Genomic DNA, 144,179 nt, shown 5'->3' with positions numbered 1-144,179 from the left:
GGGCAGTGACTATGGAAACTTTGGTAAAGGTATGAAACTGTGCTTTTCAATGCCTCTAATTATTTATTGCATAAGAACTGAAGGCTATTGGGGACCTCTTTAATACTGTAGCTTTTAAACGATTTACTAGTGATTGGGCTGTTCTTAGTAGCCTGTTCACTGTTCAACTTGAAACAAACAATGTTATTTTTAACAAGTCAGCTGTTTACCTGCACTCAAATATGAACATTTATGAAAATATATTAATCACAGTTAAATGTAGGCTACAACGAATGTACATGTTTAAAGGAATAGTTCACCCAAAAAATTAAAACGATCTCATCATTTACTCACCCTCATGCCATCCCAGATGTGTATGATTTTCTTTCTTCTGCAGAACACAAACAAAGATTTTTTGAATAATATTTCAGCTATGTAGTTCCATTCAATGCAAGTGAAAGGTGGACAGAACTTTGAAGTTCCAAAAAGCACATAAGGCAGCATAAAAGTAATCTATCAGATTCAAGTGGATAAATATATATCTTCAGAAGCGATATTATAGTTGTGGGCAAGAAACAGATCAATATTTAAGTCCTTTTTTCCTATTAATTGTCCTTCCTGCCCAGTAGATTGCGATATGCGAAGAATGCACATTTTTGGGTGAACTATCCCTTTAACAATATCAGAACAGGATATCAGAATGTTAACAGTATAGCCTAATATGATTCATCTTTTCTTCTTTGCTAAGTCACTGTGTATGATGTGGAAGAGGATAACTACAAATGCATGGCTTTTTGCTTTGAGGTGAAAAAGAAGTCCATTTTCCCTGTTGTTCCGAAAAAAGACTCTGGTTGTGAGAAAAAACTCGACTTTAAGGTAATGTTGTTTTCTAACTTGGATGTGCAGACACATGTATTATTTATCCTCTTAAGGTGTATTTAGGGCAGAATGGCTTTTATGACAAATTGGTCTAACATTTGCAACCTCAATAATGCAATTCGTAGTTCACTCTATAACATTTGGATATTGCTAGAAATTAAGTTGGCGTCAAATAGTTTCATACACTTTATAATCTCTGATTTTAATTTTAAGTTATTAACAAGGGTATTTTGCTATGTTTTGCTATATTGCGCAATTTAATATCTGTTGCCTCTATACAGCTATTGACAAAGAAAGACGAGTCTACTGCGTTTACTTTTGATAAAACCTTCTTGTTTCAATGGGGTGAAGAAGAGGGGCCCTGGAGGAGCCTAAAGTCAATAGCTGAACCCAGCAATTACCTGAGGATTGAAGGCAGCAAAGTGACCACCAGCCCACAATGCTTTCCCCATTTTCAAATTGCCGAATTGGATACCATGGAACCAAAAATGCCAAGAGGTAATTTTACTCTTTATTATGGAACAATATGTGATTAAAAACGTTTTTTTTTTTTTATGTTTTTTTTTTTTTTTTTTTTACATATTTTGGCTGTTGTAGCAAATATATATGTTTGCTTTTAAGCTGAAATAGTGTTGTTTAAAGAGTGATCTTTTTTAGATTACTCCAGGAAAAAAAAGCATTGCTTTGATTGTTTATTTGAACTCTCATTCCTTAAACAGTCTACTAACTTTTATGATGTACAGCACTATTGGTGCCCACTATATATTCTGTATTATAAAATAATAAACTATTCCTATAGAGCCATGGTATAAAGCCATACCCCCATGGCAAGATACAGTAGTTGATATTCAATATGTGCTATAAATATACAGTATATAGCAACAATTGTGGCCATTGATATAGAATATCCATAGATCTCTCTAATTGCATTTACCTGCTATTGTTCATTTAAAGGGATATTTCACCCAAAAATGAAAATTCTCTCCTCATTTGCACATCCTCATGTCATCACAGATGTGTATGAACTTCTTTCTTCATCAGAACACACAAAAAGATTTTTAGAAGAAGATCTCAGCTCTGTAGGTCCATACCATGCAAGTGAATGGTGATCAGAACTTTGTAGCTCCAAAAATCAAATAAAGGAAGCATAAAAGTAATCCATTAGACTCGAGTGGTTAAATCCATATCTTCAGAAGCAATATAAATAGGTGTGGGTGAGAAACAGATAAAAATTTTCTTTTTTTTTACTCTAAATCTGATTTTTGGAGCTACAACGGGTCTGATCATCACCATTCACTTGATTTGTATGGACCTACAGAGCTGAAATATTTGTCTAAAAATCTTCATTTGTGTTCTGCTGAAAAAAGAAAGTCATACACATCTGGGATGGCATGAGGGTGAGTAAATGATAAGATCATTTTCATTTTTGGGTGAACTATCCCTTTAACAAGTTCATTTCATCGGCTGTGCATAAAATGGTGATTAATGAATGACTTAATAAAGAGACTCTCACTGTTTCAGGCAAACGAAGAAGATTGTGCAATTGCTTTGCTGTGAAGGGAGAGATGAACACTATTTGCAACTTTTCATCATCAAAAGGGTCCTAATCAGTTTATATATACTGCACCGTCCTTTTCTTTAAGGGAACAAGGATGGTGAGAAAGTCTCAGTGCAAATGGAGCATTTCCTTTGTGGTGTTTTAAGGCATGTAATTTTGTTCCATTCTGCTCCAGTTTTCGTTTTTGTCATAATCTAATAATTATTACTGAAATAGGGTTAATAAATGTCAAATTAGGCCAAAGTATGCACTACTGATGGTCTCAAGGAGACCTCTCAAAGTTGCCACTCAAGTAATTCACAAAATATATAACCCACATTGTAGTTTGGCATTTGTTGGACAGGCAAAAGGAGGGTACTTTTACAAAAGTGTTTAATTTGAAACACTTGATGGTTAATTATTACACACAGAAACCTAACCCCTATGAGTCTTTTCCTGTATTTCTCATTCGCTTTTTTAATGAGCTGTGCCTTTATCCACCCTTCTTTGTTTGATGATGCTGCAACATTATAGCTGATCAAGTGATTCACAAAATATTCAACTGACATCCACTGCCTTCTGTGTGCAGAACAGCAAATATTAATTGCCCTAAAAAGAAAGCATAATCTTCTAGCAACATGTATAAAGATTATATATATATATATATATGTAAAAAATGCAATTACAAGAGTGAACAGTAGTCACTAAAATTAATCATTTCATTTGTATGTGCCTCACTGGAACATAGATTTTTTTTTTTTTTTTTTTTTCTTTTTTAAAGAAAAGGAGGGACGAGTCAAAATAAATGTTTGTGGTAATCAATATTATGCCGCAAATGCTGTCGATTGAGCTTAACTTGTATTGAACCCGGAACATTCCTTTAAGAGTAATTTACTCTATTGTTTGGCAAAATGGAGAAAGGTGTCTCCAGTTGTTCCTGGCAGGCTACTCACCTTACAGGCTCCATTTGGTTAGGATTAGGGTTGGGGCGGGGTTAGAGCATTTGCTGCCTACCAGGAACAAACCCAGGCACCTTTGTACAATGGGAATTACATCCTGTCCATCCTGAGATGACTTCTTCTGGTCAGTTTTGGTCCAGCAATCCAGCCTTTGATATCCCAAAATCCTGCACGTGCGGATTAAAATATTATTTATATTAACAGCATTTGTGGCAAAATGTTTATTACCACAGACAGTTATTTTGAGTTTTTCCCCAGTTGTTTATTTTATTTATGTAATTATTTTTCAAAGCAAAAAAATATATATTTGTTTTTACAAAAACAGGTTCAATTTTGTCAGATTTAACAACAAAATCTGCTCAGTTTGGCCAGATTTATGTAAATAAGCATTTAATATGTTTTCTCTGTTTTTTTTTGTTTTTTTTTGTCGGTTTTTTTTATCCATTTATTGAGCAACAAATGCTTAAAAATAATCTAATCTAAATGTTAAATCTATATCTTCAATTTAAATGTTACTTAAATGTTAAATGTTACTTACATGTTAAATCTAAATGTAAAACTCAAAAATGAGAAATGTGATATAGAAATGTGATATTATAAGTTAATATAATATGACAATTGATGATACTCCAGATTCACAGCAAATGCTGGAATGAACGATCATATATTTTTTTTAACATAGTGACTCTTACATTAATCATCCAATTGGTCTAATAGTGATCAATAGTTTATTGTATTCTATTTGCAGTATAATATAATTTTCACTTTCAGTATAATTTACATTAATTAACACAGTAATTTTACACAATAGCCTAAATATAGATTAAATTGTGTGTTAACAGTTTACAATAAAGTTCAATACGTTAACATGCATTAATGTATTGGGTATCATGATCAAACAATTAAAAATATATTTTTTACAGTATTTATTAATATTTTTCAATATTAGTTAATATCATTGTTAGTTCATGTTAGTTCATAGTGCATTACCTAATGTTATATACAATTTTGGAATTTTAAAATCTGTTAGTATGTTGAAATTAACATTTATTAAGATTAATAAATGCTGTATCATTGTTAATTCATCTTAACAAATGTTGTTAACTAATGTTAACAAATAACCTTATTGTAAAGTGTTACCAGTTATGTAATTGGATCATTACTTTTTTAATAATATTGTGGTGTGATATTACAGATTATATGAATAAAAACGAATTAATCCTCAACTTTCCTTCTCCGTAGTGCTTTACTCATGTGTAATATCATGCTTTGACTAAGGGAAAATGTAATAATTTACAACAAAATAAAAATCAGTACTGTGTGTAGTGTTCTCAGTAATGTTTTGTCGCCATGCGGATGGTGCTAAAACCTCAGCTAAGCAACGGAGCAACTGTCCCACATCGTTTTCAGGAGATAGTTTGTCACTTGTAAATCACTGTACAATCACTGGATGTAAATACTTTGCACACAGAGGAAGCCTTACACAAAGGTATAGCAGTGCTCAGCAGTTCTTCAGATCAAATGTATTTATACTTTTGGAGCTCATTGCTGAGATCTTTTTTTTATACTTTTTGTACAAAAGTCCCCGCTTCACGCATGCGCGAGGCGAAGCAGTCGGTTTAGTTTTGGCGCATGCGTGTGTTGTCAGTTCTGCAGCTTCAGTGTGAGTTACACAGTTTCCTAGCTTCGTCTTTATTCCTTTAAAACGTGTTTTTTCATTGTGTGGTGTTGCCATACATTTATGATGAAGTATGTAATAATATTTATCACTGTTCAAATATGTTTTCAAATGTGTTGAAACATTTCAATGGTAATTACTGTGTAATAGAGTGATAATCAGCTACTCGACGGATCTACCATTTATATTTTATCAAAAGTGTTTCTTTATTGTCACAAGTTTATTCTTTATTATATATGTGCGAACGAAAAGGTTATTTTGTGCTTAATCAATATTCAAATCAAAATCAAAACCGCTTAAGTATCATAAAAAGCGAACCTGCAAGGATTCATGCAGAGATTGCTTGCTGGTGTAACCTGACACCGCTCATCAACTGCAGCAGAGAAAGACTTGCTCGCTTTAATATGTCTGCATTTTGCGATCATATTAGATAGATAGATGTTCTGCACTGGGGTTCCAGTGTTATATTGTTATATAGAACTGCCCCTGTCCCATTGAGGTAACTTTATTTAATGCCTGTGGGACTCGATTTACCAGACGGACTCAATTGATCATGACACCTGTCAGAAATCTGTCCAACTTGCTGCGATGTCATGATGACATATGTTAGAAGATCAAGAGAGCAAGGCGGCCGCAGCTGTAGCAGGAGGCGGCGCAGTTGCTTTTTCCAAGCTGTGCGAACTGCAAGCACGTTGGGAAATGACTTGCTGAAGACACAGCTTAATGCTTATTGGCTTAATCAACCATGATGTTTCGTTCTCTTCTAAAGTGTTTGATTTTTAAAAAAAAAAAATTACATTTTTTTTATCTCTAATATCATGTTTTTATGTGTATAAATTATATGTGAATATTCCCAAAATTCTGGGAAGTGCGAAGTCTGTATGGGATATGAGACTGCTATTACATTTTCTGAAATATCTAAAATACATGTCTTTATTCAAATAAAAATGCATGGAATTACACGTCTTATGGGGGTAATTAAGTAACAGGGTCATTAAGTGTCTTGTTCAAACCAATTTATTGTCATTTAAAAGCAACAGAATTTAAATTGCATCCACTTTATTAACAACAAAGCACATGAACGTGAATCCAGTGATGTGGACGTGACTACAAACTGTGACATTGGAGTGATGGGAAGTTGTCGTCATGTGTGGTGCTCGGTCGGTTCTTGGATGTTTGTTGTGCTGTATCAGAAATCCGGCGTGTCAACGGTGAGGGGTCGGTGAGGAGCATGAACGGGAAGAATCGAGATGAAGAAGTCTCAAATAAAAGCTGCTGAAGCTGGATCAGAAACAAAAGGTAGTATAGATGAGTCGGAGGGAAAAGATGACAAAATGGAGGTAGGATGGACACAGGTGGAGGGGGGAAAGGGAAAAGCATGGGAAAAATTATAAAGAAAAGGAAAAAAGATAATGGTGAAGTGTCAGTAACTAGTGTAGGTGATAGTGGAGGGGAAATAATAAATGGAGAAAGGGAGGAATTAAAAATCATTTAAAGAGGCATATGGATTAAAAGGTGTAAACCCAATTGCATTAACAAATGAATTGAGGAAACAAGTAGGTGAGATCAGGTGTGCTGCAAGATGGGGCATTGATTGTGGTATGTAACAGTGAGGAGCAGAGAAATAAACTGATGAAAATGAAGGGTGTATGTAAGCAAGTGATTATAAGTTGCAAACAAGTAGGTGATAAAGCTTGGATGAGTGGAGTAATCACTGGGGATCCATTAGGGGTATCCATGGCAAACTTGAAAGGAAATATAGAGGGAGGGAAGGTAGTGGAAGCAAAATGCCTACAGCTAAACAGGGACGGTAATAGAGTGAATAGTCTTTCTGTAATATTGCGTTTTGAGAGTGGTATGTTACCAAAAATGGTGATGGTAGGTTATGTCAGTTATCCAGTAAGAGCATACAGTGGCATGCAAAAGTTTGGGCACCCCTGATCAAAATTTCTATTGCTGTGAATAGCTAAGCAAGCAAAAGATGGCCTGATTTCCAAAAGGCTTAAAGCTAAAGATGACACATTTCTTTAATATTTTAAGCAATTTTACTTTTTTATATTCATTTTTTACAGTTTCAAAATAACAAAAAAGGAAAAAGACCCGAAGCAAAAGTTTGGGCACCCTGCATGGTCAGTACTTAGTAACACTCCCTGGCAAGTATCACAGCTTGTAAAAGCTTTTTGTAGCCAGCTAAATGTCTTTCAATTTATGTTTGGGGGATTTTCGCCCATTCTTCTTTGCAAAAGGCTTCTAGTTCTGTGAGATGCTTGGGCTGTCTTGCATGGACTGCTCTTTTGAGGTCTATCCACAGATTTCGATTAAGTTTAGGTCGGGGGACTGTGAGGGCCATGGCATAGTGTTGCATACGGAGATTGTGAAGTTAGGAAGAGAGCAGTAGAGGTGCAAAAAGAAAGGGATGAAAAGTGGAAGTAAGGAAGAAAGAGAAAGAAGATGGAAATGGTCAGATAATAGAAGAGCTGATGGATGATATGAATTTGGTATGCTTTAATGATGGTGGAGGTACAAAGATAAATGTGGGATCAGGTCAAGAAGCAGCACTAGACTTAAAGCTAACAACAAATGCAGTAGGAGGAATAACCAACTGGAGGGTACTAAGGAAATGTACTATCGGAAGTGACCATTTTTCTATAATGATAGAAATTGCTGGGAATGTTGTGGCAAAAATAAGAGGAGATAGGATAGGAAAATGGATATATGAGAAAGCTAATTGGACAGAATTTGTTCAAATGACTGAAGAAGTATTTAGTATGAATGATGTAATAAATGGTGATAACATAGAAACTATTAGTAAGAAAATTATAGGGGTCATCAAAAATGATGCAGAAAATTATATCCCCAAGAGTAAAGGAAGAAGGAGAATGAAAATGGTATCTTGGTGGAATGATGAGTGTGATAAAGCTATAAAAAGAACAGGAAAGCATTTAGGAAAGTTGGGAGAACTCATAACTTCCAAGATCTGATGGAGTACAAACAAGCTCTAGCAAAAGTAAAGAAAATAGTAAGAAGGTCAAAGCAAAGCTATTGGAGAGGTTTCTGTAATAGAGTTGGGAAAAGTACACCAAGAGAAGTATGGAGAATGATGAAAAAGATTAATGGAATTTAGAAAGAATTTGAATATCTGGTTTTGAATGATGGTGAAATAATAGCAATAAGCAATTTTGATAAAGTGGAGATGTTTTGTAAAGCTTTCATAAAAGTGAATAGTTCAGAGCATTTGACAGAAGAGAGTAGGTGTAACGAATGAGGCTGGTATCCCTTCAGCCAACCACCAGAGGGAGCCCTCTCCCGAATACTGACATTATACCGTTTCTTCTATGGTGACTTCCTGTTTGTACTATATAAATAGCCATGCTTCTCCATTATGACTTTGCGAAGTATTGCCAGTTTCACTGCCTTACCAAGCGTTATTCTTATTACCTGTTTATTGCCTTCTTGTTATGACCATTGTGCCTGCTTTATGGATTTACCGTTATTGGATTACTGTTTTGCTCTGTTTGCCTAGTTGGACTGATTACCTGTATAACGACAACTTTGCCTGCTTCATCGATTACGTCTCTGCCTTGCGTCTTGGATTTGTTTGCTGATTATAATAAACTTCTTCCATATGGATTCTACCTTCGCCTCCATGTCGAGTCCCTTACAGAATACTTTGCCCACAATGAATCCAGCGGAAGTTTCTCAGCTCCAGGCTGCATTCGCTTCCCAGAGCGAACTGCTCAAAGGTTACCAGGAACAACTGAACTACCTAAGAGCTGCAAATGAGAACCTCACCCACTATTTCCATTCTCTTCCATCCCCACAAGCCACACCAGTAAGATTCGCTCTTCCTGATCAATTTGATGGCTTGCCAGAGAAATGTAAGGGGTTTGTACGTCAATGTAAAATATATTTCTCTAACCAACAAGAATCATTTAGTCAGGAGTCCAAGAAATATGCATTTATGATGACATTACTTACTGGAAAGGCATTAGACTGGGCCTCAGCTGTTTGGGAGAGCAATAATCAGATTCAAACGTCTTTCGATTACTTCGCTTCCCAGATCCATGAAGTGTTTGAATACCCAGAGAGAGGTAAAAATGTCTCTGTTCAGCTGCTTCATGTATGCCAGGGTTCACGTTCTGCAGCTGACTTTGCCATACACTTCAGGAAATTTGCAGCCCAAAGTGGTTGGAATGAGATTGCACTCAAGACTGTGTTCAGAGAGGGACTGAACTACAATCTGCAGGCCGAACACGCATGTAAGGATGAGGATGCTACACTTACTGAATTCATTTCATTGGCAGTAAGGATTGATAATTTACTGCGTAATTCATCACACTCAAGGATTAGCTCCAAGTCACAACCATCTGTCCAAAGTCAAGTCCAGGCATGCCCCGAAGCTCTTGAACCGATGTAGATCACCTATACCAGAGTTTCTGATGAAGAATGCGATTGTCGTCATAAGGAGTGACTGTGTTATTACTGTGGTGAAAGGAATCATCGAAACTCCACATGCCCTCACAAAGGCAAGACATATCAAGACTCCAGAACTATTGTGAGTACCATGAATATTTCATCTTCCGCACACCACAGTTTCACTCTTCCCACTGAGCTCTCCTTCGATGAAAAACTGAAATGTGTTTCTGCACTCGTCGACTCAGGGGCTGCCATGAATTTAATTCACCAAGATCTAGTACGAGAACTCCATATCCCTACAATACCTTGTATACCCACCATTAACATTGCTGCTGTGAATAATGCACCAATAGGCACAGGCATCACTCACCAAACAGTTCCAGTGACACTACGGTTTGATTGTTTCATACAGAGATCACATCTCTTTCCCCAGGTATACCGCTAAAGTACAGACCAATAGCTCTCACATCACATATGGGTAAATTAATGGAGAGAATGATAACAGATAGATTAATGTACTATCTAGAAAAAGAGGGGAAATTTTCACCTGACCAGAGTGGGTTTAGGATTGGAAGAGGAGCAATGGACCCTGTCATGTGTCTAGAGGCAGATATCAAGAAAGCCTTAACAAATAAAGAGTCAGTAGTAGTAGTATTCTTTGACATAGAGAAAGCGAATTATATGTTATGGAGAGAGGGTCTACTGGTGAAACTGGAGCAACTGGGGATAGGAGGCAGGATGTTTCACTGGATTAGTGATTTTCTTAAACAGAGAATGATAAAAGTGAGAGTTGGAGATTCCATATCATCTAGTGGTGTTGTAGAAAATGGCACTCCTCAAGGAAGTGTAATAAGTCCAGTGCTATTTATAATAATGATTAATGATGTCTTCGGAAAAGTAGACAAGAGCATTGGAAGATCGCTGTTTGCAGATGATAGAGCACTGTGGTACAGAGGAAGAAATTATAAATACATTGTGCAGAAAATGCAAAAGGCATTAAATGAAGTTGTAGAATGGTCGCATGACTGAGGATTTAAATTCTTGGTGGAAAAATCACAGACAATCATATTCTCTATTAAAAAAGTGGACAATGAGTTGAAGTTGAGATTATATAATTAAGAATTAGTAGGGGTTTCTTTAATAAGATTCCTAGGAGTATGGTTGGATAGCAGATTGACATGGAAAGGACATATAGAAAAGATGGTAGGAAAATGTAAGAAAGTATTGAATGTAATGAGATGTACACTATATTGCCAAAAGTATTTGCTCACCCATCCAAATAATTGAATTCAGGTGTTCCAATCACTTCCATGGCTACAGGTGTATAAAATGAAGCACCTAGGCATGCAGACTGCTTCTACAAACATTTGTGAAAGAATGGGCCGCTCTCAGGAGCTCAGTGAATTCCAGCGTGGTACTGTGATAGGATGCCACCTGTGCAACAAGTCCAGTCATGAAATTTCCTCGCTACTGAATATTCCACAGTCAACTGTCAGTGCTATTATAACAAAGTGGAAGCGATTGGGAATGACAGCAACTGAGCCACGAAGTGGTAGGCCAAGTAAAATAAAAGAATATGCTGAGGCGCATAGTGCGCAGAGGTCGCCAACTTTCTGCAGAGTCAATGGCTACAGACCTCCAAAGTTCATGTGGCCTTCAGATTAGCTCAAGAACAGTGCGTAGAGAGCTTCACTGAGCAGCTGCATCCAAGCCATACATCACCAAGTGCAATGCAAAGCGTCGGATGCAGTGGTGTAAAGCACGCCGCCACTGGACTCTAGAGCAGTGGGGACGCGTTCTCTGGAGTGACGAATCACGCTTCTCCATCTGGCAATCTGATGGACGAGTCTGGGTTTGGTGGTTGCCAGGAGAACGGTACTTGTCTGACTGCATTGTGCCAACTGTGAAGTTTGGTGGAGGGGGGATTATGGTGTGGGGTTGTTTTTCAGGAGCTGGGCTTGGCCCCTTAGTTCCAGTGAAAGGAACTCTGAATGCTTCAGCATACCAAGAGATTTTGGACAATTCCATGCTCCCAACTTTGTGGGAACAGTTTGGGGATGGCCCCTTTCTGTTCCAACATGACTGCGCACCAGTGCACAAAGCAAGGTCCATAAAGACATGGATGAGCGAGTTTGGTGTGGAAGAACTTGACTGGCCTGCACAGAGTCCTGACCTCAACCCGATAGAGCACCTTAGGGATGAATTAGAGCGAAGACTGCGAGCCAGGCCTTCTCATCCAACATCAGTGTCTGACCTCACAAATGCGCTTCTGGAAGAATGGTCAAAAATTCCCATAAACACACTCCTAAACCTTGTGGAAAGCCTTCCCAGAAGAGTTGAAGCTGTTATAGCTGCAAAGGGTGGGCCGACGTCATATTAAACCCTATGGATTAAGAATGGGATGTCACTTAAGTTCATATGCGTCTAAAGGCAGATGAGCGAATACTTTTGGCAATATAGTGTATGTCAGGACAGGGGTGGGGAGCAGACAGAATGGCTTTAAAAACGATATATATAACAATGATAAGATCTGTATTAGATTATGGAAGTTTGGCATATGGGACAGTAGCAAAATCACATTTAATTCAACTGGACAGGATTCAAGCACAGGCATTAAGAACTTGCTTCGGAGCATATGCATCAACACCAGTTTCATCACTACAGGTAGAAGTAGGTGAAATGCCTCTTTATATTAGAAGACAGCAACTGATGGCAGTGCAGTGGACAAACCTTAAAAGTCAGGATGCGTCGCATCCAACGCCGAAGATATTAGAGGCGTGTTGGGAAAGGGGGATGAATGAGTATAATAGTTTTGGGTTGATAATTGAAGAGATGATAAATGAAATGGGTCTAAATTCATACAAGTATACACCAAGAGTGATACTGCCACCAATTCCTTTGTGGATTCTTCCACAACCAGCGGTGGATCTAACATTATTGGAGCCCAGACAAAAAGAGGGTAAAGATGAACAGGAAGTAACAAGAGAAAAGGAGTATATTTGGCTAAAATACAGAAATAATATTCATATATTCACAGATGCTTCAAAAAATCCAAATGGAGGATAAGTAGGAGTTGCAGTTACTATTCCAAAATTAAAGATCTCAAAGAAGAAAAGAATAACTGACCAGGTATCGGTATATACAGGAGAACTGATGTATATACAATGGATAAAATATTCAAAAATACAACATGCGATTATATGCTCAGACTCATGCTCGGCATCAGGGCTGTAGCTAGTGGGGTGAAAGGTGGTAACAATTCTAGGGGCCCAAAGTTCCAGGGGGCCCACAACAAATTTGAAACTGTATTATTTAGGAAAGGGGCCCAGAGCAATATAAAGTCAGGGGGACCATAATTCTTTGTTACGGCCCTGCTTGGTATTAGTATGTCTTGACATACAACATTTAGAAACAAGGCAAGATATAATATTGGACATTCTTCAAAACTTATACATCTTACAACAAAGTGGAACAGAATTACAGCTCATGTGGGAATTAAAGGAACTGAGGAAGCAGATAGATTAGCAAAGCAAGCTTGTGGTGGATGATTCACTATGAGAAGTGAGAACTGTTTGACTTGACAGCACTTATTTCACTACTCACCTGACTACAGCTGCCTACTCTCGTCTACTTTCAAGGCGAGGCATATGGCATGTAGTATCAGGTGATCCTGCATTCCAAACGGGATAAATCCGCCTCTCAAGGGCACTTAGGGGGAACGATCGTGGCCGCCATGTTGAAGGGTCGTTCCAAACCTAAGGGCTCATAAATAGCTGCTTCGAAGGGCCCTTTAAAACAAGCGTTTCCGCAGGGTTCAACTGATGGACACTTCACTGCCAACCGGAACCGGACCATATAAATCTGCAGGTTTGCCAAGTGTAATGTAAATTAAATTAGCTGCAACTACAATCACAGTGTGGTTCTATACACAAAAACATGTGACCTCCCTTCATCTCCATGGTTTATAAAAGCTTTTAATCATTATAATCAGGGGCAGGTTTACGATTTCTGAGGCCCCAAGCAATCAACCAACCCGGGACCCCATTTCGAAAAATTTTACTAAAAAAAATTACAAAATTGATTTTCAATCATAATATTAAATTCTTCCTATCAGCCGTTGTAGCCAAGTACATTCAAAATGTTTAATGAAATACAAATCTAGTTAAAGATAATTAATAATTAATAATTAATGTACGTTTTCCAGTTTTCCCACAATACAGTGTTAAAAAAGCAATATTTACCTACATATGTTTACAAAACACTTTGTGTGTGTGCGTGTGTGAACAGGGTGTGCAAAACACTACTTCACCCAGTAACATTTTGAAATTCAGTTGTTACAGTATATATTAATATTATATCTCAACAATTATTTATTGTTGTCCAGATTGTGATATAATTACTTTATAATTATTACTTTGAGGATTTGTTGTATACTATAGTAATATAGTACTCCCTTATTTACTTTCACCTGAAGCTTATATTCTAATGCTGCAGTGTATTGTTCATGTTGCAAAAGGCTGTATTTTATGTAGGCTAAGCATCGTAGGCAACATTCGTTACAGTATTGTAACAGTAAACATACAAGCCACGGCAGCCCCTCAGCACACTAGAGCATAAGAAGAAAACAACAACAACAACAACAACAACATTGTCTGAACTTGTTCAGAATGTTAAATCTTTGTGACACAGTCTAGACACAGCGCAACGAATGAAACCGAACGCAGATGTCTCGACATGCGTTTTTGAAATCTGAAGTTATTTTTAACTTGACACAGTGTCTAACAATGTGCTGGTCCTACATGAGACACTGAAGAAACAGCGGGATGCGGTACAGCAGTCAAGGACTTTCGTCCAGCGCATTTACATAGAAAAATAATGGAAAAACAGAGTAGAAGCACGCAAAAACACGTTCAGTGTGAACGGCCCCTCATCCATTTGCGCGTATCTGTGTGAGTGAGCGCGCATGGGCGAAACAAGTTCGGAAGGTCTGTATATATTTTTTATAAATTACAAACCCGAAACCCAAAGTCCTACTGACCCAAACCCGTGAACGTATTCGCGTGTGTACCCAGAACAATATGTCACCCCCTCAAGCGGTTTTTGCAGAGATTTCCTACTCGGGCCGGGGGACCCCGACGTCCAGGGCCCCACGCAATTGCGTGGTGGTTAAAACCCCTACTGATTATAATGAACTTTTTACAATTATTTTTAACCACTGGCTTTCTTTTTGAAACTGGCTAATGCTTGTTATTTTACTGTAAATTCTCTGGATCTGATATTTAAAAGTTTAAATAAAATAATTATACACTGTGGCATTTTATTTAATAATTGAACATGCACTGTGCATTTGTTTACAGGTTCATTTTTTTATTAAAATAAAACTTTTTACACATGAAGCTTAAATTTCTTGATGACGTTTTACATAATTGTTTTTCAGTTTGCATTCTGAAAGCAGTTAGTGAGGCAAAATCATGTATAAAGATTAGGTGCAGGTGATGGTCATTAGTGTCAGCCTTTGTGCGAAGGCATTGTCTCCTTTGGATTCGATAGATGACGCTGAAGTGCGTTCCAAATTACCGATGTTTTTGAGCCCTACATCCTTCAACCCTCCGAAGCTCTCACTCTGGAGGGCAAACCCTTTAAAGGTATTAATGCATAGGGATGAGCCCTTCGGAATGGAATGCATGTTGGCAGATTCACTCGTGAAGTGTCTTCAATAAGCCACCTTCCTGCAGAGTTTATCTCCAACCTGCTCCAACACACACCTGCCTGGACGTTGAAAGGTGGCCCTCCTGGAACAGGATTGGGGCCACCTTCCAACTTTCCAACCACCTTCTATAAAAGACAGTAAATAACACGTGCACAACATAGCTGCATTGAAATTAATATTTAACATATTTACTGAAATATTTTGAAATAAATAATTTGAAAATTAATCAACTTGAAAAAAAAAACAATTTAACTTGATAAAAAAAAAATGCATCTGAAAAAAAAAAACAGATTTATACTATAAATATTAATCCTATAATAGTATTTTTTTCACAAATAAAGAAATTGTTAAAACATATGAATAAAAAGTAAACACTGTAACAAACAGTGCCCTCAGTAATCTTAGACTTTGCACACTGGGAATCACATTTTCTCAAATAAAGACCAGGGTTGCATCAGCTGTGCGTAAGGTCTCACTTAAGTTGAGACGTAAAGTTTACACTAAGGGCTTAGTAACTACTAGTTAGTTTGTAACTAAGTCAGTGCTTAATTTGGTTGCACCACCTGTTCAAAATCAAAAGTAACAGTCAGTATCTGGTGTGGCCACCAGCTGCATTAAGTACTGCAGTGCATCTCCTCCTAATGGACTGCACCAGATTTGCCAGTTCTTGCTGTGAGATGTTACCCCACTCTTCCACCAAGGCAAGTTCCCGGACATTTCTGGGGGCAATGGACCTAGCCCTCACCCTCCGATCCAACATGTCCCAGACGTGCTCAGTTGGATTGAGATCCGGGTTCTTCGCTGGCCATGACAGAACACTGACATTCCTGTCTTGCAGGAAATCACGCACAGAACGAGCAGTATGGCTGGTGGCATTGTCATGCTGGAGGGTCATGTCAGGATGAGCCTGCAGGAAGGATACCACATGAGGGAGGAGGATGTCTTCCCTGTAACGCACAGCATTGAGATTGCCTGCAATGACAAGCTCAGTCCGATGATGCTGTGAAACACCACCCCAGACTATGACAGACCCTCCACCTCCAAATCTATCCTGCTCCAGAGTACAGGCCTAGGTGAAACGCTCATTCCTTCGATGATAAACGCGAGTCTGACCATCACCCCTGATGAGACAAAACCACGATTCATCAGTGAAGAGCACTTTTTGCCAGTCCTGTCTGGTCCAGCGAAGGTGGGTTTGTGCCCATAGGCGACGTTGTTGCCTGGTAAGGACCTGCCTTACATCAGGAATACAAGCCCTCAGTCCAGCCTCTCTCAGCCTATTGCGGACAGTCTGATCACTGATGGAGGGTTGTGCGTTCCTGCTGTAACTTAGGCTGTTGTTGTTGCCATCCTGTACCTGTCCCGCAGGTTTGATATTCGGATGTACCGATCCTGTGCAGGCGTTGTTACACGTGGTCTGCCACTGCGAGGATGATCAGCTGTCCTTCCTGTCTCCCTGTAGTGCTGTCTTGGGTGTCTCACAGTACGGACATTGCAATTTATTGCCCTGGCCACATCTGCAGTCCTCATGCCTCCATGCAGCATGCATAAGGCATGTTCAGTAGATGAGCAGGGACCCTGGGCATCTTTCTTTTGGTGTTTTTTGGAGTCAGTAGAAAGGTCTCTTTAGTGTCCTACATTTTTATAACTGTGACTTTAATTGCCTTCTGTCTATAAGCTGTTAGTGTCTTAATGACCTTTCCACAGGTGCATGTTCATTAATTGTTTATGGTTCATTGAACAAGCATGGAAAACATTGTTTAAACCCTTTACAATAAAGATCTGTAAAGTTATTTGGATTTTTACAAAATTATCTTTAAAAAACAGTGTCCTGAAAAAGGGACGTTTCTTTTTTTGCTGAGTTTATGTCGAAAGGACTGAATTCTGTCAACCAAAACATGAGCTCATTGATGTCATTAAGTGAGTTTGCTGGTTGGAGACTTTCGTAAATATTTAGTTTATACGTAAAGTTACGTCCTACCTAAGTTTAATGGTGCAAACCTCAAATATTTAGTAGTGCATAAATTGTGACTTAGGCTAGTGCCCATTTAGCCTACGCCACAACTAGGCTAAGTTTAACGTATGTAGACTATAGCTGGTGCAACCGGCCGTAACGCTAATTTTACACACAGCACACAGTGAATATTATATAAAGCAGCATGGTTTGAAATCAAATCAAGGATTTAAAGTTGCTCGCTCGTGCGCGTCCAGTGATCGTAGAAATCTCCTGACCACATCAATTCACACAGCTTTGATCATTCGCATGGTTGGACCATAACATAACATTCATAAGTCAGAGACGCACAGAGTAGCACGTTTTCATTCAGGCTGATACGATGCCCACTTCATCAGATCTAATAGCTGGATTCGTTGAAGTTTGACGGAATTAAATGTTTATTAGATATGTTTAAATGGTATAACTGTGTATTTGCTGAATGCCGATAGAATGCCATTTGGCTGTTTGTATTTGCACGGGTACAAATGTGCAGAATCATGACAGAACAACCACATAATTCAGTGCAAAGAACAATGAATCCTCGCTAAGAATCTCTTTACCCTTTAAACCATGATTTCTAGATCGCTTATCGAAGACAAAACCCTGCGTCTCAATCAGCTCCCTATGTTGTGAATCAGTATCTCGTGAACACGAATTCGGGCACTGGTAAGGGTGTTCATCCACTGAACATTGGGACACTTGTGACTCAATCACCTGCAACATGTTAACGAGCTCACCACTGAAGCGCAGCTGTTATTAATCAGCGCCATCGCTGTATGTTGATGAGTGTTATTATAACAGATAAATGGCATAAATACAGAAATAAAAATATACAGTATATGAGTGTATTTTAAACCTTCTTTTAACAACTCAAATATTTAAAAGATTGTTTCATTTTCATATGGCCAGAGCAATAAACATTTAGGGGTCCCTGAATACCTTGCTGCGGCCCTGCTGGTAAGGGAACATAGTGAGCAATGATGCTCCCTGGTTTGTATGGTGCATTATGGGATTTTTTTAGGGAGCAAACATTTCAGTGCACTGGAACGATTTTGCGATTGAGACAGTCCTAGAAATGACTGACTCCCTGATCAGTGCCCGGGCTACTGAACTAGAGTGCTGATTGAGACGCACCCTTCGACTCTGCTGACTCTGCTCCCTGCTGCCTTGTCGCACTGCTTACAGTGAAGACAGCCCAGGAGCGTTATTAATTTGTATGTCCTCTAAATGTTTAACTCGAGATTTAGATTTAGATTTAACATTTATATTACATTTTTATATTTAAGATTTATATTTGAAATTTACATTTAGATTTACATTTAAGGTTTACATTTAGATTTAAATTGAAGATTTAGATTTGATATTTATTTTCAAGCATTTGTTACACAATAAATGAATTTAAAAATAAAGAAAAAATATTAACATTTTTTTACATAAATCTGGCCAAATTGAGCAAATTTTGCTGTTAAATCTGACAACATTTAACCAGTTTTTGTAACACATTTTATTTTATAAAAGGCAATAAATAATAGTAAATAACATAGGCAATAAACATTAAAATACACACTTTTTAAACAAGCTATGTATTAGTATGAGGCAAATTTGATGGAATTGCTAACTCACCTTAACTTTAATGTCATGACCTGGTAATGCCAGTAACTTTCACATTATATATTCCTACATTAAAAAGACTTAGACAACTTTATAGCTTAATGAGTTTTGATTTAATAATTCATGAAATGCTTTATTAAAAATTCAAGCTCCTTATTTTTGTTTTTAAACCTCCTGGAACATTGACTTCCATTGTACGTGAGGGATGAGTCAAAAATACTTTCTATGGTAATCAGTATAGATAGAGCTGAACTTGTACTGAACCTGGATCATTGCTTTAAAAATAAGATCACAAATAAACCAGAACCAAGAGGTGACATATAAATACTAGCAAACAGGAAAAAGGCAAATATGCAGGCGATGACTTGGCTTCTTTTTCATTTTTAAAGTTGTGCATCCTCGTTTCCTTCCATTGTTTCCTTTTCTCGCGTCTCAGCTCCTCCCTCTTAGGACCGAGGAAAGTATGCAAGGATGGAGGAATCAAAGGAAATGTATTTGTGAAATGTAATGTCCTTGCACACTCAAGGATCACTTCGAAACGCCGTCTTCGCACAGCTGCATTACATCGGTGCGCTGAAAGAAATGTTATGGGTTCAATACAATTCAATAGTGGCGTAATATTGATAACCACAAAAATAATTTAGACTCGTCCCTCGCTTTTTTAAATAAATGCTGTAAATAAATAAAACAGTTAGGTTACAGTGAGGAACTTACAATGGAAGTGAATGGGGCCAGTCCTTAAATATTAAAATGCACCCTGTTTCAAAAGTATAACCTCAAGACATTAACTTTATACATGTTTTATTATAGTACGACATTTACCAAGATTACAGGGTGTGACAGATCACTAACTCTCTTTGAAGGAAGAAGCGGGAGCCGTAAACAGTCCAATGTAAATGCGTACGGGCGGCCGACCTCGCTAAGCGTCAGTGAGCGGAAGTGTTGGCTTTGTTGCTCTGGGCTTTGGCCGACCCATTGCAGAATGACTTTCTTCAGATTTTCGTACACCATGAGGTTGGCCGCAGGAAGTTGTTGGGCCGTGAGTTGGGCTTCCCCGGACAACAGTGGCAGTAGGAGGGCCGCCCACTGGGTGCTCGGCCACTTCCAGGATTCAGATGTCTGCTCGAAGAGCTCGATAAAAGCATCCTGGTCATCCTGAGGTCCCATCTTGGTCAGGGTGGCGTGCGGCACGGCCATGGGTGGGTGCAGGGTTGCGGCTGAAGACCCCTTCTGGTGTACCAAGCTCCGTAGCACCTGCCGGTCCTCTGCTTGAGCCTGGAAGAGAGCCTGAAACTGCTGTTCCTGTTCCATATGAAGCTCAAGCAGAGACTGATTTTGGGCTTGGTGGATGCTGGCGAGGGTCTTGAACACTTCGGCCAGCAACGAGGACTCTGTGACGGCGTTTTCTTCCTCCTAATTCTCGGGTTTTGACACCACTGAAGGAGAAAGTTGGAGCCGGGTAGACAATCCAATGTGAGTCTTTTTATTAACAATACTTTTCAAATTAACACAAACGGGTTGCTTTTCAGCTCAACATAAATGCACACACAGTCAGCTTTGTGTGTGTGTGTCTCTCTCTCTCTCTCTCCTCCGGTGGTTTGGACTGCCCTTTTATCCCTCTCCAGCTCTCACTGCAACATAAAACAGCTGTTAGAGGTGATTTCCCACAGGTGTCAATCCTTACTGCTCTTCCACTCCCGGCCTCACTCCCCACAGACGTTGCTCGGCCATGCCCCCATCACCACACAGAGTTAACTAGTGTTACGTCGTTATGACAACAAAGTTGTAATATTGGCTATAACTTTACACAGATAAGTTTAGTAAGTGATTTATTTATTTTTTTTTCATGTTAACAAGTACAATGTTTAGGTATTGTGGCTACTTTTGAAACAGTAGGCTATTTTAGCATTTATGAACTAGCCCCATTCACTTCCATTGTAAGTGCCGTACTGTAAACACGATATTTTTTTTTTTTTTTTTTTTTTTTTTGTGGTAATCAATATTCTGCCACAGATGCTGCTGAGTATAACTTGTATTGAACCCGGAATATTCATTTAAAGATGCACTCAGTAATATTTCCTCATTCAAAACATTTGATCCATAAAGAAATTAATAATAATTTTGAAAGGAAATCACAGATCGGATCACTGAAACCACATTCGGAGATGGTCTGGGATGGATTCTGGCCGCATATAATAAAGGTGTAAATGCAAATGCATTTCGTTATCCGGATACAACTACGTAAGTAATGAATTATGTGATGAGGTTGCGCAACAGTCAGCATTGTTAAAGCACTGTGTTGAGTGTGTTCTTGACTTTTTCTGCATTCAGCCATTGCAATGTGAAAAACACAACATACAGTACTGGTCCTCCCTATAGGCAAACTAAGCAAGTTGCTTAGGGCCCCTGATCTGCCACAGGCCCCCCACACTGTCAAAGACATTATAAGTATAGTTATGAACATACTGACGGAGGCCCCCACGCAAGTTTTTGCTTAGGGCCCCCAAAAGGCTCTGACTGGCTCTGACAACATACACTGCTGTTTTGCAATCTTGTTACACAAATAATGAACAATAGTCCATGAATTATTCCATTGAAATGCACATCATGTTTCTCTCTTCATATCCCCACTCGCTCACGTCTCACTCCTGTCTTCTAATCATGCACACATGAAACCAATCTACACTGGTGCGCTTCAGATGAAGCACATTTAGAAAAATGCAGAACACGAGACAAATATCATTACATTATTTTTCAGCGACACGTAATTTAGCTTTGGCTAAATGAATGACTTTCTTCAGATTTTCGTACACCATGAGGTTGGCCGCAGGAAGTTGTTGGGCCATAAGTTGAGCTTCCCCAGACAACGGTGGCAGTAGGAGGACCGCCCACTGGGTACTCGGCCACTTCCAGGATTCAGACGTCTGCTCGAAGAGCTCGATAAAAGCATCCTGGTCATCCTGAGGTCCCATCTTGGTCAGGGTGGCGTGCGGCACGGCCATGGGTGGGTGCAGGGTTGCGGCTGAAGATCCCTTCTGGTGTACCAAGCTCCGTAGCACCTGCCGGTCCTCTGCTTGAGCCTGGAAGAGAGCCTGAAACTGCTGTTCCTGTTCCATACGAAGCTCAAGCAGAGACTGATTTTGGGCTTGGTGGATGCTGATGAGGGTCTTGAACACTTCGGCCAGCAACGAGGACTCCGTGACAGCGTTTTCTTCCTCCTAATTCTTGGGTTTCGACACCACTGAAGGAGAAAGTTGGAGCCGGGTAGACAATCCAATGTGAGTCTTTTTATTAACAATACTTTTCAACTTAACACAAACGGGTTGCTTTTCAGCTCAACATAAATGCACACACAGTCAGCTTTGTGTGTGTGTCTCTCTCTCTCCTCCGGTGGTTTGGACTGCCCTTTTATCCCTCTCCAGCTCTCACTGCAACATAAAACAGCTGTTAGAGGTGATTTCCCACAGGTGTCAATCCTTACTGCTCTTCCACTCCCGGCCTCACTCCCCACAGACGTTGCTCGGCCATGCCCCCATCACCACACAGAGTTAACTAGTGTTACGTCGTTATGACAACAAAGTTGTAATATTGGCTATAACTTTACACAGATAAGTTTAGTAAGTGATTTTTTTTTTTTCATGTTAACAAGTACAATGTTTAGGTATTGTGGCTACTTTTGAAACAGTAGGCTATTTTAGCATTTATGAACTAGCCCCATTCACTTCCATTGTAAGTGCCGTACTGTAAACACGATATTTTTTTTTTTTTTTTTTTTTTTTTTGTGGTAATCAATATTCTGCCACAGATGCTGCTGAGTATAACTTGTATTGAACCCGGAATATTCATTTAAAGATGCACTCAGTAATATTTCCTCATTCAAAACATTTGATCCATAAAGAAATTAATAATAATTTTGAAAGGAAATCACAGATCGGATCACTGAAACCACATTCGGAGATGGTCTGGGATGGATTCTGGCCGCATATAATAAAGGTGTAAATGCAAATGCATTTCGTTATCCGGATACAACTACGTAAGTAATGAATTATGTGATGAGGTTGCGCAACAGTCAGCATTGTTAAAGCACTGTGTTGAGTGTGTTCTTGACTTTTTCTGCATTCAGCCATTGCAATGTGAAAAACACAACATACAGTACTGGTCCTCCCTATAGGCAAACTAAGCAAGTTGCTTAGGGCCCCTGATCTGCCACAGGCCCCCCACACTGTCAAAGACATTATAAGTATAGTTATGAACATACTGACGGAGGCCCCCACGCAAGTTTTTGCTTAGGGCCCCCAAAAGGCTCTGACTGGCTCTGACAACATACACTGCTGTTTTGCAATCTTGTTACACAAATAATGAACAATAGTCCATGAATTATTCCATTGAAATGCACATCATGTTTCTCTCTTCATATCCCCACTCGCTCACGTCACACTCCTGTCTTCTAATCATGCACACATGAAACCAATCTACACTGGTGCGTTTCAGATGAAGCACATTTAGAAAAATGCAGAACACGAGACAAATATCATTACATTATTTTTCAGCGACACGTAATTTAGCTTTGGCATCCACCAAAAAATTTTCAATGAAGAAAAAACCCTGACTGCTAAAGTGTTAGAATGCATTTGAATTATCCGTCAATGTTTTTACAGATGGAGAATTTTTAGTTACAACAGTCTCTGAATGTAATATGTAAGTAGTGTTTTCCATTTTGCACAGATAATTTTGATCTGATCACAGTGGAGGCGCATTTGACTGCAAAGTGTAAATGCAATCCAGCTAAAGAGTATCCAGATACTCTCCGGATATGAAACACTTGTTAAAGGTTGGAATGGGGCCTGAAAGTCCAAGATGACACAAACTTTGCTAAGTGCACATTTAAAAGATCAGCCATTATTGTTCTTGAAAGTTGATTAATTAATATAGCCTATTCCTGCACTTTTGAAGTTTGTGAAATTTGTGGTTTATTTAAACTGCAACTCTATAATGTGAATTTAAACTGTTGTGCCAGATGTGGAGGAGAATTTATGCGTGCATCATGTTGTTTCAAGAAGAATGTCGAGTGTACAAAAAAAGATGTTATACATTACTATTTCCCATCCTTAAAATGTATGAAAAATAAACAAGCCTGCAAATTTGCCAGTATTGTACAGGACGTGGGTTTGTTAGAAGATTAATAAAAATACCTCTATTTGTTCTTTTTTTTTTTTCATTTCAATTTGTTAATGTGCCTTACTTTACTTTGCATTCATTTGCACTTATAAATACCACTGTAAATTCATGTTTCTACTGTGTTTAATAAAAACAACATTTTTGAGAGGCACCCTCGATGAACCAGTTAGAACTCAGACAAGGGTGATCTCTGGTGGCGAGTAAGTGGAGATGCAGGCTCAGATGTCGCATTGCTGTTGCCTGATGTTTATCTTATCTGATTCGAGTTCTGCTCAGCAAGGAGGGCTATTAGACAAGGTAAAGCAGATGAGCGCTGAGGGCAACTTTTGTCATTAATGTGTTTTGCACATATGCAGTGGGTGTAGTCTATAAATGCTCCATCTCATGCATTATTCCCTTCCTCGTATTATTTTGCACATTTAGCCTATATTAACGGTGTTTTGAAAAAGCCAAAGCAGCTAAATAACTTGACAAAAAAACAACTAGCAAATTTACACTTGTGCTGTTTTATAAGAATGAGCTAGACTGTATTTTTTATATGTGCTTATGTATTTCTTTTATTATTATTATTATTATTATTAAAGGGATAGTTAACCCAAAAATTAAAATTCAGTCATAATTTTCTCACCCTCTTGTTTTTACAGACCCACATGACTTTACACACAAATGATGTTTAGGTGGGTGAAACATGTACGCAAATGTGATGCAAAAACTATCGCAAGACTTAAATTTAAAATGTGAATTTATTCTGATTTTGTATTCAAATGTGAACAGAGAATACTATCCTGGATAGTATACATCATGGTGTTCGACTGACAATATACTGTACTAATGCACAGTCAGATTTCCAAATAAACATATTTTTAAAGCAATGTATCACTTTTTTGTATGAATGGCAGCATGTAGACAACATGAAATAGCATATCTACCCTTACAGAAATGTATCAGCTTTAGAAAACTGGGGAAATTACAGTATATGACGAAGTTTTCTTGTAATTAACAGATTATTAAGGATTTTTGTATTGCTTTCACTGAGGAACAATGCTTTTTCATATACCACAAATCTGGCCTTAAAAAAACATAAGAGATTGTGTGTGTGGGTCTAGGTAAACGGGAGGGGAGCTTCTTTCTGCATACAGCGAACATACATGGCAACACGAAAGCTAAATATAGCCCTGGAAACCCAGCAGGACACACAAAAGCTTCTCTGTCATGAGTCACATCCCTCTGATGCCCTCCTGAGTACACCAGCTCCTCCAGTTCCTCACTTTCAGCATGTTGGTGTATTATTCTTGCCTCCAAATCAGAATCCCTCTTTGTTCTTACTTATTTGTAGGTTGACATTTTGTTTTACACTTTTATCCTTAGCAAATTTCAGCATACTAATTGCATGGACCTGAGTTTAAAGTAATGTTATGGTTTAAATACACTGTTGACAATTACCATTGAATTAACATAATTATTAATTGAGGGCCAAAACTTTTTTATTGAAAGCCGTCCATACAGCAACCTGGTCTCATAGAATCACGTTACTATACCAAAATTTTTGCTAAATGTTTTTTTGCTTGGCTCGACGTACGCATTGCAGCAGTTTCCTGGTGAAATGAACAATAATGACTATTTAGGTGATACATTTTAACATTTGCATTACATAACCAACTACACTTACAAGCTTAATCAAGCATGATCAAATTGTGTAGTAGCTCAAATGATAAGAGCGTTGAGATTATGATGGACCGGAGTACGAGTCCTGAAGAGCACACAAGTCAACAGGTGAGCTAAAAGTGTCATTAAAGCATCATTAAATGACGTGGATGCTCTAGCAATTGCATTTTCGATCTCACATTTGCTTTTATGACACTAGTGGTTAAAGGGATAGTTCACCCAAAAATGAACATTCTCTCATGACTTACTCATCCTCCTGGCATTCCAGATGAGTATGACTTACTTTCTTCTGCAGAACACAAATGAAGATTTTTAGAAGAATATTTTAACTCTGTAGGTCCATACAATGCAAGTAAATGGGTGCCAAAATTGTAAAGCTCCAAAATCCAAATAAAAGGAGCCTAAAAGTAATCCATATGACTCCAGTGGTTAAATCCATGGTTTCAGATGCTATATGATAGGTGTGGGTGAGAAACAGATCAGTATTTAAATTAATTTTTTAACATAAATTCTTCTCCCTGTCCAGTAGGGGGCGATATGCAGGAACAATGTGAATCACCAAAAACAGAAGAAGGAGAAAGTGAAAGTGAAAGTGAAGGAAAAAGGACTTAAATATGTATCTGTTTCTCACTCACATGTATCATATAGCTTCAAAAGACATGGATTTAACCACCAGAGTTGTCTGGAATACTTTTATATTGCCCTAAAGTGGATTTTGGAGCTTCAAAATGTTGGCACCCATTCACTCATTGTATGGACCTACAGAGCTGAGATATTCTTATAAAAATCTTCATTTGTGTTCTGCGGAAGAAAGAAAATCATACACATCTGGGATGACATGAGGGTGAGTAAATCATGAGAGAATTTTAATTTTTGTGTAAACTAACTCTTTAGGTTTTAGGTTTAGGGTAGGGAGGTAGGTTTGTTGATTTGAAACTCGATAGAACATTAACCTTAAAAACTTCATCTATTTTGGCGAAATCGGAGCTTGCTTTAAGCACCTCACATTTCACCTCATAACTGGTGCAATACATACTGTAAAATGAACCATGTAATGCCATTTCACAAAAATGCTGCCACAGTCACATAATTTCAATGAAGCTAAAATGTAACCAATGTAAATTGGTTATGGCTTTGTGCAAAAGGGTAACTGCTTTGCCGAGCATATAAACACTGCAAGGTGAATGGATGTCTCCCAGGATTAGTGGATTAAGAGCGACTGTTCAGTATGAATCTGACTGACAGCTGTGTTGGGCAGTTTCTTATCCTCATCTCAGCAGGATGTCAGAGAATGTGAAATAATCTCCTAAATCACGGAAGCTCTGGCAGACCTGGAATTGCGTTCCCTTGAACTGTCTTTTCAGTGAGAGGATGGGCGAAGCTTAGCATGTGTGTGTGTGTGTGTGAATCGTACTATCACTGATTGAAAAATCACGTTAGACAGAGGTCATTGGGTTTATCCCATTACTGATGCAGAACGATATGGGAACCAAGATGGAAGAAGGACATTGTTAATTTCATACATTTGTAAAATGGTGCAGTGGTGGTTGTGACTTTTTTTTTTTCAATCTTTTACTGAGTCAAATGAAAGAGAGAAAGGATCATGTGGAAAGTTAGGCTCAAGCCAGTGCCTGAATTGATTCCAGTCTTATGGGGGGTCCCCACCCCTTGAGGTTTTTGGGGGATGTTGTGTTTAGCTGTAATTAATTAATTTTCTTTATTTATCACACATTATACATTTGCACATATACAGTGAAATTCTCCTTTTCACATATCCCAGCTAGGCTGGGGTCAGAGTGCAGGGTCAGCCATGATACAGCACCCCTTGCTCAAGGGCCCAACAGTGGCATCCTTGGCAGTGCTGGGGCTTGAACCCCTGACCTTCTGATCAGTAAGCCAGAGCCTTAACCACTGAGCTACCATTTATCAGAGAAGGAAATCTTCTCTGATAAATCTTTTTCAAATGATTATTTCTTAAATTGACCTTACAGCCAGCACTAAACTACATAAGTCCTGACGGTTCTCCTTAAGCCACTAATAAACTAATAATAATTTTTACTTCCATTTGCCATTAACAAACATATACTGTAGGTTGTCCTAATTCTTAACAGATTAGTAGCTAGTTCATCAACACTTAAATCTTTCAAATCAAACTTTCATGACATTCATAACTACATTAATGTATTTTCAGTTTTAACTATCTATAATGTAATAATGCTTAACGGGTTATTCATGAAAGTTATACAATGTTAACATATTTTATATGACAAACTACCACAAAGAAGCAATTCTGCGTCTGTATATGCCTATATGCTGTTTGTTTTATTGTTTATCTACGAAAATATGCGCCAGACCAGTGGTTTCCAACCTTTTTACCTTGAAGCCCACTCTACTTATATACTTAATGTCTATATTTTCTAAACCGCCATGGATGCGCGCTCTCTATCCTCGCGCTCTGTGTTTTCTCGTGTGCGCGAGAGAGAGAGCAATCATAGATGGCCGTGAGAAATGCAAAATTATGATTATAATACAATGATTTTTGGGAACGTGCATTGCCACGGATTTTGCACAACCGCGATAGACATGATACTTGATGCATTTCTAGCGGTTGACATTTTTTCTGGTCTATTACACATTGACGCAGAGCCATGCAGCTGCTTGATGGTCTCGTTACAAAGCATCAAAAAGGTATGCCGTTTTAAGAGGTTTTTACAGTCTTGCAGTGCGTGGTTATGATGATATAGAATTTTCATGACCATTGAAGATCTAAGAAAAAGAAACCCACAAGCACGTCCACGCGACAGCCAGCGAACTGAGGAAGTAAAGATGCGTCTAATCATATTTTAATGCATAATGCATTCTGCAGTTGAAAAGCAGTAGTTGTGCAAAAAGGGAGTACATGAATTATAAATTATTATTCTGTCAGTACAGTATCAGCAGCAGTACAGTGCATGCTATGATAATTATTGCCCTTTGATGTGAAGCATCAATCATATGTAGTTTCTTATAAGTTATGTGGTATTCTGTGCAATTGAGCAAACCAGCCGTTTTGTGTGCATGACTATGGGTTATTTATTTAGACTGCTGGGGAAATTCACTCATGATTAAAAGGCACACTCATTCTTCATTGTTAAAAGGCACACTCATTCTTCACTGAAGCCAAAATAACTGCCTGTGCACTAGCATATCAACAACATCAAATTCTGTGTATGAAGTCCAAACGCCAAAGTAATGTTCACAGTCTTGCACAACTAGACAGAGTGTTGCATGTAGGACTCGGCATCCATTTCCCTAGGCACTAGCCTTGTTTTCTTGCTGTTCTGGTAATTGCAATTTACGTGACAAGAGTTATTCTCATGAAATCTGTAAAGAAAATTGCCTGGCCATATAACCACAAATCAATCCAAAGAAAATCTGAAATTATATTTTGCATAAAGAAAATAAAGCCTACATTTAGTACCACTAAGATTTTTGTTGCATTGCCCACCAATTATCATATACCATGTACTTTTACTTTTCCCATAGTTTTTTTCAGTGATGATTATCATTACTGTAACATGGTCACCTTTTACGGTATATAATGCTTGGCTTGCCTTAGCAAGCTCCATTAATAAGAGTCCATTTCAGAGTTATCATCATCTAAACCATCCCAAGCAAAAAACACTTTACAGAAATTGCTTCCAATGTCCTTGAGGCCAATCCGAATCCATGAAGTGGAACAAACGGAGAGTTTTGCAAGATTCCATTGCACACAAAAAACAGGCTCTCTGAAGTAGCAGTCATTTTATACTCAGACATCAGTAGCCTATGCATGTATTCAGATGTATTCTGGGATATTTAATTCTGGCTATCTAGGGCATCTTCTGTAAACTCTCATCAATGAATTAATCACTAGAAATCCTAATGCAAAAAGAAATAGCAGCACAATAACTCAAGTTCTGATTTAGCGCTGCTAAGATGCTTGAAGCTGAGCGTTGCTGGAGGTAAAAGGGACAGTTGAAAATTCTATCATTATTTACTCACCCTATGACTTTCTTCCATGGAATACAAAAGGAGATGTTAGGCAGAATATTTGCTTCAGTCACAATTCACTTTTATTGCATGTTTTTTTTTTTTACATCTTGTGCACTGACGGAAGTCAATCAGATTTTGAATATAAGAGTGAATAAATGATGACAGAATGCACATATTTGGGCGAACTATCCCTTTAAGGACTGAACATTATGAAAGGTCAGTGATTCACATTTTGTAACATATAAATATAATTACTTTAGATTGTATTCTCCTGACAGTAATTGGATGCCCCGTTGATCTCCCACAATGTGCATTTTATTTAGCTCCCTAAACAAAATTAATCAGTCACTGGTCGCAAAACAATAAACAAAATGAACAATTTTAAATTCAAACCCTCACGTTCTCAGCAAAGAAATTCTATTTATTGTTCAAATGAAGTTTGTCGAGAATTACAGCAAAACACACATGATTGAACAGCTGCCTTTATCACATAACACAGTGCAGACAAGAATGAGGTCAAAACTCATGTGGATTTTAATTTAAAATTAGTAAGAAAAATCGCTATGGCTCACAGGTGGTGTGTATGGCTAATCCTTGTGGCTGAGAAGGCCTAGAAATCAAAATAAAAAAAGGTCAGGAAAGGGTTTTAATGTAAATAAATGACAACATTTTACCAGGATTGTGTCAAATGACACTATTTGCAAATCATGGAATATCACTCCTTTTTCACTTGTCAATTTAAAAATTGATAACATCCACTCACAGCAATAAGAACAAAATAAAAAGGGGGAGGTTGAAAAAGTTTGACAGACACACACAATTTGAGAGATCTAGAAGACAGAATGCAGATCTCTTCTTGGAGGTCAGAAATGTAACACTTAAACGTAACTTAGAAATATGGGAGGAAGAGATTGTTTTTGAAAAAGGGAAAAGGGGTACAAACTAAAAAGAGTTCACTGTCAAGTCCAGTTAGTATAGTCTACTTCTTAAATTTGTCATTTTTCCTGTGCTCTTCCAACCATGAGGACTATAGGAAATGTATGGAAAACCAGTAAGAAACATTCCCCTGTATAATTGCATCCGAGTTTTAAGTAGCCTGTTAAGGAAGCATTTATAATTGATTCTATGTCTCTATATAAATATAATTCTGTATAGATATAGATATACATTTCTTTATACTGTTTTTAAAAATAAATCTATTTAAACACAGTTGGGTGTTGTTCTACATTTGATTCGCTTTCCAGTTAAATCATCAAAACGCTCCTCATGCTCAATTCAAAAACCTCTAATTTGAAAATCAGATGGACTGATATTAACCTTCCAGTCTAACGTGGACATAACATTCGACAAAACCTATATAATCTGGTATTATTCTCTTTCAAATAGCCTAATCAATTTAGCAACAGAGGAGCAAAGTGGCATCAGCATATTTTCTGTGTGTGCAATCCACTTCCCAATTTCGATGCACACATTCTATAGCAATTATTACATACATTCATCCCTACATCCGATCCTGACAAGAAACAGGAGGAAAACAAAATAAAATGCACCCAACCTTAATACTCAGCGGGGTGGTGGAGTACTGTTTCATAGCACCATTTTAACTGTTTCTAGCATTGTTGCTTGAACTGTATTCTGTGTCCACAAGCTGAATAACCTTTTATACTGTTTTATACACATTTTCAGAGAACACTTCCTGAATGAGCTAACTATGAGATTCACATCATGTCATTCGGATGATGCTGGCTTGCTCTCCATCATATGGTACAACACCAAAAACACTTATAGCAGAGATATCATCATAGCTTGATACACTAACACTAAATGTCCCGCTGACTCATTTGTGAACAGTTTTTGAGTTAAATGGGTAACTCTATACTGCTTTTTAAACAGGTTTCTCTTACATATACATAACAGTGTTTCTCAGTCAAACATCTTTTATTCGCCATGGTTTGAGCATTAGGGTTCGTTTCGTTTCATGCATGTGAATCTTTCGCTGAGGGGTCGCCCGAGCAACGGAACACCCGACTGCCGGGTCAGTCGTCATCCAAGTCGTCCCCCTCCGACTCCTCGCCTCCTCTCCGGTCATACGCTTTATCTTTATGCCGCTCCTGGATCTCCTTCATCTCCTCGGCGTAGCGGCAGAAAGCTCCCCCGAACTTGCTCCAAGCTTTGAAGGGAATCGTGATAGAGTTTCTGTAACTGGGTTTCACCTCGCTCACCCGCAGAAACACGCCGTACTTGTTGGAGCCCACGTCGAAGAAGAACCGCTTCGAGTCCACCGTGATCGACGTGCCCTCGGGAAGCTCCCCGTAACCCCCGGCGCAGCCACCCCCAACCAGCTCCTCGTCGTCCCCGCCGTAGTCATCGATGAGCTTGGCCAAGGCGTCGCGGAACTCGATGAGACCCTGAGCAGGAAGGGCAATGGTTTGCCCGGATTGCATGCCACCCCCAGGCACACCTCCTCCTCCTCCTCCTCCCCCGATGCCAAACCCACCAGGCCCACGGTTGACAGTCTGACGGATCCGAAGGAACCTCCCCCGCTGGTTCTCCTTCAAATCGAGGTAGTATTTGCGGTTTTCCCTCACTAGAAACTCGCTCTTCAAGGCCCGTCTAGGCCCGCCGTCCTCGCCGCCCGAGGACAGGGCGATCTGCTCCGGGGTGCTGGGCCCGAGCTGGGCGTAGTGCTCAATGAAATCACCCAGGTAGTCCCGAAACTCCGCCGCGACTGACATGGAAAGTGTCAGCCGACTTTTGGAGCCCCCAGCGCCGACCTCGGCGATCTTGATGAACCTGCCCTTCGAGTTTTGCTTCACGTCCAGGTAGAAGCGTTTGTTTTGGATGTCGAGGCGCTTGGACGCCAGCTCCTGGGTCTCCTGATCCCTCTGGAAAGGCTGGAAGCTGTTACCTCCACCCCCTCCTCCGCCACCGCTGCTTCCACCGCGCTCACTCCCACTATCCCCATCCGCCATCTTCACCATCACCCAGAGCGGCGTTGTTTTTTTTCCCACCCGTATTTCGACAGCCTCCGCCTCCTGACCTAATCAGAGGCACGTTTTACACTGAGAACGTTGTATGATTGGGCCATTGTTGTAGATACGTCACTGACTTGATGACGCCTTGTGATTGGTCGGTAGAGATGTCACTTACACACTCGCTTTCTCTACTACAGCACCGTTGAAAAAGGCGCTGCTCACAGGGGGGGTCCTATCTCCCCATATTTTTTCTCCTGCCTATACGCAGTTATTAGCCATCCACATTCAAAATAGTAATCTGAAAGGTATTTCTGTGGCAGATCACATGCTATCTTCATCATCATAATTATTATTAATGTCCCCAGTGCCTGTCATCTTGTTTTAAAGAATACATCAAAATAGATTTAAACCTTTCTAGTGTGTCTTGATTTACTTATTCCTACTTTCTATTTTATAAATATCTTCCTATTTATATAATGTTACATTTGCCAGTATTTCTCCTTCACCCATACTTTTGAACTATTCTTAAAAATACATTTATAATTAGTATCAAAATCATATAAATTTTTGACAGTAGGCATCCGGTGTACCGGAATGCGGGCCGTTCTGGATTTTTAAAAAAAAATAAAAAATAAATGCTGTTGCAATTATTGTTGTCATTACAACATGAAAGCATTTCAGAGAACAATTTTAGAGTTTCAGCTGAAGTTAAGATGGAAGTTAGAAGTCACACTAAAGTTTTGACAGTAGGCGTCCGGTGTACCGGAACGCGGGCCGTTCGCCGGGGGGAGTGGTCGTTTCTCTGCTTCTATTCCTGCTTACGCGAAAACGATCGACAGACGGTCGGATGGCGAAGTTAGGGAACATGTCAAATTATGACTAATTTTAGCTATCCTTGCTAACGTGATTTTCGTGTTGGTCTTACCTTTAAATTATATGTCGGGTCCTTGGAAAATGACAGCATCTTCACAGCTGGAAGGTAAATTGCACTGAACTGTAATGTTGTTCCCTTTTCTCCACTGAAGAGACAAAATTTTACACAAAAATTATAATAGTCCTCCATTGGCCATTGCGATGGAACAGCCCTTTTAATGGTTTGACCACGTTTGCCTCCAGAGTGCAGTGTGTTGATGTGAGACAGGTGTTATTTACACATGCGACAGTAAATTGCGCTAGATTCACGTGATTTTATGTCAGGATGATCTTTTGTTTATTTTTTTATATATTGAAAATTGTAATCCCAGTTTTTACCAAATGTAACTGTAATCTGAATACGGTTTTATGTACACTTTTTGTATCCTGATTACGTAACACGTTACAAGTATTCCGTTACTCCCCAAGCCTGCTAACACTTGACAGTTCATGTAGACTTCGCTTAGATACCGAACTACAGTAGCATTGCACCATTTTCTACTCTTTCAGATATACAAATAACAACTTAGAATTGCATTTTTTTAATTTATTTTTTGTAAATGCATTATTTTTTTTATTTTTTTTTTTACATATTTAAAGATATATATATATATTTTTTTTTTTTTATTTATTTTTTTTTTTTAATGATATCTCGTTGATTTTATCTCGGATGACTTTAAAGGTGAACTTTTTGTTTTTGTCATCTTGGAGTTACAGTGACACCTAGTGGTGTGGATGCAGCATAATTCAAAATCAAAAGTTTTACAGTTACAGATGCCACTGTAGAAATTCACTATTCACAGTCAGCCATGATGAATTTAATCCAAGAGTGAAAGTGTCTAATGACAAGGCGGTTACTGTGATTAAGCAAGTAGTATTCAGCTGGTCATGTGATTCTAAAATGGCAGCCCCCATGAGGGCGCCCCTGCCCCTTGTAGAATAAAAAAGCTTTTATTAGGCTACTGATATAACTAGAGTCTTCATCTCATATGAGTGGTCATGATTGTATACATATGTTTCAAAATTACAATTCATTTCTTTAGGAGTAAAACTTTTTTAATGGAAAAATACTGACCGGGGCGTGAGCGTCTGGCTACAGTAAATTACAAGAACGTGCATTTATAATAATATAAGTATCAGAACCAGAATCAGAATTAGCTTTATTGCCAATCGTCCTCAAGTACACAAGGATTTTATTTATTTATTTATTTATTTATTTTTGGTGATAGGATGAACAAGTGCACACAGAACATTACAGTGAGACTGAATATAAAACAAGGTAAGTGTATAAATAGACATATAATAGGATATATAACAGAATGGTGTATGTACATGTGCAAGTGTAAGAATTAAATATGTGAATTTACATATGTACACGAGATTTGTATTTACATTATTGCACTATGGGGGAGTCATGAGGGTAAAACTGTTCTTGTGCCTGGATGTCCTGGCGCTCAGTGCTCTGTAGCGCCGGCCAGAGGGCAACAGTTTAAAGAGGGAGTGGGCAGGGTGTGTGGGGTCCAGAGTGATTCTACCTGCACGTTTCCTCACTCTGGAGATGTACAGGTCTTGGAGGATGGGCAGGGGGGCACCAATAATCCTCTCAGCAGTCCTGACTGTCCGTTGTAGTTAAGGTTTTAAGGTTTAATACTTTATTTATGTATATAGAATTAATATAAATGCAAAGGCCATAATTTCAGAAAACTGTATAACACAAAAGTGTCAAATTAAATATTTAGAACTTCCTTTCTGACTTTTACCTACACACATGAATCTCAGAAATTAATATATTTTTTTAAAACAATGTATGAACCACCAAAACATGTTACATATATATAATAGTTATTATAGTTAACTGTATTATATTCTTAAACATCAGATGAATGACAATAAATTGTGTATTTTGTTTATAAATTGCTTATTTAAAGGAGCAATATGTAATATATTTACTGTACTAAAGCATAAAATTATCATAATATGTTATCAGAGATTTAGGAAACATGTGAGATACTGGCTTCTCCGAAAACAGTGCTACAGCCAGTATATTCTACTTTGAAATGTATTTCATCACCCCAGGTTGCCAGATTTGAAACAAGTGGAGTTATACAAAATCCACATGAGCAGGTTTATAATTTGCAAACAATAAAAACATTGCAATCGTATACATTAGCTGATCAACTTACAGTGTAAGGCTAGTCGCTTGCCATTGTCAGTTTGCTTGTTCCTGTTGCGTGTCCTCAACCTGACAACCTGCGTGAGCTTCGAGTCTGGGGAGGAGGGGGCGGGGGAGAAAACTCTCTCCAATATTTTGAATTTGAACCCATTTTAAACGCTTGATGTCAACGTTTCATATTGCTCCTGTAACTCTGTTGATCAGTTTTAATAGAAATTTGGTTTTTATGCGATTATTTTATTATTCATCTTTGTATAGAAAAACAACTATCCTTATTATTTGCATACAATGCATACAAAGCATTACAGTTTTGTGATGTTTGGTCAATTACAATTCTCCATTATGTGTCTTCTAAATAGTATCTGTATTTTTCAGTAGGCTCGTTGTCAATGTCAAGTCCCGCCTACCTGTTATCCGTACAAACGTCATTTATCGATGGGGGATGGTAGAAGCAAATGCATGCAGAAATCTTATTGGCCTTCCCGAAATTCGAACCAACAACGCCCGACATGATTGGCTGAAGTTGTCGCTCGGTATGCCTCGGTCTTTCTAGTGAAGGGGGTTTATTGTTCCTCCGAGTCAAGAGGCGAAATAGATTTTAGCCAGACCTCCTCGGATCCCATTCAAAACAATACTTCGCTGTAATGGTATGCTATTTTCAAAAATGTGTGTACATATTTTATTCAGCTAAATCAAGTGTTCTCCGTTTGGTCTACAGATCATTTTCAACCATTTCTAGAGAATTCATCGCGAGCTAGAAAGCTAACATTGGCGCGTGCTAAGACTCTATTTAGTTGCAATTGAATTAAACGCGACGTCTGATATTCTCTTTTAAGTGGCTTACTGTAAGTTTAACCTGTCTTTGTTATATTTTTAACGGCTTTGTTCACACGCGTAGCGTACATTTTGTGTAATTTATCCTAGCAAGCTCGGTAAGCTAGCTAAACGACACCGTCCATCAGCGACAGTATGGAGCTCACGCTGAACACTTTATGTACACTTCATTCATTTTCATGTTATTCTGAGGCCAAGCTTGCAACAGGCTTCTAACCGCTTTGAATTGCATGTTGCATTTCCTATGTGCATGTGCATTTGTTGAAACACGGATGAACATATATACATTACTGCGAAAATGTAGTCATTTGGTTTGGATGTCACGTGAGCGGGAGTTTTGAGGGGCTTTACGTGCTGTTAATTGACTCATTGGTATTTAATAAGGTGGCAGATGGTACGGGTTAAAGTTTTTAGGATACAGTTCATTCATAAGAGGGGAGAACAGCGTCCCAGTCCTTATGAATATGTTTCAATCGTGTGCGCTCGGCGGGAAACGGTACAAGTTCCGCAGAACGTAGAGCGTTTCCCCCAAATCTGATTGTTTTTACTGTTATAAAGCTTCAAATCACCATGAGTAATGCATTAGTAATAAATGACTCAATGAAATGCTAATTTCGACGTGCATTGTAATTAGAGATTGATATATGCTTGCTGGAAGTTTATAATATTGCTTATGCTACCAACAAATTATTCATTCAAATTGTAATTTTCAATCCAGTTTTAGCTTTTTATATTGCTAATGTACTAATGGAGTTACAGTTAAACCACACTGCCATTGATTGTGCCATTTAATTTTTGCCTTGTAAAAAAGGATTTGAGTGAACATGCATTATTTTACAGGCAGGAGGCAAGGCAGGTAAGGACAGTGGCAAGGCCAAGGCAAAAGCAGTGTCTCGCTCCCAAAGAGCTGGACTTCAGGTACGCTTTTTCTTTTGTTTGCTTAATTTACGGCGCTAGGTTTCTATTCAAATATGCATGTTTACATGTCCATTCGTTTTAAAGGAATAGTTTAGCCAAAAATGAAAATTCTCATTTACTCTCCATCATGCCATCCCAGATGTGTATGACAGCAGAACACAAATTAAGATTTTTCTTTTTACAAGAATAACTCTGCTTTTTGGTCCATACAATGCAAGTGAATGGTGACCAAAACTGTGACTCTCCAAAAAGCACAAAGGCAGTTTACAAGTAATCCATATGACTCCAGTGGTTTAAATCGTCTCTGCTGAAGCGATACAATCGGTTTTGGGTGAGAACAGACCTAAATATAACTTTTTATTTTTTCCATTATAAATCTTGACTTATGTGGTCTTCTTGCCGATCATGATTTATAGCTCAATTACTTCCTAGCGCCATCTAGTGCTCTTTGCATGCGTCAAGCGTTAGGAAGTGTAATCGTGCTTGAAATCATGATCGTGCCTAGAGCCTGCAATGGCAAGATGTACAGTGAAAAAGGGGTTATTTTTCGGTCTGTTCTCACCCAAAACTGATTCGACTGCTCCAGAAGACCACTGGAGTCGTATGGATTATGTTTATGCTGCCTTTATGTGCTTTTTGGAGCTTCAAAGTTCAGGCCACCATTCACTTAGATCTGAGATATTCTTCTAAAAAACATTTTTGCAAAAGAAAGTCATACAGATCTGGGATGACATAAGGGTGAGTAATTGATATGGGAGAATTTAAATTTTTGACTAATCTATTCCTTTAACACCCTTAAGATAGATGGAGAGAAAAGAGTCATTTGTTGGGTTAAAGTTATTTCAGTCACTTATATATGTATATAACTGTCTTTCTGCATGCACTGCTGCTGTAATTTTTAAGGAGATGCTTATATGAAATGTAGATTTTTTTTTTTTTATGTATAAAGTTTGTTTTAATACACTTCGATCTAGTGCATGCATTGTAAGGATTTGTAAATATTTCTGTTCTCCAACTGTAGTTTCCAGTGGGACGTATCCACAGGCACCTAAAGACCCGAACTACAAGCCATGGTCGTGTTGGAGCAACAGCAGCTGTGTACAGTGCAGCCATCCTTGAATATCTCACAGCTGAAGTAAGACTACACACTCTTCACCTGTTGTGTTGACTTTGAATATAACAAAGCAAATGAGTGCTGTTTTTCAAAAGCTGTGAATTGAGTCTCATTATAGTCTTGTTGTAGGTTTTGGAGTTGGCAGGAAATGCCTCAAAAGATTTGAAGGTGAAGCGTATCACTCCTCGCCATTTACAGCTGGCAATTCGTGGAGACGAGGAGTTGGACTCCCTCATCAAGGCAACCATTGCCGGTGGTGGTATGTTGGAATTGTTGTTTCTTTTATGTATTTGTCTGTTGCATGTGTAAACATCTTTGCTGATGAGGGTTTAAGCACTTAAGTTTGTTGATGTGTTCTTACAGGTGTGATTCCTCATATCCACAAGTCCCTGATTGGTAAGAAGGGCCAGCAGAAGACTGCATAGTCCCATTGGGGTTGCAATGGTGACATGGACTCAAGGACTTGCATTTGGAATGTGTGACCAGATCGGCTTGTGTTCATCCATTCATCCGTTCTCCTTTTTAAAAAAAAGTTAATATTAATGTTATACTAGCTAACCACAAGTGATTTGTTAGAGTTTTGTGTTAATGTTATATTGCCAAAACTAGAATGGCCCATCCATATGTCAGGTATTTTAGAGAGAGACCAACAGTAATTGTCTGATCTTTCCTGCTCTGAAAGTGAAATTGTTTGTTGAATTGGCCAGAGCTATGGAGCTGTTTTATACTGAAAAAATGGAAATGATAAAAACATTTTATACAAAAAGACATGCTTTTATTTGCGTTCTGTCTCCAGTGGTTTCCTGTCTTTGACATTCTTTTTTCAAAACTCCAGACAACATTGGTGGGCCAACAAGCACACCAGGAAGATGTTTTAATGTGCAAAATTTTGTGCAAACCAAAGAATTATCAGGATTATAAATACAGAAACCTTTTGTGTACATAAATATGTTTCTTTAAAATAGAGTGGTGGTTATTGAGCATCTGAAATGTTATGTTTAGTAATAAATCTACAGCAATATACATTTTCTAGTTAGAAAAGATGGCAAGTATTGCATAGCGTGTGAATAGAAGGATTTATTCGTGGAGCAATTAAAGCAAGGCTGCACATTTTAAGTGATTTTAACTTGGAAGGGCAACAGCAGTACAAAAGAAACCCCAATTTTAGTAATTAGTTAAATTGAAGAAATTATTCTAGCTTTTTGCCTTTATCAAACTGGCATCTGTAGGCTAAATGGTTAAATAAAATGGTAATTTATAAAATTCAGCTACATTTAGTCTTTGAAACTATTAAAGTTAAGCACATTTTTTTTTATAAGTATCTGTTTCATCATTAAAGGGTAATTACCTGTCAAACTAAATGACTTAAAAATTCAGTAAAATCCTGCCCAGTTGGTGACGATATGCAAAAAGTGCAAAATTAGTTGTATGGATTACTTTTATGCTGCCTTTATGTGCTTTTTTGAGCTTCAAAGTATATTTTTCTAAAAATCGTCGTTTGTGTTCAGCAGAAAGTCATACACATCTGGGATGGCATGAGGGTGAGTAAATGATGAGAGAATTTTCATTTAGCGTAAGATGAGTGCAGACAGTGTAACTGCACAAGTTGCTACTCTGGAGGATTGAATCCAACACTAGTTTAATCACGATATCATGAATATTTTCTTTTCAGAACAACATTTCTGGTCGTTAAGAACAATTTGGGCAATAACAGCAACCGTCACAAAGAAAAGACACTAGGTGGCAGAAAAGACCACAAATGGAAGCATCAGACAGCTAACTATAATTTCTCTGTGAGAAACGTTTATTGACGTTAGTGTGCAGAAGTGTTTGTGCAGCGCATTTAATTGGAGGAAATACCCAGGTCCAGTGGCACAAAGGTGATAAAATACCAAATAGTCCACATCCTGCACGAGCATTCAAAAAGGCATTTATGAATACATTTACTTTGGTATTATGTTTCTATGTATTATGATGCTTATTTTCTGGCCACTATTAGAATTCTTCTATGCTGTGAATTACATAAGCCTTTAATACACAGTGTCTATGTTCTATATGCCTTAGTGTGTTAGTTAAGTTGTTTAACACACTTTTTCCACCCTCAAGTGGATTATTGGTGATCAATACTTTGAGAGCTGCGCTTAACAGTAAATCTCACAAGCAGTGTCCTGCCATTAATTTAATCTATCACAATCTCACTGCACACACACATGCAAACTGACTGATGGTAAAAGGCAAAATCAACAAGAATCCAATTAGTATAAAATCACAATTTCTGCTTTGGGCTTTCTGTATTCCTGTAGGCTCTTGAGCATCTGTATAGATATTGTCAATAATTCATGTCCTATAGCCTGGAAGGTGGAAAAGTCCTTTTTTTATTATATCTGATTCTTCCACATTCACCTTTTAGGTGAGAAAGTATGATTAAGGAAGCATTTGTAGCATCACACACCTAAAGCATTCATACAGATGTTAAATGCATAAGATTTGGTAACAGTCACTAGAACTTGACTGGTTTCAAATGCCCAATCAAGAACAGCAGCAGGGTGGAATGGAGGCATATTGGAATTTATGTGGCTTGTCAGGGTGTACTGGCCATGCAGTTTTCTTGTGTGTGTTAGAACTCACTGTTCTGCCGTGTCATACTGTAGTAGTTATGCAGTCGATATGTTTGAATGTGTGTGCAGGAGAGTGTGCACTGCAAGATCAAACAGTTTTCAGCTGTGAATTGCAGTAAAAGGAGATTTCTCACACAACTGCAGGCTTTGGGGTATGGGATATCTGCAATGCAGAAGCCTATATATAGCAGAGAGAGAGAGAGAGAGAGAGAGAGAGAGAGAGAGAGAGAGAGGATAAGTTATAACAATATTAATGGAAGTTACCAATCACACAATAACTTTGCTGTTTTCCTGCTTTTATTTAATATTTTATGTTTATTCATGCAGATATCTAAACATAATGAAGGAGAATATTTGAGAAATACTCCAAAAGACTCTGAATGTATAATTATAGCCAAAATGTATTACTCATTCCTTGTCCAGACTTATTGCACTCTTTTAATAATTAAACTGATTAGCTATTTCTGGAGACACTAGTAGGAAAAGGACACGCTGAGTCTACATTGCATCTGTGGTTGAGCGAGTCAGCAAAATATTTCAATTGTAATGCAAATAAATAAACAAACAAACCAATTAAATAATGTAGTCAAATAATGTCATATAAAAAAATATTTAATAAAATATTTTTCTGTTTGGTTGGGTATAAAGGGCTATCAATTGATTAAATATTTTAATCAAATGTCTTTCAAGATATGCCAATTCATTCACTGAATTAAACACAATTAATTGCAAATATCAATATTTGCAGAGAAAGGCCCCCAAATAAAAATAATTCAGTATATAGGCTACTGATTATATCATTATAAATATATAACACACACATACCGCATATGTGAATATGTTAAGTTGACTATGTTAACAAACTTCATCCAACTACAGCACACTGAAGTTTCAGGGTCAGTTCTAAATTATTGTGTCATTGTCATTCTCTCTGGGCAAAAATCAGAGCAACCCAGAGAAACACAAATGAAAATAACTAAAGTCATCCACAGTAACAGATTGAGGGAAACAGAAGTGTTCGCTGTCCACAGAACTGTGACGGTTTGATATGCCATCGGAAGTGTGGTTGTTTGGGAGATAAATATTTTATGTGGTCTGTGTCTGGTTTCCTTCACATGACATGCAGTAATAAAACTATAAATTGTTGTTAGGCCAAAGCAAGCAGCCATCACCCTTTTCAAGACATGCTACTGTAACTGTCCTCCCTGATTGTCTTTCCACTCAACATGTATTAAAAGTAACAATCTGACAGAACAGACCTCGTTCTGGCTCTTTCATTTCCTTATACTCAGATCATCACAGATTTTGAATACACAAATACACAAACATTCTCCAATCTATCTAAAATTGGCCTCACATCTGAACTTCATATTATCTTTAGTTATTTGTGTGCATAGGTTAATAATGTTAGGATAGATTTTTTGGACTGTGATAATGTTGATATAATTTTTTTTTTTTAAATTTGTGTGTGTGTGCATGTGCATGCCAGAGTAGTGAGTGGGATTTGAGACCATCCCGCCAAGTTTCCTGATCTCTATGGTTTAAAGTCTCTGACATTTTAGGGAAGAAAAAGAATAATGACAAAAGCAGTACAAATAAAACAGGATTTCAGCACCTCTGGTGCTTGGAGTCCTACATTATATGATGCAAAATTCAAAAAGGAAATATAGGCCTAGGTTTTGTACTAACTCAAGAGCAACATGTATTGCCTATTCTCAAAAAGATGTATAGTGATTTTGACACTATTTCTTTTAATGTGAATAAATAAAGGTACATTTCTTGTTTCAACAATATTTGTTCTTCAGACCTTTGTTTTGTTGGACAAGAAAACTAGCTTCATACCATGTGACCCATATTTTGTTTTCCACCATTGCAAATGGGTGAAGTTTAACAATTTACGAACAGAGCCACTGAAAGCCCCATATCTCTGGGATTTAACCAGGCCTTAAATATGAATATAAAAGAAAGTTTGTTCTGAACCAGAATCAAAAATTCTATTAAGATATCTTTAATACTTCTTGAGTTATAGGCATTCCAACTTTAGGGAATTTTTTTCCCCCATTTTTGGACTCACGCTATTGGTATATAATGCAAGAAGAGGTACTAAAGTCAATTTGTTTTTAGTAATAGACCTACCTGTCTTTGTGAAAATATAAATGAATGATGCTGCCAATTCCACCATTCTAAGATTATTTATTTATCTGTAGTTTTGCTTTAAAATCAAAGGCAAAAAATGTCATTTCGACCCCCCTCAAAATAATGGATAACTCAGTAAATACGCATCCATAGCATTTAAAGGTATGGTAAGGTTTTTGTTCGTGTCATCTGGAAATTACAGTGACTCCTGAAATTCACTATTCACAATCAGCCATGATTAATTTAATCCAAGAGGGAAAGTGTCCAATAACAAGACGGTTACTGAGATTAAGCGAATAGTATTCAGCTGGTCATGTGATTCTAAAATGGCAGCCCCCATGAGGGCGCCCCTGTCCCATGTAGAATAAAACAGCTTTTATAAGGGTACTGATATGACTAGAGTCCTCATGTCATGTGAGTGGCCATGATTTTATACATATGTTTCAAAATTGCAATTCTTTTCTTTAGGACTAAACCTTTTTTTTTTATTATTATTATTATTTTTTTAATTGGGAAAAAAATTACTGATTGCACCTTTAAAAAAGTGTAAAAACAATTTTTAGTTTACCTTTCATCAGAAAAATTATTTAAAAAATTTCAGCCAAGGAAGTTTATGAAATTTGGTTGATTTGACTTGGAATTTTCTAGTCTGTGTTGGAGAAGCTTTCTTGAACATGTAGCTTGACAAGCTACAAGCAACACATGATTTATAGTTAGACTACAGTTAAATAACTGGTTTGATAAATTAGTTAGCTACTCTTTGAGCTACTAAAAAAGCTAACTATATTGAGGATACAGAGACTATTTTTTAACTGTTTTTGTAGGTAGCTTGTAATGTAGCTAACCACTCTATCAAAAGAGAAGCTAATTATTAGCAACTTGTTACACTATTACTTGTAGGGAAATATGACTTACAAATGGTAAAAGCTACACTACTTTGATGTCAGCTGTACTTCTTGGTAGTTAGCAACTGTTGTATACTGCACTAAGTCACCACCCGTTTTTAGCTTGTTTGGTAGATTTACAAGCTTCTGCAAACTGTGTGATGCATCAGAGACAAAGAGGTCATGGTATTGTGAGTTTGGTTGATAAATGGCTTTATTTGGCTTTAGGGGAATATCACTGAATCAATTAGCAGCCATACAGTTAGTGTCAGCGCTCCTCTAACCATCTCTGAAAACAGTGTCGAAATGCAGAAAATGTGAGGACTCAAGCAGTCATGATTAAGGCAATTACATACATTTTTATACACACATCAAGCAAATATATCCCACCCCTCATATTGTCAAGCTCTAAGTGAATCAGGCCATGCAAATTTAAACTCCTCTTGATTCATTCATTTCAAGTTTTAGGATCACAACAGATCAATTATTTGTGACATTCATACAACTATTTTGTCCCATTTATTTGAAATCTTACTCTCCCCACTTTTCCAGCTCTCTTGGATCAGGGGGCTAGATTCATGAAACATTCTTAAGAATAAAATTATTTTTAAAGGAATAGTTCACTCACTTAAAATTCTCTCATCATTTACTCACCCTCATGCCAGCCAAGATGTGTGTGACTTTCTTTCTTCTGCTGAACAAAAACAAAGATTTTTAGAAGAATATTTCAGCTCTGTAGAATCATACAATGCAAGGGAATGGTGGCCAGAACTTTGAAGGTCCATTTATCACATAAAGGCAGCATAGAAGTAATCCATACAATTCCAGTGGTTTAATCAATGTCTTCTGAAGCAATCCAGTCGGTTTTGAATGAGAACAATCCCAAAATGTAATTATTTTTTCACTATAAATCTTGACATCAGAAGTCTCCTTGGCGATCGTGTGATTTCAAGCTCGATGACACTTCCTATAGTGCCATCTAGCACTCTGCGCATGTGTCAAGCACTAGGAAGTGTAATCGAGCTTGAAATTGTGATTGTGCCTTATGACTGCAATGTCAAGATGTACAGTGAAAAAGGAGTTATATTTTGGTCTGTTCTCACACAAAACCGGTTGGATTGCTTCAGAAGACAATGATTAAGCCACTGGAGTCAAATGGATTACTTTTATGATGCCTTTATGTGATAATTGGACCTTCAGAGTTCCGGCCACCATTCACTTGCATTGTGAGGACCTACAGAGCTGAAACATTCTTCTAGAAATCTTCATTTGTGTTCTGCAGAAGAAAAAAGTCATACAAATCTGGGATGGCATGAGGGTGAGTAAATGATCAGAGAATTTTCATTTTTGGGTGAACAACTACTAATTTCTTCTTATTTTCTTACTTAAAACGTACAGATTATTTTATTTACAGATATTTTTTTTTCTTAAACCATCAACACATATAGCTAGATACCTTCTTCTAATTTATTCTAAGAACATTTATTATATTTTTAAGAATATTTGAGTGAATTTGGACCCAGATTATAATACAGTAAGTCTAAAGCCAGCAGTTTACTTACTAAAAGGACACTACAAAAGGCAAAATCCTGTCGTAAACAAGTTTGGTTTGACATCACCACAGTCACCGTCAGTCACCCGAAATATCTCCAAACCGATGCCAATTTTTTCTTCTACATGTTGGAAAACACTAGAGTAACTTTGGAATTATCTTTTTACTAGAATGGCTCCTGAACTGTGATCTGATCCAGAAAGTCTTATTTAACAAACAACACATGTAAAATTTTATATTGCTATACATTGATTGAAAAGGCATGTATCCAAGGATAATGAGCTCTTGAAAAGAGGGTTATCTGAGAATTTAGATCCAATTAGTGCAGGTTTGAGTTGACTTGGTTGCCTTCTTGCACAGCACTATTATGTTGTCTGTAATAAGTGTAATATGGCCTAATCGAGAGATTTCTGTACTTGATGAAAATGAACTTGAGCAAGAGAAAATCACTGAACAAAAGTGTTTGAAAATAACTTTGTATTGACATGCCACAGTACCACAGTACATTCTAACTGGTTTTAATTTTTTCCAACTATGATGTTGATATGTAAACCATTTATATAGTAAAATAGAGCAAAGTAGTGAGTGTATTGTTTGTTGAAAAAGATTATTTACTCTGACAGTAACAGATCACATTTTAGAAGCAATTCGTGAGAAAATCCAGGCTTTCTGACAGCGGTAAATCAATCTGAATTTGTATAACACACTAACATTTAATATCTTAGTTGCTTGAAATCATTTGCCTCCTGCAATCATTCTTTCAAGCATTCCTGCATAGCTAGGGTCATTGGTGGTTGTTTTAATAGCTGTCTGAATGGATGCTTGCATTAATTGTTTTGTGGTATTTAAAATACAAAATATAAGTAGCTGTATTCCACTACAGTTACAATTTAAATCATTGGTCATTAGAATACAGTTACATTCAAAAAGTATTTTGATTACTGAAGAGATTACTTTGCATATTATTGTCATTTGTTTCATTTAATATTTAGTCCTTTCAGATGGAAATTATTTATATAAATGATGCGATCCAAAGTGCATTTGAACAGCGGTGAAACACTTTCTTATGATGTGTTACATTCATACGAGCAGACAGAGAAGTACGTTTAAAGCAGAAGAAATAGAAATAAACCTTGTGTAAATTGTTAGCTTTACGCTAAGATAAAATGCTGTTTCTAGCCATTTTACATAAACGTTACCAGGCGCGATCATATTTTTTTATCAAGAAAATTCACGTTGGATCATAATTTCTTTTTTTCTAGTAAGACCTTTGATATTAGGGCAAAAATTGTATTGTTTTCCTGTAAAAATATCTAAAAATCCTTAAAACAAGATCAGTTTGATTTATCTTGTTTTAGAAACAACACTGCATAAGATATTTAGGTTTTTCAGAGAATGTATTTTTAACGTGTATTTTGTCTTACTGTACTGGAAGAGTTTTTATAGTCAAAACAAGTGAAAAAAATCTACCAGTGCTGAAGAAGTAATCCAAAGTATTTAGAATACGTTACTGACCTTGAGTAATCTAACGGAATACGTTACAAATTACATTTTACAGCATGTAATCTGCAATCTGTAGTGGAATACATTTCAAAAGTAACCATCCCAACCCTGCTGATTACATACATTTAAAATATTTTAAATTAAAGCTGTATTTTTCTAAAATAAAATTGTCTCTGATTACATCTAAATATTATTTTTAAAAATACATATCTAATGGAAGTGCATGCTTATCCAGTTAAATAATGTCCCTACTTAAAACCCTACTGAAATGTACTGATCAAATCAGACATGACATTTGACATACCATACCATTATTATACATATTCAGCATTATCTATAGTAGATTAATATGGCACTATCATTAAACCTCTGTGAACTTCAATTTTCTCTCGCACAGTCAGATCACTCGGAGAAGCATCCTAATTTGCCAAAAATCTTAAATAAGTGTCCTAACTTTAAAACAACCACACTGACGCCACTGGGTTTGTCTACTGAGGTGGAACGCTGTGTCCTGCCAGACACGGGCGTAACGTTGTTATGGATCATAGGCAACACGGTTAAGCCTTTGTGCACCGTCTCCAGGATGCGAGCGGGGTCCGAGTTGAGTTCGGGCCCTGCCCCTGTTAAGACATTGCACATATTTGATTCAGATTCTTGTTAAATAATAAAAAACAAACATACAAACAAACAAAAACCATCCAATTTCCACAATGCGTATTGTCACATTTTTTAACTGCGGTGTATCGTTATGGCACTGAGAATTTGGTGGTAAAATTTTCTTAATTGTCATGAAAATAATGTGACAATGCATACCATTTTAATTGCCTTTAAAAATAGGCTTAATTTTCATTATGCAAAATATAACTTATTTTTTCTTTTGATTTTTGGGACTTTTGAAAATTGGACTTGGACATGTTTCCATGAGATTAACCCATTTATAAGCAAAGAACAAAAGGACAGTGATAGACACAGGAAACTATATTTCTTAAAGAAAGCCATGTCACCGATTGGAAAAAGGCAGACAGTCTGAGAGCAAAGACATAGAGGGAGAGAAAGATTCACTTTAAAAAAGTGAGATCTGCTCCTTTATGAATGAATCAGTCAAGAGGAGGTTTTTTACAAACATAGGAAGGAATAAAGGGTTATTAGCAGCAATCGTCTCTAAAGCTTTGGAATCTCTAAATGTGTAATAGCAGAGAGGTTATCCCATACTACAGATGCACAATGCACTCCTTTCACCCAAATCTAAACTCTGAAACCCTCACCAATAAATCCGTAAATTTGATCTTTAATCTCTTTCACCTCGTTAAACTCCATGCCGCCATGCTTGCTGTGCTGTGACCAGTGCAATTAAAGAAAACAGGAACATCAAATAGATGAACCGAAGAATGATTGGATGGACAGATGAACTACTCAAACTAGTGTTTAACTTAAAAATAATACATGCTGAGCATGAAAACGCATCTTTCGCCTATGAGCGAATCAATGAAATGAGCTTGGACAATTACGTTCCTGTGGGTATAGATGCCATTATATCACTGGGAAATATAGGAGACGTGGCCTGTCCCTGTACTTGGCTAGTGACATACATTCAGGACTTGAGTGAAGCTCTATATAACACATACAGTATGCTGTTTCTCTGTGGACAATTATCTCTTCCGATATCCAAACTCACTTTTGTAGCACCAAGAGGTTGAAACCAGCAAACTTGGTCCATTTTGCACAAGATGCCTTACATTTGGCTTGCAAGGCATGACATCACTTTGTGCTGTCCTGCACTACTTGTAATAATGACACATGAACACAAGAGCTGTGTCTGAAACCTAAGGAAGCTGCCTTGCTGCCCAGTCAGTCAAATACTTAACAGATAATGTTTTTGCGTGAAGGAAATGCATTGTCATTTCTAATGATCTTGAACAAATTTGTGACATTTAGGCATAACCAGGGCGCATTAGGAATTATCAGGGCCCATGGGCTGACCGCTCACCAATGGGGGAGAATAGGGTGGTGGATGCCATGAATGGGACCCCCCTGGGAGTTGTGGGCCACTGGGCTTCAGCCCGTGTAAGCCTGTGCATTAATGCGCCCCTGGACATAACCAAGTGAGTATTAATAGAGTATTAGAAATTGAATCATAAGTCGATAAAATGATGACATGAAAAGTTGACATCTCTGAACTAATTAACTTCGTTCAAACACTTTTATTTTTTCCACCAATCACTGAACTGCAGGCACAGGATAGTGGAATCTGTGATGCCTTCAGGAAATTGCCAGATGAAAGTATTTTTGTACAGTAGACAAGATGTTACTCAAAATATCTGGATTTGGATGTGCCTTCCTCTGTACATTGTAAAAAAATGGAGGCACCATTTGGTGTTCCTCAGAATGTCACCCTTTTCATTTTCGAAAGGGTCCCTTGAGGTTCCCCAAAGAGTTCTGCCAGCAACAGGACCACACGGGAAATCGACACCTTATATCAAATGTTCCGGTACCCTGAAATTAACCTCATTCTGTCGAGTTGCTGACAAGCGGCATCTCACATCAGACATTTTTGCATCAATTCAAATATGCCTACGTTCCTATACCTTCAACAACTTCCAGCTTCGGCCATTGAAGCAGTGCTTCGAATTTCGGTAAGCACAGAACAATTTCAGCCGAAGAACTTTCGACCTATTGTCGCCGAATTCACAGTAACATCAATGTGTTGAACCCCAAATGGTGCCACAAGTAATTGTTACAATGTACAGTGATTGCAAGGGCAGCATTTCTTTAGGTTTCGGACAAAACCTAGGTATGACTAGGCTCTTTGCTGTCTTTCCTTTTCACTAACGCTAACTTTATCCTCTCTTTCTCTCTGCATAGAAAACTACCAATCCTCCATTTTTGTATTTTCATTTGTATTCTATTCATTTCTGGCAAAGGAAAGCAGTAAAGTTGTTTACACCTGTATGATGCTGCTCTACATGACTAAATAGCACCTGTGATCATCTAGTGAAATGAAAGTGAAGATGAGTAGATGATGTGTTTGTATATGTGAGTTTTTGTGTTCGTGTGAATGTGGCAAAGGGACAGAGAGGTAACTGAGGGGTCCAGACAGACGTGTGAATGATTTGCAGCAGTGGTGGGAGCATTGATGGTAAGCAAATGGTTACTTGCTCTTGACGGCAGGGGCTTTTTCACCCTTGTTACTGTCCCCCTTCTCACTCTTGCTCTCTGCCTTATTGCTATCGCCCTTGCTATCACTCTTCTTCTCCTTCTCATTCTCCTTTTCTTTCTCCTTCTCATTCTCCTTCTGTTCCTTCTGATCCTTTTGGTCCTTCTTCTTTTCTTCCTTTTCCTTCTTCTCATCCTCCTTTTCCTTCTCTTTCTTGTCCTCCTGTTCTTCCTCCTCTTCTTCTTCTTCCTTATCACCTTGTTCTTCCAGCTCTTCATCTTCTTCTCCATCCTCTCCTTCCTCTCCTGCCTCCTCCTCTCCTTCCTCTTCTTTCTTCTCTTCCATCTCCTCCTCCTCCTCTTCTTGCTCTTCCTCTTCTTCAGGTTTAGCTCCACCTTTCCTGTAGGCGCTCAGGGCATAAGTGCGGCTTGACGGATAAGAGTAAGCGGACTGCAACATGGCTCCGCCCACAGAGCTTAGACGGCATTCTTCACCTTCCAACAGCTTCCTGTTGGAAAGACCAGAAAGTCAGTTTAGCAATCAGAAATGGTCAAACATGTTATACTGTATGCATGTTAAATGTGCAGGAGGCAATTTCAGCTGTTTTGATAACTTCATCTATTTTGCATACTTCAACCACACGCCCTCTTGCAAACTCCGCCTTCCAAAGAAATGTTAGCAGGTTCATTGTCACAAACCCAAACACACAAATAACTCACAGGCAGAGAGTGTTTCTGATGGGCTAATAAACCGTTGAGTTGTCACAGAGACAGGTGTGATTCCTCAAGACACTTTTCTCAGTGATATTTGTTAGGTAGTAGTAGAAACGTTTTATGCATGGTAATCCCAAACACACCTTTAAACATTAATAATGTATCCTGGTAAATTTTGTGACTTAAATGACCATTAATGACCAAACATCTAAGACCAACTGATTAAATAGTGAAAATGGTTCTGACCTGTAGGCAGCGATCTCAATATCCAGTGCCATCTTGACATTCAGCAGATCCTGGTATTCACGCAGGTGGCGAGACATTTCACCTTTAGTGCTGTGCAATGCAGATTCCATCTGCTGAATAGTATCCTACAGGACAAAAAGAATTTTGAATGTACTGAAAATGTATCTCCGTACACTATAACGATTATTTTCATCTGAAAATACAAATATACAAAGTGTGTCTTTATGTATAAATAACCATTTTACATTGACTATATTTATATTGCTGTATATTTATATTATATTACTCAACCATATAGGCTTTTTATCAGTGTTGTGTAAGTTCCTCAAAAAAGTAATCACTACAAATTACTAATTCATTCTCCATACATTGTAATGCTGTCACAGAAACGCAAACAGACATTCATGTTTTAAATGTATTCTACATAAAAAAATATTATTTTAGAAAAATTATTAACCCAAGTAATGTAATAAATAAATTGTAAAAAAAATGTAAAAGTAATTAAAGCTGCACTATGGCACTTTGTGCTCTCTAGCGACATCTGTAGTTGAAACTTAAAATTGCAAGCAATTTGCGGAAGAACACTTTATGTGAGTTGTGTTTCGCTGGTGTGTGATCATGACTGGGAGATATTCAGAGTCGGAGTCATAACGTGCTGTTTTCATGTTGATATTACGTTATTCTATTAAACATTTAAAACCGAAATATTACTTGCTTTGATAGCTAAACAACACTCGTATTTACATATTTTGAATGAATTTGACACTTATAGCGCTTTTCTGACACTACACTCAAAGCACTTTTACATTGATAACAAACCACCACCAGATACCAGTATATATTGGCCGTTGGCTTACTACATGTAAAACATCAACAAATATGATATTAAAATGTGTTATCAATGGCTTCATGCCTCATTCTATGAGTCGAATTCACACAAGATCAGTAAAAGAAGCTGTTTTAACAACTCAGTGATGACTTAATGTAATATATGCAGTAGATATTGGTTAATTTGTCATGTTTACATTTTGCATTCATGGTGCTTATGTGCTGACCAAAATATGTAAGGTAAGGACATTGTTACGAACACTCTTTTTTATGTACTCATTCAATAATGCCGTTTTGTTCATTTTTAACCAAAATAAATCTTCCGTAGTACAGCTTAAACTGAATTTAAATTCAGTATCTGTAATCTGATTACTTGAATTACAAATGTAATGTGTTTTGACTTTGAAAAAAGTAATTCGATTACAGTAACTAAATATAATCGGATTACACCCAACACTGCCTATTATGCTTTATATTGTAGAATGTATTTAGGCCTACGAAGGCCTAAACTCTGTTTTCCTGATCCTAATGTCTAAAATAGAAACTAGTAATAGAGGGGGTTTTCAAAAGCTGTTCCAGTGTGTATGAGAGGTGTAAATGTAGCAAAATCAATTTTCGACCGAAAACCTGTAAGTGTGGATGCACCATTAAATGCACTCACCTGTAGCTCGCCGATCTCGTTGCCATGGCGGTCCTCCATCTCTGCCAGCTGTCTCTCTAAGGACTCGTTGTGGGCTTTCATGGCCTCGATCTCCAGTGTGCGCGCCTGCAGCTGTCGGCGGTACTCGCCCAGCTCATCCTTGGTTTGCTTCAGAGCATCATTGTTGCGGGCTGCCGCCTCCGTCACATTGACAAACTTGGAGCGGTACCATTCCTCTGCCTGCTGCTGGTTCTGGGAAGAGAGAGACTCGTACTGGGCACGGATGTCCTTTAAGGCCACAGCGAGGTCAGGCTTACTTACATCCATCTCAACAGACACCTGTGCAGGGACAACACAGTTTTAAAATGAGTGTTACTAATATCAATACTATTACCGTAACTAACATTAACACAAATGCTAATATTAAAACTAATCTTATTAATAATTAATTCACAGATGAAGATGTGAGCCCATCTGAGAACCCAGTGAAGCCACAAAGGTCGAAACTATGCTCTGTTCCTGTGATAGGAAGAAGCGATTGTTCAGCCAAATGGCTCATAGAAGATACAGAAGGTAAGACCTGTAAAGTGAGCTGGTTGCGATAACCCCATCATATTGTCAATATACTAATAGACGTAATAATATAAAGGCCCCGGCATACTTCATACGGAATCAAAGAACGAATGGGTGTGACTTCATTTAGAACACAATATGACCAAAACAAAGATGTTTTTGAGTTCGTTTCAGTGTTTTGTAACAGCTCGCTAAGGCAAACTTTCACGAAAACTTCGTTCTGGCTGCTAAACACCTTCTTACTGCCATTGATCCACTTCATCAGCAGGTGTGACCTGGAGCTCCACCTACTTTGAGGCTGACAGCTAATTCCCGTTTAGTCAGTCAAGATTAGACAACATGAACACACAGGCATGTACATCTGTCAAATCATTCGTATAGAGACATTTTCAAAGAACATGTCATGCGATTTTTATGTTTGTTTAAATAGTCTACAATAGCAATCAGATCTACTCAACTACTTTAAGTGCCTATTCACTCACTCACTGTTTGATATGCTGCTTCACTCATGTGCCATCTGCAGCCAAAAGACATACACATCTTACATTTACATTTTGCATTTATGCATTTGGCTGACGCTTTTATACAAAGCGACTTACAGTGCCCTGATTACAGGGACAATCCCCCTGGAGCAACCTGGAGTTAAGTGCCTTGCTCAAGGACACTATGGTGGTGGCTGTGGGGATTGAAGCAACAACCTTCCACTTACCAGTTCAGTGCTTCCCATAGTAAGATATGCCAATCATCATTCTTTTGTCTGTATTCTACACATTAACACTCTTTTATACACCCATCTTTACAGTAGTATCAGTGTCATCATAAATTACAATAACAGAATGTAATCGGCACATATTTTGGTCATGTATAGCGTGTTATTAGCGCATAAGCACCATGAATGCAAAATGTAAACATGACAAATTAACCAATATCTACTGCATATATTACATTAAGTCATCACTGAGTTGTTAAAACAGCTTCTTTTACTGATCTTGTGTGAATTCGACTCATAGAATGAGGCATGAAGCCATTGATAACACATTTAATGTCATATTAGTTGATGTTTTACATGTAGTCTTAAACATCCTCATATTTAAATGCTCTTATAAACGCCTCCCCCAGCAGCGTGGCCGCTTGTTCGTAAATGGTACACCATTTCTCAGCTTCTCATGTTTTGAACTTCTTTTTGTAATTTAGAAGCTGATGCATTTTTGATTTCTAATGAATATTAATGCCCCGAAATAATAATTTACATTTACACAAAAAGAAAAGCATAATTTATATACATGTATAGGTTTTAGATATAAATAAATGTACTTTGGCATAATTTGTGTATACTGCAGGTGACATACATGTATACATACTGTATATAAAGTTCAAATATACTGATAATATATATACCAATATAATGATAATAAACTGCTTTCCTGTGGCAAGTAATCAATTAAACCACCATTAATTAAGTAGCAAAGCTTTTAAAAATGCTGTAGACCTAATATATGCAGTGCTAATGTTGGTCATGGGATGTGTAATATTTATGTCAGCTGTTGACATGAGCATCGGAAGTTACAGCTCTTGACTGCAGACCTGCGTAGTGAAATTCATTGGTAAATTTTAAAAGCAAATTTTTTTCGAATGTGCAGTTGGTTGGATTAGTTAAGCGCCGTTCTTCATTGAATTGTATGCCATTGCGTTGAGGTGTTGTGTTGTTGATGCATTGGTTTGTATTAGATATCAATAACTGCTAAATATTGGGAGCCTGTCATTATATTATACATTATGCTGTTCATTCGAGTTAGTGAGATAATATGCACACCCTTTGACAATTTGCCTATTTGTGGTTTACTTTCACGGTCACTTGAGCTTTTTGACGTGGATGTGCACGTCTTAGTGGTGTTTTGTGCTGAGATTAAATTATTAGGACTGTTTGTGTGGCATCATGTTCAGAGGTTGCCCCAAAATATATCTTTATTCATCACTCTCTGTATAATGTCACGGTCTATTTGTATCAGTCATACTTGTTTACATTTTATAAGTACTAGGGCACTGAGGGGTGTTGCATCCATTATAATGGCACATATATGACAGTAGATAGGTTTTTATGATAGATTTTTGACTCCCCTTGTTTGAGTCCAGTGAAACCAATGAGCTCTAGTGTGAAACTTCTACTTGTCAATCAACCGCTGCACTAAAACAAGGTTTTAAAACTTTGCCGGTTAAAGCACATAGTCCTCATAAGAGTGTGTAGCATATTAATACCAGGAAATAAACAGGGCACATGCACAGCGGGAATGTGAGGGACAAAGACTGAAGTCAAAACTGATGCACTAGGTTTAAAAAAAACATTTGTTTCTTTTTTATCTGTCAAAATGACAGACAGAATTTGGAATTATTCATCAATGTTTCAAAAGATCTGTCAAATAATTGATTGTCAAGTGATTGTTTGTGCCTCACACTAAATAATGACCCTGAGATGCCACTGATTATATGTTTAAATATTTGAATGAACATTAACATTATAATGATCTGATAAGCATTATCCTATACATAGTCTAATAAAGATACTAAAAGTTATTACAACCTGAAAATCCAACTTTTTTATATTAGGGGCCCCTGAGTTGGCTGAGAGTCACTGGGTCTGTAAAGGCTGAAAATTCCATATTAAAGCTTCATTAAACCAAATTGTGCGATTACTTACATTATAAACTTTTGCTGATTTCTTAACCTTGTGCGTCAATAAAAAAAAGTTACTCAGAGGTCCTTAGAGGACAAAAATGTCTGTGTCAAAAAACTGCCATAATAATATTATATATTATTTTCCACTTTCAATTAGTTAATTTTTTTAATCAACATCAGTCCTGATCATAACTACCAAATATTCATTCATTTTCAGGATTTTAACCCTTTAAATGCCAGTTTGTTTATATAATGCCACTGTTGTTTTTTATGGAAAAAACACTTTTCTCAATAGACACACACATACACTCTGACATCCATACCAACACACCCACACAATTTTAGCTGCATCATTTATTCAGTTGGTCTGCAGTGCTCTATAATACAGCAAACAGAAAATAGGAAAAAAGCACGTATTTGCTTCATAGGCTATACATGAGGAAAATGGCGCCATCTGGTGGAAAATATAAAAACTTTTAATTTTGAAGCTAAGGCTCTGGAAGGAAAGCGTAATATCACAGAATTCATGATTTTATGCTTTAATGGCACTGGGATCAAATACTGCAGTTTCAATGGGTTTCAATGGGGACATTTCTGTCCTTAAGGTCCTGAGTGTAACTATTTTGTGTACACAGTGTATTATTGATGTATTCTAGGAATTGAGGTTGAAATATCAAAATTCCCCCAACAATACAAAATTTTGGCAAAATTTATGACGTTGGCATTAACACAGCCAAAATGATCGAAAAAACTAAACTGAAAAATGTCCCAAAGGTCGCACAAGGGTTAAGGTTTGAATGCAGTTGAAAGAAAGTGTATCACTTTATCTCTGATCCGTTTGAATGTAGTTAAATTTAGAGACTTTTTTAAGATGTTGTGTAGAAATACACTCTAAAATAGCTGCATGGCTCTGAGCGATCCCAAAGTGATGCTGTCCCGTCTCAAGGACGCTGCGCCGCGGTACACGCCGCTCACTGCAGCCACACCTCAAATCCTGCGCTACCGCATCTCTACGTTGCCAGGACGTGTGGAAGTTTAAATATCGTAACATCAATAAATCTCTTTCGATGTATATCTCCCTCTCTTTCTTTCTTTATTTGCCCGATTAAATACACTTAATAACAATATAAAGTTTAAACTCACGCAAAATAGTAGTCTGCTATAGAGGGAAATGGAGATTATAAATGCATGTTTAGACTGAATGGTCCTGGTGCAGTGCAGGTCTCTGAATTGCGCTCCTCAGCGTTATGCGCACAAGTGTCTGAGCTGCAGTGCTGTAAATTCTGTCAGACGCACGCCGCCCTGAATGACAATGCACATTCATGATACGCATGCTCACATAATGAGTTATTAAAAATGCATCTCTCTCTCTCGCTCTGGTTACTATATATATATATATATATATATATATATATATATATATATATATATATATATATATATATATATATATAAATGTATAATAATATATAAGAATTTGTATGTTGCCACATGATTCACATTTAAGGTAACCTGACAAAACATGTTCTTCCCAAAGGAGAGGTGCATGCAAAGAATGACATTTTTATGAACTTACTAGATAAATAGAAACGTAATTAATAAATAAATAAAACATATTTTTGTATGTTTTTAATTATTTATTTTTTATGTATTTTTTATGCTAAATACATTTTTTATGGCACTTATTGCAACTTTAAAAAAAGTTTGAGTTCTGGCTTTTAAAGTAGTGAATGCAGCAGTATTGCATATATGGCGTAAAAAATGAGAAACTGGGGTGACTTTTACAATGCTTCATAACTTTTTACCTGTGTGGCCTGAAGTGACGCCTGCAGCTCCTGCAGTTCTTCGTCATGCACTTTCCTAAGGAACGCGATCTCATCCAGCAGGGACTCAACTTTCTTCTCGAGCTCTAGGCGGGAGAGAGTGGCATCATCCACGTCCTTGCGGTACCCCTTCATGTTGTTCTCGGCCTCCTCCCGCAGACGCGTCTCCTCATCCAGCTTCTCCTTGACGCGCTCGAGCGCCTCGTTCATCTGTGCGCAGTCCAGGTGCACCTGGCTCTTCTCGTGCGTCAACTCCTCGACGCGCGCGCGCAGCTCGCGGATCTCCTGCTCGTAGAGGTCGTGCAGTCGAGACGGCTCGTTGTGACGCTGGCGCAGCAGTGCCACTTCGGCTTCAAGAACTTTGTTGTGCTGCTCGAGGTTGTGCACCTTCTCGATGAACGTCACGAAGCGGTCGTTGAGGCCTTGCAGCTGCTCCTTCTCATTTGTGCGGATGATCTTCAGCTCGTTGGTGATGGCAGTGGTCTGCGTCAGGTTCACGGAGTCCGGCATGGACTGGAAGCCGCCGCGGCCAGATCCAAGTTTGGTGCGATAACTTGAGGATGTGATCATGGAGGGTGGAGAAGCATAGCTGCGGTGGTGCTGGGGTCCGGAGCGGTACCCCACCGTCACCCGGGACGGGCTGCTGCTGCTGCCCATGGTGACGCGGCGTGGCGCATCTCCAAAAATCTTCCTGTACGAGCTGCTCGTGTACATGTCGCCGGAGTAACTCATGTTGAAATGCTCCCTTCAAGACCACAGACTGTGTGAGTGAGGTGTGTGGATGTGGGAAAGAGACAGACGCGAGATGCGAGTGCCAGTCAGGTTGCCACTGGAGCATCTTTTATAGGCACAGGCAAAGAGCATCATCTGACGCAGGGGCGGTGGTGGAAAGGGGGAAACCTGCAACCCTGAGCAAAAAGACAGAGTCCCAGGAGAGAGCTCATTCATTAAGTCCAATGTTCTGCCTTGTGCTTTTTGGCCTCTCTTCCTTTATTGTGGAGCGTGTAACATGGAAGGCGATAGAGAGGTAGATTGTCATGCTGCAGACAGTAAAACTGAGGATAACTAAAGGTCAAAAGATGTGAAGACAGTCACATGTCCATTTTTCTAAAGACTATTTATTTTAACTTAGCTGGATTCTTTGGATTCCTCATAATGAAGATATTTTATCATCTATCTATCTATATTAAGTATTGTTTTTCTAACAATACTTAATATAGATAGATAAATAGATATGGGTGGATAAATAGATTGCATGTAATCAGTTTGCACAACTGATGGAGGATGGATGGATTAGGTAGGTAGATAGATGGATAGGTAGATGGATGGATGGATGGATGGATAAATAGATTGCATGTAATCAGTTTGCACAACTGAACAGTGTTACTGCATGTCTTGCACAGGAATAAAGTGTGTTGCAGTGAGATGCATGATATAATTATAAAAAAACATGGCATGGATGTTTTTGCCATATGCAATGCAAGACATGCGATGTTTTGTCAGTGTACTGCATGTAATACCAACCATTTTGTGCATTTCAGCAGAGGTACTGCATGTCTTGCATGTCTGCATGAGACTGAAGCATGTTGCAGTGAGAGGGAGTGTCTGTGTGTGTGTGTGTGTGTGTGTGTGTGTGTGTGTGTGTGTGTGCTGTAATGCGGGTGGCAGCCTGTGCCTCTGCAGTGTCTGAATACTGAATGAGACACTGAGGTCTCGTCCTGATGACCCTCCTTGATGCGGATCCAGTGCGGGTTAAAATCAGAGACTGTTTCAGCCACACTTTGGCAGTTTGCAACAATCATATATTTACCTTCTCTGTTTCACACACCTACACACATTCACAAACATGTATAGTGCATCCAAAGAGGGTTACAGATAACTTATGAAGATATCTAAGAGGTGTAATGGTGCATGTGACAAAATACATACAAGTATTGTAAAACTCACCATAGAGCTGCATCCCGTTGCATTTTTTTCTGACGTGTCATCAGTATTGGCTGTGTTGCGGGAAGGGAGGTGCAGGACTGTCACACAGTCCCTCCACACAGACTTGGGTTGAGGCCAAGGGTAGGAGCCACGCCTCAGTACAAGCTTTGGCATGATCACACCACCAAACCCCTGGAGATGCTGCAGGTCCTGCTGTCTTCAATCAGCATTCTCTGAGACCTGAAACCGATGATTCGCTCTGCTGGATAGAGACCTGAGACGGAGCATTTTCTCTGTTGGAGGCAGATAGACTGTAGATCACTGCAGCGATGTGAAAACAGGCTCAGTGAGGAACACAAGGACTGGACAAGACTGGACAGAACTAAAGCAAACTACTGAAGAGTTAATGACTGGGCCTAAAATGAGAGTTTGACATAGCAGTGAAATAATGCAAAACTCATACAAGCTGTTCTCAAATACAGATGATAATTTTCTGATGTAAGGAAGTATGAACTTGCCAAATAGATGCTGAGATCAGATGTCTGAAAGTTGGAAACAAAAATAAAGGAGAAATGCATGGATAGTTATACATGAAATAAAGAAGAGTAGAGAGATGCTGTTAATTATATAGACACTAGGCCGTAACCATATTGAGGACTGAGGGGCACCAAATGTAATAAATTTTAATAATTAGTCACTGGAAAACCCTTTTTTGGTGAACAGTGTTCTGAACATTGATAGATGGATGGATGAATATTACATATGCAATGAATAGCATGACTTAAAAAAAAAAAAAAAAAAAAAAACTAACAAAATCAATAATTGCATATATCAGCCACTAGAGGACGGTATAGGCTCATGAAAAACCCTGGGGTTGGGGTGGTGTTAACAGTAGCCTGGCCCCCCACGTGCCACCCCACTCGAGATTATTTACTTTGTTTCAATAAATGTATGTGTTACCAATTGTGATCTCATCACTCTCAACAGAATGGAATTTTACACTGTTGTAAATTCTATCCTTGACAAAATTGCAATATCATCATATTTTTGTAAAAACTCTTGGGTAAACAAGTGAACACAATAAAAACAAAACATTAGTCCAAAGGTCAGCTATAATAATTATGATAGATTTTAATCCAAAGGTTGAACTACGTTCTGACAACAAAGAATTTTTCTTTTTTATATAAATGTCAGGTATGGGCAAGCTGTCACGTTTATATCAGGGCAACATGTCTTTTAGACATTGTAATTATATGCAGTTGTTTAATTAGAATTTCTGTTAGCCGAAACAATAGTTTCAAAGTTTTAATTTGTGTGTTTTGCCATTTTTTCACTGTTTAAATTATGGATGACAAGCAATTAAATACATTTTAAATGTATTTATAATAAGTGATATAATATACCCCATAAAAGATCTATGTGCTTTTAAAAAAATAATAATAATAATTTTTTTTGGAGACAATACTTCTCATGAAATTTACATGAACATGACAACATTTTTGCAATACAAAATTATATGTATTACACATATGGCTGCAGGTTTCCAGTGAAATGTCCAGCTGGGGCGCCAAAAGCAAGTAAAATGGTGTATTCAGACACGGGTATCAGGTGACTTTTAGATGGATGTTTTTAAAGCATACCTCCCTAACGTAAAACTTTAGCCCGAACCTATCAAATAGTGTTTTAAAATATAAATGAGACGTTTAAAAAAAGACATCCTTACCTTATCAATGCCTAAATCTAACCATTAGTGTTTTAAAATGCAGACACAAAATGAAAAATAAAATTTTCTGAACCAACCACATAATTTCACGCCGCTTCTATGACTCTGTAATATCACACATCAGCTTGAGTTTATGGCTGGTCTTGAACCGCTCTCCTCCGATTCTTCATCAGGCGAGATACCGCGCAAGCTATATGCATTGGAATAAGTGTATATATGTAGGTGGTCTGTAATACAAGCATCACAATGTATTGTTTTTCAAAAGGTACGTTAGAGTAAAATGTGTCGATATCATAAAATAGCAGGTTCTGAGTAATAGAGAGAAAAATATGTATTTATAAAGTCATAATCAGCCATTAAGTCATAATATGAGTGAAAGTGAATAAAACACACAGCTGATCTAGCGCCTCTAGTGTTCATTTCACCTGGAAACTGCAGGGAATTGTATCTGGAGACACGCATAACAAGTTTTGCAAAAATGTATCTAGAGTCACGTTTTCACTATGAGACCAGATTGACTTTAATACAGAGTAAATACCGAGTGTGACAACTAGCCCCAATCTCCACAATGTCTTGAATTGCCTGTTGTTTAGTGTTAGAAATCCCATTCTACTGGGATAATTGTCTTGCACCAAGACAAAAGGGTTCATGCTAAATTTTAGTTGGTTAAACAGTCGTATATATCATGCGCTCGCACACACACACACACACACACACACACACAAACACACACACACACACACAGTTGCTTCCATGCACATGACTATCACTCTTATGCTATCTAACTATCTAGGCCTATATGTATGTCTGTCAAGTCACATATACTATATATAAAATATATAATCTATACTGTATATAAAATATGCAAAAAAGAATTCCTTATTTTTTACCTTCGATTTTGAGGTAAAATGTGACTTGAACATATTTTGTATGTATGTACCCCTATATGTTTGCTTTAATCTCTTGCTGTGCTTTAATGACTATAAAACTGTACATACCTCATCTACTCATTGAGGTCTGTGTACACATACATGCAGAGGGTGGATCTCTCTTTCGTTGCCAACAGTCCTCTCGTCTCCCTCTTGCACCCCCTCTGTTCTGCTCCCATGAGATCTCAGCCCACATCCAGCCTCTCTCCTCTCCATCTGTTAGCCCACAGCCCTGTGGCAGCTTCACCATGTGCTTTCCTGTTTGACTGTGGAGGAAGGAGGCTTACTGCCCACTCACACTGACCAGAGAACATTTCACCATCATCTGTCACTGTCTGTTTGATTATGTTTTCGAGTGCATGGAGTTCACCACATTTCCATTTTAAACATGCAAGTGGTTAAATGTGACATTAGTTTATGTATTACTGTATTATTATTATTATTAATATTAGTAGTAGTAGTAGTAGTATTGTATGTCTGGAAACAATTGTGACAACCAGTCACTCGTTCAACATTAATGATGACACTAAGAGCAAATTGTGTGAATAGCATTTTACATGTACTGTAATCAGTTAGACAGTGTCATCACTGACTGGACTGGTTGGATAATATAGATACAGGTAGTTCACAAATAACAAAACCAGGAACTTTTGGGGATCGACCTCATTCTGTTTATAGTGCCTTTGTGCCTTAATAATACAATAAATTACTGCCAGAGTTTATTTACTTTGTTTCAATAAATGTATGTTATTATCTTATATTATTTTAATATAAGATATTATTAAAAAAAAAAAAAAATACAATATCATCATGCTCAATGCAATTCAGTATTTCTCTATAAATAAAAAACAAAAAAAAAACAAATGAACCTAATAAAACCACACATTGAGACAAGGGTGATAAATATAACACTCCCCTCCCTTCAGTGCTCCTTTGGAAGCTCTACCCCCCAAATTCATGCATGCGAGACAGTTTTACACACCCCAGCTTCAGACACTCACATCTCTCGCTGCTAAATCTAACATCACAACAACAGCATATGGGATCTGTGAAACATAGCAAAATTTATGTTACCCACCTATCGAGATGAAAAAGAGCAACTTCTGCATCCGTCTTCAAGCCTTTTATCTCTCGGAGGTCTCTCCACCGCTGAAAAGCCTCACCGATGTTGATGCGGCTCCTAGCCCTCGACTTATCATAATTCTTCTTTTTTAGTTTATAATCGTCTGACCTTTTCTCTTGGTCTCAGCCATTTGTCCTCCTTGGAGTTTAGAAAGTTCGCATCAGCCAGATTTGCCATCGCTCTTCTAATGAATTTCCCTCTCGCTCTGCCCCCACCCCCCATCCTGTGCACGTGCAAGAACCACCCCCTGTTGCTGATTGGCTGGAGTAGTGTTGTGTGGATCGGTCTGATCCACTTTGTTTTTGTTCCATTAACAGAGCCAGGGCTGTGTACAAATACTAGATTTTTTTCAGCCCACCCACAGAGCAGACAGCTAGCAGACTGTGAGGAGATATTTGCAGAATTTGACAAAAAGTGTATTGGATTAGAAGTACTGAGTGCACCTTTAAGGCTTTGAACTAAAATCACTTTTATATAGATTTAGACAGAGTATAGCACCGGTGCGTTTCTACTGTAGTCTTTTAGCAGGATACTGAAGGAGATTTCCCATGAAGTAAAAAAGTGCATCCTGTTACTGTTTTACTGAGTGAGAACCTGCTGCAAACAATGCGAGTGAGCTGTTCGAATGATTCAAACTGAACCGTAAACTGATTCAGACCATTTTGCAAACCCGTTTGAACATTTCATTGAAAGAGGTGTGATTCATTCGTGAATCAGGCATCGCTAGTTCTTATACGAAACAACTGACATAATCTCTGAAATTGTCAAGGAAAATTTTTCTCACGTTGGTATATGGAAATCTTCCTTGTAAGACAAGCATTCATTCAAGAGGCACAGCAGAAATTTACTGTGGACGTGAACATTTAAACTACCAATAACAGTGAAGTACTCGCAGCAAATTTGTTTTTTTGGAGAGACCTTTTTCTTGTACTGATCTCTTCATTTAGAGACAAGATGGCCTGTAGAGAGATTGGGGGTTGATTTCCTCTTGAAAATGAATCTATCAGAGTGTGTGTTCAGAATATAGTGATGTTGAGTTTTAGTGGGTTCATGTGTTAATCAGGGCAGCAATGAATTCTGTCGTGCATGTGGAGAAGTGAAGGTCGCTGTTGACTGACTGTTGGATAAGCTACTGGATTTGTCTAATCTGACAGGCGAGGGTAGAGCAAGGGGTCAAATAGACTCTGACCCCCACACACACACACAAGCATAAACAAACTCACACAGAGACAGTAGCATTAGTAAATTCCCGTCGCAAAATATTGACCCACAAATTGCTACCAATCATCCGTCACTGCTTTTGCACTCTGGTCTCCTTACTAACAATGACATTAACTGCACTGCAAAAACAACTTTGCAACTTTGTCTTGTTTTCCAGTAAAATATCTAAACACACATACTCACAACTCAATAAATTTACCTGAGAAAACTTTCAAAGACAGTGTCTTGAGTGTAAGTGTATTTTGTTCTGTTCCATTGGATTTGTGTGACTTATTTTAGGCATTAACCTCACTGAGGCCACATTCACACTAATCCATTTTAGTTTGAAAACTCAGTTTTCAGTTTCCTAATGTCATCATTTTCAGAAGTATGCAACAATAGAGACCGTTTTCTAACGTCTCCATTACTGGTGAAGGAAAACACAGTTCTAGTGTGGATAAAGCTCTAAATGTAGTAAAATTAAGCCGTTTTCAGCAGAAAATTAGGCCACATCCACATTTATTTTTTCATACTGCGAATCTATAGCCATATACACTCTGTTTTCAGTTCCCTAACATAATTATTTTCCAGAATATGCTGTTCTAAAAAGTGTTTTTGAAAGTCTCTGTTTTCTATGGCGGAAAATGTTGTTCTAGTGTGGACGCGAGGCATAAACATAGCAAAAGCAATGCCTTTTTAGCCGAAAATAATGCTATGTCCACACTAATGTTTTCAGTTTGCAAATTTATGGCTACATCTGCTTGTATTTTTGTTTGAAAGTTATCAGTTTCCTAATGTCATTGTTTACCAAAGTATCCCTTACAAAAATTTAGTGTCGCTGCAAAATGCTTGCAAACTTGCCACAAATTTGCCACTCATTATTTTCACATACAAATGAGCTTGTTATTCACTGCAATCTAGAAGAAGATAATCTTCACCAGTAGTGGTGAACCTGCAACAAACCTTTGGCAACAATGAAGAGTTTCTGCAAAGCTCATTTGCAAGTGAAAATTAATCAAAGATGAATTTGCGGCAAGTTTGTGGAAACTCCAGTTTTTTTCTAAGGGATGCTGTACTACAGAATATTTTGGAAAGTCTCCGTTTTCAGTGGAGGAAAGTGCTGTTCTATTGTTGGCGCAAGGCATAAACGTAGCAAAATCAATGTGTTTCCAGCCAAAAACTGGCCACTTCCACACTTGGTTTGGTTCAGCTACCAAGTCAGACATCAGAAGACTTTAAAGGATAGTTCGGACTGCTGAGAGGATTATTGGCGCTCCCCTACCCACCCTGCTAGGAATGGTGCATATCCAGAGTGACAAAAAGGGCTGGTAAAATCACTCTTGACCCCATTCACCCAGCACACTTCCTCTTCGAACTGTTTCCCTCTGGCCGGCGCTACAGAGCACCGAGCACCAGAACAGCCAGGCACAGGAACAGTTTTTTCCCTTAGGCTATCCACCTCATGAACAGTTAAAACTGCCCCCAAATACTTTCCTTTGGTCAATACAACCATGTGCAATATTCAATCCATTCATTCCTACTTATATCCATATTTCATATATATTCTTTAACCTATCCTACTTCTTCAATACATTACATCACCTGCACGTAACTGTATATAAAATATTCTAACAACATTATTGACCTATTGTATATTTCTTTTTTTCTGTTATATCTTATTTTTTCATTATTTTTGTATGTCACTATATGTACATACACTGGTGGCCAAAAGTTTGGAATAATGTACAGATTTTGCTGTTTCGGAAGAAAATTGGTACTTTAATTCACCAAAGTGGCATTCAACTGATCACAAAGTATAGTCACGACATTACTGATGTAAAAAAAACAGCACCATCACTATTTGAAAAAAGTCATTTTTGATCAAATCTAGACAGGTCCCGTTTCCAGCAGCCATCACTCCAACACCTTATACTTGAGTAATCATGATAAATTGCTAATTTGGTACTAGAAAATCACTTGCCATTAAATCAAACACAGTTGAAAGCTATTTGGTTTGTGTGGCAGTGGGGGCGTGGTCGAGCGTCCGTCCGGAGAGAGAGAAAGCGGTAAGGGTGCTGGCACCTGAGCTAGATTATGTGTAACACCTGTCTCTAATTCCAGTGAGCATGGGGAGAACGGCATATTAGCAGCCACACCACCAGCAGAGAGAGTGAGAGAATCTGGCACAAAGAAGGCCACGGTACTCCTGAAGCTGTTACGTTTAACCTGTTATGTTTATGAAGCTGATGTGTTAAATGTCTACGTGCCTGTGAAGCTGATGAGTTTGTGAAGCACTGAAGTGGCCTATTAAAAGTCCTACCTGAGCCAGGAAAAACCTGCTTCCCTGTGTTCTCCTTCCTGCCTGTTGTGAAGCTGTTCTACACTGGTGCTGAAACCCGGGATCATTGAGGTATGCCCCATGGAGCCCTCCCAGTTGGCCGAGATCCTCCAGTCCCTCTCCAGCCTACATCAGAACCACCAACAATCCCCGCTTGAGCTCCGCCAAGACCAGGATCACCGCTTCTTTGAAATCCTGCAAGCTCAAGCAGAGGGCCGGCATTTGATCCGGAGCCTTCTTGGCCAGGAGAGAGACCCGGCTGCGACCCCGGACAACAGTAGCCCCCTGCCCCCACCCACGCTCCTGAAAATGGGGGTGGAAGACGACGCGGAGGTTTTGCTTGACCTTTTTGAGCGGACAGCTGAGGTCTGGAGCTTGCTGCGTGATCAGTGGGAGGCCAGGCTCCTTCCACTCTTGTCCGGGGAAGCCCAGCTTGCTGTCCAACAGCTGCCAGCGGCTAACCTCCTAGCCTATGACGACTTGAAGAAGGCCATCCTGCAGCAGGTGGGTCGAAGTCCGGAGCAGTACCGACAGCTCCTCCAGACCTTGAAGCTGGGGAAGTCCGACCGCCCGTTTGCCTTTTCCCAACGACTCCGAGGCGCGTGCCGGAAATGGCTGCTGGTGGGGAACCACGACGTCGTGGGAGTAAACACAAGCTGATGTGTTTAAGTGACTACGTGTTTACGAAGCTGATGTGTTAAATGCCTACGTGCCTGTGAAGCTGATGAGTTTGTGAAGTTGGAAAGCACTGAAGTGGCCTATTAAAAGTCCTACCTGAGCCAGGAAAAACCTGCTTCCCTGTGTTCTCCTTCCTGCCTGTTGTGAAGCTGTTCTACATTTTGTTAAATGAAGCTTAACATTATCTTTGTGTTTGTTTTTGAGTTACCACAGTATACAAAAGACTGGCATGTCTTAAGGTCAATTTTAGGTCAAAAATGACAAAAAAGAAACAGCTTTCTCTATAAGCTCATCAGTCAATCATTGTTTTAAAGAATGAAGGCTATACAATGCTTGAAATTGCCAAAACTGAAGATTTCATACAAAGTTGTACACTACAGTCTTCAAAGACAAAGGACAACTGGCTCTAACAAGGACAGAAAGAGATGTGGAAGGCCAGATGTACAACTAAACAAGAGGATAAGTACATAAGAGTCTCTAGTTTGAGAAACAGACGCTCACTCACATGTCCTTAGCTGACAGCTTCATTGAATTCTACCCGCTCAACACAATTTCAAGTACAACAGTAAAGAGAAGACTCTTCCTTATGGGAAGAATTGTGAAGAAAAAGCCACTTTTGAAACAGAAAAACAAAAAGAAAAGGTTAGAATTGGCAAAGAATCACAGACATTGGACAACAGATAATTGGAAAAGAGTGTTATGGATCTTAACCTCATTGAGCTTTTGTGGGATTGGCTAGACTGTAAGGTGCTTGAGAAGTGCCAGACAAGACAGCCACATCTATGACAAGTGCTACGGGAAGTGTGGGGTGAAATGTCACCCGAGTATTTGGACAAACTGACAGCTAGAATGACAAGGATTTGCAAAGCTGTCATTGCTGCACGTGGAGGATTTTTTGATGAGAACCCTTTGAAGTAGTTTAAGAAGTTCTGAACATTTTTTTCAAATTGTAATAGTAATTTTTCACATTAATGTCCTGACTATACATTGTGATCAGTTGAATGCAACTTTGGTGAATAAAAGTACCAATTTTTTTCCATTACAGCAAAATCTGCACGTTATTCCAAACTTTTGGCTGCCAGTGTATGTATAAATGTATATGTTTGTATGTATGTATATACGATGCATTCTCTTGCACTGGAAGCTTCTGTCACCATGACAAATTCCTTGTGTGTATACTTGGCAATAAAGCTTATTCTGATTCAGATTCTAATGTTTTCAATTTGCAAATCTATGGCCACTTCCACAGTAATCCGTTTTTCAGTGTCCAAATGTCATCATTTTCCAGAGTATGCGGGACAGTTTTCTGTGGTGGAAAAGGCCGTTCTAGTGTGGGCGCGAGGCATAAATATAGCAAAAGCAATGCGTTTTCAGCCTAAAATTAGGCCATGTCCACAGTAATGTTTTCATTTTTCACATTTATGGCCACATCCAAACTAATCCGTTTTTGTTTGAAAACACAGTTTTCAGTTTCCTAATGTCAACATTTTTCAAAGTAAGTGGTACTATAGAGTATTTTTTGGAAGTCTCCATTCTAATTAATTAATTAATTAATTATATTTATTTATCACACATTTGCACATATACAGTGAAATTCTTTTTTTCACATATCCCAGCTAAGCTGGGGTCAGAGTGCAGGGTCAGCCATGATACAGTGCCCCTGGAGCAGATAGGGTCAAGGGCCTTGCTCAAGGGCCCAACAGTGGCATCTTGGTGGTGCTGGGGCTTGAACCCCCAATCTTCTGATCAATAACCCAGAGCCTTAACTGCTGAGCCACCACTGCCCCTTCTAGTGAGGGTGAGAGGTGTAAACCCAAAATCAATACATTTTCAAACGAAAACGTATTAGTGTAGACGTGACCTATAAATTGTATTTTGTCTTTATAATTTTTTTTATTTTATTTTTTATTTTTTTGTGTGGACGTGGCCTTAGACAATACAATGTAAAAATGTAAAATACAATTATACATTGTTTGATAACAAGCTTTAATATCTTGAAAGTTTGCTACTCAGGTGACTTTATCCTGTTTAAGGATATGTAAATTCTTTCACTGAAAAACAAGACTGATTATGTTTTGCAATGTGTTCCATTTTCAATTAGGAACAATGTGACACAACTGGACATTCATCAAATAATAATTTTATATGAGTTTAAGTTCAGTGCTGTGGTTAAATGAACATTTCTTAATTAAAGATGAGGAGACAAATGGGCTTTATCAGATGTCTTCTTCGTCTGTACACAGTATTTTTATTGTATTTTTTTTTCCACAATCATGTTATTTTTACTTTCCACAGAAGAAACACTAAGAGGGCTGAGGGAAGGGATAATTATGATGACCTTAAAACATTAAGGCTTATCAGCCATAATCCAGCAAAGCTGTCCAGCCTCTGGTAGCACTCATCTTTCTTCTTACTGGTCTATCGCTTCCATTTTTGTGCTTAAAAATGACACCTACCCGTCCCCCTTTAATGCTTCCATTCAGCCTTCTCTTCTCTGATCTGGTTATTGAACGACAGCTGAGATGTTATCTGGGCATATTCAGGGACTCGACTGCATATTAGCGTCGAAGAGAAAAACAGTGCGGTCAGAGAGCAAAACGTCCACTTATTCACATAACTATCACACTTAATACATTTAAAAAAAAGAATTCATTTTTGCATGAACTATCTCTTTTAATTTAGTCCCTTTGGAATATTTCCAAAGCTATATCATTAAAAACCCCATGAAATCAAAATTGGAGTTGGTTGTTTGCCCATATCTGTTAGCTTTGATGCCTTCAACATGCAAGCGCATTCCGAAAAGTTGACACATTTTTAGCAGATATACGCATTTATAATGTACAGTCTTCAGCATAGATTGGCTCATTTTCCACTCTATAGATATTTTTCCAACAAGAATGTTCGCTACCCTAAAATAATAAATATAATGTGCCACCGATGAGCAACAGCAAGTAGTAGCATATCATGGTTTGTCTCTTTCTTTGGTTGCGCCATCGCTAATCCTTTTAATTTTCCAACCATCAAATGGTTCAGTAGGAAGTCGCTGGAATGTATTCATTTTGAAGGTGTCTTAATTGCATTGGTCCATGGTACAAGCTGTAAAATATAGTTTTGCTGGGCTGTAACACACTAAATGCAACTGGCTATATAAAAAGGGATGTTATGAATTTGTCCCATCCCAAATTTCTGTTTTACTTGGAAATATGTCAACGAAGGACAGACAAATGAGCTAAACCATTTTATGGGGTCAAAGTCATCATGGAATAATGTTTACAACCCATTTTACTTCCATAATATAATGTATTTCTGAATGAAACAGAATTATAATTGAGAAAAAATGTAGGCCATGATTATTTTATCCATTGGGAATTAATTGGATCATGAAAAGTGGTCTCTATATGACAAGAGGCTGGAGGGGAGGGGGTTAAAAAAATAAGAGGGCTTGGTGACATCAGCCAAAAAAGGAAAAGTGTTTCAGAGGCAGAGCAAGTTATTACATTTTGATGAAAAATTACAAATACAAAATATTCAAGAGCATGTATAATAAAGTAAATAGGTACATTTGGAATTAACCCTCAGAGACCCAGCGTAGCAGAATTGCAATGTTTGTTAACGGCAATTAAACAATACCTATTTCTTATTAAAAAACAGTAGCTGTCATTTTGAACTGTACCTCAACAACAGTTTAGGTATGAAAAACAAATGCATAATAAACATCATTTTTGGTTCTCCCAAAAATGAAAATTCTCATCATTTACTCACCCTCATACCATCCCAGCTGTGTACGACTTTCTTCAGCAGAACACAAATTAAGATTTTTAGAAGAATATATCAGCTCTGTAGGTCCATACAATGCAAGTGAATGGGTGCCAAAATTTTGAAGCTCCAAAATCCACAAAAATGCAACATAAAAGTTCTCCAGACAACTCTGGTGTTTAAATCCATGTCTTCTGAAGCAATATAAAAGGTGTGGGTGAGAAACAGATCAATATTATATTTATTTTTCCTTCACTTTCTCATTCTGTTTTTGGTGAATCACATTCTTCGTACATATCGCCCCCTACTAGGCAGGGAGGACAATTTATGAGAATAAATGACTTAAAATTTGATTCGTTTCTCACCCACACCTACCATATCGTGTCTGAACACATTGATTTAACCACTGGAGTCTTATGGATTATTTTTATGCTCCCTTTATGTGGATTTTGGAGCTTCAAACTCTTGGCACCCATTCACTTGCATTGTGAGGACCTACAGAGCTGAAATATTCTTCTAAAAAACTTTGTGTTCAGCAGAAGAAAGAAAGTCATACACATCTGGGATGCCAGGAGGGTGAGTAAATCATGAGATCATTTTCATTTTTGGGTGAACTAGCCCTTTAAGTCAAACAATAGTCACCTCAAATCAAAATGTGCTTAAAAATGATCCCCCCCCCCCCCCCCCCATTTTGACTGCCATTGTTTTCTGAAGTCAAAATAACTAAAACATAGAAAACAAAATGCACCCTAAAAACCACTGGCTTTCTAAAAATGAGACAAATGGGGGAAAAAAGAAAATATATAATCAATCTATGCTCTCTGAGGGTTTATGTCCTTAAAGGCATAGTTCACCCCAAAGTTTTAATTCTCTTATAATTTACTCACTCTCATGCCATCCCAGATGTTGATTACTTTCTTTTGCAGAACACAAAGATTTTTAGAAGAATATCTCAGCTCTGTAGGTCCGTACAATGTGAGCAAAAGGGTACCAAAATTCAGAAGCTCCATAAACACAAAGGCAGCATAAAAGTAATCCATAGGACTCCAGTGGTTTAATCCATGTCTTCTGAAGTGATATGATAGGTGTGGGTGCAAAAAAGATCAATATTTAAGTCCTTTTTTACTATGAATTTCCACTTCCAGATTCTTGTTTGTTTTTGGCGATTCACATTCTTCATACATACTGCCACCTACTGGGCAGAGAGGAGAATTTATAGTAAAGGACTTAAATATTGATCTGTTTCTCACTCACACCTATCATATCACTTCTGAAGACATGGATTAATACACTGGAGTTGTATGGATTGCTTTAAAGATGGCTGTATGTGCTTTTTGGACCTATCAATTTTGTTCACCATTCACTTGCATTGTGAGGACTTACAGAGCTGATATATTATTCTAAAAATCTTCGTTTGTGTTCTGCAGATGAAAAAGTCATACAGATCTGGGATGGCATGAGGGTGAGAAAATGCTGAAGGGATTTTTATTTTTGGGTGAACCCTTTAAAAATTATAGCAAATTCGTCAAAATAACAAATATATATCTTCATTTTTAGACATCTCTGGCAAATAGAAACAAACTGTCTAAGTTTTTCAGTTTTTTTTTATTTTTTTATTTTAAGTTCATTCCTTTAAACCACACATTTAGCAGTCAACATCAATGTAGCCCAAGTTTTAAAAAGTAACAGCATAGAAATGTCCATTTCAGATTGGATGTAAAACAGACATTAACCGCTTCTGTTTAGCTTACAAGAGGCAGTATGTGTTCGAGGATGAATATGTGTGCATGTGTATGTTAATGTATATTTGGAAAGGTGTGAACCACCTGAGACGCAGTCACGATCAATGGGTATGACTGGCGATGGGGTCTCGTCAGCAGACCATGTTTGCAGTCAGTTTCTGATAACATCTGTGGTTTCCACACATTTGTATGTCTTAAGGCTTTAGCCGCTTTGTACTCAATGTACGGTACATAACCCATATATACAAATCAAAGTACCCCGTGGTGACATCATTGACTGTGATAAGCGCCGTGCCAGGAGAAAGTAAGGGTTCGTGTTATAGCAGGAATTCACATCGGTGTGTGACAGCACCATAGTCTTTCACATAACATTCGTAGCATAACACGGTAGCTGTGTCCCGTAGACGGTGTTCACAGAAGACGACGTAAGAGGAGTAAAACACAGACTCTGAAAGTTGGTGGGGGGGGGGGGGGTGACAAAAGAAGCATATCAATGCAAAAAGGCATACAGCCTGAACTCCCTGCCCTCCCAAGATTAAAACTAAAGAAAATTTAACCCTTTCTCTCTGTCTGTGGACAGTGGCATCACAAACAAGCATGTATATGTACACACCACCCTATCCAACCCCACCCTAATTTCCATAATACACTGTGCTCTAATGCTCTCATGGCTACAGCTCACACAAGTCTTTTTGGGGATTTTGTTTTCATTTTCAAAACTACCCAACAGCAGCATGTTAAAAATGAACAATCCTATTTTTTGTTCCGTTTCTATATTCTATATTCATAACTCTCTTTTTTGATGTTGGCTTGTAAGGCCACAGTGATGGAAAATTTGACACTCCATTCAAACATACAAATCCTTTACAGAAACCCGCAAAGAAACCCCTTTTTAATCACTAGTGTTATAGGAACAAATTCCGTTCTCCCTAGGCACGATATTAACAAGCTATCATTTTCATTCCAACTTTCCACAATCGCATTGGCACCAACACTAACAAATACTTACGATTCATTAATTTTTTTCAGTTTGTTCTTTTGTTGTTTTTTTTTTTTTGTCAACATATTTTCACTTTTGCGCAGGAAAAATATAATGAAAGGTTTTTGGCTCTGCGAGCACCAGGATGTGTAAAACATTAGTATATATATATTTATATATATTTATACGTATCTATATAGAGTGCAAATCAAACTACACATTGAAACTAACAATAGGGAGAACAAAAGCAACTAAGGCAATTACTTCTTAAATATATTCTCATATATACAGTATAGTCTATGTTTGAACATATATGTCGATCAAATATAAATACTTTGTCAATTTACGTACAGTACATATAAGGTAAATATCTCTCTTTTTTTCTGTTAGCTATATACATATCATGACTACATTTAGCTGAAATGGTAAATAGCTGGGTGCAGAAGTAAAACTGCAATGCTGCAGCCACAGAGGAACAAAGTGCACACACACATACACTCTTACAATGAGTCTGATGGTGCAGAAGCACAGAGGGTCCATCACTCATAGGTAATCTGAAGCCTTAGACCTTTCTATCAGTGTCTACAGTCCTTGCAATAACACTACCTCCATTGCTCTGCTCTATCATGGAATGTGCTTGTAGGATCGCCCTTGTACTTCTGGGGCTAAATAGTCAAGACAAAAAAAGAAAACAAAAATAAACAAGAGGATGCATCACACACGCATACACACAAAGAACGCCACTGTCCTTAGAGAGGAAGAGATACCTGAGATCCAGATTTCCCCTGTCTCCACTCCCCACCCCCATCTCATAAACCCCACCCCCATCTCATAAACCCCACCCACAAACCCTTCAAAGAATCTCATGCTGCAAACAATTCTACAAGAAAACAGGTTTTCAGTTGTGTCGCCCCCAGTTGTAGTAAAATTCAAGGTGGCAGGTAGAGAGGGCACTAAAAATACAACGTATGCTTAAAAAATGAAAACAATAACAAAAAAGACAGCTCCTTTCATTTAGGATTTCAATTTTTTTTGTTTAGCTAGTCAGGTATCCACCAGTAAATCCAGTTGAAGGGTGTATTGCTACCGCCCTGATGATTTTGCACAGCATAAATATTGTGAGTGCTTGCAGGGTATCCACTGCAAAAAAAAAAAAAAAAAAAAAAAAGTTACTTTTTTTCTTCTTCCTTGCCAACAAGATATTTACTTGAGAAGCAAAATGAGTTAAAGTAATGTTCTGGGTTCTATACAAGTTATGCTCAATTGACAGCATTTGCGGCTGTTGATAAACAGAAAAGAATTTGATTTGTCCCTCGTTCATAAAATTTTTATATATATATGTATATATATATATATATATATATATATACATATATATATATATATAATACAAAAATGTGCGGTTGAGGTTAGGCACTTACAAAAGAAGTGAACTGGGCCAGTCCATAAACGTTAAAATGCACACTGTTTGATTTGACTGATATGATTTTAATGTTTAAAAAAAAAAAAAAAAGAAATCATGAAAATACCGGCGTTCCTGCATTTACCGGATTACAGGGTTGACCAGTGTTATGTAGTCAAGATGACAAAGTTGTAATATTGGATATAACTTCACACAGATTAGTGATTTTATTACACTATAATCATGTTAACATATAATGTTTACGTCTTGTGGCTATACTTTTGAAACAGTGTGTAATGTTTATGGATTGACCCCTTCCACTTACATTGTAAGAACATAACCCATGATTCTTGCTTCTTTTTTTTTTAATAAACAAAGGATGTCACATTTTTTTGTAATCAAAATTATGCCACAAATACTGTCGATTAAGGTTAACCTGTATTGAATCCAGAACATAAGCTATTATGTCCTGTTTTCAGAGAACTCAAACAAAATTTAGTGAGGTTTATGCTTAAAACTAAATAATAATAATAATAATAATAACAATAATAATAATAATAATAATAAAAAATTAGCTATCAGAGTTAGAAAAAAATTAACTTTTTCCCCTTTGAAGTTTTTTTTTCTTACCCCATTGGCAAATAGTTTTATTTTATTTATTGTTTTAACATAAACCTTACTAAATGTTGTTAGATTACTCAGAAATTAAGACTTTAAATATAATTTTGCTTCTCAATAAAACTTCTCTTTTTTTAAGGATGTTTAGTTACATTTACTGGAAAAACACTGATTAAGACAATTTTCGCGGTGTAAAAAACATGTCCCCGTGCAGTGACAGGAGTGGTGGGCGGATATTATACAGTGCAGGTAGATACTTTTAAGACTAGCTAACGCACTACGCCTGATACATCACTACAATAGCTGCATGTCCCTTTAAAGAGACGTTTGAAATGAAACGACATGACAGCACATCTTGACACGAAGCGATCCTTGCCTGTATGGTAGGAGTAGCCCTTTTGCTCAGATCTCGCAGCTTTCCCAAATCCTGTCCTTAATTACTATGTGGGACGAGGCAAAACTGTCTTTAGATGAGTGTAAAAAGGCAACTCCTACAAATAGCGTAATCTAAGTGCAAAATACCATGCTCTGGTAGGTCAGGTAACTGGTCAGTTGACCTAGCCCTGTGTCTACTGGACGGTTCAGTCTGATTGAAGGATCGCTTGGGTGCGATTGTCCCAAAGAGTGTGACACTGACTAGGCAGTGGGTGTGGTATGGTACACATTCTTCATCTGGCTTATGAGGTCTTTAAGGGTATTTTTAGGGTCTTTGGGGAGGGAATGTCCCAATCAAGTGCCTCTCTCCGTAATTGGCTTGGATGGAGGGGAGGGAGCGAAGGCAGATGGGTGGGAATATCTGATTGGACAACGGCAGGCTCATATTCTGCCTCCACCACTGATGATTGGTCAGTGGAAACACATGGTGCATGGGGATTGGTTAGGATCAGTATAGAAGGTCTGCGTGGTGAGGGCAGCGCCTCTTCTCCCAATTAGTGCTGCATGAATGAGGTCTGGTTGGTGGATGCCACCTCCAAACTCCAATACTTTCTATGTGCTTCCTCCACTTGGCTAAACTCCATCACACCACACACAACAGCCTGAATTTGTCAGAGCAAGTTGATAAAGACCGTTTTCCATTTTGGTCTTTGACAAGATCATCGGTCACAAAGGAGAAAACATTGTTTAAGTATAAGAGGAGGACCCGACAGGAGATTGAAGTGGTGAAAGATGAGTGACTGAGAACCGAGGTGAGGCTGTGCTCTTATAGACTGCAGCCCAGGGTCGGGCTCTTCTCCTGAGGGTTGGCGAGGCGACGGAGACTGGCACTGGAATAGCCTTCATCGCTGCAGCTACTGCGCAAGCTTCCTCGCTCGTCTGAGTCGCTTACACTACTGGTGCTCCACTCTAGATCTCCAAGCAGATAGTCTGTTTCTTCCACATCAACATCCACCTCCTCTTCTGTAAAGCAAACACATGTAAAAAATTATTAGGATTGTATGGCAGACATTCCTTCTCTATCCTATATGACTGTGACTGAGGATAACATTCTGCCTAAGATCTCCTTTTGTGTTCCACAGAAGAAAGAACATAAAAGGTGAATTATCCCTTTTATAAGATCCTTTTGCATGTACAGAATTTAACATTGTGTGGAACTCAAGTGACGCAACATGTAATTTGCTTGAAAACTTGTTTTCAATTGATCTTTAAGGTTGCAACATTTTCATGTGCATTTTAAAGGGCGCAACGTTTAGTCAGTCTGGCCCATTATCTCCATGGCAACATTCCAATTTAGGTGTTAAAGATTTCATCATACTTTTCATGGTTCTGCATGCTGCATTCTTTTTACATACCATCTGTTTGTAGGACAGGCCTCGGCTTATACAAAATAAACTCCTGAAGACTATTATTTGTGTGAATTCTGGGAAATTTGTGAAAAGCGGGTGGGTTTCCTGTGTGATTATCAAACTTCCACTTTGTATCTACGAGTGAACGCCTGACTAATTTAGCATGTGACAATTTGCATGGGAACAAACGTGTATGTGAATAACAAATGTTTCTAGGTAAACCTATTACCATTAAAAGAAACTTTTGAAAGCAAAAATGGTTCTTCATAGCTCCATAGGTTCTTGGTATTTCAAAAAGGATCTTAGCAGCATCAAATGGGATCTTAATTTAAAAGAAAGGTTCTTTGTTGAAAGAATAGGCTTGCTACATTTTCTCACGTGCCTACTTGACCTTTCTAATTGCCATTGTTGTGTTTGAGTTAATGTAAAAATGTGATATAAATTAATAATAAAAAAAAGTGTGATAATTAAAGGGATAGTTCAACCAAAAATGTAAATGATCTCATAATTTACTCACCCTCATATCATCCCAAATTTGTATGACTTTATTTCTTCAGCAGAACGCAAACGAAGATTTTTAGAAAAATATCTCACCTCAGTAGGTCCATACAATGCAAATTAATAGTGATCAGACTTTTGCAGCTCCAAAAATCACATAAAGGAAACATAAGTAATCCTTTTTTACTATAAATCTCTACTTTAACTTTCAGATGTGAAAGTGAAACTAAACAGGCAACACATGTGACTTTCAGATGTAAAAGTGAAAGTGGAGATTTAGAGTAAAAAGAGGACTTAAATTTTGATCTTTTTCTCACCCATACCTATTATGTTGCTTCTGAATATATGGATTTAAACAATGGAGTCTTATGGATTACTTCTATGTTTCCTTTATGTGATTTTTGGAGCTACAAAAGGTCTGATCACCATTCACTTGCATTGTATGGACCTACAGAGCAGAGATATTCTTCTCAATCTAAATTTGTGTTCTGCTAAAGAAAGAAATTCATACACATCTAGAATGGTACGAGGGTGTGTGAATGAGAAAATTTTCCTTTTTGGGTGAACTAACCCTTTAATATTTTTTATTATTTTTTGAACTTGGTTAATACATAATTACTAAATGAGCAGTATAGCAAACAGTTCAGTTCTATATTTTTTTCTATAGCTTTACATTTACATGCAGTTTATCCTATACATTTTTATACTGTACATAGCATTGCTAAATTCATTCCTTAAATTTGGGACAATGGCTACATAAAAAACAAAAAAAAAATAATAATAATAATTATATATATTGTGCTAAATAGCAATAAACACTCTCAAATTTGCTTCAAATAAAAGTAAAATGCCTGATGTTTAATGCAATGATGCTATAAAAGATCAAAGCATCTACTGGTTATTTTTGTTTTTTGCACTTACACAAACACTCTAGACATGGCAATAATTCAAGGAAGAACACTTAGTGGAACTCTCATGTGATAGCATATGAACTCATGTAATGTCATCTCTTATAATGAATTTATTTCCATGTTATATATAGCTGTTCTACCTCTTTTAAGGCTGTTTTCACCCTTGGTAAACCTTTTGTCCAAACCAGAGCTTATTTCCACTAATTAAATTCATTGCCAGCCACTATCTGGAATTAAACCTGTGGCGTTTGTCAATTTACTCCACCTCATGTTTTATCAAACCTGTATGACTTTCTTTCATGGAACACAAAAGAAAATGTTATGCAGAATGTTAAGCTCAGTCACCATTTACTTTCATGACATCTTTTGTCCGTAAAAAGAAAGTGAATGGTGACTGAGGCTAACATTCTGCCTAACATATTTTTTAGTGTTTCAAGGAGGAAATTAAGTCATATGGGTTTGGAACTCACGTTGCCTGCATGAGCACCAGGGTTCAAAGTGTTATGATTCTGTCAGTCCTCTGCTACAGTTTGATTTATCTAAAACAGTAAGGCACACACTGTCCATAACTGTGTGTAAATATACCTTGGTCGGAGTCGGATTTGTCCGACAAGATGGTGGAGCCCATGCTGTCCATACGTGTGCGCTCCACACCAAGCTGCTCCAGACGTCTCCGCAGGTGCCTTTGTTCTCTCTGCAGATGGTCTATAGTGTGCTGGGCCTTCCGTTCACTCTCCTCCAACCTCTGCAGCCACACACACACACATTTTCAGAAGTTTATTATAAAATGGATAGTTCTGGCTCTAAAATCTGATTGGATAAGCCACATTTGAACTAGATGATATACACACCCACTGCAGGACCATACATTTAGGCTAATGATCTATATAACTTGACATTAGAATTGTTTATTGTGATAGTTGTTATAAATAAACTTAATTGAGCATTGGGAGTTTAAGGTACTCCACCTAGTGTCGTTCCTAAAAAGTACTGTAGTAGGCCTCTCATGACTTATTGCTTTAATATCACATCGATACGTTTGGGTCTTTCAAGCATTTACTGTGCTTTCATTCATCCAAACACAATTAACTACCTAGAGAATGTACACACATACCTTGATGTGTTCCTTAGCCCTCATAAGTAGGCTGAGGGTTGTGTGCCTGTTTGAGTCTGGTCCTAAGGGCACCAGAGATTTCAAGCGTTCCAAACACAGTCGTAAATGTGCCCTCCTGGGTGGGGTGACATTAGGAAAAGAGAGACAGAGAGTGTGTTCCATAAATGACCAATACAATGACAACACTAACTTTCTATATGCAGAATCAACAGAAACAAATAAGAAAAATGTGACAACAATGGGTATATTTAATACAGTATATTGATTGTGCAGTGGTTCTCAACTGGCAAGTCACGACCCCAAAAAATGGTTTGCGTCCAACCAAACTTCACTGTGGTTGCTTGATGTGACTAATATATTAATGGAATAATTTCTTATTTGGTAAATCAAACATTTGCTACTGTTTATGTATCAGCCTATGTCATTGTAATAATTTTGCTTATTGTTGGTTCTATACAACTCATGGTAATTGTAATTTTGTCATCACTTGGTGGCTAATGTCCTACTATATATATATATATATATATATATATATATATATATATAGTGCATTCTGAAAGTATTCAGACCCCTTCATTTTTTTAAACATTTTGTGTTGCTGCAGCCTTATGCTAAAATGCTTTATAATATTTTTTTATTTCACATCAATCTACACTCCATACCCCACAATGAGAAGCAAAAAACAGATTTTTGATAACTTTGCAAATTTATTAAAAAGGGAAAAATTGAAATATCACATTGACATAAGTATTCAGACCTTTAACTCAGTACTTAGTTGAAGCACCTTTGGCAGCGATTACAGCCTCAAGTCTTTTTGGGTATGATGCGACGAGCTTTGCACACCTGGATTTGGGGATTTTCTGGCATTCTTCTCTGCAGATCCTCTCAAGCTCTGTCAGGTTGTATGGGGACTGTCAATGGACAGCCATTTTCAGGTCTCTCCAGAGATGTTCGATTGGGTTCAAGTCCGGGCTCTGGCTAGGCCACTCAAGGACATTTACAGAGTTGTCCCTAAGCCACTATTGCGTTGTCTTGGGTGTGTGCTTAGGGTCATTGTCCTGTTGGAAGGTGAACCTTTGGCTCAGTCTGAGGTCCTGAGCACTCTGGACCAGGTTTTCATTAAGGATATCTCTGTATTTTGCTGCGTTCGTCTTTCCTTCAACCCTGACCAGTCCCCCAGTCCCTACCGCTGAAAAACACCCCCACAGCATGATGCTACCACCACCATGCTTCACTGTTGGGATGGTATTGCAAAGGTGATGAGCCTTGAGCCATGTGGTTTCCTCCAGACATGACACTTGGAATTGAGGCCAGACAGTTCAATCTTCGTTTCATCAGACCAGAGAATCTTATTTCTCACAGTCTGAGAGTCCTTTAGGTGCTTTATGTGTCTTGCCCTGAGGAGAGACTTCCATCTGGCCACTCTGCCATAAAGCCCAGATCGGTGGAGTGTTGTAGTGATGGTTGTCCTTCTGCAAGTTTCTCCCATCTCCACACATGATCTCTGGAGCTCAAACAGGTTCTTGGTCACCTCTCTTACCAAGGCCCTTCTCCCCCGATTGCTCAGTTTGGCTGGGTGGCCAGCTCTAGGAACAGTCCTGGTTGTTCCAAACTTCTTCCATTTAAGAATTATGGAGGCCACTGTGCCCTTGGGAACCTTCAATGCAGCTGACATTTTTTTGTAGCCTTTCCCAGATCTGTGCCTTGACACAATCCTGTCTCTGAGAGCTTCAGGCAGTTCCTTTGACCTCATGGCTTGGTTTTTGCTATGATATGCATTTTCAGCTGTGAGACCTTATATAGACAGATGTGTGCCTTCCCAAATCACATCCAATCAATTTAATTTGCCACAGGTGGACTCCAATCAAAGTGTAGAAACATCTCAAAGATGATCCAGAGAAATGGGATGCACCTGAGCTAAATTTAAAGTGTCATAGCAAAGGGTCTGAATACTTATGTCAATGTGATATAGGGTTGCATGGTTTACCGGTACTAACGAAGTACTGTGAAACCAAAAAAATGAAAATGGTACGATATCACCTTGTTGCTAATTTCGGTATCATATTACAGTATGCTGTCATTAGCAAAATTATATGAGATGTGACAGTTTTGAGATTAAATCAATGACCATTTGAAAATAAAATAAAAAAACCTCTGGATATGGCCAAGTGTGATCTTTAAACAGCAGAAGGATGTAATTTAATTAAATAATATACAGTCAAATGCGCTGCACGCTACAGAATGAACAAGAGGTGCTGCTCTGCTCTGTCATATGATGGTAACTCAGATAACTGCTCTGTACAATTGTGGTGAGAAGAATAGCATCTCAGAATACTATTCTGAGATGCAGGTTGGCACCATTTTGGCAGCACGAGGGGGACCTACACAATATTAGGCAGGTTGTTTTAATGTTGTGGCTGACTGGTGTATATACTCTATATATACACAAATACAATCAACCTGTTATCAGTACAGCATTCCAAAAATACACAATAAAATAGCTCTACCCTACAAAAGGCAAAACGCTGTAACTATGCTGAAGTAACACTGAAACATGGAAAATGGCTTAATTTTTTTTTTTTTTTTTTTTATGAATATACAAGGTAATGCACTGATTAGATACATACATAGTATCGGTGAATATTCCATTTTGACCAAATGTGATGTGAAACATCTGTTCACCTAAAAACTGTGTTTATCACTGTGCAGTACCCACTGAGACCAACTATTAACCATAGTTTCCATCTCAGGGACTATATCTTTTAGTGGAAGGATGGCACTTATTGGCATTTTACATATATGAAATGGCTTTTTAATTATTTTCACAATACAGCACAACTACTTGTACCTTATTGCTTAAATATGGAACATCAAGCATTTGGATTTTTTTCAGGCATTTATGGTACACATCTATTGGTGTTTTTATCTACAGTGTCGCTGTTGCAGCTCAAGGCCACAGAAGCCATTCAATAAAGCAGACGCTTTAAATGGACAACGAATATGAGCTAAACGAAAGCTTGAATGCGTTTGTGACAGGTTTGTTTGCAATGACGGCACTACACTAGACAGGTAAAAGGACAGGATGTGTGTACACCTGCCTCTCCAGCACTCACGTACACACGTAACCAAGCACTAAAGAACACACCCAGACAAAGAGTAATGTTTGGACCATTGCTTGTTGCTTTCCAAAAAGCAATGGTCCGAACATTACTCATTAATCTCCTGGTCCGAAGGGCAGGAATCCTATTAACATAACTTTAGAATCCGCCACCGAAGTGGTGACATAACCCAAGTGGCCCGGTGTTCGTTAAACAAATACAGACTGTGCGCTGTCCAACATTTACTCACATAGCATGTTGTAGCATGGGTCAGGGTTGACGGCACGTTTCACTTCGTCATCTGTTTTCTGAGCTGTTCTATTCCGAGTGGGGTTTTAGAAGGAGACCACCCCAGCTGCAAAGACTTAATACATTTTCCATGCTGGTCTAGGCTGGTTAGTGTTGGTTTGGTGCTGCTCTAGCTGGTGAACAACCATAGCCAAGCTGTTCACCAACAACAATTTGGTATTAAGATGCATTTTGGGTGATACGATTACAAGTGTACAAATAAGATAAATCTCAGTTTACACCTGGTTGTAATATGCATCACTTTTGACCACTTATGTTCAGATTTTGAAGGAAGAGTCTCTGATTTTATGACGACATACTGTACATCAGTTACTACATCATTGTATTACTGCATGATAATTAATTGCAAAGAAGTAAAAGAAGCAAAGGAAAGGGGGAAAACAAAAACGGTGCACTGTTTCTCCCAATTACACCTGCATTTAATCTAAGCACAAACGTGACATTTCAATTAGAATTCTCAGTTATTTAAGTGGAGCACATGTATTAACTGAGCTTCAGATATAAGTGTCTCATGTCTGCATCCCTGCACATTGACATCAGGCATACTGAAGAAGTTCTGTGAAGTTCTTGTGCACGTATATGTATTTGCTTTTTAAAATTTTCAGATTGGATGGTTATTTCCTTTCAAAACCGTATGTTAGCAGCAAAGTTTAAAAATCTTGTTTTAGCATAGTGGTTGATTGACATGTGTAGGCAGTGCTTTACTGCTGTTCAAATGCATTCATGAAGATGAGCGTTAACATTACGAGCCCAATGTGGTCACATGCATTTTCGACCACATTAAACCACCTCTGTGAACAAATATGAACAAATCTCAAAATGTTTTGGACCTGTGTACACCTGTTATTAGCATCATCCTGTTTCAAATGGATTGCCCAAAATGCATCTTATTACCACCAGTTGCAAACAGGGCCTTAGAGATGAAGTAGGTTGACCAAGGAAGTCTTGCAGGTTAAGCTAGTTACAAAGTATAATCTTCTGTCATCATATACTCACCCTGATGTTATTCCAAACACATATGAATGAGAGCAGTATGTCAGAGCAGTATGTCAGTCTGTAACCTTTCACTTTCATTGTTTTATACACACAATGAAAGTGAATGGTGACTGAGGCTGACAATCTGCATAACATCTCCTTTAGTGTTTAATGGAAAAAAGAAAGTCATACAAGTTTGGAACAGGAGGGTGAGTAAATAATGACATATGTTCAGTGTAAATGTTTTATTTTAAAGCAAGCTATCCCTGTAAAAACCTGGTTGGGACACCAGCACAACAGCATCGAAAACACAACATGTGAGGGACTTCTCAGCAGGGTCTGTGCATCTATACTGGCATGATCCATTAAACGGGACCTCTGAACATCTGAGATTAAGCAGGTCACCCTTTCCCTATTCAAGCCATTTGACTTTCAACATAAATCACCATCCCCTCCTGCTCTTTGACTTTTGACCTCTTGAGTAATTGTCTTAACCCTGCTGGAGAAGTGTACGTGCAAAGGCATGCACGATGGCCCACAGCTCAGGTTACAGTTCTAAAACCTCTCTCCCAAGACCAACAGACCATACGCATTCAAGGTCCATCTTAGAGCAAACACTTGTTTCTCGCAGGCAAACCTAACCATGCTTGTGTTTGAGGTCTTATCCTGTCCTGTTTTTGTTAGAGACGTCAATGATACAATACCTCAAAATGTGCATCTTGTTGAGAGGTTGTGTGCTATACCTTTTCTAAATGATCAGACATAAGGCCCCAGCACACTTACGGAGAAGTTCTTTTTCGTTGTTCATTAGGATGTAAAAAGAAGTTCAAAACAGCTGCGCAATGACATACTGTTTGTAAACAATCAGACACAGGCCTCACCGCAATGGGAGGCATTTAGGAGCATGTAAGTATGAGGACGCACAAGACTACATGTAAAACCTTAACTAATGTGACATTAAAATGTGTTAATGACTTCATGCCTCATTCTATGAATAGAATTCACACGAGATCAGCAAAAGAAGCTGTTTTTACCATTCAATGATGATTTAAAGTAATACAGTATATTTGCAGAAGAAAATGCATAATTTTTCTTGTTTACATTCTTTTTTAATTTAGCTAACACGCTATAAGCAGCCATAATATGCACAGATTACACTCTGTTATTTTAATTTATGATACTGATACTAAAAGCAAAGATTTGTGTATAAAAGTGTGTTCATGTTGACTGATCGGGAAATCGATGTCGGCCTCAAAGTAGGTGGAGCTCCAGATCACACCTTCCAATGATATGGACCAATGGCAGTAAGAAGGTGTTTATCAGCCGGTAGGAATTTCGCCCTGGCGAAGTGTTACGAACCTTCAAAAACAACTCAAAAACACTTTCGTTTTGGCCAGATTTTGTTCTAAATGATGTCACATATGTTGATTCTTTGATTTTGTAGGAAGTGTGCAGGGGCCTTTAAGATTTTTGCCTGGCGAAGGATAAAAAAACAAAAAAAAAAAACAAACGCAGACTGATGGCTTCAACAGCAGCATATAGCACCTATTAACAACCTCGGAGCTCACGGTAGGTCTGTCTTTAAAGGTTTAAAAGTTATCGTTAAAATCAGATTGTCTATGGAGAAAATATTAAGGATTTTTACTCCCGGAGCCTGACTCTCACGCTCTATAGCAATACACTAGCAAACACCCACAACACCCTAGCATCATGGCAACAAGTTCTGCATGGGTAAGCACCACTCACATCTTCTTAAGTAAATGTAAAAATCTAGTTTTATTTATCTTAATTTTGGCCTTTATTTTGTAAGAGACAATGAGATAGAACAGGAAATGATAGCTAGAGAGGTTGGGAACAGAATTAGGAAATGTTGCATGCCAGATTCGCTAAATGCTGCACCATGGCTCGGATGTTACTAGCCTTTTTTTTTTATTATTATTCAGCTTCACTACTATGTAATCATTTCAACACAGCTGTTCTAGATTCAGATCAGAAATGTTTTCACATATATTCAAATCTGGATCACAAATGCACTCCCACTTGAGTTGCTGTATGAATATCGGCCCCGGACTCCATTTTGAGCCAGTATGCAACAAAAGAAGAAATACAGGGAGTCTCTCTTTACTTTTACTAGATGAAAGCAGCTCTTCTCAAATGAACAGCAGATCAGTTGTCTGGAGCTCTGTGACCTCAGATCTCATGTGCATGAGTTTGGTCTGATGTGTGCTGAAAGAGGCACGCTTTACTAAGCATGGCTGATGTCAGACCAGGAGGGGACTGTGACTTAGCTGCGTGCATTGTTAGGAGTTTAAAAGTCAAAGTCCAGTCGCCCTGGATTTGCTCGCTGCTAAGCCTGACGGCATATATTATTCAATGCCTTCGGCAAGCTGAACTCAGAGCTTGGTGTGTGTAAATGAGCTGAAGCCGATAAATTGGCAGATATACAGATTTTTTTAATAATTTGGCCGATTTTTTTCTTGAGGGCGCCGAAAATCGCCTCCTTGCATGTGAAGCGACTGAGACTTGTAAGCGACAAGTCACGGTTCATTTTGTTGTTACGTGCCATCGTGTTACTACAATAAGACCAGTGTGCAACACAGTGTCATTTAAACGGTCCGCATATCAGAGCCACGGCAGACGCGTTTCAGCTCAATGTTAAAGTGATCGCCTATTTCACTCTCCCTCTCTCTCCTCAACAGTTCCCTAGCAGATCTAGCATCCTGTGGAATGCTCATAAATCTTCCTCTGTAGCACGTATTCTAACAGTCTCTCCTCAACAGTTCCCTGTCACTTTTAACTGTCTTGTCTAATGATAAAAAGGCAAATATCAATAAAACTAATATCCTACACCATCTGCAAATATGCACATATCTCATTTAAACAGATGTAATAAATCAACCTCACACAACTTCAGCAGATCCAGCATCCAATGGAGCGCTCATTTATTTACCTCTAAAGTAGAGGTCGAACGATAGTGGATTTTACCGATACCAAAAACTAAGTTGGGCAGTACCTGCCGATCACCGATTAATCAACTGATATTTTTTTTAATTGATACTGAATGAAAAAAATAACACTCAAATTAAAATAGTGCTGAACTTTATTACAAAAATAAACAGTACTGACTAAACCATGAAAATGTACTTTTTTTTAAATGAAATAAATAAATAAATAAATAAATAATATAAATATTAATATATATGAACTAATATTCAAATTTGAAATTGACGTTGTTTCCTTAGTCCACAATAGGGCGCAATAAAAACAAACCATTCAGCACCGCTATATTACTGCAGAGAAAACTCCTATCCTGGCTGTTTAAAAAAAAAAAAAAAAAAAAAAAAGAGCATTTTATTTTCAACTAATGTGCATTAAATAAATAAATAAAAAGTTTTATTCGGCCCATATTCTCAAATGTTAAATCATAAGTAAAATGAGGGGGGAAAATGCTTCAATAGACAGTTCACATGGTGTTACACAGGCATTGATTCCTACTACTCCAGACTCAAGCTTCATAATAACAGCAAAATACCACATTGTCTTTAATCAGTACAGTTGTATGTAGAGTAGCAATATTCACAGATAGCAGTGGTATTCGGCTGAACTCGGTGGTGCAGTGGCTCAGACTATGAGTCCAGGCCAGGGGCTGTTCAAACAGATGGAACACAACAGACCGGAATCAAATGCGAGGATCTCGAGACACACATTTCCAAGTTGAACATCTTTCCTGACAAAGCATTTAAACAACTCATTGCTTAATCTGAGAAACACTTACAAGAGAGCAAGACGCAATGGCCGAAAACCTCTAACTGTAAGGGGCTTTTCCAAAACGCTTTTGCAACTATCCATTTATTTTTCTGTGTAAACGCACGCTAGATGAACGTCTTTGTTTCCCTTTGTTTTTGTTAATTCAGCGTCTCGTGCAGGAGCGCTGTTTTTTAGATGATGTGTCCAATTAAAAAGACCTTTAAAAGCATATTGAGACACCAGCTTTCTGTTAAACTGTATTTGTTGCACTGTGTCTAGCCTTTTTTAGTGCAAGAATGTGATCGATCTGAAGTCATCGTATTACAGTGAGGATACAATTTTTTAAATGAAATCAGATGCATTTCTGCTTTGTTTATAAGTTTCTTTCGGCTGCATGAAGATATTAATTTGCTTTCTCACATCACTAGCTTTAAATACGCAACTTAGCTGGCTAACAAATGCATAAACGTGACCAGCTGGATATGAACTAATGCAAATACATGGTAACAATCGTGATATTTAAACATTTGGGTAGGACTTGCATGTATTTTTGTCACATTGTTCTAACCACTTGAGGTTAGCTTTAATGTTAGCGTCCTCTCAGCCTTGTTGGCAAACATACTGCTGTTCTCTACTAATGCAGCATCTAGTCAACAAATTAATTACTTTATAATGATATGACAACGTGTACTGTAGTGTACCTTTTCATTGTTGATGTTTTAAATCCACATCTGAAGTGTTCCGCTCCATGCAGAGTGTAGTCTCACATGTCAAAACAATCACCACAAGGCAACAGTGAAGTGATAGTTTTCATTTTGCCTCTAGAGGCCGCTCTAATACTGTATAACGAGAGCAGACCCTTCCCAGCTGCTCCAGCACCGGTTGCAATGTGGATTGTGGATTTGTACCGATAACCAATAGTTCCAGAAATCTGTTATCGGTGCCGATCAATCGGCAAAACCGATATATCGGTCGACCTCTACTCTAAAGCATGTATTCTAACAGTCTCTCCTCAACAGTTCCCTGTAACTTTTCTAATGATAAAAGGCAAATATCAATTAAATTTCTATTATATACCGTTTGCAAATATGCAGATCTCTAATTTATACAGATGTCATTCACGAACTTCACTACAATCCAGCGTTTTCTTCCCGTCGAGCGCTCATCTAATATCTTCCTCTGAAGCACGTATTCTATCAGCCAGAATCAAAAACTTCAGGATCAGGATCAAAAGTTCCTCCCATTCACAAATCATGACAGTCACTCCATAACAATCCAAGCCGTTTAAACTGTCAGGAGACTGAGGCTCGCGCTGGATACGCACGAGTGTGTCAGTGCAACTTCAAGGCTGCGTCCGAAACTAGGAAAATGCAGTCTCTGGAGGCTGTATATGGAGGTATGATGAAAATAAGGTGCTATTCAAACTGTTTGGAGACCAGTTTCTTAAGAGCTCCATTCATTCAAAACAGCTGTCAGTTAAGCCATTAACTGACTGGGCAGCAAGGTAGCAAGTCAGCTGCCTATGTTTTCGGATGCAGCCCAAGGTAAAAGTGCTTCACATGTGCTATAAGTAAATGTCTTATTCACTATGCACTGTATGTATGCCATCCATGGTTGCTGGACTACTGTGTGTACTGTTATTTCCTTCTTCCTAATATATTTACAATTTCTGTGCAAATAAATTACAAAAATTTGATGACTAAACAGAAATCTGAAGAAACTGCTTTCTACCATTTAAAATACAATATAATTTCTTAGTGTTATGTGAAATTGAGAAAATATAGTGCTAAATAAGAGTTTATTATAATTATTTTTTAGAAATTTTATGTTTGTTATTTACTACATTAAATTGTGTGATATATCGGCCTATCGGCCACCCTGCTCACTGGATATCGGCATCGGCCATTTAAAACTCCATATCAGTCGACCACTAGTGTGAATGCGTTACCCAACTGCAGAGCACCAGGGACAACTCTAAGCTAGGTTCATTACTGAGATCTTTCACATTCTTCATTTCAGGTCACCCATTTGTTGAGGGTTTATTTCTAGGTCAAAACCGAACAGATACATCAGCCGATTGACTGACCTTAACATTTATCACTTAACTTCATCTGGGTGCAAGTGGAAACATGTGATAAGAGAAGGCTCCGAGATGACTGAAATTAGGAATTCAGGCACATTCCCTGGTCATTTAGCATCCAATTACAGAAATGTAATCTTAAACTCATGAGTGTGGATGTAATGAGTTATAATCCTGAAATCTTACAGATAAGAGTAAATGACTGTGACACTAACATTAAGGTTATATGCACATACATACCTGTTCTTTTCCATCTCGTTGTGTGTTGACCTGCAGAAACACAAAGAAAGGAAGAAGAGAGATTATATGAATAAACTGTCCTTGTTCTTTTTTATAAAAGGCAAACATCACCATTACTATTACTCGTGTAGGATTAGGGATTTGAACAAACCCCTAACCCTAAAGGCCTAAGTATCCTTTGTTTTTGCATGTTCCGTATTGCCTCGCACCTGGTGACCTTTGCGAGTATACTCTTCTGACCGCATTCAGGCCGAGCGGTCTGGATTATGACAAAATTTATGTCACTCATACTGTGCGCGGAGCGATCCACAACATGGATGCGCCAAGTATACTTGAATTTAAGTATTAAACTTTGGTGAATAACTGTTTGTGCAACACACATGAATGAAACCTGAAATCATTCTGCTTGTTGAGGAGAGGGGTGCAATTACATTTCCAAGCAATCAGACTTGTGATTTTCGCAAGGAAGAGGATAAAATAGGTGAAGAAAGACAGGGCCATTTCTAGCTATGGGTGGTATAAGTGGCTGCAAAGTAAGGTCATTTGTTATTATATATATATATATATATATATATATATATATATATATATACACACATTAAAAGCTGTGAGTAAGACTCAGGCAGTTGTTATGGCTCAATTAGACAGTTATAGGGGCCTCCCTTGTGGCCTGAGAGGGAAGGGAGAATGTAACTGCAAGGAGAGAGTTGTAGCTAGATTTGACAGGTATGCTCAAAGGGTTTTTCATCATCGAGAAGTCAGGGTTTCTGGGCCCACAAGTAGAATTTCTCGAAGAGCCCCCATATGCTCAGAAACTGCCCTGAAGAAATCCCACAGACTAACAGTGAAAGAGGGACCCAAGGAAGGAGCCAATGTCCAGTTGCAACAAACCCCTTAAAGTGGTAGTTTATCCAAATATTTAAAATTTCATCATCATTTACTCACTGTTCTGTTCCAGATTCATATTACTTTTTTCCTTTCTGGAACACAAGGAGATATTAGGCAGAATGACAGCCTCCGCCACCATTCACTTTCTTTGTACGAAATAAAACAAAATGAATGGAAATGGATGGTGACTGAACTTAAACTACCTAACATCATCTTTTTGTGTTCCACATAAGAATGAATGACATACATGTTTGGAGCAACATTAAAGCAAGTACATTTTCATTATTTGGTTACTATACTAAAATACCTTAGTTATAATTTTAACTGTTTTGTTTTATTTATTTTTTTACTTAAGAGGTTTGTTGCAACCGGCCCCAGAATATCATGGTGGGCTCTTTTGACTTGGGCAAGTGAACAACTACCTAGAACACCCTAGTAAACACCTGAAACACCCTAGCAACTGCATAGCAATAAGCATTTACTCTTTAAAACACCCTAGAAACCGCATATACGCATAAGCACAATGTGCTAAAAACCACTCCTTAATGAACACCTTAGCAACTGAATATCAATGCCATGGCAACCAATGACAACAACTAAGCAGCCCAAGTTTTGCATTGGCAAGCCTTTTATTAACAGAAACAGTAAAAGCGTGAACAATATCAAGAGATTACGCAAATTACCCTCAAACTAGCATCAACCATTTACTGTAAGCACCGTGGCTTTATGTGTCGGATCATGTGTAATAGGCTATACTTCCAACATCACAGTCCTTAGGTTTAAAAGGCACATTGAGAGTGTCCTGTGTGCACTCTCCTGTGTGTACTGTTGATTTGAATATTTAGCACAAAAAGGCACACCGGTGTGTGTTTGGTGAAAAGGCTGCACAGGAGGAAACCTTACAAGGGCAGAGGAATTTTCAGGGCCCCGGGTTTGTTTAGTGGCTGCACTAGTTGCCAAAATGCTAATTGCTGATTGCAAATGTCCTCTCTTGCTATATACGCAAAATATATTCAGGCCCTCGGCCCCACTTCGCAACAGTAACTAGAAACACAAGCCTGAGACACAAGACGACAGTGGGGGTGGAAGAATCTTCACACACCATGTGAATGAAAACTCATTTGAGAGAAACCATTACTAGATCAACGGAGGAGTGAAAGAGAGGCAAAGAGGAAGCCACAATAAAAGATGAGGAAAACAACCGCTCAACAGTTCAATCCTTCCTTCAAGTCATGTCGGAATGATCGTAATTACGAGATGAGCGCACACGAACGCCACCAAAGTCCTAATTAGCAGTGGGAATTAGTTTTTTTGAGTCCCCTTCTTTCCAAGTGACAATTAAAGAATCACTGAGGAAGCAAACTTGTATTGATCATAAGCTGTAATTGTGAATGCTGACTGTTCAATTTAGTTTGCAAGCATTTTATATACTGTTGATGAAGAAAAGTGATCAAGCCTTCCAGAAAATAGGTAATGGGCTTGTGCAAAAGTGTGCAGCATGAGAATTATAAAATACATCAATAAAGCATCAATTACACCCCTAATGTGCATATTTTGATTTTAATTTTGTTGTTGTTGCACTGAAAAGTTTCTTGTCTTTGTTGGGAATTGGAAAAGAGAGAATGAAATTGCCAACACATCAATTTTAATGCAACCTAAATCACTTGAACACATATCGCATTGTAATTATGATTTCCAAGTCTAAACTTAAGAGTACGGCAATCGAAAATGCAACAATCGACTGTGTTGTTGCGACAACAGAACTGGAACTCTACGACACGAACATTTAGTGATACAAACAGTGAAACTTTTATCAGAAATTGGCACACATGGAAACCGCTTGTCCAATCAAATCAACGGACCAAATCTAACCTTTGCATAAAAAGTGCATATAGAATGTTCATTTGCATAAGCATACATACACAGCCAGCGACTTTGAATGCAACATGTCCTCCCAGTGATCACACAGCACTAGTGCATGATTCAGAACTTGCAAAGCACTAGGCCATAAAAATGGAGACTGGAAGGAACGTATCCTGTCTCCCTTATTCATCCATCCTTCAAACTGACCTCATGACCCCCTGTGCAGTAACCCTCACTCTAAAAATACCTCCAACCTTAGAGAAGAGGATATCTTCTCATATCAGCATCTCACACTATGTACCCCCTAAAACTTGCCTATTTTGAACGCAAGTAGATGTCAAACTTCAAAACAATTCTCTTTTGAGCTTGAAGGGATAGTTCACCAAAATATAAAAAAAATATCTGTCATCAATACTCCCCCTCAACTCGCATTATATATTCTTTCTTCTGTGGAGAAATTTTTATGGATGTTGATGCAGCTCTTGTGTCCATTCAATGAAAGCGAATGGTGACTGATCTCTTTTTGTGTTTTTAATGGAAAAAGTTATACAGGTTTTGGATGACATGAGGATGAATAAATGAAGACAACCCATTTTACTTCCATAATAAGACAATTTAGTCAGCTGAAAAGATAGTTTCAGAGATGGAGCAAATTATTATATTCTGATGAAAGATTACTGAGACAAACATCAACATGTACCAAAAAATAAGTCCAGGAACTTAAAGGTTATATTTCACCCAAAAATAAAACTTATTTCATATACAGAACCCCCATGTTGTTCCAAACCCATATGGCTTTCTTTCTTCATTGAAACAAAAAAGATGTTAGCAAGACTGCAGCCTCAGTCACCAATTGCAAAACTGCAATGAAAGTGAATAGTGACTTGAGACTAACATACCGCCTAATAACTCCTTTTGAGTTCCACATAAGTTCCATACTGTTATGGAACAACATGAGGGTGAGTAAATTTGAGGGTGAATTTTAAACTATAACCTTTAAGAAACTAAATAGTGACTTTAACTTTGTTTATCATTTATAAATCTCTTGCTCAACATTCTTTGAAAACACTGGATGTGTTGGCTGGCTGAAATTAAGAGACTATAAACAAGCTTTCTAACGTGTTTCCATATTAGTTCACTGTGTAAAGAGATCAGATTATCTGCTTGGCTGGCATCTCGCTCATAAGGTGGATTTCAGGGGGTTGGGTGCGGGGTACCGACAGATACCAGTGACATAACAGCCCCTATCACTCTGTAAGGCCAAGTCGACTCCCGTCAGTGCTACTGTACTTGCCAGGCCACCTGTTGCAACACTAAAAGGTCAGAGCAGTTCCTTATTCACGCTACTGCATTGTAGAACACATTTGATCCTGTCCGATTTGCTGCATATCCTTTACATCCAATCCACATTATGACGGCTAATAGGCAAAACATTGTGTTCCCCACATGCCATTAGAACACTGTGCAATGGGCATAGTGAATACAGGAAGGAGATCAAATAAGGCACCAGTAAGTGCACACATTCATTTCCTACAGGAACAAGAAGAGAACCCATAGCTGCTGATAGTTGCATTAGCCCACATACTGTCTGAATGTAAGCGAGAGGTAGGAGGAGGAGCCCTGTCATATATATATAATGGGGGTGTTCGAGCTGTGCTGGTTGCCTGGATTGAGGAGAAGAGTAGGGGGAGAGGAAGGCACCAGCCCACCACTCTCACTTTCTCTCACACATACACACGAGGGACACGCGATGTCACCCTTCCCCCCACAATCCATCAGGAAACGCAAGCAGGGAAAGCAGGTTTGTGGGGAGATCCACTAGATAGGAGATCCACCTGACATATATTTAATAAAGGTTACACAGAACACAAACACTCTCAAACATATACTTTGTAAATTACATTCCTGAGACATGTATGGCTTTTCACTGTCCAAGATCAGTCATCGATTGGACACACAAAGCTCAAACAACTGAATCACTTTCAGCTTGTGTGAATGAACACAGGGAGAACCGTCTAATGAGCCAGTTGTGCAGTTGAAGAGATGCGAGGAGTCTATTCAGCACAGATACAGAGGCAAAGCGTTTCATGTATGATGCATTAACACCAGTGCTGGGGTAGTGAGTGTGGGTTGCTGTGCGGAGGATTCATCTTTATGCATTTGATGCACAAAATGTCTTGGAAGATTTTAAACACAAGTCTGACATTTCTGAGGCATCATAATGTTTAATGATTGTGATCAAAATACTCATTCTATTAGAGGCAGGCTATTTTGCACCCACTATCTTTCCGCCACCTGCTTTTCATTGGCTAATAATTGAGGAGTGTTTGCGAGGAAAAAAAAATCCTTTTGCATTGCATATGCAATATGCAAATGAAATATGAAAATATGTAATGTTTTCTGGTCATATCTTTAGTAGTTACCCATGAATACACAACTACAAAGAGTTACCATAGGAGCAAGAGAGAGAACCATATACTGTTTAAAATATTTTGCTAAGAACATGTAAGCAAGTGGAACTTAACTATAGTAAAATTGAATGGTAATTCCCCAGAAAATGGGTTAATCTACCTCAATCAGCACAAAGCAATGACCAAAGTCTGTTGTATTTGCATAAGTCAAACATTAGTAATCATGGTCCAAAATTAACTTGCCAAACCTGAAAAATGTACTGGCAATAAATATGTTCTACTGGCCATGAAGCTGTAAAAAACAACTTTAGGCATCCTGCACTATAGATGAATTTCCAATGTTCGAAACTCTTTACTCACATTTGGCTTTTTCTGGAGTCTGGACCTGGTTGGTAATGTTACAGTCTGAGCAATGGTCTTGGAACTTATTTAGCAAAGCCTCTTCTAGTGGACACAACATGACCCCATATAATATGAGTTGATGGCAACAGGTGATAATTTGTGCTCTAAAATTGCACAACACCTGCATGGTTTCAAATTAAACCAACATTTAAACAACAATTTCCTTTAAACATAACATACGGCTGTACATAAATAGCTACAAACCCTGTGCTACCCTAGTTAGGCCTTAATATTCCATAATATATATTATATTACAAGCTACACAAACACCCTGACATAGATTAAAGGACTGTTTTCTGCTTGCTTTGAACCAACATACTTACACAATAACTACACTTTTATCCAAGGTTATGTTCCAAAACTGGTTTGTCTATATGATTCAAAAGCAGCAACTTTTATGACCCGCTGCTTACCCGTTCATGAGGGGCCATGTAGCTATGAATCAGTATCATATGCAGAGTATGACAGCTACGTGTGCTGTCAATCAACTACAGTTACAAAGACCAGCCCTTAGCGCAAGAATAAAGTGTGGCTATCCCTAAACTTCTATTTACCCTTATCAGACCAGTCAGGATTCAGAGTAACACTGCATCCTAACCAGGCATAGTGTGAAAGTTTTGACTGTCCACACTGAAAGTGGAAATGCGGCACAATGCCCTACAAGCACAGCCAATCAGAACATATTTAATGTTTAAAGGAATAGTTTACCCAAAAATGAAAATTCCCCTCATCATTTACTCACCCTCATGCCATCCCAGATGTGTATGACTTTCTTTCTTCTGCAGAAAACAAAGATTTTTGGAAGAATATCTCAGCTCTGTAGGTCCATACAATGCAAGTGAATGGTGACCAAAACTTTGAAGCTTCAAAAAGCACTTTTTACTATAAATCTCTACTTTCAAATTTTTTGCAGGTCTCACATTCTTCATGCATATTGCCACCTACTGGTCAGGGCTGGTCAAAGCTGGAGATTTATAGTAAAAAAGGACTTGAATATTGATCTGTTTCTCACCCACACCTATCATATCTCTTCTGAAGACATGGATTTAACCACTGTATTACATTTATGCTGCCTATTTCTGCTTTTAGGACTTTCAAAATTCTGGCCACTATTCACTTACATTGTATGGCCCTAGAGAGCTGAGATATTCTTCTAAAAATCTTTGTGTTCTGTAGAAGAAAGTCATTCACATCTGGGATGGCATGAGGTTGAGTAAATTATTAGAGAATTTTCATATTTGAGTGAACTATTCTTTTAATATACAGCTATGTGAAATGTGAGATTTCATTGTGGACAAGGCTACCTAGTGCAACACCACACTTGTTGAGGCTGGTTAGGAGGATAAACATGGAAGTGATAGCTTTTATCGCTTGTCACCTTAATGCGTTGTACCAGGTTAGGACACAGTGTAATAGCAAATGATAAATATTGTACAGAATATGGAGTTTAAGCTACAAGAGTCAGGTCATAATCAGAGAACTGAAAAGCTAGCCCACAACTGGAATATTAATTATCTTAATGTAGCCTTATGCTGATGTCTTCTGCTCTGGGTAATTACTCCCACATTCAAAATAGATTGTATATGGTTATGGTTAAATATGGTTAAAGGGTTAGTTTGCCCAAACATTTTAATTCTGTCATCATTAAGATATAGAGCACAACAGTCAGGATCCAGAAGTAAATATCCCATTCACTTTTTCCATTGACAAATTGACTTTTACCGATAACTTATAAACATTTAAAGACAGACCTACTGTGTACTACGAGGTTGTTCCTTGATGGTATATACTTCTGTCGAAGACATCAGTCTGCGTTATTTCAATCTTCGTTGTTTAAAAATAGTGTTTAATAGCGAAATTCCCGGTGAACAACTACGATACCCATGGTCCAGCAGAGAGAGATCCACCAACTAATGCCAAGAAAGCCCGCCAAACAAACCCAGAAGTGACCATCCACTCCTATGATGCACTGTGAATGACGCAAATGAGTCAGTCTTTCTTCAAACTACTTATTTATTTGTATATATCAAAATCTTTAAAAATAAACAAACTATATTGTTTCTATAGTTATAATCAACAAACTAAAATGGATAGTTTTATATATTTCCACCATTTTATATTCGATTACTTCTTTAGCAATTCTTCCTTGGATTGTAGTTCATGCCCTTGTGAAAGACGGCAAGTTCACAGTCTTGTACCTCTGAATTTTTGTCCAGTTTTCAAATACATTTTGCAAGAGGGTGAATAAATGACAGAATTGTATTTTTATTTTAATAAACATTCATAAGTTTGACTGGTTTCACTACTGAACGATTCGATTAATCATTACAATAAATGAATGCTTTTTTTGGCATTCTGGCTTCAAGAATCGCTGACAATAGTTATAAATGGACACAAACGTCTTCACATAGAATTTGTGATAACCTGGTAATAAGTGGTAATAACCAGTTAACAACAAACCAAATCCTAATCAGCACTACTCTAAAAACCAATTCCAGGCATCCTGTTCTATCCACAGGAAGATGAAAGACAGCTCGAAACGTGCTAATCGGATGATGGTGATGAAATCTGAGGTGTTGAGTAGTGAGTGAGTTAATGGTGACTGTGGGCGGTGAGAGTCACAGGGAGAGAAAACGAGCAGCGTGAGTGAACGTCTCTCTCTGTGTTAAATGTGGGATGGCATTTCCTGACTGCATCTGCACACGGATGAATCAGTGGGTGTGTTTGTGTCACGCACATTCACGGTGCAGATATGTGCAGGTCCAGCGATTTGGAAATCATTCATGGGACACATGGTCCTATTAAGTGATGCGTGAATCAAGTATGTTACCGAACGTTCCTGGTAACAGGGTGTATGGGGATTTGGGAGGTGTCTGAAACTCCCTGCTGATTTGTCGCATGTTAAGCAGGTAAACACAAGCATCACAGGGCCAATCACACAGAAGTGACTGTACATACAGTACAGAAGGTGACTAATAGATCTGTCGTGATTCTCGAGGTCGCAAGGATCCATTAGCGTACCTGCTGCTGCAGTTTTTCTTGCTTTTCATTTTTCGTTTTAAGCCATCCCTCTCTTTGTTGCTGGTGAATGGTAACATAGAGGCGTAGCCGTGCTCCGCTTCTGCAAAATCAAATAGAGACATTGCAAACTCATTAGACCACAGAGCACACTGACTATCCAAAAATCAAAGCGATTGATTACATGCATTGACCATTTGCTGAGGAGCTGGACAAATGAAACCCAAAAAGCAGATAAAGTGATACTATACACTCAAATGGACCATTTAAAAAAAATTAAAATATCTTGCTGTTGGGTCAATGATGTCATCTGAACTGGAGTAAACCCAGCAGCCAGCCAAACCACAACAGATGTATGGGAGAGGGGGGGTTGCACCAGGAAACCCTCCAGTACAAACCAACAGCAGTGCTTGAAAATGGATTTAAGCCCCACATATGAACACAAACCTTTTACATATGCACCATTAAAACATATCTATGTCATAAACACTGGATATTATTCCAAGAGAGCCTTAACAACACATACATGTCCCCTGTAAAAGGTAAGTGTACGGTGACTGGGAAGCGCACTGTCTCAGACAGCTGAAGTGGCCACTTCTCCATGCCTTGATCTTCCCCAAATGTCATAACAACAGAAAAAGCGTCTGTATATCATTCTTAGCATCAAATAAATAGGCAGTCCTATTTATTTTCTTCATACCAGACGAGCACCTTAGCAACAGTGTCAAGATTCATTAGCATGCAAAAATGTATCTTTATATTGCATTATATTATATACACACACACGTTACTTTACCTCGTTCTCTTCGATCAAGATATTCAGCTGCTTCGATTAACATCTGCAGTTTTTCAATCGCCGACATTTTATGTGATTAAAAATGACGATCCGTGTCAGAAATAAAAGAGGAAAAAACAAGCACCAGCCTTTCGTTCCTTCCTCTTTTAGACAGTAAAAAAATCCAGCCAGACGACTATATAAAATCTTTTTATGCACGGCAGCGAGGGAAATCTATAGAAATGGGAGCTTGTTGATATTTAAAAACCAAAAATGTGTACAAAAATGGCGTATTGAAAAATGTAATAAATAAACACGGCCGTGATATCTAACGCTGGTTTCCAAATGGCTGGATGGTAAAAAAAAAAAAAAAAAGGAATAAAAATGTCCCTCAGCTGCCTAAAAAAAAAAAAAAGAAAAAGAAAAAGAAAAGAAAAGAAAAGAAAAAAAAACTAAATTAAATACTCTTGCTCATATTAGATTAGATAACGGACGTCAAATGTTAAAAATGTGAGTGCAACACGACCGTGGAAAAAACGCGCACAACAACAAAAACCTCCAGATTTGCAAAATCAGGGCAACTCTTCCTGAAACCATGTAAGTGGCTACACTCAAAAAGGTTTAAAGACTTTTATAGATTACAGCTTTAGTTCGGCACTTGGTCAGCTTTTAGGCTCTAATAGTCTGGCACCGAAAGCTCCTAACTAGAGACCAATGTGCATCGTTGATAGGTATAGACAAAAATACCACACTGACAGCTCAGTCAGATAGATCTGATGAGGGTACTGGTTGCCAGATTAGATTATCTGACAAAAAGGTGTGTTTGAGCAGCTGGTGATGTTGGTTTTTGTTATTATGTTTCAGCTTTGCTGCTGCTGTGCTGGTAGCGTTAGGAAAACAAGCAACAGTCAACCCAAATTCCTTGCTAATATAAATATATATATAAAAACGTAGATTTTCATATGCCTTGCCAGCGAGGTGGTAAGCAATAGTCTGTTGTATAATAAAGAGGAGGAAAAATATGGACAAAAAAAGCGTTGAAAAATAGTGACTGGGCGAACGCACGGCCTCTTAAAAAGTCCAAACAATCGCTGGTTTCGATATTTTAAGCGTGTCAAACGGTCTTGCTACTTATTAAACAGCTCGAATTGCACATGCTAATATGTGGCTGTGTGCAACTGCGGAAAATTAATCAAAAATAGGACAAAAACACGCAGCTAGCGAAACCATAACGTCGTCGTGCCAGGCAGATGAGATGTTTGCTTGTTGCTGTCATGTTTCTGTTCGCCTGTCAAAGATTCGGGGAACCTGCGATTCTATTGGACGGACGAAACAGGAAGGAGGGTTCTCATTGGAGGCTTTGTCTGTCAATCTAACAGACAGTCGCTGACGAAAACCAATGGCAGAGGGGCAATTCTAAAGCGTGAATATATGACCGCTATATTGCCATTCTGCAAGATAATGGTGCAACTAGGTAGCACCTTAACGCCATTTTGGAGCGAGGATTCAACCTGTACGGTAGTATTCTGGCATTTGCTCCAGAGCCAAAATGGATTATTATGCAAATCGTGCAATGTTGTTATGCTATGATTGGTTGGAGCGTCAGATCACCGCCGCCTGTGATAGGTCGCCTTTAAGACGTTACGGAACTCCCACTGCCACACCTCCCTGGTAAATTGTTAAAAATGACTGTACATGATTTTTATGCATTAAATGTCTAACAATGGAAATACACTTTATATCTCTCCACTTTTAATTTTATGGAACAAGAATAGATGTCAGGTCGCATTAAGACTAAAGATGCACCATTCAAATCTGCGAAGCCTTGGGTATTGTGAATTATCGTATTTTCTAATATACCAGATAATGCAATAATGACAAAAAACACATAAGAAAAAACTTTTTATACACAAAAACATATATATATAAAATAATAATAATAATTACAAAAATCTCAATTTATTAGCACTGTAAGGGTTTCACAAAAGAAGACATTCAAGGCAAATAATCCACAATAACAAAATACTTTTAAATTAGCTATGATGTTCATCTATTGAAAACTAAAATGACACTTTATATACACTTAGGAACAAATGAATATACGTTTCATCACAAAGGAACTCAAAGCAGTCAAAGTCGTTAAAACTTGGCTCCTGACTTTCCATGATCAAGCAATGAAATCCAAAGGTCTGTTGAAACCACCTTTCCTGTTCATATATTGCCTGCAAGAGAAATATGATTACATCACTGATTTCCTCCTGCACCAAAACATTACATCACTGCCCACCAATGAGAATGTTTGTCACTTCGCTGAGCAGCACCTGCAGAGGTGATTGGCCACATACTTAACTGTTGCTGGGATATTAACTTTGCAAATTGTTTCTTTTTAAAAAGCATGCCGTTTGTGCATGTAAAAATCATTATAGAAGAAATAAAGCCCGGGATCTGCTCTAAAAATTATTACAGATCACAGAACTTAAAAGTCAAGGGATTTGATGGGGCAAACATAAATATGAAGACTGCTCTTTTCAGAAAATAAATACTCATACAGACCTGTATTTTCTCTTCTGAGACACGTTGACAGCGAATGCCTTAGCAGAACCCTCTTTCTTTTTACCCTGTTGAACAAGATGGTGACAACAACCACACCATTATGTTCAAATGTTGTTATAAATTACTTTGCACTATGAATATACAGTATCAGTGAACACTAAAAGGACAGCACACGATACTGATGATTTTATTGACAATTTAACTTATCTTCATAGGTCTTTAACAGCAATATACACTATCTTAAGCATACACTTTATCTAGCTGTGCCATCTTGTGGTTAGTTGGAGGACCAGCTCTGCCACTTTAAATAGCTGTAAGAACAATCTGTACTTTTGCCCATGACCAATGGCCCCATGAGAACTCTCTCTGGTCCGTTATATTATTACAAAGCTTAATACCCAAAGTACTCCATTTTTTCTTTTTTTTTAAGCAGGCATTGGTCAAACTCATAGAATAAACAATAACAACTAAATGAGATACCTCACCTTTGTGCTGTCAAAGGATCCAAACCCCATCAGTTTCATCATCTCTATTTCCTCCTCTGTCTTTCCCTGCATGTCCTCAGCTACACGACCAATCAGATGGGACATAAATTCAAAAGTATTCATACATGGGTGAATAATACCTGATTCAGGCCATTCCCAGCACCTCAAATAAACACTCACTTGTTCTTTTTTTTACCCTTAGGGCATCTGATGCACATCAATTTTCTTTTATCTTATTTGGATAAGTATTAGTTGGAAAAAGTTGGAATGTCCAGGTTCAATAACAATAACAAATCGATAGCATCTTCATCATCTCGATTACCCCCAAAAATGATTTTGTATCATCCCCAAGTTTGTACAAAATTGTGTAAATAGTACTGCACTTACAATATAAATGGGACAAGCCATTCCAAGGGGATTAAAATAAAACTGAATATAAGCTGATTGCATGGCTATATTCTTGATTTCATGCACTTGCAAGTAATGTATTTAGCTGAAAAAGCCAAACCTGTTAATTATAAGGGGGTGTCCACATACTTTTGCCCATGTAGTAGAAATGTGCACAGAGGTTAGTACGTTTTTATCATTATATACCATGTTGAAATGTATAACATTTAAGTTTTGAGACCACACTTTTGAAACACTGTCGCCCCCAAAGTGCAATGCCTTCCCTCTAGACTTCCACTGTAAGCACACTACTGTAATCATGAATTTTGTTAATATTTACAATGGAAGCACGAGTCAATTTTTATTTTATTTTTTGTGGTAATCGAGCTAAAAGGATAAGTTCACCCCAAAATGAAAATTATCTCACCATTTACTTACCCTCATTCCATCCCAGATGTGTATAACTTTCTTTCTTCATCAGAACACAAATGAAGATTTTTAGAAACATATCTCAGCTCTGTAGGTCCATACCATGCAAGTGAATAGTGGCCAGGACTTTGATTCTCCAAAAAGCACATACAGGTAGCATAAAAGTAATCCATATGACTCCAGTGGTTAATTCAGTGTCTTCTGAAGCAATCCAATCAGAAACTACTTTTGGTTGAGAAAAGACCAAAATACAACTCCTTTCATTGTGCATCTTGCCATTGCAGTCTCTAGGCATGATCATGATTTCAAGCGTGAATTGTAATCGAGCTTGGAATCATGATCACCAAGGAGACTGTCGATGTCAAGATTTATGGTGAAAAAGGAGTTATATTTTGGTCTATTTTCACCAAAAACCAATTGGACCACTTCAAAAGACATTCTGGAGTTTTATGGATAACTTTATGCTACCTTTATGTGCTTTTTGGAGCTTTAAAGTTTTGTTCACCATTCACTTGCAATGTACTGACCTACAGACCTGAAATCTTCTAAAAATCTTCTTTTGTGTTCTGCTGAAGAAAGAAAGTCATACACATCTGGGGTGTTATGAGGATGAGTAAATGATGAGAAACCTTTCATTTTTTTGTGAACTATTCCTTTAACTTGCATTGAACCTGGAACATTTCGATGCAGAGTGTTCAATGCAAAGACACAATATGGTATCTTATTGTATTGTTAAAAAAAAAAAAAACTATCAACCTGATATTTGATGGACTTTTGTAGGTTTATCCTTCCCTTCCTTCCTTTCATCATCCCGTCTGTCCTTCTGCCGCACTGGAGACTGGGAGGAGGAGCGGTGTCGCCGTGGAGATCTATATAAACAAGACAGGCACACAGCTGGAGGGGAAAGTTATCAAAAACTAGACCATGAGCCGAGGGCTCTACTTCTTAAATAACCAGATTCATAGCTCTTATGTTCTTCACTTATTAGCTGTATAGTCATCATAGTCTGTAGCTCATGAATTGTACTTATGACAACATCCATTGACTGATATCAAGCGCTCACCTGGATCTACGCCTGTTGGGGGAGCGCGAGCGCGACCTCCGTCTGTCTCTGTCGCGCGACCCGTTCCTCTCGCGCTCCCTGCGCCTCCGCTCGCGATCTCGAGAGGACGAGCGTGACCGGCGTCTCTCTGAAATGACACCATGGAAACCGTAACAAACACAAAATGAAACAATATAAATGAAAAAAGCAAAAGACACAGACACACACACACACACACACATATAAAACTCAGCAAAAAAAAAAAAAAGAAAAAAAAGAAAAAAGAAACGTCCCTTTTGCAGGACACAGTATATGAAAGATAATTTTGTAAAAATCCAAATAATTTAACAGATCTTTATTGTAAAGTGTTTAAACAACATTTTCCATGCTTGTTCAATGAACCATAAACAGTTAATGAACATGCACCTGTGGAACAGTTGTTAAGACTCTAACAGCTTACAGATGGTAGGCAATTAAGGTCACAGTTATAAAAACTTAGGACACTAAAGAGACCTTTCTACTGACTCTGAAAAACACCAAAAGAAAGATGTCCAGGGTCCCTGCTCATCTGTGTGAACGTGTCTTTGGCATGCTGCATGGAGGCATGAGGACTGCAGATGTGGCCAGGACAATAAATTGCAATGTCCGTAATGTGAGACGCCTAAGACAGGGCTACAGGGAGACAGGAAGGACAGCTGATCATCCTCGCAGTGGCAGATCACGTGTAACAACACCTGCACAGGATCGGTACATCCGAATATCACACCTGCAGGACAGGTACAAGATGGCAACAACAACTGCCCGAGTTACACCAGGAATACACAATCCCTCCATCAGTGATCAGACTGTCCACAATAGGCTGAGAGAGGCTGGACTGAGGGCTTGTAGGCCTGTTGTAAGGCAGGTCCTTACCAGGCAACAATGTCGCCTATGGGCACAAACCCACCTTCACTGGACTAGACAGGACTGGCAAAAAGTGCTCTTCACTGACGAGTCGCGGTTTTGTCTCACCAGGGGTGATGGTCGGACTCGCGTTTATCGTCAAATGAATAAACGTTACATCGAGGCCTGTACTCTGGATCAGTTTGGAGGTGGAGGGTCCGTCATGGTCTGGGGTGGTGTGTCACAGCATCATCGGACTGAGCTTGTTGTCACTGCAGGCAGTCTCAACGCTGTGTGTTACAGGGGAGACATCCTCCTCCCTCATGTTGTACCCTTCCCGCATGCTCATCCTGACATGACCCTCCAGCATGACAATGCCACCAGCCATACTGCTCGTTCTGTGCGTGATTTCCTGCAAGACAGGAATGTCAGTGTTCTGCTATGGCCAACAAAGAGCCCGGATCTCAATCCTATTGAGCATGTCTGGGACCTGTTGGATCGGAGGGTGAGGGCTAGGGCCATTCCCCCCAGAAATGTCCGGGAACTTGTAAGTGCCTTGGTGGAAGAGTGGGGTAACATGTCACAGCAAGAATTGGCAAATCTGGTGCAGTCCATGAGGAGGAGATGCACTGCAATATTAATGCAGCTGGTGGCCACACCAGATACTGACTGTTACTTTTGATTTTGACCCCCCCCCCTGTTCAGGGACACATTATTCCATTTCTGTTAGTCATATGTCTGTGAAACTTGTTCAGTTTATGTCTTAGTTGTTGAATCTTTTTATGTTCATACAAATATTTAAATGTAAAGTTTGCTGAAAATAAAAGCAGTTGAAAGTGAGAGGACGTTTCTTTTTTTGCTGAGAGTGTGTGTACGCGTATGTGTACACACACACATACATACATACATTATATATATATATATATATACACACACACACATACATTTTGAGCGCAAGTCAAAAGAGCTCAACCAAAAGTCTCTAAGGGGCCGTTTACACAACAATGTTTTCAACTAAAAACGGAAAACTTTTTATGCATTTTGGCTGTTCATTTATACGACAACGGCGTTTTGGGTCCTCAAAACGTCGTGTAAATGGCCCCGTGTAAACATACAAAAATGAATTTGTGAAAACGATGACGTCATGCGCACGCATATTACGTGTTCAGTCTATAGGCATGCGCGCGAGTACTTCAAAACAACGCGCGAGACATTAAAAACTACAGGACTTCCGGCAAGATGGCGGACTGAGAAGTCAAGTTGTTAAGTACTCTCACATGAATCCCGTGTTTGTTTAGTTTGACAATTTATATTCCACCTCCACCTGATGATTTTGTAAGTTGAACATACTCCGAGTTGCTAGATGTCATGATAGAAATGGAGGAACACTGTTACGCAATGGATGCATCCATAGTTTCAAGCAAAAGGGAGCGAGGAGCTGAATCTGATCCATCCACACCGAGTAAGCCCCAAAAGGGGAAAAAAATCCCAAAAAAACGACAGAGAATGAGGAAGATGAAGTGTCCAATCAGCTATAATGGCTGCGATTAAAGCTCTTGGAACCAAGGTAGATGAACAACATGAAGAAATAAGCATGCAAATGAAGCAACACGATGATTGCAAGCGTTGCCAAATCCGTACAAATCAATATACAGGAGCTCAGAGAGTGTAAAAACAAAATCAAAATGATGGAAAAGCAAACTGAGTCGCTGACTCAAAGACAACAATGATCTGAAACATCGTGTGTTGGAAGAGGAAAGGTATAAAAGAAGATGGTGCCTTTGCATAAGAGGTCTCAGAGAGAACTCCAATGAGCGCATAAGAGAAGATGTGATTCAGTTTCTTAGCAAGATAATGCCAGAGTTTGCTTCTACCATGGGGGAGGCTGTTGATGTCGTGCATCGGGTGGGAAGAAAGGAGAACAGCCGTCCTAGAGAGGTGATCATTCTCTTTGCTCGCAAAGTGGTGCGGGATGAAATATGGAAAAGTACCAAGACGTCTACGGTGTGCAAAGAAGCTGGCATTCGTTTTGCGGAGGACCTGACGAGGGAAGACAGACTTTTGAGACGTGATTTATGGCCAAGAATTGAACAAGCCATAAAGGAAGGCAAAGCAGCTGGCTTCAGAGGTCCATATGGGTACATTGAGGGTAAACATATCTCTTAAGAGGGTATTTGTTGCTTCTCTTTGATATGAGGTGAGGTGGAGTGATAAGGAAACGGGAGCTTGTTTTCTATCCCACAGACTATACAATACACTACAGGCTGGATTGTAAAAGTCTGAGTCTTTATTTTTGTGATTTTTTTTTCTCAAGTTAAAGTTTCATCTGTTAAATTATTCATGTTCACGTTAAAAACTGACATTTCATTTTCTTCTTTGAACTGTAGGGGTTTAAAGGAGGCTGTTAAGTGAAAGGCCATTTTTTTATTTTTCAAAAACCAAAAATCGCCAATGTTTTTTTTTTATTTGATTTTTTTTTACAAGAAACGCATTCAGAGTCGGCTGATGTTGCTTTTTGGAAAAAACAGTGGGGGGATGACATGATATTCAGTCATGGTTCAAACCGCTGCAGGTGTCGCTATATGCATGAACAAATGCCCAGGCAAAATTATTACTCACAAAGCTGATGTAGATGGCCATTGGCTTGCAGTGGTTCTAGAGTTAGAAGAATTATTTTTTATTTTAGTAAATATGTATGTATATAATATCCGCAACCAGAATAAGGATCTGTTGTTGACTGTAACAAATGTTATAAATGAACTTAAAGCTAATTATCCTACAGAATATATTTTAATTGGAGGCGATTTTAACATGACACCTGATGAATATATGGATAGACAGCCTTCTAAATTTAATGTCTCTCATGTTAACAACATTATTCAAGATTTTCGTACATCCAATTTATTAACAGATACACTATATGGCCAAAAGTTTGTGGACACCCCCTTCTAATTAACGAATTTAGTTACTCCATTAAATCCAGCAAAGAAAAATCTTAATGTTTCTTTATGTAATGGCTTGGGCTTTGTGTGCTTCCAAATTTGTGGCAACTGTTTGGGGATAGCCCTTTTCTGTTCCAGCATGACAATGCCCCTGTGAACAAAGTGACGTCCATAAAGAAATGGTTTACTGTGTCTGGCGTGGAAGAAACTGACTGGCCTGCACAAAGTCGAGACCTGAACCCCACTGATCACTTTTGGGGTGAACTGGAACAGCAACTGTAAGTCAGGCCCCATCGACTAACATCAGTTCTTGACCTCACTGATAGCCTTGTGTCTGAATGAGAGCAAATCCCTGCAGCCATGTTACTACATACAGTATAGTGGAAAGCCTTCCCAACAGAGTGGAAGCTGTTATTACAGCAAAGGGGGAAATTGATGCCAAAGGTTTTGAAATCAAATATTCATCAAGCACATATGGTGTCCACAAACTTTTGGCCATATAGTGTATTTGGAGAAATCTAAACCCCACTGCCAGACACTTCTCATGGTTCAAACCAAATGCCACTTCCAAGATTAAGAATTGACTATTGGCTCGGTTCTAATATTCTCTCAAGTTATGTGACTAAACGTAGTATCTCTAGTGCCCCCTTAACAGATCATTGTGTGATTAATCTAATCTTAGAACAAAGTGAGAATTCTTTTCAAACTAAAGGATACTGGAAATTTAATGCAGACTTATTAAATCAGAACGACTTCTGTACATATATTCCAAAATTAATAGCTGAATTAAAAGTAAAAAAGTTGTCAAGTGGTGTCAAATGGGAGTATTTGAAACATAAACTGAGAGAATATTCAATGACCTTTAGCAAAAATTTGATAAAAATGAAATGTGCAAAAGAAATCCAGTTACTTCAAGAGATTAATAAATGCTGTTGCAAGCCTAGTATGTCAGAAGAAGAGAAAAACAAACTTATTCAGCTACATTCCATTTTAGATTAATTCTATATTAAAAAGGCAAAAGGGGCATATGTAAGATCCAGGGCTAAGTGGCTGGAGGAGGGGGAAAAGAATAGCTCATATTTCATTAATTTGGAAAAAAGGCGACAAGAAAGTAATTCTGTTAACAGTCTAATAGTGGACCAAATAGAACGTTCAAATCATAACGCAATAGCAAACGAGGTGTTTAAATTGTATTCCTCATCTTTTTCCTCTATTAGTTCTAATACCTTTTTTGAGATGATAAAAGATAATATCCTGACAAATGATAGTGTATTTAAAGAACTTTGTGAATCAGACTTAACCATACAAGAACTAGATGCGGCTATAAAAAAAAATAAAAAAAAGAGTAAATCTGATAAATCATCGGGTCCTGATGGTTTAACCACAGATTTTTATACATTTTTCTGGGAGGCCTAAAATATCTTTTATTTGAACATTTACAGGATTAAGTAATAACAAATTATTACCAACTATGAAACAAGGGCTTACAATTTTGTTACCGAAACCAGGAAAAGATGAGGTTACAGTGCATCCGGAAAGTATTCACAGCGCTTCACTTTTTCCACATTTTGTTATGTTACAGCCTTATTCCAAAATGGATTAAATTCATTATTTTCCTCAAAATTCTACAAACAATACCCCATAATGACAACGTGAAAGAAGTTTGTTTGAAATCTTTGCAAATTTATTAAAAAAAAAAAAAAATCACATGTACATAAGTATTCACAGCCTTTGCTCAGTACTTTGTTGAAGCACCTTTGGCACCAATTATAGCCTCAAATCTTTTCAAGTATGATGCTACAAGCTTGGCACACATATTTTTGGGCAGTTTCTCCCATTCTTCTTTGCAGGACCTCTCAAGCTCCATCAGGATTGATGGAGAGCGTCGGTGCACAGCCATTTTCAGATCTCTCCAGAGATGTTCAATCGGGTTCAAGTCTGGGCTCTGGCTGGGCCACTCAAGGACATTCACAGAGTTGTCCCGTAGCCACTCCTTTGTTATCTTAGCTGTGTGCTTAGGGTCGTTGTCCTGTTGGAAGATGAACCTTCCAGTCTGAGGTCCAGAGCACTCTGGAGCAGGTTTTCATCAAGAATGTCTCTGTACATTGCTGCAGTCATCTTTCCCTCGATCCTGACTAGTCTCCCAGTTCCTGCCGCTGAAAAACATCCCCACAGCATGATGCTGCCACCACCATGCTTCACTGTAGGGATGGTATTGGCCAGGTAATGAGCGGTGCCTGGTTTCCTCCAGACATGACGCTTGCCATTCAGGCCAAAGAGTTCAATCTTTATTTCTCATGGTCTGAGAGTCCTTAAGGTGCCTTTTGGCAAACTCCAGGCGGGCTGTCATGTGCCTTTTACTGAGGAGTGGCTTCTGTCTGGCCACTCTACCATACAGGCCTGATTGGTGGAGTGCTGCAGAGATGGTTGTTCTTCTGGATGTTTCTCCTCTCTCCACAGAGAAATGCTGGAGCTCTGTCAGAGAGACCATCGGGTTCTTGGTCACCTCCCTGACTAAGGCCCTTCTCCCCCGATCGCTCAGTTTGGCCAGGCGGCCAGCTCTAGGAAGAGTCCTGGTGGTTCCAAACTTCTTCCATTTACGGATGATGGAGGCCACTGTGCTCATTGGGACCTTCAATGCTGCAGACATTTTTCTGTACCCTTCCCCAGATCTGTGTCTCGATACAATCCTGTCTCAGAGGTCTACAGACAATTCCTTGGACTTCATGGCTTGGTTTGTGCTCTGACATGCACTGTTAACTGTGGGACCTTATATAGACAGGTGTGTGCCTTTCCAAATCATGTCCAATCAACTGAATTTACCACAGGTGGACTCCAGTCAAGTTGTAGAAACATCTCAAGGATGATCAGTGGAAACAGGATGCACCTGAGCTCAATTTTGAGTGTCATGGCAAAGGCTGTGAATACTTATGTACATGTGATTTTTTTTTCGTTTTTTATTTTTAATAAATTTGCAAAGATTTCAAACAAACTTCTTTCACATTGTCATTATTGTTTGTAGAATTTTGAGGAAAATAATGAATTTAATCCATTTTGGAATAAGGCTGTAACATAACAAAATGTGGAAAAAGTGAAGCGCTGTGAATACTTTCCGGATGCATTGTATTAGATAACCTACGCCCAATAACACTTCTCAATACGGATTATAAAGTGTTTACTAAGGCACTGGCTTCTAGATTGAAAATTGGTATATTGCAAATTATGAGTGTGTCACAATCAGGATTCTTAAAGGATAAGTCAATTCATAACAATATCAGGTTAGTTTTTGATATGATTGAGTATGGTCATTTAATTGAAGAGGATAGTTTCATTTTGTTTTTGGATTTCTATATGGCCTTTGACATGGTGGAACACTCTTTCATTTTTCAAACTCTTAGACACTTTATAAAATTGTTTATAAATATTATTAGTATGCTTTCTAAAGATATAAACAGCTCTGTAGCTCTCACTCAAGGTACATGTCCAAGATTCAAGGTGCAAAGAGGTATCAGACAAGGATGTGGTAGCTCACCTTTATTATTTATTATGGTAGCTGAAATGTTGTCTATTTTACTTAAAATGAGCAACATATCTGGTGTTAATTTAGAAGGGAATCATTTTATTGTCAGTCAGTTTGCTGATGACACTACTCTTTTTTTTTTTTTTAATGAACAGCAAATACCCCTAGCACTTCAGTTTATTAAGATTTTCTCAAAAGCTTCAGGTTTAGTATTAAATATGTCAAAATGTGAGCTATTGGCCATGCATGATCATCCTAATATAACATTGTAAGTTAAATATTTAGGTATCTGGATATCTAAGTCAGTTGATAAGTTAGAAAAATGTAATTTTGATAAAAATTTATAGAAATGTAAATTAATTATGAATACTTGGCTGCAGAGAGACATAACGATTTTCGGAAGAATTCTATTGACGAAAGTAGAGAGTCTTTCTAGATTCATTTATCTGTGTTTCTCACTAGTGGCTTCTGCTAAAAATATAAAAGCAATAAATACACTGAATTTTGATTTTATATGGAAAATGAAAAGTCATTATTTACGGAAAAGTGATATGTTTAAAGATTATGAAGATGGAGGTCTTAAGACGATTGACTTTGACATTATGAATGGGACTATCAAACTTAAATGGTTACAATCGTTTTTTAATAATGAGTCATTCTGGTTTGAGATTCCTACAGCTGTATTTAAAAAATGTGGTGGCATAAGTTTTCTGTTACAGTGTGACTTTGACATTTCTAAACTCCCTGTAAAACTTTCTGCTTTTCACCAACAAATTCTATTATATTGGAAATTGATTTTCAAACATAATTTTAGCCCACATAACATGTCAATCTGGAATAACAGATGTATAACAGTGAGCAGAAAAACTTTGTTTATTGATGAGTGGTGGCAAAAAGGCATATGGTCATTGACACATGTTATGGATAACTCTGGGAATATAATGAGTCTCAATCATTTTTGTGTTAAATACAATACAAGTTGCTCCCCTAAAATGTATGATAAAATTATTAAAAGTATCCCATTGCCGATGATTAAATTAGTTAAGGAACAATTAAAATATTCAGTGGTAATACCTAAATTGCATGATCTCATGATAGAAAATATCAACTTTGCAGATAAAAAAGGCTCTAACAGATTTTTGACAGATTGTTTACTACAACAAAGTTGTCCAGGTCCTGTAAGGAGATCTTACATTTTTTGTCATTTGGAAAAGTAAGAAGTGAGTGAAATTAGAACCAATTTCTTTTCATTTCCCATTGCCCCTAAATGTAAAGAGGTGCACTTTAAAATTATGAATCATATTTATCCAACTAAAGAATTTTTAAGAATAAGGTTTAATGTTGGGGATTCAAATCTGTGTCAAATATGCAAGTCAGAGACAGAAACAGCTGAACATTTGCTTTTTCAATGTAATTTGGTGTATTAATTCTGGAAGGATGCATTTAGCTGGATGCAACAAAAAATACCTGCGAGACTGATAATTTCATGGGAAGTTGTTAAATTTGGTTAAGGAAAAAAATGTATCTTATGTTATTAATAATGTATTGCTTTTAATGAAATTATACATACACAAATGTACATTTTTCAAAGTTTCTCCCCAATTACTTGTTTTTAAAGAGGAATTTTCAATGTATTTAGAGACACTGAGTGTGATAAGTACCAAAGCAAAATATTTGTATTCTTTGTTGAAGGATTTTGATTTGTAATGTAAAATCTCCTACTCCCCTACTTTATTTTTATTTCTGTTTATTTTACTTATTTTTTGTTATTTATTGTTTGGTATGTCAAGGAGAATATGATGTGTAAACTGAACTGTATTCTCAGTCTTTATCTGTACATCTTTCAGTTATGACTGCCTTTCTGTTAATGTTCACACAAGAATTAAAAAAAGAAAAATATTCAAAACTACAATGGCGGACTGTGTTTGTCCAGCAAATTCTAGATTTACTGCATACGACCAGCGATCGCCATCTTGTTTGTATTCACCGCTCTGTGGAAGAATGCTTATGTGCGCAGGCGCGTAGTGTTTCTTTACAAAGTGACATCGCCATCTACTGGCCCGGCATGCATAATACAGCGTTTTTAGTCGTTTTCGCAGATCCGTGTGAACGGGGATCGTTATCACAACGTTGTCGTCTGTACGCGAAACTTTTCAAAAACGCAAAGGAAAAACGTTTCCGTTTTTAGTACATCGTTGTCGTGTAAACGTACCCTAAGATTGGTCCCTAGATGTGGTTTGGGACACTCCATGTATGCAAATAGCATGCGTGACATAAGCGCTTTCACCAATAACAACTAGCAATTTTAACAATCGTCTAGTTTGCCAGTTTATGATATTCTAAATCAATAGTTTCAATTGTAGTTGTTTGGACTGTAGCAAGTTGCGAATCTTAAGTTAATTTGTCTGCTTGGGCTTGTGTGGTTGCTGGATGTTAACAAACACAAACCAGCCACACTTTAACATTAATTTATGAAAAGCAGAAATTAATTCAAACCTCGCCGCGGTGGTGTTCGGCTCCTGCTTCTCACCATTATTCGATCAGTATGAAACACACAAAGTTCTAACAAACAGCGCTGCAATAAACTGCGAGTTATCCAGAAATGTCCAGATTCACCCGTCCGCTGGTAGCCATTAACGGTGCACCAACAAAATGATTCCGGTGCAGCAAGCCTTCAAATTTTCCAAATAGTTTCTACCACACGTTACTACAAAATTCTAACGGTAACCATAGTTTACGCAAAACTAACATAGTTACTAAAATTATTGTCACTTCAATAAAACTGCACATGTAAGTAAATTGGTATTAGGCAAACATGTTATCGAATAAATAAATAATAGGTTACAACTATGGAGGGGCTTTTCTGGTCATGTAGCCATCAATACTGAGAAAATAAATTTCTTTTTACATAATTTGTGTGGAAAATAAACAATAGCGGACGGGTTTTTGATTAAAAATCTTTTCCTTAAAAAAAAAAAAAAAAAAAATAAAAAATGTGGCAAGCGAGCCATTTAATGGTGATAACGTGTAAATAAAGGAGCAAACGTTACAGGGGAACATTTGTCTACTTAGGCAAACACTTTTGAGGCTGCAAGAAGATAATGCTTATTCAAAATAACCACTTCAGAAAAGGGTGCACCATTTCCTGTTAATTTCAATCACATTTGGCATCACATTCCATCTCAAGTATCCTATACACAAATCAATCTCCATTATGATTGGATGAGTCAATGCGAGCCACTTTGAACATTCTTCATTACAAATCTATTCCCTCCACTTAAGAAAAGCAATGTGTTTAATGGGGGCCTTTTGCCCCTACGGGGGGCTTTTTACCCTAAACACTATCCTTTCACTCACTGGACAGTTCTTAAAACAATTTTAATTGAATCACCTTGAACAAAATGGAAAATGATAAATAAGTATTTAGCCTCAAAATAAATGTGATAGTTTCAGAGATTTTCAGTGGCTAGGCTATATAAATTTGCAACATTTAAAAAAATATATTAAATATTAAATCAAATTACATCAAAATCAACCTTTAGACATTACACGCAACGATGTCATAGATCAGGAAATTCAATTGTAGCAGTGTATAGTGACAAACAGGTGTTTAGGAAAGTACTGTGGTATTTTTGTTGCTGTTTAGTGTTTTGGGAGAAAATAAAATAAAAATTGCCTTTAATCCCGGGGGGCCTTTAGCCCCATTGTACCCTAAACATGGAAACAAACATATTTTTGAAAGCTTGTCATTTTTGAAAGAGATCTATTTTCATTTATGATTTTACAGGAGCAAATATGTTATTTTGGCAGAAACTATGGTTTCCATGGCAAAGTTTAAAAAATGTAATATTGACTAGGCCTGTATATATTTATTATTTTTTCAAGCTAAAATGGCTATAGCTATGTGACAAGATATTCACCAAACATGTTTTGAAACCCAACCAAAAATAGCAACAAAAAACAGCTTTACATGGATGTGATCTTTAATGAATGGTACATCCGATCCTAGCATTTTACAATATTGACATGAAATCAAGTTTATAAACCAGCTATTCACACAAATGCATTTAAATAACAATGACTGATAATAAAAATAATTACAACTGCAATGTCTCCAGCATACATACAAAATAAACATCATAAATAAAAAGAAGTGGAATAAATCCGTGCACTTAAAGTTGGTGTTTTCTTTGCAGCAACAAGCCATGATCTTGCATAATTAGACCTATTTTGATTTTTATTAACCCCCCCCCCCAAAACACATTTTTTATTTTTGTAAGCCATTGCAAGACCGTCATCATGATTTTCAGTCACTGGTACATTGTAAAATCATTTATCCCTGTGATTCATAACAAAGTGAGATGTATGACGTAGTTAAAAAAAGATTTCAGTCAACTTAGAATACACAGTAATGCCAATGCCACATGTAATTATTTAAACACCTGTGTTTGATGATGACTGAGCAACAATCAGAATTGATAGACATGAACAATCAATGCTTATGCAATCCCACATTCTTTTTTTTCCATACATGTACTAAGTGCAATTTTATTTTTAAGCAAGGGAGGGAGGTCACAAGAGCTCATCGTGCGCTTCACCTATTCAATCTGTATCAGTGAAGCATCGTAAAATTTGCATCAGTGCAGTCAGAGAGTGTACTGAAAACGAAAACCATAATCAAAAACTTGTATAGTATGTAAAGATCAAGAAATGGATACACAGTGAGTGGATGTGAAGATGTGTTAGTGTGTGAGTGAACTTGTGTGTGAGTAACGTTCTTGGAAGAAGGTGTAATAACACGCATATGCTGTGTGTTTTGAGCATGTATGTGAAAGTATAGTGATGAACACGTAAGAGTTCAAGTTTCGGCTTTTTCTTTCTGTTTCTTGCTTTTCTTTAAGAAACATGGGGCTTTGAACTTCTTTTTCTTCTTTGATGGGGATTTGGAAGGAGAGCCGTCTGGGGTGTTGCCTGCAGGTTTGTTGGGCGGGGCAGTGGGCGGAGCCGAGAGAGTGGTTTCTGAAGTGTCGGTAGTCGACAAGGCCTTCATTCCTTTTTCTAGCTCCTCTTGTTGTTTCTTCTCATCACCTTTATTGTTCTGCACAGCCTCTGTGGTTTTTCCATCTGCATATTTCAACACAATTTAAAAGAAAATGGAAAAAAAATAGTATAGTAAAATAATAATGAAAATAAAAGAGTTAAGCAGTTGAATTTCACAGTTTAAAGATTTAATCCATGGCACTGATGCAGCTGCTATGACATGACCAACATGCTCTTTCAAGTTGTGTGCAATGTCTTAGGTTTCTATATACTTACTAGTGAGACAAGATCTCAGTACCAAACGACTGTCCTACAAATCATAATAGAGCGACATGACAGACAAAGAAGCACAAAGGTGTGAAGAAGACAGATGTAGGACACAGCACAGAGTGGAAAATGTCACACATAAAAATGAAACATGAAAAAAATTCAAATAAGAAACTCTGACACAGACTTGAATACAGACATCCCATGTTTCATCACCCTACCATTTATGACCATTATATTCATGGGTACTGTAACTGATATTTTACAATAGATCATCTGATCTGTTATTCATTAACAAATCTAATATTCATTAGCAGAGCAAAATTAGCCTAAATACACTGGTGGCCAAAAGTTTGGAATAATGTACAGATTTTGCTGTTTCGGAAGGAAATTGGTACTTTAATTCACCAAAGTGGCATTCAGCTGATCACAAAGTATAGTCAGGACATTACTGATGTAAAAAACAGCACCATCACTATTTGAAAAAAGTCATTTTTGATCAAATCTAGACAGCAGACATCACTCCAACACCTTATCCTTGAGTAATCATGCTAAATAGCTAATTTGGTACCAGAAAATCACTTGCCATTATATCAAACACAGTTGAAATTTGGTTTGTTAAATGAAGCTTAACATTGTCTTTGTTTTTGAGTTGCCACAGTATGCAATAGACTGCCATGTCTTAAGGTCAATATTTGGTCAAAAATGGCAAAAAAGAAACAGCTTTCTTTAGAAACTCATCAGTTAATCTTTGTTTTGAGGAATGAAGGCTATACAATGCTTGAAACTGCCAAAAAACTGAAGATTTCATACAAAGGTGTACACTACAATCTTCAAAGACAAAGGACAACTGGCTCTAACAAGGACAGAAAGAGATGTGGAAGGCCAGATGTACAACTAAACAAGAGGATAAGTACATCAGAGTCTCTAGTTTGAGAAATAGACGCCTCACATGTCCTCAGCTGACAGCTTCATTGAATTCTACACGCTAAACACCAGTTTCATGTACAACAGTAAAGAGAAGACTCAGGGGTGCAGGCCTTATGGGAAGAATTGCAAAGAAAAAGCCACTTTTGAAACAGAAAAACAAAAAGAAAAGATTAGAGTGGGCAAAGAAACACAGACATTGGACAACAGATAATTGGAAAAGAGTGTTATGGATCTTAACCCCATTGAGCTTTTGTAGGATCAGCTAGACTGTAAGGTGCGTGAGAAGCGCCCGACAAGACAGCCACTTCTATGGCAAGTGCTACAGGAAGCGTGGGGTGAAATGTCACCTGAGTATCTGAACAAACTGACAGCTAGAATGCCAAGGATCTGCAAAGCTGTCATTGCTGCACGTGGAGGATTTTTTGATATGAACTCTTTGAAGTCGTTTAAGAAGTTCTGAAATTTATTTTCAATTTGTAATAGTAATATTTCACGTTATTAATGTCCTGACTATACATTGTGATCAGTTGAATGCCACTTTGGTTAATAAAAGTACCAATTTCTTTCCATAAGAGCAAAATCTGTACATTATTCCAAACTTTTGGCCGCCAGTGAAAATTACCATATTGTGTCTAAAACATAGATTGAACTTCTTGTTTAATGTGTTTTATAAAAACATTATCACACTCGCAATCATGTTGTCGAATTCAGCACTCTTCGTTAATCAAAGTGAGCCTTTTTGAATTAATCAATAACAATTGTCCTTTTTGCAAAGGGCTTTTAATTTTGCCCTTAAATTAGTAACAAGGTTTGTCAATCAGCAGTTGGATGATGCAGAACAGATCAGCATGCGGAACCATAGCAGGTGTTTCTGCAGTGTCACATACACATGCACAGGTGTTAGGCGTAGCACCACAAGGTCTCACCTGATGGTGTGGTCTTTGTGGGCGAGGTAGTCGGGGGAGTCCCCGTGTCATTCACCACCTCCTCCACACCTTTTATATGATATCAGGGAAGGGGAAGGAAAGAGAACAGGTGAAGAGCAAGGAGAGGAAAAAGAAATTGAAGGTACATGTACAGAGGGGAGGTGTACAGTGAGTAATGTGAATTTGTTCTTGGATTTTAGTGTGTGTACAAAGGGTTTCATGCTCAAAGTGACAGGCTATAAAGAAGAAAGATAGAGTTCAAGTGCTGGAGGGAATTATGTCGGGACACTGAACTTTGATTCAACTGTTTCTAAAAACTCACCCTGCCCACTACCTTTTTGAACTGTTGCCTTCTGGCCGACGCTTCAGAGCTCTGAGCACCAGAACTGTCAGGCACAGGAACAGTTTTTTCCCTCAGGCTATCCATCTCATGAACAGTTAAAACTGCCCCATTGAGCAATAACTATGTGCAATTCACAGTCTAAACAATCTATATTCACATATACATACACATACTCATATACACACATATACATATATATACATACACACACATACACATACACATATACACACACATTTATATATATATATATATATATATATATATACTACCAGTCAAAACTTTTGAAACACGTGACTGAAATGTTTCTCATGATTTTAAAAATCTTTTGATCTGAAGGCGTATGCTTAAATGTATGAAATTAGTTTTGTAGACAAAAATATAATTGTGGCACCACATTAATTTATTTCATTATAAAACTAAAATGTAATAAAAAAAAAAAAGTTTTTGAAATTGATGACTTGGACCAAATAATAAAGAATAGCAGCCAATAAGTGCTCAACATAGATGGGAACTCCTTCAATACTGTTTAAAAAGCATCCCAGGGTGATACCTCAAGAAGTTGGTTGAGAAAATGTCAAGTTTACATGTCTGCAAATTTTAGGCAAAGGGTGACTACTTTGAAGATGCTAAAATATAACACAGTTTTGATTTATTTTGGATTTTGTTTAGTCACAACATAATTCCCATAGTTCCATTTATGTTATTCCATAGTTTTGTTGACTTTCCTATTATTCTAAACTGTGAAAAAAAAAATAAAAAAAATAATAATAATTATAATAAAGAATGAGTAAGTGTTTCAAAATTTTAACCGGTAGTGTATATAGTGTCTCATTGTGTATTCTATATATACTTTATTTCTATTCAATTTTTTTTTTATATTTTTTTTTTATTCAATTTTTTAATTATATTTAATTATTATCTCTGTCTTGTTGCTGTATTGTATTGTTGCGCACTGGAAGCTTCTGTCACCAAGACAAATTCCTTGTATGTGTAAGCATACTTGGTAATAAAGCTCATTCTGATTCTGAAAGATCCTGAAATTAAATTAAACTTTAATTCATTTATTTTCAAGGCACACTCCAATACATACAGTACATGCCAACGGGGTAGTTGACAAATAAAATGTACATTATTATTTTTTTAAAAAAAATTTTTTTGAGAGAGTTTAGGTTAAATTTTGCATATATTCAAGGGAAAGTAAATATTTGAAGTTTCTTTTCCATTTTGTACCATTTGAATCACTACTAAAGTGATTTTTTTCAATCAGATTTATTTCAACATGCCTAACTTTGCTAAGTACTGTATAAAATTAGTTCAATTAATGCCAAACATTTACTAAAATGTTTTGTTTAAACATTAAGTATTTTGTATTCTAAGTCTTTAAAGTTCATACTGCTTATTATTTCTAATTACATTCTTCACATTTATTCTGAGTTCATAATGTGCACACTATTTAAAGATTACTCAATTCAATTTAACTGAAATTTGTCATACATTGAAAATCTTGTCATACATTGTAGGCTAAGTCTTAAAAATAGACCTTTAATAATACCTTTTGTTGCAGTTTACTTATACAGTAGTTCACAAATAGTCCTGGCCCTGCAGTGTGCCAAATAAATGTTTGAAAGTAATATGAGGTCATAAAACTGCATGTAAAATTAAAATACAAATATTGTGTTTAAAATAGTTTTAGATGAAACATAGCATGTAATACTGCTGTCAAAGCTTGAAATGCCATGTCAACTACCCATTTCCTAAATGTAAAATTTTTCACACCTTGTACAGTCTTAAAAGCTGCTAATTAATAAAGAAGTAAACATCAAAACTTTGGTATTCAGTAACAAAGTGACATCATGTCAATACTTCTCCAAGGACTTCAGCTGTATACTGTCTAAGGCACTCGTGATGGTTAATTCAGTTCTTTTATCCAGTGGCAGAATCAATATAATGTGGATACTTCAGCAAAAAATCAATAGGTTACAAAAAGACCATGTGGGATTATACTACACCGTCTAAGTCTGGTTAAGACACTGTCAGCTCGTACCGTCCTCCTGGCCAAGTTGCTTGCGTTGCACCTCCTTGCGGTACTCCTCCAACTCCTGATCCGTCAGCTCGTTAAAGGGGTTTGGAGGCTCCGGCTCTGGTGTGGCAGGGGGTTTGGGCTCCACCTCCTCTGGAGTCTGGAGGCAGAACATTCATGTTCACAAACATACATGAACTGATATACACATGCAAAAGTATTTAGAAATGGAGTTCGATTAACGACTGCCTCTGAAGTACTCATTACAGATATTTACAGGCTATGATTAAAGATCTTATTTTGGGGGGCCTGGGTAGCTCAGTGAGTATTGACACTGACTACCACCCCTGGAGTCATGAGTTCAAATCCAGGGTGTGCTGAGTGACTCCAGCCAGGTCTCCTAAGCAACCAAATTGGCCCAGTTGCTAGGGCAGGTAGAGTCACATGGCGTAATCTCCTCATGGTCGCGATTAGTGGTTCTCCTTCTCAATGGGGTGTGTGGTAAGTTGTGCGTGGATCGCAGAGGGTAGCATAAGCCTCCACATGCGGAGTCTCCGCAGTGTCATGCACAATGAGCCACGTTGGCTGTCTCAGAAGCGGAGGCAACTGAGACTTGTCCTCTGCCACCCGGATTGAGGTGAGTAACCACGCCACCATGAGGACCTACTAAGTAGTGGGAATTGGGCATTCCAAATTGGGAGAAAATGGGATAAAAAAAAAAGTTCTTATTTTAAAATAGATAGTTACGACTAACTGGATGAGCTGCGTTCAAAGCCGTTTTAAAATAGCCGATATGTACACACCTGTGACCGGATATTAATTGTATTCCAGACTATATTAATGTGGCACATTGCTACATTGCTTGGCAACCATTAACAGCCAAAAGTAATCTACAATTCAAAATACCTTGTACACATTTTTGTAATGTACATCGATGCCCCACTCATGTCCGGCGTCGGCAAGTTGATACATTTGAATAATGTAGCTCAATATAATTTAGTTAGTGTGGAGTTACCGGTGGACTGTTGTCTGTGATGACGCCGGATAACACCTGAGACTGAGGTCCGGCTGTTTTCATGTCCTGACGATTCTGCTCCCTTATCTGGAAGACAAACAGCATTTACATCCTCTACAAACACTTAATACTGTTCATAGGTGAGGATTTTGAACTGATAAAAGAGTGCTCCACAAGAAGTGCATGCCTTGTCATTAAAGCTTGAATTCTTCTTTAAAGATATTTTAAAGGGATAGTTCACCCAAAAATGAAAATTCTCTCATCATTTACTCACCCTCATGCTATCCCAGATGTGTATGACTTTCTTTTTTTCAACAGAACACAAACAAAGATTTTTAGAAGAATATCTCAGCTCTGTAAGTCCATACAATGCAAGTGAATGGTGATCAGACTCCAAAAATCACATAAAGGAAACATAGAAGTAATCCATAAGAATCCAGTGGAGTTTAAGTCATTGTTTTACTCTAAATCTCCACTTTCACTTTCACTTCTGAAAGTGAAAGTTAAAGTGGCGATTTAGAGTGAAAAGGACTTTAAAATTGTTCTGTTTCTCTCCCACACCTATTATATCGCTTCTGAAGATATAGAATTAACCACTGGAGTCATATGGATTATTTTATGTTTCCTTTATGTGATTTTTGGATCTACAAAGGTCTGATCACCATTCACTTGCATTGTACGGACCAACAGAGCTGAGACATTTTTCTAAAAATCTTTGTTTGTGTTCTGCTGAAGAAAGAAAGTCATACACATCTGGGATGGTATGAGGGTAAGTAAATGATAAGAGAATTTTCATTTTTGGGTGAACTTTAAATTATTTGATTTGACATTTTCGGAATTTTTCTCATCTCTCCTTAAATCGACTATACATATTCTAAATGTATTTTATCTACCTATGTGCAGTCAGGCAGCTGAAATCCCTTCACTGATACGTCTGATAATATCTGGCATTCTTTGAGCATTATTAATGCAGAATACAAAAATAATGCATGCATATTAATATTAGATTAATTATGGACATGTATGTTATGCTCCCCGCCTGACCAAGCATTTTCCTTCTCACTCATATTCTCTCCTCCTCCCTTCATGGCCATCTTGGTCCTGATGGTAAACTGACATGTTGCAACACTTCTGGTGCTACTCACACTCTGTCTCACACCATTGGTGAGATTGGCACTCCATGCCATAGTACTGAGATTAAATAAACTCTCACTTCTGTTGTTTGAACAGTCTTGCAGCAATAACTTATGTAGCAGCAAACTGATTTTAGTAGCCAATTATGAAAAGTATGGAAAATGATCTGCTTAATATTTCCCTATAAAAGCATAATAAAAGTAAGTAGAATGATTTGTCAACTATATTCAATTAAAGGTGCACTCAGTATCTTTTTATTTGTGTCATCTTGGACTAACATTGACACCTAGTGGTGTGGATGCAGCAAAATTCAAAATCAATAGTTTTCAGTTGATTAATTTCCAATTGTCCAATCATGAGACGGTTACTGAGATTAAGCGAGTAGTATTCAGCTGGTCATGTGATTCTAAAATGGCAGCCCCCATGAGGGCGCCCCTGCCCCATGTAGAATAAAACAGCATTTATAAGGTTACTGATATGACCAGAGTCCTCATCTCATGTGAGTGGTCATGATTTTATACATATGTTTCAAAATTACAATTAATTTCTTTAGTAGTAAAACTTTTTTTAATGGGGAAAAAATTACTGAGTGCACATTTAAGAGACAAAGTAATAAGCAAAATACACAGATCGCAATATAAAATTTTCTGCGCTGATTTAAAAAAAAATCTGCGTAATTCTGTGGAATTGGTTTAAACATGGCAAAATGTAATAAATGGACCTGAGAGTACTAAGCTCTTATTGATAGCTAAAAGAATCATGAAATTAGCCAAAATATGTAATAAACACACATGCACAAGATGGGGAATGCGTAGAAATTTTATGAATGACAGATGTCACAATTCTGCAGAAATCTGCTGAGTTCTGTGCACGCAGATTCTGTCTGGGCCATCAGTATCCCCTACTTACAGTAACGTTTTGCACCTGCTGGCCCTGACTATTGAAGTTCAAAAATATATTATCATTTACATTTGATTTTTCACCATGGGATGTAAGATATTAAACATTGCTTGATTTGATTTCAACCCTTGCATTGCTTCAAAAAGAGTGTGTGGACATCACATTGAACTTGAAAAGCAAACAAGTTTTGAGTGACATGTGAGACTTATACCTTATTCCTTGTTTCGAGCACCTCCTTTGGGTTAGTGAAGAGAGGGACAAACTGGTTTGGATTCTCTATCTTAATGGCACTGCCACTACCCTGGGTCATTTCTTCTGCTTTCTGCCACTAAAGAAAAAAGAAAACAGAACAGAAAAAATACAGTCACTAGCTGGAAAGCATGTCTGTCATACCAGGGACACCCTCTGATGTTAAAAAAGTGTTACTGTGATAGACAATTTCAACTGAAAAATTTGGAAACACTGCAAATGAAAGGAAAATATGTGTGAAATAGATCCATAATTCACCAGCAGAGGGCAGTGCAAGCACTGCAGTAAGTTTTATGACAATAAAATATCTCCCCTGCATTGCAGAGACAGAGAAAGGGAGGTGGGTGGAACATGGTAGAATAGAAACAGAGAAACAGAGAGACAGAATGAAACTGAGAGGTAGTCCACTCCCAGTGATGCAACAATTACGCCATTATTCTAATAATAATATCGTATGATTCACAGCGAGCCACTATTTTCTAAACTGCAGCTTAGTCATTCAAAAAAATCCAGTGTTGAAATTGTACTGACAACTACACTTTTACATTTTCTACAGAAATGTGAGTGGTGCCACGATGCTAGTTTAGGTAGTTGCCAGGGCATTGTTATGTGGATGCTAGGGTGTCCTGGGTGGTTGCTTGCTGGTCCAAGTTAAAAGAGACCACCCCCAAGTCTCTGTTATATTCTGGTCTCTAGATATGGACTTTCAATGTAAGTCTATGGAGTTTTATTTTCTCCTGTTTTATTGTCCTCAAGGTGAAAATTGTAAAATCAGATCACTGCACAAGCAGTACGATTTGAGGTATTATTCATGTCCAGACAGCAGCACGGTGCGGGACGAGAAACTTGCCAAAGTGTAAAACTAGGGTTACGGGTTTGCTCAAATCCCTATGTATAAGCAATAGTAATAGTAAACTCATTTTAGCAAGCACCACTAAAAATTAAAGTATAAAGTATAGAGGCATTACTGCAGCGTGTTTATTGTGTTTATTTAGAGTCCCACAGAATCCCTACAACTTAAACCGTAACATTCCCTTACAAAAATTAACCACGGTTTTTCCTCAGTTACCATAGTATCACCATGGTATTTTGTATTAAAATCATAGTAACCACAAAATTAAACATGGTTACCATATTACTGTAGTAAGTCAATGGTTAACTGCAATAAAACTATGGCTTCTGCCAAAAAACAAAAAACAAAACAGACATGGTTACTATACTATTACTATAGTAACACCATGGTTAATTTTACCTGGATCAAACCTTTCTCTCAACTCCCCAACCTTCACCGTGATCAAATCACTGCTAAAAAAATCAATGTTTACATATTTTTTTTTTTACATTATTATTAAAGGCAGTATTAAAGGAAATATTAAGAGTGGAGACAGGAAACAGGATGGGAAAAAGTGGGACAAAAGGCGTAAGTGCAAATAGTCACAATTTTATTTCAGGCCGTGCTGGCCATAATCTGGATACACAGACATGTTCATGTCAGCTATACAAAAGCTATCTTACCGTAGTCCGAGGTCCTGGGCTGGCCTGGTCCTGGTTGACTTTCTGATAGACATTTGGAGTGTTCAGCCACCTTGTCTTCTGCTGTTGTCTCTGGGCATGGGGATGGAGACATGGGTGGGGGTGAACCCCATCCTCACTGAAGGAAAACGATGTGACTGTGGCAGGAACTTCCACCTCTCTCCTGGTTCTAGAGCGCTCCAACAGTACTGGGAAACGGTAGGCATACCCTGTACGGTAACCCTAAATAACGGGTTAGAGAAATGATGCTGAAATATCACATTTGGCAGATAATAAAAAGGTACTCAAGCCAGTTTAATAGCAGTAAAATGACTATTTCTAATCGGCAAGGACAATTAGGTAAATTGTCTAGTCATTTGTTGACTAACCAGATTGTCCAATGTTCGCATCAGAGCTTCAAATTCATGTTCTCCTAGCCTGCTTTTATGCATGGGGCCGAAGGTGGATCCGGCCCAACCCACGGTGCCTGTGACAACAGGCTTGTGGATGTTGCGGTCCAGCAAGATTAGGTTTTGTTCCCCTCCAGCACTGCAGAGTGCTGCCACCTGTAAGAACAGCACAGCACTGCAGCAGATTCAAAAATGGAATACTAGCTTACTACTTACTGAATACTGCGAAGTGTACAGTGCAGTGCATACTGCCAACTACTTTTTAAAAGTAAGTAAAACAATATAGCCATTATTCTATGATAAACATTTCAGAGTATATATGCTACACTGTTGTCACATGACCTCATCAAGTTGCATGTTTAATTCAGCCTACCTGTATTTGACATGCAGTCTGGATGTGGTAGATTGTGTAAAAGGCCTCCTCCACTGATTCTCCCAAGGCCACGATACCATGATTCCTCAATACCAACACCTGCACAATTAGGGTCATACAAATCTCTGAAAGTGGTCATATGCAAACAAAAATATTTCCACAAGTGCACTTTCAACCTTCAGGGCATCAGTTGCATTTTTCAACAAGCAAAACATTGGAGGTTTGTTAGGTTTTGGGGCCACTATAGCTGATCAAATCTAAGTTGAAAAAGAAGGCATCACTGGTCATATATCAAGAGATGTACAGTAGTAGTGTTTCAATTCCTAATCTAATGTGTAAACGTGGTCTTTCAAAAAAAATCTCTTTATGATATAACCTTGCATGTCGGTCCCAAGCTCTTCTGGAGATCCACTCTGTCCTCTTCCTCCTCCATCACTCCATTGTAGTCATAATAAGCTACCTCACCCACCAACAAAGCCTCATGGGATAGAGGTAGTAGGCCACATTTCATGGCTGATACCTACATGAATGATTAATCTTGGTGAGTTATTGGAGTTGATCAGTGTTGGAACAATAAAATCCATGCATTAATGTACAAGATTAAAGGGATTGTTCACCCCAAAAATGAAAATTCTCTCATCATTTACTCCCCCTCATGCCATCCCAGATTTATATGATTTTCTTTTATCTGCTGAACACAAACAAAGATTTTTAGAAGAATATTTCAGCTCTGTAGGTCCATACAACGCAAGTGAATGGGTGCCAAAATTTTGATGCTCCAAAATCCACATAAGGGCAACATTAAAGTACTCTAGACGATTCTGGTGGTTAAATCCATATCTTAAGAAGCAATATGATCGGTGTGGGTGAGAAACAGATTAACACTGAAGTCTTTTTTTTACTAGAAATTCTCCTCCCTTCTCAGTCAATCTTAACTTCACTTTCACACTCTTCTTCTTCTGTTTTTGGTGATTCACAATACTTGGCAAGGAAGAGAATTCATGATAAACAATGACTTAAAACTTTATCTGTTTCTCATCCACACCAATTATATCATGTCTGAAGACATGGATTTAACCATTGGAGTCATATGGATTACTTTTATGCTGCCTTTATGTGGATTTTTGAGTTTCATATTTTTGGCAGCCATTCACTTGCATTGTGAGGACCTACAGAGCTGAAATATTCTTCTAAAAATCTTAATTTCTGTTCTGCAGAAGAAAGAAAGTCATACACATTTGGGATGGCATGAGGGTGAGTAAATGATGAAACATTTTTCATTTTTAAGTGAACTAACCCTTTAATGAAAGAATGCAGTGTGAATAACAGATTGCAATAGAAAAGGGACTATTTAAATCATGTTAATCATTTTTAGCACTTTGTAAATATTGTCGATTCACAAAATTGTAAGTAATTTGAGGCAGTAGTTTTAGTTTCCCTAACATCTGATCATTCTAAAAAATGAGAAACTTTCTGTCTCCTTTTAAACAATGGAATAATAATTATAATTTTTTTGGCCATAATTTTACATGCTGGACAAAATAAATAAATAAAATCTACTCTAGATTATCATGATTCAACTCATCACTTAGTGTGATTAATTATCTGAAAAATAATGCATTCAAAAATTAAAGCAATTAATCAAGCCCCCATGATCCGTACGTAAATTCCGTAATGCAGGGATCTCGGAATGCATTTTTCAAAGTTTAAAACTAAATTTGACTTAAAACAGGAACATAAAAACAATGCATTTATGGCTAGAGATGCTGATAATTAGTTATAAACTCCACAATGAAAGTGAGACACTCTAAAAGCGTCCGTCTGACACATGAGTACATAGACCAACAATTAAAAATAGCACTAATGATAGAAGTCAACAATATTTTGACTTCTAAAGCCACATTTTGTACTGTCTAAACTGCTTTACCTGTCCACTGCCACAATATACAGGATTTATATGATTTAACATATTAAAATTATCTGAATTATAATATTTACTATATATTACATTATATTTATAATTATTTTAATTATTATCTACAAAATTATCTTTATTCCCAGGCCTTTCTCAGTAAATACTGATAAAATTAATTAATTAATTAATTGTGATTAATTTGATTAACTAATCAGCACATCATGTAATTAATTTGATTAACATTTTTTATCGATTGACAGCCCTAATAGATAGATAGATAGATAGACAGACAGACAGACAGACAGACAGAGAGACAGAGAGATACGTTGACGGACGGACAGACAGACAGATAGATAGATAGATAGATAGACAGATCTAACAAATAAATGTTAGTCCTTTGTGTTTCACAATTTAGAGGAAAATTGTAAATATTTAGCATAAAAAGTGTATATTTCAGTATTTAGTTTAATATTACTTTTAATATTTAACCTACAGCAGATATTAATTATTTAGTTTAAAAACTCATGGCATCAAGGCAGACTTTCTAGAATTTTCCCCTCCACTGAAAGTTTGTTGTTTTAGCAATGGTGATTTATCTTGGCCTTGCGTGTGACGTACTGCTGCTATGGCTGGAGTGTGGAGGTGCAGAAGACAGCGGACATCTGGTCGTGCCGAGTAGATTGCAGAATGCAGACTGAACGCAGAGAGATCGACTCCAAGAGTAGTGCTGCCTTTCTCTACCACCTCACCAAGAATGTTCACCTTCACCTGGACATCACAGATAGCACATGCTGTAGTAGAGCCACTACATAATTTATTCTCCTAGTATCCACTGCGCTCATTTTAAATATAAATTCCCTCTCAAATGAACTTAATCTATCATTGTGATGTTACAATATAATTAATCAAAATATAAAAAACTCGTTTAACCCTTTGGTGTATTCTGCCAAAACTGTGAACAGCATCGTTACATATCTGATGCATTTCAATGTCACTGAGAGATGTTGGCATTCATACAATCATTGACACAAACACTATATACTGTACGAATGCATGGGCAACATACATTTTTTTCAAGAATAACAATTTGCAGTGCCTTATTTTATCAACGAGGCACCAAAAGTGCAATATTTGTCCAGGAAAATATTGAACACAATATATTTTTCATCCTTATCAATAAATAACACTCACAGTCTCACACTGTGATGGCACTGCTTTTTCCATTGACCTTCATTTCAATGCTTTTGAACAGGGAAAACAGACAACACTATCATCAGGGGTCATCTTACAGGAAATAAGAGGAACCAGTTTGTAGTGTGTACAGATAAGAGTGTAGATTCTCACCAGACTGGATGCAGTCACTTCCCCGAAGGCCAGACCGTCTGGCAGCACCAGGAAATGTTCCTGCTCTTTACTAACGCGCATCTGCAGAGAAAGAAAATAATAGTTATTTAGCCAAGGCTTTTATCCAGAGACACTTTTTACAGTACATTACAGGGTCAGTCCCCCTGGAGTATCATGGGTTTATTTGCCTTTCTCAAAAGCACAATGTTGATGGCTCATGGCTTGCTCATTGCAAGAATCGAACCAGCAACTTTGTGGTTACGAGCCTTGAGCTTTGACCAAATAAACCACTCCCCAATAAGTGAATTACAACACATTAAGTATTTGAACAACTAAGCCATGCCTAATTTGTATGAATGTCATTGTATTAGAAACAAAATATGAAAGCATCTGCAAACAAAGGATGCTTGACCTTTTTTTCCCCGAACATTTGAACAATTACTTTTAACCCTTGAAGGGATAGTTCACCCAAAAATGAAAATTCTCTCATTATTTATCTCAGGTGTATATGACTTTCTTTCTTCATCAGAACACATTTGAAGAAAAATAGAAAAGTACTTTTTTACAGTATTCAGAAGAGAAATGTTGAGGTATACTAAAGAGGTGTAGGCATAACTCTAAAAAAAATACATGAGGTACAGGGGTAGGAATGAGGTCTGGGCCACTTAAGACTTGAGGTATGCATTAAAGGTTTAATCATCAAGGTAATTTTTAAAAGATGGATGAGCACTTTTTTCTCTGTACAGACAGAGATGGGTTCAAGGGTCGTGTTTGCTTACTGTGAGGCACGTGTTGGCGAGCTGGGCCCAGCCAAACAGATCCACCAGTCGGTGTACACTAGACAGCTTACAGCGCATCAGTCTCTCACCCTTCACCATGGAGCTTGGCTCCAATCCGTGCAGGTCGTTAATGGGGGTTACCATGTTAACGGCTGTACAGGCATGAGGAACGACAAAGACAGAGCTTAGTGTGTCAAAGAATGTATTAATCATTAATTACTTTGTGTAAAGTAGCATCGATAGTTCGTCTCTCACAGTTTAACAGACATTAGGTCAATTTTATCTCAAAAAAGACTTCACAGTGAATCGGCTCACAGCTCAAATGCTCAATAGATTTGCACAAGGACATTTAGAAAGCACAATTGAATTAATCTCCAGAATTAAATTCAAAGCTTAAATGTGATTGATGAAACTGACACTAAACTTATAGAACTGCTCTATAAAAAGTGTCTACATCCAATTCACAGTCGTGCTGATTCAGTACAACTTTAGATCAGATTACCATGTCATTTTAGGTACTTCTGTGTTAGTGCTATGTGCAAAGCATACATGGACAAAACATACATATTGAGTTTGACAATTCAAATGCTGAATGATTAGTATTTGGACTGAGATCTGAATTTGAGATTTTTGCATTGTGTGTGTGAGTGTTACGTACTGGATGGAGCGACAGGCAGAGCGGCTGGAGATCCGTGAGTGGCCATAAAGTCAGCAATCTGTCTAAGAGCCCACAGACTAGAAGAACTTCCTTCTTTCTTCATCTGCTCCTGAATCAACACATCCAGCTCCTCTTTAAATGACTAAAGCACAAAAAAACACACAATCAAATGCAAATATTCAGCAACACAATGCAAGTGAATACACAAAGGACAAAGCTAGGTTCAACACACATTCTTGTACACACATAAAAAGCGTTTGCATTGTGCATATGGGTAGTTGACAAATAACTTCTTTTCAACATTACAATTACAGGTTAAATTTATATGTATGTAAGGAAAGTATATTTTTTATGGTAACACTTTACAATAAGGTTGTATGCATTAACATGAGTTGACTACATTAGTTAACATGAACTAAAAATAAACAATATGGTTAGAGCACTTTATTAATCCTGCTAAATGTTAATTTACAGCATAATACTAATTCATGTTAAAATTAAAAATTGTATACATTAGTTAATGCATTATGAACTAACATGAACTAGCAATGAACTATTGTAAATGTATGAATTAACATTAACCTTGATTAATAAATGCTGAAAACAAATAATATTCATTGTTAGTTTATGATACTACCTAATGCATTTACTACTGTTATTGAATAGAACCTTATTGTAAAATGTAACCAATTTTATATACTATTCACCATTTTAATCCAACTTTAGCATTTTTGTAGTTCAATAAAATAGTCCTTTGGTGTGTAATATTCAAACTAAGTCATTCTGAATTACAATTATTCCATTTAGTCTCTCAAATAATATAAGATCATAAAAACTGTATAATAATTATACGAGAATAAGTTGCGATTGCATTTAGTTTAAGTTGGAGTATAGCAGGTCACATTACCAGGAACTGTAGTCGTTGCTTGAAATTTACTGACAACTACCCACATATTTAACAGTCAAAGAAATAGCACAATCACACTCCAGTACAGCAGACATACAAATCAATTCCATAGTCCACAACAGAGCAAGAGAGAATAAGACGTCCTCATACACAACGTTCATATCTTATTTCTGTCCTTCATTCAAACGGTCTAACTTGCCCTCCATTCTGTGTGTGTTTTTTTGTTTTGCACCTAAAACTCTAGCACTGTATATGTTTTCTCCTCCCCAAACACTCTCTCTCGCTCTCTCTCTCTCTCTCTCTCTCTCTCTCTCTCTCTCTCTCTCTCTCTCTCTCTCTCCGCAGCTGCAGCTGTCAGTGGTGATTCAGGACAGATTATATCTGAGCTGTGCAGATAATCATATCTTTAGGAACCTAATGAGAGGGAAGGGGAGAGAGGACATTGAAGGCAGGACATTAAAGGGTGGACAGACAGAACAGAGAAATAAAAGGGGGAAAATGAATATAAGTTATCTGCAGTTAGGAGATATACCATTTTCCATGACCTTTTTGAAGGTTTATAGTTGTTTCATGCCCATTTACTTACACAAACACAATTTATTATCACATCATTCTTAAATGAAACATAACAGGTTTGGAATGTAAAAAATCTGATCATTATTTTTTTTCTACAGAGATATTTATTTTGATTTAGAAGAACTACACCAACCATAATCGTGAAGAGAGACCCACCAATCAGAGAAGTTGTTACTACGGAAATAGAATTTCAAGGGACATAATCGAGTCAGTCTCCCAACAATCTCAAACTACATATAATCAGAGACTTTTTAGCAGAGAAGGGCCACTTCTATTCAAATGAATGGGATAAATTGGAGCACCCAACCAAGGAGCTCTGAGCGCCCAACGGACAACGGATGTAGAAAGGAAGTCCCGCCTTACAGGTGAAAGAGCCAATCACCTTTTAGATACAGACATCACCTGTCAATCAACTCTAGAAAGCGCATGCGCATTAGCTATACAAGCTGGGAAATGTACATTTTTTAGCGTAATATGAGGGGAAAAATCACAATTTATGATACCAGTGTTGTCAGATTTTAATGCTGATTTAAAATATGTTCTTTGATCGTAATCCTGACCAACCATTATTGAGATTTCGGTCCTCCCCATTCAAGTAGATATGAGCTGCACTGGCATGACTGGAAATAGCCTCCCAAGAGCATTCCAAAGATGGCCAACAGTGGACTGACTTGTTAGAAAGACTTTGATATAATTTTGAATATATAACAATAAAGTAAATGAAATATAATTAACATTTATTGTTTTTAGAAGACTAACATGATTTGTAATTGGATGCAGTACTGAGTAGATTAATTCTGAACTGTAATGTAGTACTGATTATAAATGACTAAAATTGTATTTGGTAACATAATCTATTGGATTACATGTTTTGGGTAATGTAATCTGATTACTTTTGGATTACTTTTGGCCTAACTGTTGTTTATTTGATGTCCTATGTCTTTGAGTAGGAAAGTCTTGTACCATTTACTATTTATTTATTTATTTTTCTCCCCTTTTCTCCCCAATTTTGGTATGACCAATTCCCATTGCACTCTAGGTCCTCGTAGTGGCGTAGTGACTCGCCTCAATCTGGGTCACGTATGCCTCCGCATCCGAGACCGTCAATTTGCGCATTTGGTTTGTTGAGCACGTTATCGCGGAGACATAGTGCGTGTGGAGGCTTCACGCTATTCTCTGCGGCATCCACGCACAACTCACCACGCGCCCCACCGAGAGCATGAACCACATTATAGCGACCATGAGGAGGTTAACCCATGTGACTCTACCCTCCCTAGCAACCGGGCCAATTTGGTTGCTTAGGAGACCTGGCTGGAGTCACTCAGCATGCCCTGGATTCGAACTTGTGACTCCATGTGTGGTAGTCAGCGTCTTTCCTGCTGAGCTACCTAGGCCCCCAGACTTGTACCATTTTGACATAAAAATACAAAGAAGAAAATATATTTCATTTTATTACATTACCAACAAAAAGAAGACTGGAAGACTTACCAAATGTATTACAGCATAAGGCTGATGTAAAATGATTTTATTTTTTTTTGCTTCAAAAAAAAAAAAACAAATAAAAAAAATATATATATATAGGAGATTTAAAAAATAAGTAAAATAAATAAATAAATTATGAACAACTTCCTACCATTTTCTGATTATTATGCAATCATTTAATCCATAAAAAGTAACTCTTATCTGATTACAAGTAATTTTAAAATGTAATGTAATCTAATTACAAGTACTTGGACTTTTTGTAACCTGATTACATAATCCAGATTACAAATTATCCGTTACTACTCAGTACTTGATAATTGGCAATGGCTATAAATCAGTATAAATTTTATATTGTACTATCATTTTTTATTACTTTTTTATTAACTCTTTTGCAATGCTTCGTGGGATAAGTAGTTCATTGCCTCATAAAGATGTTAAGTATACAGCCTGCTAACTTTGACTTTTTTTGTCTACTTTTTTGCTTCGAATCAAATGTTGCAAAGTTGTGATTCATTTCTGAGCTTAAAGGCTTGGTTCCAGGCATAGAACTCTTTACTGCAGAATGTTTTAAAATCCCTATGGAGAAAATAAATAGGAAAATGTAAGGCTGCTTGAAAAGTGGGCAGACACTGTTGCTCTCCATTAGCATATAAGGCTTTAAACACAAACCTGAGTCAATGCTCTCTGCATGCAAATATATGGGCTTCACTCATAACAGAACTGTATGCCTTATTACTCACAGGGCTTTGCAGGAGACTGGATACACGTTTCTTGAGGCCGCTGGAAGGGGTTGACTGCTGGGGAGACTGGACCAGTTCTGACTCCAGACACTCCCCATCTACTGGACTTTGCTGGACCGGAGTCCCTTTAGGGATGGGAGAGTTACTCATCTTCTATTTCCCAGAATGACAGAGAGGAAAGGAAAGAAATATGAGCTAAAACGAAAGGATAGGCAAAGCAGGGCCAGGTGAGAGAGCTGAAAGGGGCAGACAAAAAAAAAAAAAAAGAAGAGAATTGTGAATTAGTCGGTTGTAATTTGGAGTTATGTTACATACTGATCCAAACACACATTGTGGAAGGATTTGCTAATAAATATGTGCATATGAAGACATTCAGTCATGTTCACACATGAATAATACACAAACACACTAGTACGAAAGCACACAAGCAGTCCTGCATCTACTAGATAAGGATTTGTGCACCCCACACCCAAAGTCACGTGACAGGCTGCACTAACTGACACATATATCCAAACACACAGTGGAAGTAGTGCAATATGTACAGCATAGCCAGAAAATGCATCCTTACATTAGTAAAGGCAATCAATTTGTTTTCTTGTTTAGTCAAGGAAGGCCTTTTTATAAAATAACATTTCGAACAGCATTTTGTATCGATGACTAGAATGTACAGTAATAGATTGAGTGCAGCTATTACTGTTCCAGGGTGTATAACACAGCTGACTGATGACAGAAAATATCTAAAGATCAAGAGCATGAATATCTTTTACTTCTAAACCTTTTGCTGCCATTCACGAATGTTTAAATCATGCAAGCTCAGAAAAACTTAGGCAATTCATCTCATGAAGAAATATCCAGATCATATTTAGCCTAAAAATCAAGCCTATTTATTCAAGCTCTTTGTGTCTGGTAGTCTGCCAGGGGCTCAGGTGCTCTGGGACCACCACTAAGAGGCCCTCTCTCTGGGGAGACTGTATAATGACCGGGGCCCCTCTGGATCCAGACAGCATACTGGTGCCGCCCTGCGCTGACCTTTGGATGGGTTTCAAACATAGAGCTTTCTACTCAAGTGGATCCAATTTAATCAAGTCCCTCTACTGAAATACAGTGATCCACCCCTAGCTTACCCTTATTCCTGCCTTAAACTCACATCATGCTCAAAACATTCACCTTTGTCTTTTGCTAGAACAAGCCTTTGATGTCATATTGAGGAAGGAACGCTAAAAGGGACACTAAAAGACATGTACATGTGTCTGTGTAACTTATTGATTGGTCTGAAACTGAGCTTTCCTGACCGGATGAGGGCTTTCTCCCTGACTGAGAAATCCTAATGCTTTTATGAAGTTGGGAGAGAGAGAGGTATATGAGGGGAATGTATATTGGTTAAAGTAATGCTTTATTGATTTTAGATGAGAATTCTAATTAAGTTAATGTGTGATTCTGGATGCATTCACTTCTGTGAACTTTATGACCCATGAAAAAAAAACACATGTGCTACACCTAATCTTACATGTGCTTCATGAAAGAATTAAAGAACAATTTCTATAAAAAATGTTTTAGCCTTTTTTGAGTCAATTATACTACACTATATAGTACTATATTGTGTTATTCTAATCTATACTATATTAATTAAATCCAAAATTGTTTGAAACATTGTTTCAGAAGTATAGCCACAATATGTAAAATATTATACATACTGACATGATTTATGTGTGGTAAAATCTCTGTTTGAAATTATTTTAGTATGATAATATTGCTTACAGGGTTTAACTTTTGAAAGAATGTTTATTTTAATGTTTATAGACTGGCCCCATTCACTTCCATTGCAAGTGCCATACTATAGCTGTGATTTTTGCTTAAAAGTCAAATAAGACAGGTCAAAACGTTTTTTTATGGGAATATATATATATATATTATTCACAAATATATAAGCAAATTCCTATAGAATAAAGATGTTGATCATTGATACGGTTAAGATCTGTCTGGTACGATAGGATAGCCTTTTTATTTAGCCTGAGACACACACCTTTCAAATTCCTATCCTGCTGAAAAAAGTGAACTGAATACATTGTGACAACACCGGTTTGGTTAATACACGAAATGCAAAGTCTGAAAAGCTAATTAAAATGAATACGAGTCGGCCAACACTACTAAAAGAGGGTCAGCTTATTAACATGAGTTTTTGGGGATTTTTATTTTGAACCCAGTCTCGTGAAGCTTGGTGCATATTATACGAGTTGGATATTTCATATGTTTTCAAGTTCATTCATATGAATTTGTACAATTTCATCATGTGCAAATGCCCGGATGTCTAATGCGGAAGTAAGCGCGAGTTTCGCAGGCGTTAAGGACATGCTTATTAATTTTATGCCCTTACCCAAACCCCTTATCTAAGACTTACCAATCAGTAGAGTGTGTAAGCATGATAGGAAGCTGTTATGTGTGACAGAAGCAAGTAATTCTCGCGTATTAGATGGAAACGATATCCAGCAACGTCACTGGCTGTAGTGAAAGTCGTACGAATTTATACGAGTGCAGTCATACGACATCATACGAATTAGCCAAATTTAGAAAAGTCGTATGAATCCAAAAACAACACCCTTTGAACTGCTGTCAAAATACTAAGCTGGAAACAAAAGCTTCATCTTAACATTTTATAATGATATATATAAAAAGCTGCTTTCTTGTTTAAAACGAATTGATCAGTGAAGCATTATTATTACAAAACGTTCTGTCGCGGTTCTATTGTGCAAAACAGCCACAGCCAGTGTTCGCGTGGCACGGCCTGTACGGCTGCCTAGCAACAACGCAAGCACCGCTGCAGCATCAGCACCAGCAGCGCGCAACTGGCTCAGGCTCAGCCTCCGGGCATCAGTGCCAGGAGGAGCCCAGACAAATTGAGAATTGCATATAAATGCATAGCATGTTACCAAGTATCAAAACACTGCCCTGCACACACAAACTACATAATCTTTCTTTTTAACTGTGTATACTATAGTACTGTAGCATGACTTATGAGATGCGTTTCCTGACTAAGTCTACATCATAGTCACAAAATAGCTTCTTCTAAAAGTAGCTATCATGGCACTTGTACACTCATTAACGCTTCAAAGAAAACAAGGCCCCATGCCCTTTGGTTAATATAACGTAATAAAAACAATTTAGAGCACATCATATACATTCTAAACTATTTTAGTAAGAGGAATGCAGTCTGGTTCCATTTTCTCCAGTGCTTTGTTTCTTATCTTATACAGCCTGCTGTTAATGCTATTAAATAATGGAATAATAATTAATCTTGCATGAAATTTGTGCAATCATGCAATATCATGCCAGTGCAGGACCGTCACCATAAATATGATGGATGTGAGGGGTTTGAAATTCTATCATTCACATGTTTGTGCACTATTCCGGAAATCAATGCAGCTATTGAAAGAACTCTGGAAATGGTGAGGGAAAAATCAGGCACGAGACAGTATATGCTTACCTTACAGCAGCATCCTCTCCTCTTTGTCCTTTACGCACGCATTCACCATACACTACAGCTATGCATGCAATGTGTCAAAACAGGCGCGTGCACCAAGCAATCGATTATTAGTCTTGTTTTCCGGAGTGAATGGTATTGTTTTGGGTCCGTGTTTTCGTAGAGCTCTGCATCCCCTCCGTTGTTTTACGTTTATTGCAGGCTGGACCAGCCCACGACCGCGCCTGCCAGATTCATGACCTCGCGCTTTACTATTTATATTCAGCTCCGGCTCGTTTTTATACGCAGCTTAGAGGAGTTTGTTCACCAGTACTGTTATACTAGCATATATCTGTTAAACGGAAATAGCTGTCACGTACTAAAAATCGTGAATCGCAGATTTATTGTGGATGTAAAACGATGCAGCTGCGGATTACTGAAGCGCGCGCCACTGGCTCCACCTTTTGGTGGTTTTCTGATATCACAAGAAGCAATTCAATAAAAACGTTTTAGACTTATATCTGAGTGGGACAAAACAAAACAATGTACCTTTTTTTTTTTTTTTTTTTTTTTTACCTAAAAGCATAGTGTTGCGATGGAAAACAACAATATTCAAAACATACGAAAACAAAATATGGGTAGTTAAAACATGTCAAGCAGAGACAGTGCCTTGCATCATACACGCCATATTTTACGTAAAACCATTTTAAACATCAGTCTAATTTGCTTTTAATTATGCATGCATGACCTCATTAACAGAGACTGCATGGAATATTTGTAGCTTTCAAAAATACTTTTGTCACACCACAGGGCTATTTAAGTGAACTGCAAAAAGCTAAAAGAATATTTAAAAAAACTTGAATAGTGACCAGCTATGCAGCATCTAAAAACCATAAGTTTCCCTTATACAAATTCATTTTACCTTAAAATATTGATGTTCATGTTCATCTAAAAATTAATGTTACTTGTTACTTGTCAACTACCTACAGTGTATACACTCAAGTGTATACACTTACATCATATTTAAAAATTAATGACAATATGAATTACCATTTACAATTTATTTTTAATTTTCATGTAGATTTTTAAACCAACATAATGCCGGTGAAAAAAACACTTGCTTATCTGCCTCATATTTTTATGAGCTCAAGTTTACATTGAGAAATTAAATAATCCAAACAAAATATTTTCAGTACAGCTCAGCATAATAATAAACCATAAATCCTCATAATAGCAGACAAAAACACTTCTGTAATATTAAACAGTGGCTGCACAAATAGCATCAAGCCAACACACAGAAAAGCACTTACAGGGAAAAAAGAGCTTAATTGAAGGCATTAAGATGAAAGTGTGCCCGTTACTACAGTTTGGTCTGAGCCAACCTGAACAATGTACATTGATACAACACACTGTACAGTCATATTGTTCAGATCAAAGTCATCATCTGCTCCTGTCGCCGTGGAGACCACTGGGGCAGCCATACTCACTCCCTCAGACAGAAAGGGATTTGATATTGACTCCAAGGACTGTGAACAAGATTGAACAGAATGAGAGTTAAAAACATCAAAACGAACATTGAATTAACATATTACTGCATGCTGTCATAATATGGCTACATTTGAATGGGAGTATTTACTTGCAATAATAAAAAATAAATAAATAATGTAAATAAAAATAAACACACACACACACACACACACACACACACACACACCAATCAGCCACAACATTAAAACCACCTGCCTAATATTGTGTAGGTCCACCTCGTGCCGCCAAAACAGCGCTATTCTTCTCACCACAATTGTACAGAGCGGTTATCCGAGTTACTGTAGACTTTGTCAGTTTGAACCAGTCTGGCCATTCTCTGTTGACCTCTCTAATCAACAAGGTATTTCCATCCGCATAACTGCCGTTCCCTGAATGATTTTTGGTTTTGGCACCATTCAGAATTAATTCTAGGGGCTGTTGTGCATGAAAATCCAAGGAGATCAGCAGTTACAGAAATACTCAAATCAGTCTGTCTGACACCATCAATCATGCCACGGTCCAAATCACTGAGAACACATTTTTTCCCCATTCTGATGGTTGATATGAACATTAACTGAAGCTCCTGACCCGTATAAGCATGATATTATGCACTGCACTGCTGCCACACTATTGGCTGAGTAGATAATCGCATGGATGATTGTTGGTGCCAGACGGGCTGGTTTGAGTATTTCTGTAACTGCTGATCTCCTGGGATTTTCACGCACAACAGCCTTTAGTGTTTACTCTGAATGGTACCAAAAACAAAAATCATCCAGTGAATGGCAGTTGTGCAAATAGAAATGCCTTGTTGATTAAAGAGGTCAACAGAGAATGGCCAGACTGGTTCGAACTGACAGTCTACGGTAACTCAGATAACCACTTTGTACAATTGTGGTGAGAAGAATAGCATCTCAGAATGCTCTTCGGAGATGCAGGTTGGCACTGTTTTGGCAGCACAAGGGGAACCTATATTATATATATATATATATATATATATATATATATATATATATATATATATATATATATATATATATATATACACAGTGGCGGATTTAGGCATGGGCGACATGAGCAGTTGCCCAGGGCGGCATCTTGTGGGGGGGTGCGGTGGCGGCGGTTCAAATAGTTGATTCCAGCTTCTAAGAAAACATTTGAAATCCCATTGCTCTGCAAAGACAAAGCATTGAGACTTTTGCTTTCCAACTGGACTGTATATTTCAAGCTTGTTCTTACAATACTTTGTGACAAAATGTAACAAATTCAGTATTCCGTTTACAAGCTACACTAACCTTCTAAGTTTGGAAACACTTAAGATTGTTTTTGAAAGAAACTGATGCTTCTCTTTCCCTTTGATGCATTAAATTAATCAAAAACACTACCTTACACAGTAGTAATGCAGCAAATTATTATTACTCCTTGAAATAAATGTATAAAAAGACATTTTATAACAGTCATTACTCCAGTCTACCAAGAAAATAATGTGTCATGTATTATAATTCTATTCTATCTCTAGTGTGCTAATTTGGTACTCAGGAAGCACACTGTATATCTTTGTTAGAACAGTTGAAAATGGTTGCGCTATTCAAAGTATGTACATGACACAGTGTCTTTTTGTTAGTGTCTGAAGTATTGAGTACACTTGCATTTCTTGCAAGTCACTTTTCCCTTGCAAGTCAAATTTTGGTTTTAAAAATGGCTGAAAAAACAAATCTTTCTCTAGAAATTCTTCAGTCCATTGTTCTTTTGAGAGATGAAGGCTATTCCATGCACCACTGTCTTGAAATAAGAAACTGGATTGAACCAGGACAAGAGAGGGAAATAGACGGCCCAGATGCACAACAACAAGTAGTACATCTGAGTCTCTAGTTTGAGAAACAGGCCCCTCACATGTCCTAAACTGGCAGCTTAAATGAACAGAACATCCAAACACAGTTTCATCTGCAGCAGTGTAGAGAAGACACTGGGATGTTGGCATTTTAGGCTGACTTTCAAAGAAAAAGACCCATCTGAAACCGGTGAACAAGAAAGAGGTATAATGTGCAAAATCAAAGTTTGAGGTGTTGAACTGTTGTTAGAAATGCAAACAACAGTGCAAAGCATGAAAAGGAAATGCAGAAATGCAGAAAGAATGTGCCGGAAAACAAAAAGTCCATTACCATGTACAGACAGCCTTCATGCTTTTAATTTGGAACTAGGCACAGCTAGACAGATTTTCTTCAACATTATAAACAGCAACAAACACAGAGACTCTTTTTGCTACTGCAGAGAGACTAACTAACCCACCAACACAGGTTCCCAGTGAAATGCTCTCTGACAGAAAATCCATAATTTTTTCAGGAAGAAAAATAATGACATTAAAATGGCAATCAGCTTGTCCTCATGTTGCGCTGGGGTTAGACAGCACCCACCACAACAACTTCAGAAATTAGACAGTACATCTGATTTTGAGGCAATTGATGGCAAAACCCTGGAAGAAACAGTACAGCAGCTTAAAACATCAGCTGCTGTCTTGATACACTTCCCACATCTTTTAGATGTCTAGATGTCTAGACTGTTCTAGATATTGATCACTTAGAGAGATCCTTTCAGGCACTTTTCCGAAGTCTCTGAAAACTGCAGTTGTTAAGCCCCTTCTTAAAGAAAAAAAAAAAAAAAAAAAAGAGCAATCTGGATAACATCATATTAAACAACTACAGATCAATCTCAAATCTTCCTTTCATATACAAGATCATTGAAAAGGTTGTTTTCAATCAGCTGAACGAATACTTAAACTCAAATGGCTACTTGGACAATTTCCAGTCTGGTTTTCGATAGCATCACAGCACAGAGACGGCACTCATAAAGATAATAAATTATACCCGGCTAAATACTGATGCAGGCAAAATATCATTGCTGGTTTTATTGGATCTCAGTGCTGCATTTGACATTGTCGACCACAAAATATTCCTAAACAGACTGAAAAATTGGGTAGGGCTATCTGGTACATCCCTCAGCTGGTTCAGGTCATATCT

At 37.9% G+C, this 144,179-nt stretch overlaps 6 protein-coding genes across 12 annotated transcripts; 1 reads left to right on the top strand and 5 right to left on the bottom strand.

Moving 5' to 3' along the window:
• Positions 1–29,660: 29,660 nt before the first annotated feature.
• LOC127439684 (transcriptional activator protein Pur-beta-like) lies at positions 29,661–32,717 on the bottom strand. Its single transcript, XM_051695933.1, has one exon. The coding sequence runs from the start codon at positions 32,601–32,603 to the stop codon at positions 31,659–31,661; it is 945 nt and encodes a 314-aa protein (XP_051551893.1). The 5' UTR covers positions 32,604–32,717; the 3' UTR covers positions 29,661–31,658.
• Positions 32,718–36,168: 3,451 nt separating this feature from the next.
• LOC127439691 (histone H2A.V) lies at positions 36,169–39,316 on the top strand. The gene is made up of 5 exons (XM_051695943.1): positions 36,169–36,329; positions 37,357–37,434; positions 38,456–38,569; positions 38,678–38,807; positions 38,912–39,316. Exons 1-5 carry the CDS (start codon positions 36,327–36,329, stop codon positions 38,971–38,973), a joined length of 387 nt encoding a protein of 128 aa, XP_051551903.1. The 5' UTR covers positions 36,169–36,326; the 3' UTR covers positions 38,974–39,316.
• Positions 39,317–44,356: 5,040 nt separating this feature from the next.
• On the bottom strand, positions 44,357–59,971 carry LOC127439677 (low molecular weight neuronal intermediate filament-like). Of its 2 annotated transcripts, none has more exons than XM_051695925.1 (5): positions 59,839–59,971; positions 57,874–58,799; positions 52,844–53,161; positions 51,355–51,479; positions 44,357–50,903 (listed from the first exon to the last, which is right to left on the bottom strand). In XM_051695925.1, exons 2-5 carry the CDS (start codon positions 58,621–58,623, stop codon positions 50,390–50,392), a joined length of 1,707 nt encoding a protein of 568 aa, XP_051551885.1. In that variant the 5' UTR covers positions 58,624–58,799; positions 59,839–59,971; the 3' UTR covers positions 44,357–50,389. The 2 variants fall into 2 exon arrangements, with proteins under 2 accessions (XP_051551885.1, XP_051551884.1); XM_051695924.1 differs by having other exon boundaries at positions 57,874–58,931; positions 59,839–59,924.
• A 13,179-nt stretch (positions 59,972–73,150) lies between these two features.
• Positions 73,151–101,693, bottom strand: LOC127439685 (max dimerization protein 1-like). The gene is made up of 6 exons (XM_051695934.1): positions 100,440–101,693; positions 99,647–99,746; positions 91,062–91,091; positions 80,613–80,727; positions 80,084–80,243; positions 73,151–77,703 (listed from the first exon to the last, which is right to left on the bottom strand). Exons 1-6 carry the CDS (start codon positions 100,504–100,506, stop codon positions 77,507–77,509), a joined length of 669 nt encoding a protein of 222 aa, XP_051551894.1. The 5' UTR covers positions 100,507–101,693; the 3' UTR covers positions 73,151–77,506.
• Positions 101,694–102,353: 660 nt separating this feature from the next.
• LOC127439687 (U4/U6.U5 small nuclear ribonucleoprotein 27 kDa protein-like) lies at positions 102,354–115,298 on the bottom strand. Its single transcript, XM_051695936.1, has 6 exons — positions 115,155–115,298; positions 105,336–105,462; positions 105,029–105,141; positions 103,457–103,536; positions 102,972–103,036; positions 102,354–102,640 (listed from the first exon to the last, which is right to left on the bottom strand). Exons 1-6 carry the CDS (start codon positions 115,189–115,191, stop codon positions 102,586–102,588), a joined length of 477 nt encoding a protein of 158 aa, XP_051551896.1. The 5' UTR covers positions 115,192–115,298; the 3' UTR covers positions 102,354–102,585.
• Positions 115,299–116,623: 1,325 nt separating this feature from the next.
• On the bottom strand, positions 116,624–140,041 carry LOC127439676 (beta-adducin-like). 6 transcript variants are annotated; one of them, XM_051695922.1, is made up of 16 exons: positions 139,663–140,041; positions 136,182–136,417; positions 132,477–132,618; positions 131,819–131,970; positions 131,040–131,120; positions 130,314–130,463; positions 128,157–128,300; positions 127,781–127,879; positions 127,387–127,563; positions 127,001–127,240; positions 125,448–125,564; positions 123,203–123,289; positions 122,212–122,347; positions 119,822–119,890; positions 117,975–118,008; positions 117,635–117,782 (listed from the first exon to the last, which is right to left on the bottom strand). In XM_051695922.1, coding segments are annotated over exons 2-16 (1,779 nt in total). In that variant the 5' UTR covers positions 136,332–136,417; positions 139,663–140,041; the 3' UTR covers positions 117,635–117,781. The 6 variants fall into 6 exon arrangements, with proteins under 6 accessions (XP_051551877.1, XP_051551879.1, XP_051551878.1 ...); XM_051695917.1 differs by lacking the exon at positions 117,975–118,008 and having other exon boundaries at positions 116,624–117,782; positions 139,663–140,036; XM_051695919.1 differs by lacking the exons at positions 117,975–118,008; positions 119,822–119,890 and having other exon boundaries at positions 116,624–117,782; positions 139,663–140,036.
• Positions 140,042–144,179: the final 4,138 nt, after the last annotated feature.

This window comes from Myxocyprinus asiaticus, chromosome 4 (genome assembly GCF_019703515.2).
Source record: "Myxocyprinus asiaticus isolate MX2 ecotype Aquarium Trade chromosome 4, UBuf_Myxa_2, whole genome shotgun sequence".
NCBI classification, from domain to species: Eukaryota; Metazoa; Chordata; class Actinopteri; order Cypriniformes; family Catostomidae; genus Myxocyprinus; species Myxocyprinus asiaticus.
The sequence above is the reverse complement of the archived record's forward strand: the minus strand, read 5'-3'. Positions and strand labels throughout refer to the sequence as shown.

Bases quoted from the DNA above. Each gene is read 5' to 3' on its own strand.
- LOC127439684 (XM_051695933.1), bottom strand. From the start codon at position 32,603: ATGGTGAAGATGGCGGATGGGGATAGTGGGAGTGAGCGCGGTGGAAGC.
- LOC127439691 (XM_051695943.1), top strand. The intron at 37,435-38,455 runs GTACGCTTTTTC...CTCCAACTGTAG, and splicing joins CCCAAAGAGCTGGACTTCAG to TTTCCAGTGGGACGTATCCA. The intron at 38,808-38,911 runs GTATGTTGGAAT...GTGTTCTTACAG, and splicing joins GGCAACCATTGCCGGTGGTG to GTGTGATTCCTCATATCCAC.
- LOC127439677 (XM_051695925.1), bottom strand. From the start codon at position 58,623: ATGAGTTACTCCGGCGACATGTACACGAGCAGCTCGTACAGGAAGATT. The intron at 51,480-52,843 runs GTGAGTGCATTT...TTTGTCCTGTAG, and splicing joins ACGAGATCGGCGAGCTACAG to GATACTATTCAGCAGATGGA. The intron at 50,904-51,354 runs GTCAGAACCATT...TCTTTCCAACAG, and splicing joins ATTGAGATCGCTGCCTACAG to GAAGCTGTTGGAAGGTGAAG.
- LOC127439685 (XM_051695934.1), bottom strand. From the start codon at position 100,506: ATGTCGGCGATTGAAAAACTGCAGATGTTAATCGAAGCAGCTGAATAT. The intron at 99,747-100,439 runs GTAAAGTAACGT...TTGATTTTGCAG, and splicing joins TCTTGATCGAAGAGAACGAG to AAGCGGAGCACGGCTACGCC. The intron at 80,244-80,612 runs GTATGTGTGTAC...GTGTGGCTGCAG, and splicing joins GGGCTAAGGAACACATCAAG to AGGTTGGAGGAGAGTGAACG.
- LOC127439687 (XM_051695936.1), bottom strand. From the start codon at position 115,191: ATGGTGAGAAGCAGGAGCCGAACACCACCGCGGCGAG. The intron at 103,537-105,028 runs GTTGATAGTTTT...TTGGTCGTGTAG, and splicing joins AAAAGTCCATCAAATATCAG to CTGAGGACATGCAGGGAAAG. The intron at 102,641-102,971 runs GTCTGTATGAGT...TTTCTCTTGCAG, and splicing joins TCTCAGAAGAGAAAATACAG to GCAATATATGAACAGGAAAG.
- LOC127439676 (XM_051695917.1), bottom strand. From the start codon at position 136,331: ATGAGTAACTCTCCCATCCCTAAAGGGACTCCGGTCCAGCAAAGTCCA. The intron at 132,619-136,181 runs GTGAGTAATAAG...TTTGTGCTTTAG, and splicing joins CCAGTCTCCTGCAAAGCCCT to TCATTTAAAGAGGAGCTGGA. The intron at 122,348-123,202 runs GTAACTCCACAC...TTCTGCCTCCAG, and splicing joins TCACAGACAACAGTCCACCG to ACTCCAGAGGAGGTGGAGCC.